General features: G+C 29.8%; 1 protein-coding gene across 1 annotated transcript; it reads right to left on the bottom strand.

The window, feature by feature from the left end:
* Positions 1-1,612: 1,612 nt before the first annotated feature.
* Positions 1,613-78,978, bottom strand: LOC119689377 (insulin gene enhancer protein isl-1). The gene is made up of 8 exons (XM_038104199.1): positions 78,616-78,978; positions 14,114-14,303; positions 10,300-10,430; positions 9,975-10,163; positions 2,988-3,108; positions 2,755-2,917; positions 2,474-2,689; positions 1,613-2,408 (listed from the first exon to the last, which is right to left on the bottom strand). Exons 1-8 carry the CDS (start codon positions 78,746-78,748, stop codon positions 2,214-2,216), a joined length of 1,338 nt encoding a protein of 445 aa, XP_037960127.1. The 5' UTR covers positions 78,749-78,978; the 3' UTR covers positions 1,613-2,213.
* Positions 78,979-144,179: the final 65,201 nt, after the last annotated feature.

The following is a 144,179-nucleotide window of genomic DNA, read 5'->3' on the forward strand; positions in this document are numbered from 1 at the left end:
CGCATAAAGTGTGTTGAAGTACCCAAGAATGGGTTTATACACTACTACCTAGTAATGTAGCACTTTCGAAGTATATCATATTCGAATTATTTCTTTCTGATGGTCAGTTACCATCATTTGAAGCTCTGTTATTAGGACGGACATAGTGGAACAAAATTTCATAAGCAGACTGATTTCTGGACTGATACTGGTGGTTGTTATACATAGAAATATATAGTTGCTCGAGCAACTTCTGGTACTTCTATTCTCCTTGCTTATGCAGTTTTTAGATTTAGATTTAAAACATTGAGCTTAATGAGAAAAGCGGTTTAAATTTACAAACTTTTATTAATTTTTTATATATATATATTTATATATATCTATATATATTTTGTTAAATTTGTTGATTTTTTAGTTTTAAAACATTCTGTATGAATACTAAAATTTGTTATTAATATTTATTTATAATTAATATTATTTACTGATCGCTTTGTATGCGTTTCACATCTGTTTTAACTATACGGGCATATATATGTATATGTATGTAGTTATGTTTATCTGTCGATGCCTGTAGTTTTGCTGTGTTGTTATGTTTTACAAGATTGCACTTTCAAAACAATATTTAGGTTCTTATGTTCATTAATGATCAATCAATCCTACTTATAAATGTATGATATCTATATTCCTCTATATAAATTAAGTCACTTATATTTTAAATTTTATAAAAGGAAAACTTGAAAAATTTTAAATTAACAATAATTTTGAGACTTTCTTAAATACTTGAAATACTTTTTTAATTTCCATTTTACATTTGTGTTTAAAAAAATTTGTTAGTTTTCATTCTCATCTCTACTTTCTTATTAACATTAAATAATACACTGCAGCGATTTATGTATTTATTTAAAAAATTACGAATTTAAGTCAATGCAATATATATATTATTTATAAATATTACTTCTTTAAGTATTTCTTTAACTGAGGACTTAAATGAATTTCAGTGAACAGTGCCATTTGTCTTATATTTTAATTTTACAAATTTTTTATATATTATATTATATATATATTTTTTTTAATTATTATATTATTATAATTATTATTATTATTATTATTATTATGAGGGGAGATATAGCACTGCCATCTTAAGAACTATTGTGCCATCTTCATGGAAATTTTTTACATATACACATTATTTATTTATGGATTTTAAGCCAGTCTCTATCAAAGATCGTTTGCTTCGCAGTTTGAAATTGAAACTATCGCAGCAGCAAAGTTAAATTATAAAGAAAAATAGTTTAAAAATTAGAAATTCCCTATTATTTTAGTACTTAAACTCATTTGGTTTCATTTAAAACTTTACAGCTAATTTCATTTATAAATTTATATACAATATTATTTTCATACACATAACTAATAAAATTATTTAAGAACTTTTTAAGTGACTGAGCATTAGCTTTTCATTTAATATATTATTATTAGTAAACTCCTTTCGCTAGAAAATACTTTTAAGTAAGAGATTTGAAAATAATTAATTCAAAATTAATATATCATATATCATATACATATATGAAATCGCATTAAATGAAACAAAAAAAAAAAAAATAAAATTATAAGTATATATATATATATATATATACGAAATATGACATTGCCTGCACCCTTTACATGTGTGAGTCTCAAAAGAATTGCAGTCAATGATCTACCTATGTTACTGACTGTCATTCTCTTCGAGTTTAGAATTAGACAGGCTACCCACATTGTATGTCTCTTACATGAGCTTCTCTGTAAAGATGTTGCCATGTTTTTTGAGCAATTATTCTTTGCACCTGCCATTTTGATGCGGGTCTCTACGTTTATGTAGTTGTTGTTGTTGTTGTTGTTGCTTTTTTAGTCAAGACAATATATGTGATTAAAGGTCACTTCTCTAGCATTTTCCACAACAGTTCTGTTCTGTAATCGTTTGGAATGATACACAAATGCTGTTACTTTTATTTGTGGTGGGATTCAGCACGGCATCAATGTTGTTGTTGCTGTTGTTGCTGTTGTCGCTTGATTACTTGATTAAACGACCAATACTGATAAATAACTAATATTAATGAAATCGAAAGATACCGTATGCATGCATATATGGAACTGGCTATGCAATTGATGAATATTGTAAGGATATTGTTATAGCAGCTAACATAATTGATGTGGAGCAACAAAAGAGGCAATTAGATTCGATTGTAATTGAGTTCCTATGGACTGCCTTGCATACTGTCATCGCTTTCTAGGTATGTAACATATGAATCTGTGCTATCCGGATGATGATGTGAGGTTATACCGGAATCCATACTGCCGGTATGTGGTCCAGGCGGCGGTTGGTGTGGTCCTTGCTGTAGTTGTTGATGTGATGGCAACGGTGGCATGCCATTTAAGTCATAACCATGCATCTGACATAAATTAAATTGTTTAAATAAAATTTATTAAAAAAATTATTACAAATTTTTATGCTCACTTGGTTCACAAGTTGCTGAAAAGCTGGCGTATGTGTGTTGATCGCTCCATTGCTATCTAAATCTGCATGCAATGCAAAGTCAGATAATGCCTTCCATGGTGGCTGATATGTTTGAACATCTATGCCTTGCAAATTAAGCGGGGAATCATGTCTGACTGGAGAACTAGCTATCATGGGGATACCTTGCATAGCACCATAACCCATCTTTCGTCCTTCCTGAAAAGCGTATTATTTTCATAGAAATCAAATATTTAAAATTTACAATGCTGCATTTATTCTACCTTTTCTTGTTGCATTTGTAGTTTCATTTGTATTGTTTTCTTCTTATCTTTACAACGTTTATTTTGAAACCAAACTCGTATAACTCGCGGTGACAGACCAGTCATTTCAACAAGTTGCTCTTTCATTAGAGCGTCAGGTCGCGGATTAGCATTATAGCAGGTTCTGTACATGCAAACATATTTTATTATTATAGCATATTAAATATAGTAAAGTTATTATGTAGTAGTCAAACCTTAAAGTATGCAGTTGTTTCTCATTTAAAACCGTTCGCACCCTTGTCGGCTTACCATCTGAAGGACCTGATGGTCTTTTCTCTCTAATACTTTTATGTGAACCGGATTCACTGCCAGAGTCTGAAAGATAAGTAAAGGCTGACTTACTATTTTTTCTTTTAAGCAAAATAAATTATTAAAATTCATTTCATAACATTAAAATCTAATTATTTTTTTTATCACCTATTATATTACATATTGTCTTGCCTTTTAAAGTGTGTTCACCTTTTATCTGATAGCAATATAGTTTAAAATATAGTTAAAGCAAAAACTAGTCACAGGTGAGTAATTTTATTGATTGATCATTGCTTTATGTTAGGTGGTTAGAATTGAATGGCGGCCCTGTGTCCAAGAAAGCCCACTTGAGTTCAAATAATAGCTCGTTGTGGTACCACAGAAATAACGTTGGAACGTACATAAACTAAAAGGTCAGTATATGACCAATGCCGATAGGCAACGACTTCCCCATTAGGTTCAACGACCACTGCTTTAGGTTTTAAAATATATATATATATTTATATTATATATTATATATTATATTTTCTCCACTTTACCGTATGAACACTTACAGAATTTGACAGATTTTATTTTATTTTTTATACAAGAATACACTTAGCTATACCCAGTAAAAACCGCAAATGTTAACAAAAAATAGTCCTCAATTAGGTTTTTAGATATACCCATGAGCAAACAAACATTTTTTTAATCCGGATTGTTATCGTCGATCAGTGTGTTAAAAAACTGTTCAGTTTTCTAGTCAGTATCTGAGTCCCAAGTCTAAATGAAGTAATAAAAACATTCTTCCGCGTACAGAAGAAAATATTATTAAGTAAATTAAGGCGAAGTTTTAAATACATTCTAAATACATATTACGAATATCAGAATGTAAAGAACTCGGAGAATTTCTAAAAGTAAAACTAGATAGATATTAGTATACCATACATGAATATTTATAACATACAGACTTATCTGTTTGTTGGACATTATAAGCAAATTTTAAAAGACGTTATTTCTGAAAAACTATTGTATTGCCTTTCAGTAGTTACTGTCATAACAACACTATTGGACATTCTATAGTTAGGCGGAATTAGGTGGAAAAACAAATGTAATAAGTACTGGGGATTCATATGGGTAGCCATAAAGAGTCTATTTTGCTTGGTATGTTAGTTCAATAACATGCTAGAAGTTAGAATGCCGGTACCACTTAGTTAATAGCACAGAAAAATGTTTCTAGACTATGACCAGTATAAGTAAAGCATATTGGCTTCACACAAATAGATAAAGATTTATGGATCACTAAAGTAAATTACAAAACTAAACAAAGTACTGATAAATTAGAGTTCAACCAAAAACCTATTCATCTACAGATCTTATATATTTTAAGGTAACAAAAACCTTCGCCATTCATCTCATTTTTAATGGCAATAATTGTGTACCATATTTCGTTTAAATCTTCTTCCGAAAATAACATACAAATTTTATCAGACTGCGTGTACCTTGTTACATATATGATTTTAATCTTAGCTCTCGATATTTATGTATCATCAATTGAAAAAACATTCATAATTAATGCGTGTTTCACAAGCCAATTACAAGTTGTTATCTAATTGCGGTACTTTCATCCGGAGCGAACCTTTCTACAACAATCGAAGTCTGTGTCGGCGTTTAAACGATGAAGAACGCGGCTCGTTGCATATTTTCTTTGAACATTTCCATTCTACTTTGATTGACTACCGCGAACGTAATTTTTGCTTGTAGCACACATCTTAGATAGTTAAATTGCAGTTCCATTGATATTAATCTTATCGATTGTTCAAACTGAAAGAGTGGAGAACCATACATCCATACATCCATACACTCCATACATCATTACAAAGTAGCGATGATTTCTGATAGAAAGTTTGAGGTGTTAAATAATTGTAAACTTTTTGTTTTTTGATTTAAGAAATGTTTTAGAAATTTTGCAATTATTTATTATTATTGGTAAGAAAATGGTGTCTTCTTCTTCGAATTTATTGGACATCCATATGATTATTTTAGCATGGGGTATGTTTCACAAAATCTCTTGGATTATAGGCATTTCGGTGTCATTCCTTTTACTTCATCTAATATCCTAAGTCCATTATAGTTTTTTAAACTTATTCCACAAATGTTCTAGGTGTTTAGGTGTTCTTCTTATAGATTTCACTTGATCGAAACACATAAAGTGATCTGAACCACTTGTAGCTGGTTTTCGAATATAATTATTCTGTACAATCTAGTTTTCCTGAAACACTTCATTTTTTGTCTATAATTTTAATTGGTGTTTTCTGATTCGCTACTACAATTCCTCTTGTCTATGTCTTGTTCACAAAAATGTATATTTTAACACATTTTATTATCTTATATATACAGATATATCTTAATTAAAGTCTATCCTAAGAGATGTTAATATGTTTGATCTGTTGCTTCGTTGTTTTGACATTTTATGATGTGTCCTCCCAAATTGATATTAAGGGTCAGATAATAACATGTTTTAATAAGACCCCTTAGTAAGAGATGTTAACAAGTTTAATCTATTGCTCAGTTTTATTTTTATGCAATAACTCAATATTTTATCACAGTCATTAGTCTATATATTGAAGTTTTTCTTCATGTGTCTAATAGTAGAACTGTATAAGCTGCGTATATAAAAGTTTGTTAGATTGTAGGTTCCAATTATTAATTTCTTTTCTTTTAGATTACACGAATAGTAAATAACTAAATTGGAATTGTTCCAACATCTATTCATCTATCCTAATTATTTTTTAGATTATCTTTAAACTGACCTTTGTTAGACCCTGACAGACTGTTACTCTGACTTAGACCCTGAAAAAATGAGTCTCTAACATAATCTCTATCAAAATAGCTCTTTTGGCTAACATATATCCTCTAGGAAATGACTCTCTAACATCTTTAGTATTCGTTGAGTATGCACTAAACTATGAATAATTGGCTGCATTATATATCATTTAAGTCCGATTACAGTGCTGTAAAAAGGAGATATACGCTTTACATTTCAGATATAATGATAATAATATTTTGAACAATATATGTAACGAAATCGGTTGATGAGAAATAATACTTTACAATATTTTTATTGTGAATAATTAACAAAGTCAGAATGTTGACGCTTTGAAAAGAAATATCATTCAAGTTATGACCGAATTATTACCAACTATGTACTAACTAGACATAGAGAATTATCTGAAAAGGATACTTTACGATTAGGATTTTAAACCTAATGTCAATTATATGGGTTAAAACAATATATTAATATAAGAATTTGATTGAAACCTCAATCAGAAGTGTGCTCTACTTATGTTTACATTTAGAACTATAAAATTGGTAACTAGTACTTTAATTTAGATTATTGGCAGTGGTAGCGAATTTTTTGCTGCGAACTCGCAACATACTACACATTTCGCGCCGGTTTCTGTGAGCCCTAACTTAGCATCTACACTGGAAAGTGTTCAGCAATCATTTTATGTTCGAATTTGAATACTTATTATTAATTTCGAATTTTGTCTGTGAATACGTATGAAAAAGTGAGACTGTATGCAAAAATTTCACCAAAATCTGCCCAGTGTATATCTATAAAAAATATTATTGACATATATTTATAAAAAATTTTGATATATGTTAAAGCCGTAGGGAAGTTTTTTTTTAAATTTGTTAGAGATTTTTGATTATTCCATTAATAAGAGTATATTTTTTTTTACAATCTAGACTTGTACATTTTGATGTGTGACAATCAAGCAAGTTTTTCAGTTTGATGGATTGAACCCTATGTTAATCGAATTTTTGTATTATCAAACAATTATTTAAGAAGCTGTTGATCGTCAATCCGCATTTGGACACATTAAAGTAAGAATGGAATTTATACAAATTGAACTTTAGAACCGGTAGAATTCATACTGGTGTAACAGTCACCTGTAGTAGAAGTTGCAGACTTTCTCACGAACCACTTAGACTTAGACTCTCTGTTGAAGAACAGAACATTTACAAAACTTTTTATTTATTTCTTGAAAGCAATATCAAATAAATGAGCTAAACAAAATGGCAATAGAATCAACAAGAGACGAGTAACGAGAGAAGAGTAGCGAGTAACGAGTAACGAGTAACGAGAACCAAGAAACCAGAAACGAAATAAATAAACATAATTTGAGTTAAAAAATCAAACGGAATATGATGAGGACATTTGATTGTTGATCGATTAAGCGCATGAAAAATAACAATAACAAAATCAATAGCAGCAAGAAAAATAAAAATGATGCGCACTAAGCAGTACCGAGTGCCGAGTACCACAGTGCCAGTACCACAGTGCCAGTGTTGCCGAGAGATTTCTTGAGAAATTGTCAACATTGTTGTCAGATTGTTTGCTTGCCAGTTTGCGCCGGCTTGCTTGTTCGCTTTTGTTCTATGCTTGAATGCTTGAAAGGCAGATGAGTTGTTTTGTTTGTTGTCGTTGCGACCGTAGTTGGAAGGTTGTTACGGCGGCACTTTTGAATAGGCAATGATAATACATGGAGTGCTTTTGCAAATACAAAAAATTCCTTTAATGCACTTATCCTTTTGTTTATATACATACGTATACGTTCATATGTTACGTTCATACGCAGACATGTTAACATGTACGTATTTCGTATTTCATTTCTGAGTCTATGGAGTTCTACAAGAGTATTACATATATATAAACAAATTAATTCGAAAAATAATATAAGAAAAATTGGATTTTTTTCTACATATTTTGATTTCAATTGTTTATTGTTGCCATTTAATAATGATTAAGCAAACATGCAAACACGCGCACATAAGCTCATTCAAATGCGTATACCATCAACTCCATTGATTGCGGACAGGCGTGCCGGAATATAGGTTTCCTAGATTGTCAGTGATGGCTGACACCTTCAACGTGATCGTTCGATCGATAACAGAACAAGTAGATTATGTTGCTGATATGGTTTGACATTTGTTGTTTTGCACTACATGTGCACAATCTGCCAAAAAAAAAAACTGTTAATTTCCTTTTTTTTTGGTTCTGTTCTCAAAACTATTACCTTCAGGTCTATTTTCGCTAGAGCATTGTTGTGCTATTTGAATTTAGGTTTCTGTTTTTTTTTCTGTTTCTCTTATCAATTACAAGTTGTTTCTGATCGTTTTTCTTGTTTGATTTCTAGTGTTAGTATCAGGGCAATATTTTTCTAAGAATTGCATATTTTTAAGATCATAAATTGTACCCGAAATGATGTCTTATATGAATATGCAATGAATGCAGACATTTTTAGGTGTTCACGAAATGTGAGTAAATATTGTACAATCAGCGCGTTTCCGATTTCAATTATTATATAGCTTACTATATAGCTACTTCACGACAATAGTGTAGCTAGGATAACGACAAGGGAGAATGTACTGAAAAATATTTTTTGTCAAAATTATTTCGATAAAACAATTAACTAAATAAATTATTATAACTTTTAAAGGATTATGTCCCGAAATGGGGAGATGAGAGATATACAACAATTCTTAGCAACTTTTCTCACTGGAGATGAGGGATGTATCCCTCATCTTTTCATCTTCATATTATTTATAATGGGTCACACTTAGATATAACTTACTTTTCGGCAGTAGTGCAGTTAGGATTATAAAAAAGGGAATATACAGAAAATATTTTTTGTCGAAGTTTTTTACAGTTCACTAAATATATTACAATAAAGGTTAAAGAAATGTCTGAAAAGAGTGGATATATGTTAAGAAGTGGAAAAAAACGTTTTCTTGTCAAAGTTATCCTACAGTTCACTTAATAAATGAATATAACATTTAAAGGATTTTGTCAAGAAAGGGTTAATTAGCTATGAAACACAAGCCATAGCACTTCACTCTTTAAGGTTATACACTTTTTACATTGTTTATGCCAACAAAAATTACATATGCCATCTAGCGCTAATTAATAGACACAATTTTTACATTGATTATACAAACAACGAGTAACAACAAGTACCATATATGCGTCGGATAGTCAGGTTCGCCCTTTATATAAAAAAATCTCTTTTGTTTCAAATAGAATTAATATTGTGTGGAGCCTCATTGCTCTCTAGAAAATAATATGAATAAGTATTATCTAATATTATTATTAAAAGTGAAATAAAATAAATATACACAAATAAATAGAAGTAAACGAAAGTTCTTTATATTTGTATATATTTATTTTATTTCACTTTCAATAATAATATTAGATAATACTTATTCATATTAGTTTTTAGAGAGCAATGAGGCTCCATACAATATTAATTCTATTTGAAACAAAAGACATTAAAAGAGATAGAAAGTGAACGAAAGTTTTTTAAGGTTTAACCAAATTTGCAGTATATGTGGTTACTCAAATATGTTAATGGGCACTGTGGTATTATATCAAGACTTTATTGTTGGTACCTTCTTACAAGTGGATCATGTACAAGTTACCGCGATACAAAGAAAGTGGATACTATCAGTCATTTCTTATGTCTGTACCCGGGATTACAAATGACACAGTCTAGGTGAGTGTTTCATATGCCCTATCTAGAACACCCAATGGTTTAACAAGAATCAAGACAAGTAGGAGGAAAATGACGTTATCGGGCGTTTTTGGGTGCTACTGTTTACCGGGTCTAAATATAGTATGTTTTAAATCTTAGTAACGTTTATTTGATTCATTTCACATGTAGAAATTATTTTAGTTCAACTTTAACATTGTTTAATGTTTATAGTAACGTTAGTATGTAATACACACATTGTGTTTTGCTTTAAATATTGTATTATACAACTATACAACTTTATATATTTGAGTTATGTATACATATTCTAATATGAAAACAAACTGCTAATTACTTTGTTAAGTAAATTTCATTTAATATTTTTTTTTTTTTTTGTGTGTTGATATTTGAACTCACCTGACATTGAACCCAATTCGCTTGAATGATTATTATTACTAACGTTTGTGTTGTTATTGTTATTACTTGTAATGTTGTTGTTGCTTTCTATTGATGACGATGTTAGACTATTTTGCGAGGATTTTTCTAGTACGTCGTGATCGTCTTTGCAGTATAGGGCACCTCCATCTCTCAACGCAAATTCATCACCTTAACGAAATACAATAAAACGAAACATTAATAATTAACTGAGGCATTGTAATTTTATTCAATTGTGTAGCTATCTTTAGATGTAAATTTGTTATTAGCAAAAATTTATGGACTTTAGATTTTGATTTTCACTTACCTGGTAACAGTTGCCTCGCACACGCCGAACACCGAAAACATTCAATATGAAAAATTTTTGTTTTCGCACGCATCACAAAGTCATTTTTACTGAAGGAGCTTCCGCATTTATCACATTTTGTACCGAATAATCTGTAAAAGATTTCACACCCATTACACATTATTGCTGATCAATAAACAATTCTTTTAAATATAATAAGTAATATTAAAACATATTTATCAGACCTTGGTCACAAGGCAATAGATTTTGAATTTATTTAAGTTTATAATAAAACCACAATCTTCGTTATTCATCCAAAAAATACCCAAATTTGTTAGTAATACACTACATGGATACATTAATAGCTATATCTATATTGATACTACAAGTAGACCTATTGATCAGTTTTAAGTTATAAAATTTTATTCTTACATACAGTAATAAAACTCACATTCCAGAAAATCCATAACTGTATTTAAATTTTAGATCTTATAGTTCAGGGCTGTCTAAACCAGATCTGATCGCGGGCCAACACAAATCACTATATAAATTGGAGGGCCGTAGAAACAAATATATATAAATGCTATCGAATCTTCAAACTGCTTGCATACAGTAACAAAAATCACATTCCAGAAAATCCATAACTATATTTAAATTTTAGATCATATAGTTTAGGGCTCTTCAAACCAAATGCGATCGCGGGCCAATACAAATCACTATATAAATTGGAGGGCCGTAGAAACAAATATATACAAATGCTATCGAATCTTCGAGCTGTTTGCCTACAGTAATAAAAATCACATTCCGGCAAATCCTAAACTATATTTAAATTTTAGATCATATAGTTCAGGACTGTTCAGATCAAATGTGATACGGTTATAATGTTAAATTTAGTTTTATTAATTTATCAATATATATTTATTTAAAAATAAAATAATGTGGTTTTACATGTGGTATATTAAAAATATGTCGCGGGTCTCACAAACATTAGCCGCGGACTGTGTTTTTGACAGCCCTGATATAGATTATTGACGTCACATATGACACTTAATATTGGAATTAAAACTATTTACATTTCGGAGTAAGAAGTCAAACAAAAAACACTAAAAAATTTATGTTTATAGTATATTATATCTACTTTTTTGATCTACTTTCAATCGAGAAATCTAAATTACCCAATATTAAGTTAAGCAGAAAAAACTTTGTACCACACTTCGGATTGCTTCAACATCAAAGAGATAATAAGAATTTCTATACGCGATAATATTAAAAACACTGTATTATAAAAATTATTATAGTATAGTATTAGTATAATATACAGAGTATTACTTTATTATATAGTATTATAAAAGCATACTAAAATAAAATATTCTTGCTGCACTTAGTTATTCTAGATAGCCGTGTGCGTACCCATTGATTAATATGGCCGTAAACGTATTAACGTTCGTGGGGTATTACTACTGCCCCGAAAAACATATACTAATAAAATATAGAAAGTAATTGTCTTGAGGCGCCGACACAATACTTTAGTGGGCCCCTTCTTTTAAGATCCTGATCAACTTCAAGACCACCGATTAAAATGCATTTTAAGCTTCGCCGAAGGCGATTTTAAATGCTAAGTTTTTCCAATGTACTATAACACAATAGGCCAATAGTTAAGTAGATACCCTTTAGATCACCGGTATAACCTAATCTAAGCTAATCATTTTATGTCTTGGGGATCATTTTATGTCTTTCTGTGAGTGGCATTATTTAGTCACTTTTTCTCTCTGGCTTCAAAACTGTCAATAACAAATACAAATCACAAGAAAGAATAGATGACTTTGTCTGTTATCTATTTACACATATTACTCTTATTATTATCTACTCTCTTATTTACTCTTATTTATCTAACTCAGAAAGTGAATGCAGTGTTTACTTTATGTGTTATTGGTTATGATTTTATGAAGGCATAGAAAAAAGATATAATCCGGATCGTTGATTTTCGGGACTAGAATTTGAGAAAGAAGTTTCTTGAAAATCATTGTGAAATAAGTATAGTAGGAGAGATTTTAGACTACTAAAGTCCATTAATTAAGTCGAAAAGATGGTGATTTCAAATCAAAATTTTTATTTATTAAATAAAAATCGAATAGTTCAGTTATAAATTATGTAATTTGAAATCAATAAAATTTTAGTTTTATTTTAAATGTTCGAATGTAAGTTTAAAAATAAATCTTTTTTTAAGTCATTGATAAACAGATCCCAAATTTCGCACTTTATATTTTAACACTTGTTCATGAAAATACGGCACAAGCACGTGGTATTCATAGCAAGTCCGCACAGTGGACAATCGTGGATAAAATATCTCCAAAAATTTAATTTTTATAAGGGCGAAACTGAAAATTTAAGAATTCTATTATTTAAGCGGGACGCATTTTACTGCATTCAATTATTTCACTGTGCACACAATTTTAATACATGGAGCAGAATTTGTATAATTGGTTCCCTTATAGGACTGTTTATATTCTTTTACTTTTAGATTTTAAGAGTTATAGCCATATCGATTTGATTTACTGTATGATTTACTATAATCAGAAAGCTTACGTTAGGTTAGGTTGCAGTATCGACATTGTGTCCAAAACTCACTTAGGTTCAAATAATAACCCGTTAAAGTACCACAGGTTTAGTGCCCACTAAAGGTTAGCGTGCGAGCAACGTAGAAAGGCACGATACCACTATTAGGGAAGGATGAACCAACCCAATAGTAGAGCTTGCTTTGAAATATTTTTTACAATGTAGTCTTAAGCTTGCCTAAAATTTATAAAAACTATATTTGGGTCAAATTTTATTTCGTGATTTTTTACGAAGTGTTGCTTTAGTATAAACACCGGAACCATTATAAATTTACTAGTACTGCTGGCATGCTTTTTGCTTTGTTTTCTTGATCAAATCTCCTGGTATAATTTTCCTGATATATATCTACACCACGATATCTAAGATCTTGAGCAGTTAACCAGCTGTTAAGTTGCTTATATCTAAGGATTTTATTTAGGATAGGTGTATCTTTGTGCTGGTTTCCATTACTATCATTTTGTTATATATTCCTATTTATATCTTCCTCAAAATGTTTTTTTTTTTTGACATTATACACCTCTTCTCTTAGCAGTGTCTTCTCAATCTTTTGCAAAATTTTATGATTTTCTGTTTGGGATTTTTTCATCATTAATTTTGGAATTGAATTTCATTTCAAATGAGTAGAAACTCTTGAATCATTCCTTATCGATTGATTGTTGATAAAAGTATCTGATCTTGTTAAGTTATTAATTTTGATCTATTATTCGACCATTTCATTCCACTGTGCACTACATCCAACATATGCAAACTGTATATTGCTTGTGCGAGTTTATTATTATAAATATTAATTAAAATATATTTTTTTATGAGAAATCATACATAAGAGGCTTAATTTGGATGAAGAATGAGATGAGCTAATAAGAACGCAATTTTAAAAATAAACACCAAATGAATTATTCAAATCTTTGCGCCGTTGGTTAGCGCAGTTCGACTAATTTGTCGCACAAATAAAATGCAACTCAAACGAAACTGAAATACATGAAGCATTTCGATTCATCTCTGTATATATATTATATGGGAAAGATATTTCGCGTGGAAAGGCGGCAAAAACATGCCAGTAGTCATACAGTGGCAAATGGGTAATTAATGCCGTGACCAAACAGCTGGGAAAATTTGCATCAGATTTTAAAGTCCTCCATAGTCCTAATTGTGGCTCAACGAAGTTGGATTGAAGTAGCGATGTTTTTGTTTTAATAGTCGTTTCTCAGTTAGCACTTACCTAACATAGTCTCGCTTACAATAGGTTTTGCCGTCACGAACGAAACACGTACAGCTCTCGTCCAAGAACTGCCTACATTCCTGACACTTCAGACACGCTGCATGCCACTCTAAGTCAGGTGCGACGCGCAGGATATATTGATCATGAATTTGCCCACCACAACCCACACAAAGTGATAAGCGCTGTTTTTCTGAAAAAAAAACGAAAAAAGAAATTATAATCTATTATTATATACAGTTTATGTTTTCTATAATATGTTATATAAATATGTAATATTAATTTCTAAAATATATTTTATTGGATTTAAGTGCAAACTAATAATAATACGTTTTTTTTTCTTTGTTTTATTTATTTTCCTTCGTTGCGATCTGTCACTTGAGAATAGACAATAAACAATATTTAAGCGTAAGTGACTAAATACATAATATTTTTGTGGGCTTGAATGGACTGTGTTCAGTAGCGCATCTGTCTATTGAAGTCCGTCACAGATTAAAGTTCCAGTGATGTTTGTTTGCGGAGACGTATTTACTTTCTTCCTTCTGCTATAATTCTACTAATAAAATGGTTAGGATGATATTACATACGTTTTTTCTGATTTCTGGCTTGGCTTTTTATAGCATCCCTAACTGCGGGGATATTGACGTCGCGATGTATACATTCTTTTGTCATATATCTAGGAACATATATCTTAGAACATTATTCTAAGGGTTTTTGATTGAACACGTTCGATAATCTATTATTATATACATAATAAGTGAATTAACAACTAAATATATATTTAGAGAGTATATATCTTATATAAAGGATATATCAATTAAATATAAGGTGATTTGTTTCAATATATAGTACTGGGTTATTAGAATGTAGTATGGTATCGTTACTTTGTGAAGTCACGGGTCTTAACGGAACAGAATTTTATATATTATTATATTATAATAGAGCAAATATGATAAAAAGAAAATTTACTTCCATGGCATAAACTATAATATCCTTTTTTATATATATATATACATACAAACATTTTCCTGTGGATGTGCAAAAGCAAACCAAGTTGTCTTATGCTATATGCGAAGCAATGCCAGTTCAGATGGAATGAAGAAATAATACTATATATCTCAGTAAGCAATATTTCTGCACAGATTTATTTAACAAAATCATTATTTATAATGAAGCAAAATCTTTAAATCAGTTATGTTCTCTTAGCACTATAGCACTCATTAATTATATTTTTGAAGTTAAAGCGCCAAGAAGAAGCAGTACTGCTTTTAAATTAAAATATATTTTATATATTAGTTTAATAAGTTAATTTTAATTATAAATTTTCCTTAGGATCCACACCAAATCTAATTGTGGAAAAGTGCTTTGCTTTGTAAAGAAGAAGCATTACTGCTTAAAAATTATAATATATTCTGTATATTTGATTGAGAAGATAGCTCTAATTATAAATTTTTCTTGAGATCTCTTTATCGGAAAGTTGAATCGTATATGTGGAACATGTTCTCATCATTGTGTTATATAGAAATTTTATTTTATAAGCTAAATTATAATTTATGCTCTAGAATCCGACTAAAATTGTAATTATTTACATAACAAAAATAATAATTATACGATTTAAATTGAAATTGTGCTAGTAACGTACTAGACAAGTTACGCTAGAAAGAAGTCTACATCATTTTCTCAAGCTAATCCTCTACCTAGTGTTATAGAGTTTTATAATAAATAATTACAGTTGCCTATTTTCAGAGTACACAAAAATTCAGACTCATTAAGTCTAATTCTCCATTTAATCAGTGATCCTTACATCTCTTCAAATCAAAAAACAACAGTTTATATATATTATATTATGTTTAGGAAATCAATATATTGCAGAAATGGCTATTCCTTCAGCATTATCGCAGAGAAATATTTAACTGTAGAACTCTTTACAGTATTCGTCTACAGTATTCTACAGTATACTCAGTACAAAAACTCTACAGTATTCGTCCACCTCATATTTTTGTACAAATAATCCTTCCTCATTGCTTATTCAACCACTGTAGAATGTTTTGTATTCTATATTGGATGTATTGTATGATAAAATAAGAATCCTTTTTTTTTCAAACTTTTATATTTTATAGCTGAGTTTTAGTTAATATTTTTATATTCGTTCTTGTCTCTCTGGACGATCTAAATCTACAAGTTTTCGACTTTTTTATTATTTGTTAGTAATATAGTAACAACAGAAATCTGATTTGCAACTAAATTATGACAAATTATAGAGATGAATTAAATGCTGAAGAGACATCGTTGAACTTAAATATTATAGTCCAGCATCAGATTTTTGATTAAGAAAAAAGAGAAAAATAAGAGAAGATTAAGAGAAATTAAGAGAAAAATAGCGAACCCCTGGTAAGTATAGCGATTTAAATATAAAATTATATTTAATTAATAAAATATGCAAACATTATAGTTCTTTCTGAGTTCTTGAGTACGAATAACGCAAAAGTCAATGCCCATATACTAGTAATCAAAAAATTGTCTTCTTCGATCCTACTTCTCCTACTAATTCTTCGTATATAATCGATTACCATTATGTCCATTTATAACAGTTCAACATTTTTATGGTGAAAGTATTTGGATTGCAATATGGCACTATTTAATTCTATTACACTTAGATGACATTCAGACTGGTCTAAGTCACTTCATATGGTGAAGAGTCTATACCATTAATTGATTTTCTAAATCATTTTATTTGAAATTATCAGAGTAAGACATTTGAATAAAATTTTATAACAAATTTCTTTAGAAAAGGGAATCGCTAGGAATTTTTGTAAACCAATGTTTTCTCATTTTTTGTTTTTTAGTTAATGATTTTTAATGTTTTAATAGATATATAATAGATTTGTTTATATAAAAATATTTAATTGACACCAAATCAATTATATAGGTATCTAGTGTAAGATCTCTAAGGCCCTATGCTTCTCACTAGGAGAGAAGAACAGCAGTAAGTAAGTAAATGTAGGAATGTGAGAAATATTTTCTTGGCAGATGTTTAATAATTGACTATATCCTTTATTTACAAGATCAGCCAGTTTTTATACATTTCCAAGTTTAGTGTTAAGGTCGGAAGATTTTTTGTTAAATGTGGAAATAATAATAGCTGTAAATTAATTTTTAATGTCGTTTTAGAATGGCAAATCTAGATTTGCTCTCGATCTGTCATTTTTTGTTCAAACTTTGTGGCTTAGTCAAACATATTTAGGGTAGTCCCTAAATATTGTTGTCAAATAATATAAAGTAGCTGGTAATTTTAAGATAATTTTGTTAATCTGGAAAAATAACAAAAGTATTATAAATTAATCTCAAGTGTTCTACGCTTTGGCTGAGATTAACCAATCAAAAATGAAAACTATGTTAAAAGTAAATCTCGGGTAGAATAGTTACTCTACATTTGGGAATCGAAAACAACTTTAGTGTTCGAGTATTACATTACTCTAGCAGTTTGAGTATTCTTAAATTTAAACCTTCGAAATGAACACCTTAAATGTTCAAGCTGCTCGAAGATTTTCCAAGCGATCGAACCAGAAATTTGATTTATGTTTTATTTTTTTTATTATTTTTTGTTTTATTTGTTTTGTATACGTATGTATATAATGGCAAATATTCGAGCACCATCGAGTGTTCGAACATTTTTGGAGCGGCTCAATGCGCTCGAGCCAAATATTCGAGCAGAAATATGCTCGAGCAGCAAAATGCTTGAAGCTTTGAATGCCGAAATAGTGTTCGAATCAATTCTGCAAATAGATATTTTTAAATTTTTATCGGCTAATACTAATTAGAGTTGTCAAAAGAATTCGTCAAAGCATCATTAGATAAAATTTGATACATTTAAGTTAATTGAAGATTCTGTGGAAAATTAAATAACAAAAAAAAATTATATTATTCGTTTTGATGTTGTATGTAAAATTTTTCAGACACACCTCGTACGCAAAATAATTATTTTTGGATTTAAAATGTTTAACTTTTGTTTACTGTTTGTTGGAGTTTTAAAAATTTCCTTTAATGAACGAAAAAACCGAAGAACTTGCACAGCACGTGGAAAATGCTTCAAGCAGAAGAGGGAAGTGCCGCAATTTATCCACTCCCCTATACGTGCATATGTAATGATTTTTTTTATTTCTTGCTTACGTTCTCCATAAATTGGATGAAATATTATGACAATACAAAGGAAAGAAAAGCAAAAATAAAATAACAAAACTAGAAGAAAAAGTACCATATCTGAGGAAGAGAAAAAAATTTAAGGAAATGAAAAAATATGGTATTCAACCAAAATGGCGGTTATATGTATTTGGAATGTACACCAGAATATATTCTGGTGTGTTTACTACAGCGACAGTGCAGGAGCATAGTACAAGACTATATACATTTACGATAGATGGATAGATGGGAGAAACTGTAGCGCATGTATTAAATTCATGGCAGTCTATTAAATTCGTACTACTTCACGCTTAAGTATATATAAAAGCTCAAAAAACTTTAACTAGCACACATTTTTATTTTCTTAATTTTTATTTTTTTAGTAAGATATATATATTATATTCGAACTTAATACTAGATATGGGTAAACAATTTATATGTGAGATATATTTTTAAAAATAAGATGCCAAGAACCTTGCAGATAGAATTCGCTTTAGTTAAACAATTTTATATACGATTATAGGTTTTCTTAACTAATTTTCAAATTTAAAATATAGTAAGAAAGATCAAATGAAGGTTTTTAATATCTCACAAAGGCGAATCACTAATGATATTTTTGTTATATATATGAAAGTATTATATCAGTACCCATAAAATGATTATGGACTGTAGTCGAAGTATTGGTGGAAATTATATTTAATAATTTTTGTTGAAGATTTGACGTCAGTTATGACGATAGAAACAATTTTTTTAATACAAACATTTCTAATATAATTCTTGAAAATAATTTAAAAAGTTGTGTATTATTTGAATTATTTTCGAGTTCGAAAAAAATTTCATTGTAGAAAATGAAGATTTTCTGCTCGAAAAAGAAAATTTTTGATTATATGTAAACTAATGTAATGAACCAATTAGTCCGTTTTAAAATAAAAATAATTTAAATATTTTAGTCATTAAGAAAATGAAGTATAAGAGTATAACTTATATATATATTTATAACTTATAATTTATTAATAATTGTTTAAAAAATGTTTGAAAATAATGTCAGTTAGTTCCCTTTTTTCGTTAGCAGTTCTTAATCTCAGTAGTGAACATGATGTATTAGGTCTTCATCTCAGCGGTGAACGTAATCTAATTCGTTTTCTATTTAGTTTTGGAGCATAATTCTGTTTATGCACAGATTTAGATCTTCTATCTGCATTTCGCGACAATTATCTATAATAAATTTAGGTAGTACTAGTAAAGATGCACAATTTAAAATTCACTCTTTCTCTCTTTCTATTTTTTATGTTTAAGTTCTGTACTGCTACTTTTATGGTGAAATGGAGTAATATATTTCAGTTTTTATAATTTTGTGTTTTTGTTTTTTTTTTAAATTGCTTTATATTTACCACTACCTTGTTGAGTTCTTTTATATCGTTTGTTTTTATGTTCCTTATGTACTCTTATCTTTCTTTGCGATTCTCTTTCTTTTTTATGTTAATATACATATGAATTATTTATAAAGGCGGAGCAGACAAGATTTTTACGCTACTCTAGCGGCGGTGTTGTTGTTGGTTGAACTTGGATATATGTGGTGTATTCGGTTGCTGTTCTTCTTATGTTTGTTGCTTTTGACATTTCTACTGATGCGATTCCAAGGCTGTTTTCTGTTTTCTGGTGCTGATGTTGTTATTGTTACTGTTGTAGTTGTAGTAGTTGTTGTTGTTGTATTCCATGCGGTTGGACCTCCATGTTGTTTTGTGCGTATCAGTATAAATTTTGTTCGCATTTTGTATTGGCTGTTGTATCGTTTTTTTCTTGGGGTAATATCCATGGAATGTACATCATAAGCAATGGGTAGTAGTAGCACAATTATTTTTTATTTCATTTGTCTTTCAATTTTTTGTTTTTTTCTGTTTTTGATTTTTGATGAAATTTTTCATAGATGTTGCTGTGAAGATTTTTTTCAAAAATTTTCGATATCTTTATTTAATTTTTCTTTTTACTTAACGAACAATGTCGAACTAAACTAGTTTCATGTGTGTTATTACATTAAACAAAAAACAAGATGTGAGTTACTTTTTTCACTATTTATATTTGTAATATATTTTGTTTTTTTTGTGATTTCTTTTTTTTTTTGGTGAAAATTAATTTCTGTAAATTATTCTTATAGAAAGTTCTCTCATAACTATTTTTCTTTAACAAAAACTGACTTTATTTCTTTTAAAACTACATTACAATTACTCTTCTTTAGGAGGATACTCTACCCATTAGGTTTTTAAAGTGCATCAAGTTTTGTAAAAGAGTTTCCATTTGTTTTGAGATTCTGTGCTGTACGTATTAAAAAAAAATCGTAGTTAAGAGAAAGTAAGTTATTGGTAACATAACTGGAATGAGTCTACCCGGTAGTTACAATTATTTGCTCATAGTCGTCTGTCCGCTTGTCTGTTCATTCGTCTGCACATTTTTGCAGAATTGTCTTGTATGTATGGCTTTTATATAGGTAAACACGTTTTTTGCCGCAGTTATACAGAAATGCAAAAAATAATGAACCTGCGCAGTTATGCCTCTTTATAGCACTGCCAATGTAAGTTACGTTACGACCCGTTACGTTGTATTCGTTACGTTTTTTCTTCTTTCACTGCAACAGCAAAACAGCAAAACAGTAACAACAAAAAGCTACTTCGTAGTTATAAACTGTCACTGAAGGCTTAATGCTGTTGCTTCTTCTCTCCCTGTTGGTATTGTAGCATTTGTGGCCATAATATAAATATAAATTATACATTGCAATTGCTATTCTGCCATGTTTTTTTAATTTTTGGCTGTTTTTTTTTCTTTTAACAGTGTTGTTTCTTTTCAGCAATGTTTTTTTTAACTTCGTTTTTTTTTTTGTTATTTCTATGGTACATTACACACAACATAGGCAACAGGACGAGTGAAAGCAGTTTAAACTGTACGGTACGGAGTAAAAGTTCTTCATTGTTTTTTTCTTTTGCATGATTTTTTGATACTAACGCTTTGACAAAATATTTAGGGTGGAATTGTTTGACTGTCAAACACTTGTTTAAAAAACTTTGGGAGTGCACATAATTTATCAATAATTTTATTTTAAATAATTTTTTATATTTATTTTTATTATTAAATACTACAAATATTTAATATTTTACTAGAAAATATTTAAAATATAATCCAAAATATTTTAACTAAAAAATAAAAAACAGTGTTATCCTCCAATAGTACAAAATGGAACCCTAACATTTTAACATGTTCTTATCTATATATCAATAAATATTTCCTTAAGATATCTTCAGAATATAACCCAAAATAATTCATCTCAGCCTTTTCTTTTAATAAAAAACACGAAATAAGAAATGTTCAGACTATAACCTAAAATATATTATCTGAGCATATCCGTTTATTAAAATACGTTAAATAGCATTTTCTTCCAATAGTATACTTAATGTATTAACACTTACATTTAAACATATTCTTTTCTAAACATCCATGGAGTACGGTTTCTACAAATTAACTATATATGACGTTTGGTATTTGTGGGTTTTTGTTACTAAAATTTCATAACATGCAATTTAGTATTTTTTGTTTTTTTGTTTTGGACACCGAACCTTTTTTGTTTTAATCCTAATTCATAAGTTATTTGCTAAATAGCAAAAATAAAAAAATGTTACCTTTTATCCACAACATTAAAGCTTCTTACATCACGAACAGTGTTTTTTTTGTATATTGTATTTTTAGGTTAGACACGATACTCAATTCTTACGTTCCAATCATATTATTCACCAAAAGCATAGTACAGAAGCGCTCTTACATTGATTGGTCTGCAATCAGTGCCTTGGAGTTGAGGTAATAAATTAAATTCCACATTGTTCCTTTTTACCACAAATTCCGTTTCATCATGTTTTGTAGTTTCATTTTCTGATAAAATGAAAATCTTTTAAGCATGCAAACATTCTGTTTTCTTTTTATATACAAAAAATGTGTGTACATTTTTCCACCATTTTTTTTGTTGAGTTTTTTTTTGTGTTTTTTTTGTGTTTTTTTTGTGTTTTTTTTGTTGTAAACTTGTATGAATAGAGACTACACGTCAAGTCATATCTGAAAGTTTAAATATTTTTATCTAAATACACGCGTCTAGTCGTGTTAATGTTTATGCTACGTGTTTAACTCTAGTTATGTTTCTTACCTACTTTGTTACTCGTTCACATTAAAGATAGATTTTTGCTACATATACATATCTTTACTCACTTGATATTGACACATAGATGATATGTAGTTCAGGTTTTTCCTGAATTATTGAATGCAGCCACAGAAGTACTGGCAACAATTTTTTCAATTAATATTTTTATTAAATAATATTTTATATTTTTAAGTTACGGAGTTAAGTTAAGGACAACAATATTGTCCTTAATATCTGGAATACTGAATAGTATCGCACTTTTAATAACAGTGCCGATAAACTCCTATAATGCAAATTGAAAATTTAATGACTGTTGACAGTCTTAATGAACGTATGCTCTGACTTCATTTAAAAGTAGTTGTATTATTAACAAATTAAGTTGTATTAAGTTCATGTCAAAGTTTAAAGGCCACAATATTTTCTGGCTTATAAGCAATCTTTTATTGGTTAAATTTGTCAAAAACTAAGTTCAAAGAGTTAAGTTATTTTCGTTTTTCTATAGAGCATAATGAAGATGTAACAGCGAATACTTAATAATAAAAATTATAATAATTAAAAAAATTCTAAGTAAATATATATACAAAAATAACTAAATACTCCTAATATAGCAAAACTAGTCAAAATTATATTTACATTTACTACAAAAAAAATCGATTTGCTTTTATGGTTCATAAAGTTTAAAATGTACACACTTTTTGGACCATTAAATTCGATTTTTTTGTACTTAAATATAAAAAAACTCTACTTGAATAAGATGTAAAAGATGTAAGATGTAAAAATAGTTATATTAGTATACTTGGATCAGAAATATCCAAATTATATGGATGCCCAAATCAGTATAAAATTTTTGGACAAAAATAATTCAATTTTTTAGGTCTGAAAATCTCCAATCTATAATCAATTTTCAAAAGAGCTATAAATAGTTGTTATATTTTTTCAACATAAAAAATGTCCTTAGTTGCCACGGTTTACAAAATAAAAAAAAAAATACACATTTTTGGGATAAAAAATTTTCGACTGCTTGGACTTCAAGTATCAAATAAACTACAATAAATAATTTATAAATTGTAAATAATTTACAAAAATAATTATGTCAGTATACCTAAATCAGAAACAAGTAAATCATGTGAGTGCCCAAATCAGTATAAAATTTTTGGACAAAAAATTGTTAGATTTCTTGGATTTCGATATTTTTTTTTCTTGTGGGTGGAATGCATCGAAGGCCACAGTATGTGACTTAAACCCACTAAAACCACCTCTTAGGAATGAATGGAGAAAATTTCCACAGAGTTGTGGAAACTTTATTCCCGTAACAAAGGGAGAGAGATTAGGGCTGGAGGCTTAATACCTAGCAGGCTTAATACCTATCTAAACCAAAAAACATGAACATGAGCAGGGTAGATTGAGTGATACCGAATGGCATCTAGGAAAGGTATATACACAAAGTAATTTGAAATCAATGTTACACAAAAAATCTAGTAGTAACAGAAGTGAGAATCCATTAAGCAACAGTCGCCAAAGGTTTCTATTTTTCGTTTAAAAGCATTTAGTAGCGAAGTCTGTAATCTACATACAAAACCTTTCAATTAAAATTTGCAAAATGGAATGCACTGCAGTTATATTTCTCCAATAAAAAAAAGTTTTTTTATTGCCATGATTCACAAAAACACAAGATTTTTGGACAAAAAGTTTTATGGGCCTGAAATTTAAAATAAACTGCACAATAATAATACACAAAGATAATTATAATACTACAATTGAGATAATTTTTTCGGACAGCAATTTTTTTAATTTTTTGGTTTTGGAAGATCCAAACAATTTTTAATACAACTTTTAAAAAAGAGAATTTTTCAATAAGCTTTTGTGAAATAAAATGGTATTCTTTTGTTTTTCCTTTGTTATCATGGTTTGCAAAATTTCAAAAGTTCTAGATTTTTGGACAATCAATATCGATTTTTTGGACTTGAAATATAAAACAAAGTCTTCGTAAATAATAAGCCAAAAAATTTAGTTTTGATCAGTTGAAAACTAAATTATATCTTATATAATATCTTTAACATAAAATAAAATTTGTTTTGTAGCTTTTGGACTTAGTTGGCAAGTTGTCTTACCTTGGAGCTTTGACTAACGCTCCCATCTGACATATGTGAGAGAAAGCTCTGTTATGAATGGAGCTTTTAAAAAAATTATTTGAAATATATTTATTTTGGACAACTGCATGCATGAATCAGTTAACTCTGGCGAAAATAAGAGACATAGTTTCAGGTTACTTATTCTATGTGAAGACTTTTTTACAAAGTTATTGAAATTAGTTAGGTAAAAAGACATTCTATTATAAACAATAAACTAAAGCGTAAGAAACAGATTACAAAATGTTTTATGACTATGACATATAATATAATATATTAAGTTGATAATTAAAGCATCGCATGTACATAAAAGCCACACTTAACTTAGCTGAATATAAATTCTTTGATATGAAACATATTTTGGTGCATTCCATATATGGGTTAAAAGGTTATGAAATCCAGAAAGGAATTTTATATAAATTGCAATGCGTTGATTCATATAAAAATCCATTTTCTTATAAACGATGTTTTCATTTTTTTACTTTTATTTGTAATGTTATTGCATGCAATATAAGTTTTGGATAATTGCTTATCAAGTCGGAAATCTCTCAAAGCCACACCAAACGCAGACAATGAACAAAATTCCAAATCTAAAAAACAGTAGTTTAATAAAATTTTTAAAAAATTTTAATAATGATAAAATGAAAAGCACACATTTGACTATATAGCGTATCTTTAACCGCAGATGAAGCAGAGGTTTGCACAGTTCGTTACTTTGAGTTAACGAAATAAACCTAAATCTGTGGTAAAAAGGATCGCATGTCTGAGGTTTTCCATACTTCATTCCAACTAACTCAAATTGGGAATTGTGTTTGCATGTTGCAACAACCAGAAACCTTTGCATATCATAAATACAGCAACGAAAAGATATGGAATGTATGGAAAGCATGCCGAACCTCGAAAAATCATTGAAGCTGCAAATATACATCATCTTAAGCAACTACTGTGCATTGATGCTGCAGCTTAAATAAAAATATTTAAAATAATTTAGAATAATTTGATTATTGCAGGTTTTTATTTTTAATTTTGAAAAAAAAAAATATTAATATAAAATATATTTTTAAATTTAAGTTGCCACATTAGGTAATCAAAAATAAAATGCAATGGTGTTGAGTCAAATAATGGCAACAATTTTACTTAGCCCGTTTATACGACACTCTAAACCGTGTTTGTTTAAACCAATTCAACTAAATATGTAGGTTTAAATGCTTTCTTAAGTCGAGCACTAAAACTACAAATTAAGAACTGTTGAACCGAATTGAGTATTCGTCTAAACTCTCAAGGCAGTAGAAGACCAGAGTACCCGCGCAATACTTCTAAGAGACAAACTAAAACCGAATTAAGAAACGCTGGAAGGAGATAGAGTTCCATGGAAACACTTTGTAACTGAGCTATGTTCCACCTAGGAATAAAATGATTAAATATATAAACTGTACTTATGTAACATAGACAACCATATTCATGGCTGACTAGATTTTTTCAAGATTTTAACATTTAACTGCAAATATATATTACTTTTGTATTATTTATATATTGATTATTGCAACTACTAAATAAATAAGTGACAGTATATGGGCCATGTTACACAGACAGTCATACGCCCAATGGTTACTTCAATTTTACGGTATTTTTGATCAGAACCAGAAGGCATGTTATGCAGAGAGTCATATGGTCATATGCCAGAAGGTATTTTATGCAGAGAGTACTATTTTAGTACTATTTTAATACTTTTTATTTGTGCAAAAATTTCAAAAGTAATAATTTTTGTGCTGATAACTAGTGCTCAAAATCACATTACTGATTATAAATGCTTAAAAATTGGTTGCAGTTTTTTCTTAATAAACGAATATATATGCACTAAACAATATCACTTCAATTTTTGCTGAGCTGTGATGTAATACTTATGAAAAACTCATAAATCACTTGAATTATATTTGTGAAAAATATAAGTATTAATGAGTATCATATGAGAAGTGTATAAGTAAGTATAAGTACTTTCAGATTTATGTATAAGTCAGATGGAGTCAAGTCAACGAAAAAGAGAGTCAAAGTGAATTTAATTAAAATACACCCACTCAAGTATGACTAAACTATGTTGAGTATTTCTTGCAATTGTTTGGTGGATATACTCACATATATGCATATTAACTATTGAAAGGCACATTTGGCTTAACCATAATATAGCCCTATGCAAAAACCCATCAAGTCAATATAGACGCATTGTTAAAAACCCTAAAGCTTCGAACAGTTCGAATAATATTTGTAGAACCAGTAGAGATTATTGCAGTTTCGGTCAAGTTAACATTTATGATTTTTATGTATCAAGGTTGGATTCATATCAATACAAATCAGTGTAGATGTAGAGCTGAAATGTCTGAAGTTTCGAATAGTTCGAATAATATTTGAACTGCTAGTAGAGATTACCGCAGTCTCGGTCAAGTTGAAATATATGACTTCTCTATTTTAAACTTGGATTTATATCAATGCAACCTTAGAAAGGTTTAGTTTTAAGCATGAAATACAATGATTATGAGTATTCTGGAACAATCATTTGTACATTATTTGGTGATTTTGCTAATTTTTTTTTCATTCATACATAGCAACAATTCCATAATGTTTGGTTGAAGAATCAATCCCAACAAAAGATATAATAAAAGTTTTTATTTCGTTTCATTTGTGAATAACAATCGCAAACGCACAAGTTTAGCAATAAAAACGAAATAAACAGTTGATGCCATAACATCTTCGAAGAAAAGGCAACTAACAGTAGAATATGGAATTTCACACGGTTATAAAATCGCCAGATAATTGTTTGCACGTATATAAAAATTAAGCTTCAGTAACACATGCGATGCGATAGACTTATTTCGCTAGGTAGTCTTAGGCTTATAAAGTTATTGTGTTTTTTGTCTATTTATTCCCAAATGAAAAGGTCAATATACAAGCGCGCCTATTGTTCGCCATAAATTGTTCCATAAACTTATTTCAACTAACACTAGGAAAGGCTTACCGTACGTTCCATTGAGAAGTAGTTACTTTGTATGCGGATCTCCTTGTGAATGCTTTGGCTTTCTAGGGATTACTCACTGAACCGTCAAAGTCATAAAAAAAACAACACGTAAAGCTGTGGCGCATTCTAAACATTTCATATTCCACGAAAATAGCAGCATTTTCCAGGAATAAGCGATTTCTGATTTGATTCTGTTACCTGCCAAACCAAAACTCAAATAAAACCGGGTAAAGTATGAGTAAGAAATAATGTGCGATATATAGGTAACGTTTGAAAAACATCAAAAAACAATGACGTTCTTATGTTGGCATTTAAACCTGCAACGAAGACACATGAACACGTGCCTGAAAAATTCACATTTTGACAGGGTCATCAATATTATAGATAGTAGTTAGAGTGGATGACACTTTGTGAGGAGTGGATGGGGTCGTCTGTTAGTATGATTCCGTTTTTGTTGCTCTTTCACTGATTTCAGGCATTTACCAATTCCTTTTTTTGATAATGGAAGCGGTGAATAAATATTTTTTAAAAGCGAGAATGACAATTAATTTATATAAAACTGATTGTGGGCGATTATTTTTACCTTCGCGAATGCTACATACGAGTACCATCATATAGTCAACTGTTTTTATTTTATTATTTTTACATGTTCAGTTATTTATCTATCTTATTGAGTAACATATTTCATATTGGTATAAATATGAAATAAAATCAATTGAAATATTATGGTTTATTTAAGAATTGAAATATGATCAGCTTAAATTAAATGAAACATGTAACTATTAGTTATATGTAATTGTAATTACAGCCAGTTATAAACTTGTCATCAAGAAATTATAGCCAATAATTAATATGATAATTATGTTTTTGTCAAGATTGAAACATAGCAAAGCGACAACTGATCTAATAAATTTAGCAGGCATTTTCACAAGTACCCTACATTACTTCTATATAAAAAGCAGAAATCAAGTTTTGAAAGATATTAACAACAAGATAATAGGCTTCGCGCTTAAGCATCTACCGATGAACTATATATTAATATATACAAATATAGTCCATTGGTTTATTTAAATATTAATATTAATAAAATAACTTCTTGTGCACTTAACTTTATTAAGGGATTAGAGGGCTATAGAGACTTAAGCCCCTACTCTCGAAATAAACTGATAGACTGTATTTATATATATTTGAATATATTTATATATATTTAAATATATTTATACATATTTATATATATTTATATATATTTATATATATTTATAAATATTTATATATAGTCTATCGGTAGGTGCTAGGGCTCACAGCATCTATGTTGCTAATATTAAAACTAAAATTAACATTTATAAAAATTTTTTTGAATATAAGTTTTTTGTTAAATAATTGATATTATATTGAAAGATCCAGAAATCATCATACGCCTGCCAAAGTAAATTTCAAGCTACGGGTCTGAGTAGCGATATTGATTATAAAAGCGTTAATATTGACTTCTTTAACTAACTAATATTAACTTCTTAATATTCATTTAAGTGATTAATAATAAAGAAGCTAATGTGCTCAAATTACCTTTAATCAAAGTGTATGATTTACCAGCAAAAAAGTATTTTTTCATGTTTTGTTTTTTTTTTTTTGTTAAATATATAGGTCTACTAAATATAGCCAACCCTGTATAACAGAGTTTCGAGAGAATATGACAGATTGGACTATTTGATAAAACAGTTCCTATTTGATCTTTATACTAATATTGCGTTTAGGATCACTCTATATTGATATTAAATATATCCGTCCAAAATATGCTTAAAGCATATATTCTATAGAGTGGTACTTTATACCATTTAATCAACTTAAATTTACTTAAAATACTTAAAATTTTGGTTTCAACATAAATGCCCTCTTCGTTATTCCTATGCCAATTAATGCACTGAATTTAACAACCTTTAAGTAGCTTACCTATGAAATATATTGAATAGGTTTCTATAGGTAATAATATTATTAACTCTCCGATAAGATATACAATTGTCGATGGCAGCAAAATCTGTCTAAATGTTATTAAGACAAAGGAGTCTAAAAGATTTGAATAGTTCTAGTTTTCTAGAAAATAAAGTATTACTCATACCAATATTAGTTAAGTTAACAAAATACATATATAAATATTATTAATTAATTAATTTAAATAAAAGAAAACAAAATGAATATTAGAAGAGCAATGGTTGGCATTTTTTATCTTATATATTTAAATTAATTTATTTATTCATGTATTTGAATTTATTAGTAAATGAAATGCTCATATGATTTCAACAGATGTCTGAAATTTTGCAACATATTTTCATTAAAAATTTACAATGGAAGACTTCAATTTTTTTTTGCGAGTAAAACCTAACTCTGAAGATTTTAAGAGCATTGTTGTTGCTTCACATGTTTTCTTTTATAAGTTGCGAGTATTTTTTTTTTTACTACTCTGAACGAAAAGAATACGGCTATTATAAATTCTCATACGATTAAAGTAAATTTAATTACCATTGATGGAACGTTTTTAATACGCTGTTTTTATAAGGAATGAGGAGTTTGAATTGCTTGCTTTTTACTTACTTTACTACTATTACTGCTGTCCTTCTTTCCTAAGTGGAGCATAGGATCTCATGCTTGCCCTTAACAGTGCATAAATATACGTGTCTGTGAAAATGCTTAACGTATGTACTTTTCTAATTTACTGATTTTAGTATAAACATTTTCCATTTACTTAAAAATATGCTTTTGTCAATATAGTGTAATAATAAGACAGAATTCTAATAGGTTTGGTTAAATGAAAATAATGTCAAATATTTTCAACGCATAATGCCACATACTAAAAACGATGCCCAAAGTAAATCAATAGACCCAATATATGTTACCATACCCGCGTATACATCATACGAGTTTTGTTGTATCTTTGCTTAAAATTTTAAATGTGCATTTTGGTGTTTTATAATGACATTTTGTCTTCGGTTTTAATGTTTGGCGGCAGTAAACAGTCGACGAATGAGCAGTTAAAAATCGGATGGACCAAAATCAGCCGCAAACGGAAATTTAAATTTTGTAAGCGCATAGCAGAGAGCGAACCAACATAAGAATTTGTCGTCGGACCTTAGATGACAAGTGTGATAATGTTTTCATGATACTCGGCTGTGGCACTGGCTCTTGATGATAGGAATAGAATTTGGTGTGAGAGTATGATCATTGTGATGGGTAATGATCATTATGATGATGGCGGCAGAAGGTAAAGTGATGACCGTGATGGGTTATTAGAGTGCTGACGGTTCTAGTGATCTTTGCAGGTCCGATGCCTTTCAACTGTGTTCAGTAGAGACTTGTTGAAGTGAAAACGTTTACACAACACTGTGCGGAACACTGTGAGAATTGTTGATAATTCAAAACACCGACGCAACTCAGGCTTATAAGTGATGCAGCCGAGGATAGCACCAGACATTGGAAGGATGTGTGTGTTGGCTCTTAATGATTCTTTTTCAATCCGCAATAATTTAGAGTTACTTGCTGGTTAAGGTGTGGAAACACTCTTAAAATTTTGCTGTTGCTTTTCGATTTGATATAAAGTGAAATATGTAGGCAAAACTGTTAAATTTTTATTCTTGTTTATATTTGTATTTTTGTTGTATCTGTTCGTTTGATTATAAGCTGAAACTCTCGTTAATGTTTATCTGGCAGAGTGGTTAAGGCAAATAATCAGGGCGCCGATCAATATTTTTGTCTTATTTTCTTTCAAGCTTTTTTCCACACTCGTATAAGATGTTTTTATTGTTTGTTTGGAATTAAGGCTGTCGTTGACATTAATGGTTTTTTAATATAGTAAAATCGAGGCGCTCAAATAAAATCGAAATTTATGTACTAAGTTAACCACTTAACTTTATTCATTAATTTACGCATTTTGGTTAATACACATTATTTTACAGTAATGCTCTTATATTTAATTGCTCAAAACTGTTAAATTGGTTCTGTTCAAGTAACAAAAGTCTTAATCAGTTTTTAAAGTTGATCATATCCACTAATTGTCAATTGCTAATATATATTAAATTTTTACATGAAGGTAACAAGGCATATAACGCATAGCCAGCATAAACTTATATACTAAGTAATAGTAATTGTAAGTAATAGTCATGGTAAGTTACTAATCAGATCAAGAAGAAACGAGCTAGATTAGAAAGATATTTGGTAATGTTCTATTAATCAATTTATCGTAGACTTTTTTATCTTAGTATTTATTATTAAGACACAGCATGTAGCACTGCGACCATCGAATATATTGGCCCCTTATTAAGAGTATAGAAATTTTGTAATATTAAAATAATATATTAATAATCGACATGATATAAATGGAATGACATTTATAAAGAAGCACCAAATAAAGTAAAACTTAAAAGTATATTAAGGACCTATGACCCACTGAGGAAAATAGACTATAGTAGTAGTAAAATATTAATAATCGTATGATCGTATGATCGGGGCTCATAGCCAAAAATTAACTTCTTCAATAAGGTGATTTTTGATAATTTTAATAAAATTAAAAAAAGATTTGATTTTATTAAATAGTCAAGATGCATTTATATTGAATATACAAATATGTAAATATGGACCTTCCCGGTCCATTTATTTATTATATATGGTATATATATTATTAATGGTATGATCGCACATAGGTCTAAAGCCAGAAATTTGCATCGAAGTTGGCATGATTTTAGATGATTTAAAATACTTTAAAAAATGTATTTATTTTATTAAACAATCAAGATGCATTTATAATAATTATACATATGTATATATATCGTCTATGGATTTATTTTGATTTAGCTCAAAGGGAATCTATTTCGTTATTTGTGTTATCTTAATTTATAAGACATTAATTTATGAACACGATTTTAATACTATGCTCAAGGTATTAAGGTATTCGAACATTATTCAATTTTTAAAACTGATACCCCTCACAGATAATACACTACAAAAAGGAATTTAAAAAAAATTTTTTTTGAAGCATAAATATTGAATATACAAATATATAATAAATATTATCTTTCGATATATTGTGATTCAGATTGAAGAATCAAATTGGGATTGAAGACCTACCCCTCTTCCCTGGCTTAAGTGCCTAGTCGTACACATTAGTTTTGAAATACAAAATAGAATTGCCTTTACGGAGCCCTTAGTCTATTTTATTATTTTGGTTATTACTGCTTATTTCTCTAATTATTATTAAAATGATTAAAACTAAAAATTATCAACATTTATTTAAAAATAAATTTCGATCTTTTATCGAACGAAATTACTGATTATGATTGTTGCACTATAGTCTACGCGAACGAGATTACAATCAAAAAACAGTTGACAAATTTTTCGTTTATCGTAAATTTAATTATTATTTAAAATCTATTTAGTAGCGACTATCTACTTATTATGTCTATATATTTATTGTATACATTATTTAAAGAAATAGTTTGATTATAGTTAATCGACAGGGACTGTTAGTTGTGATTGTTGCAATATAGTCAACGCAAACGAGTTCATAAATAAAAAACAGTTGACCAATTTTTCGTTCGTCGTTAACAAAGAAATTATTTAATATCTAATAAAAACTATCTTCTTGCTAAAAATTGTATAAATATAATATATTTATGTTAGATAAATGCGAAGAATCTATTTAATTTGAGTAAAATTAAAGTGGATTAAGTTGGGTATATTATTTGATGTTATTGTAATTATATGTGTAGTTTGTATGCCAATAAATAGTGGACATATATAAAGTCCAGTCCAGATTGAAGGCATATAAATTTATATGAATTCATCCCAAAAATACATAAATAAAAAAAAAAAAAACTAACAAAACAAGATGTAAATTCCATTCATTATGCGGACGTCTTTCTGTTACATATTTTTTTTTGGTAAACTTAAAAATACGACTAAAAAGACTCAATGTGTCAAATTAATGTCAAATGCACAATTCACCTGTCATTCTTGAAATTAAATGTTAAACGTTTTTATTGTGCATACAAACTTAAATGTACAAATCTATCTATTCAAATTTGTGTTTGAAGATCAAGAGATTAAAAGATACTTTACTTGTGATAAATAAAATCATAGAGTTAAATGGAACAACAGAAAGTGAAACTTAAGACATGATATTTCCACTTCAAAATCTTATTGCAATGAAATTTACTCAAACTCAAATTCAGAAACAATCAGATTTCCAAATGATGTGACAGTAATCGACATTTGAATAGCATTCGACATTTAATTTATTGAATATATACGCTTACTTTGACTCACAAAACATTCAATTCTGAAAGTCATAAGCAATTGCTTTACGCTCACCACATCAAGCCCGATATCAAGACCGACGATTGTTTTAAGTGATTTAAAATTACTTTCTATACATAATTAGGGTATCCACAAGGCTTGCTAAAACCCCTGCTCCAGCTAAAATTAATACACTTCATAAAGTGGTAAATATTATTGTTATTGTTTTGCATTGAAAAGATACAAAGATGTCTTTTGTGAGTGGGAATGACACTTGCCGTCGAATAGCTCGACGAATTGAAGGTGCGCACAATGGAGTTTCTACCGCATAGTGGTTATAGTCCATTATCACAGTAGTAAATTCTTGTGATTAATGTAAACATTATGAAATAATTTCTAGGTAAGAATGTCTTTTATTTATTATTATTTGTTTCTAGTCCACACAAGTACCATTTTCAATAGTTTTCTGAATTACTTTTACTTCTTTCAATTACGATCTAGTGATAACCGCAGATGCTGCAAATTCGTTACAAAATAGTTGGATTCTAAATATCTTCATAATTTATAATTAAATTCATATTTATAACTTAATAATATCAACTAATAAAAGACTGTGTGAAATACCCAGGAAATAATAAGAGATAATTCATTAGATACAACTGTTCAACTGCTCAAAGAAATTTCAGTGCTAACCTTAACCCTTCTACAGCGGATTTATAAAAATGCATTAAAAAGACAACATTTAATTGATAAGTGAAAGAGACGCAGCTAAAAACTTCAAAAGATTCGACAAAATGAAAAAATAAAACCAAAAATAAAGTAATATCTTAATGTGTACATGGCGCCATTGGAGCTTATCACAAGACTCTTCTTACTTTGCCTAGGCAAGGGTTGGGAAAATACAGACTATGTAAAAAGGAGCATCTCCAATTGAGAGTGAAAATTAAATGATAGCTATTAAACGAGCGGCAGACTTAAAGAATTTAAATACTTATCTCAATCGTAATACTGTACGTATACAATACAATTTTCCGAAGCAAATTTTGGAATAGTTTAACCAATCAGACTAAGAAGAGTAGAAGAAGGCAATACTAATATAGGTGGACATTAAAAAATTATTTAAGATTATGCTATGTAGCCTCATATTCAATAAAATTGAAATAAGTTTATTTATATTGTAATATGATGGACAGAATAATTGTTTAGTTCCAATTGAAAGAAACTAACAAATTGTTTTCATGATATCACAAAAAAATGTATATTAGTTTTAAGAGATATAAAAAAATTTTGAATAGTTTGTAGTTTTCATATTAAATGGATGAAAAATTCCACACATAACTATTACAACACAAGTTAATATTATTCAATTTTGAGCTAGATGAGCTTGAAAAGTAATATTACTACAAACAAGCTAGCTGCTCAACTAAATCGTATGGCTTCTGACCCAAGTTGTCTCACATTCACTGCTATTAAGGTCAGGGACTGATAATCTGCAATCTAAGAGTTTGAATCTGATGTTTTAAACAAACAAATTATAACTTAAAAAAGATAACACCGCTTTCAAAAAGAAGAACCACAGATAATTTTGGATTAGAAGTTCGTGTTCTCCGTGTAGTTGTACTGCAGGTGCTCTGTTTTATATAATTGTCCGTAAATAATTGTCTATTTTTCTGACTTAGTCAAACTCAGTTAGTCAATTTATCTTCATAGACTCACTCGATAATTAGAATAAAATTCTCACCAATCAAAACTAGAGTTGTTTTCTGTTGGACTATCACATAAAGCCATAAAGCCATTTAAATAATATATAATATTCTTAATGTTATAATATAATTCATAATTCTTGATCAAAATAGCTAACATAATAATCGATTGTCCGCAATATTCACCTAATTTAGTTTCGTTGGGCTTCTAGCAATTCTCCAAAATGAAATTGATGATAAAATGCAATCGTTTCGAGACCATTCCGATCATCCCAAACGATTTTTGCTACTAAGTTGACTCGAAAGGAAACTATTTTGTAAAAAGAAGAATAGTAAAAAATTAAAATAATGATATAATAAAAATTTTTGTTGAGACTAGCCTCATCAAGATCTGGGCCGGACTATATACATTTTCCAAGTCTGCATGAAGCTTTCATGTACTGAAGATTGAAAATGTCTTTAATTGAATTAAAATAAATGAAATGTTTAAATTGAATGGAAAAAATAAAAAGAATTTCAATTAAAAAAATTGTTTGGCGACCCAACCCAGTTTGTTGCCTACGCGCAAGTGAGTTTTCATAAAGGAATTGCAATCCGCCAATCACACACCTGTTTATTTAACATTTTTATCATAATCACTTTGGCACATAAATTAGCAACATTTAATTATGCAGAAACAACGTGCGGCAACTAAGTTGGAAGTCTTAACTCAAAAATAAAAATTGTTCCAATATCTTAACGAGTGATTTTGTGCAAATTTCAGTATTAAAGGCCTTACTTTTCGCAACGAACAGTCGAGATCTGTAGTTTTTCCAGTTACCGGTGACAAGCAAGTTGCGCTTTTATCACAATGACGATATTGTAAAGTTGATGTTAATATTGGACTGCTTTTAACTCTTACACGTATAAATAATTGCTTTATAACTGTCCTAAAAATATATAGTTTATAAGGACAAATATAGTTTCTTATTAGTGATGTATAAAACCAGTAAGGGAGAAGAGGTATAAAAATACTCTTCACTATATATAGTACAAAAAAAAAGGACACTTATATTAAAGCTTTGCACTAAGTATTGATTATTGTATTTTATTCAGTTTTGTAATTGTGCATTTCGAAATTAATTATATAATTAAAATGTATGTATATTTCTACTCTGATGGATAAAAAAAAAATAGCTACGCTTTGACATTTCAAAGTAAAACGAAAGTTATTGAAAAGTAAATCAAAAATTTTAAATATGTACATTAATCATTCACGATCAGGCTTAGGTATTTGAACTCCCATGCTTTAACACATTCGGTGAAATTTCCAAAATTGGTCAGATACTTGCTTTTATCAACCCGTCATACTGTTTCTAATATGCCCACCCTTCTACCCATTCTACCCATAATAATATGAGGAATTTGAGTCCAAAACGGCTTTCTTACTTAATTGAAGAAGATTTGATACTCTTTATACTTCAGCTACCTATCTACAATAATCATTTCTCGGGAATAAGATAAGATTGTTGTTATTGCATTTATTTAAGAGACAAATAAATCGAATATACAAAAATAAAACTGAAATTTAGGTTTTAAAAAATAAAAATAGATCCAGACAAATTTTTAAAAAAACAAATTTTGTTTTCAAAAGCAATCTATAGCAATCTATAGTTTACAGTCATCTTTAGACTATAATCTATAGTCATCTTCAGACTTTAGCCTACAGTTATCTTCAGATTATAGCCTACAGTCATCTTCAGACTATAACCTGTAGTCATGTTCAGACTATAATCTATAGTTACCTTCAGACTATAATCTATGGTCATCTTCGAACTATAGCCTATAGTCATCTTCAGATTTTAATTTGTAGTCATCTTCAGACTATTGTATATAGTCATCTTCAGACTATATAGGTTATAGTCATCTTTAGACTATAACGTACAGTCATCTTAAGACTATAGCCAATAGTCATCTTCAGATTTTGATCTATAGTCATCTTCAGACTGTAGTCGAAATATTGGTAATAAGAAAATATATTTTTTTAAAATAATTTTTTAATTTATATTAATCAAAATATTTTTATTTAAAATTTGTGTGTCTTAAGACAAGATATATATATATATCCGAATTAAAGCAATGTAATTTAAAATCAATGAAATTCTATTGTTAACCATAAAGCTGATTCCGATTCTATTTATTATTAATTTTAGGTTTCCTTTGCAAACATCTATTGGTTTAATTGTTTTCATATACTTTTAAGAATCTAGGGTTAGGAATTGTGACCTACCAAATTTTAACCGTAGACCCATGCATTTACATACAAAACCAGTATACACTTAATTTGCATTATTCAAATTTGGGATTTGTTTAATTTTTATTATTAAATTTTATGGTATAAAAGTACAGTGTTCACTTAAAATCGTGAACTAATTAATCTTAACATATTTGTTAATATATAAAAATTTAGTTAACTTTTTAGATTACTGAATTTAGAGAAAGAACTGTTTTTATATTTCAAATATATATATATATATATATATATATATATATTTATATTTTATATTCTTAAAATAATATTAAATTTGATTTTAACGTTAATATGACTGTAGTGACTATTTTACTGAATTGAAACTATTGTATTTAATAGATAGGTTTCGAAAAGCAGTGAACTACAACAACAAAAATTTTTTTAAGATTAGCACTTGCAGTCCAAACAAATATATGGAAATATATGGACTATAAACTAATTTAAGAAAACAATTTGAATATTTCCTAAGACCTTTGATGGGTACTTGGCAATATTCGAAACAGCGTTGTATGGTCAGCCAAATTTTAATGAATTAACTAAAATTTTCGTATTATTTTTTCATTTCTACTCGAACCCTTCTGTCTCTGAAATAGTTAATTAATTGAATTTTTGGAATTATTTTTTATATTTAATTATTCCATTCATTATGCGGACGTCTTTCTGTTACATATTTTATTATTATTATTTATTATTATTATTATTTATTATTATTATTATTTATTATTTTATTATTATTTTTTATATTTAATTATTCGTTTAAATATTCGTATGTTTTTAATAATTTATTTTTCTTTAAAATAATATTTTGATTGTTAATCGATTTATGATCTAGTACCTGTGGAACTATGAAACCGTTATTCTATAGTTTTTCTATATAATTTTTTATATATATTATATTTATATTTTTAAGTACTATTATTTTTTGTAGCGCTAAAGATTTGCTCTAACACAAACGACACAGCGACACACAAATCTGAGATATTTTATGAGACAACAAATTTATTTGTATTTTTTTAATAAATACTTGACCTTTGAAATGAACTTTAAGTGTAATTCTCTTGAGTAATTGTGTAAGGCTTTATTTGCGGTATGCTGCAAATTTTTAGTAAACAATTCCTTTGAAGTTGAAGTGCGAATATTTTTATTTATTTATATTGTTTGTGCTTGCAACGCGTCGTGTTGTACATACATTTGTGCGTTATGTTGCACAGATGTGTGTTTGCAACAATTCGCGTTTTGTCGCACCTAATTTTGCTGTTAAATCCTTGTCCCGATATTAGTTTGTTTGGCTTGACAAGGTTTACTGAGCAGAATAGGTGTTGTTGCATCTTGGTTTGCATGTTTTTATTTAACTTTGTCCTCCAGCAAACCAACTACACTGCAAAAAAATTTCACTAGTTTCAGTTACTTTAATAGACTTTCAAAGAATAATAGCATCGTTAGATTTTAGTCGATTCACTATTTAATTATTTAAATTTAAATTATTTAAATTTAGACTATTAAGCTGTGTATATACTTAGAGCATGAGTTCAATCCATTGGTACTTGGAGTCTTAAAAAATTATTTACAAATAAATAAATGCAAATAATTCCAAGACTAATGATGATGGGTATTTGGCAATACTCGATATAGCTACATGGTCAGCGAAAAATTCAATTAATTAATATAATGTATGTTGATCCTTTTTTCGAGTCAGCGCAACTAGGCCACCCATCTTATTGACTAATTTATGTATTCCCTATAAGCTTCATGATTATTCAGTGGTTGATTAAGATCTGCGTACCTCCCCGTGCGGAGAGTGATTAATAAAATATAAAAAAAAAATTTTTGTTGTTGTAGTTCACCACTTTTCGAAAAACTTCTTTATGAAATACACTAGAGTTTCTATTAAATATAATATTCACTTTCATCTTAAAAATGACATTTAATCACAACTTATATTCACAAAATATATATGATCTCGCCCGTACAAATAGTTGAGTAACATTAGCATAATACCGAGAATATTACTTTCCTAAATTGGGTTCTATATATAAGAAATAATAATATAAAAGCCTGCAACAAATAATGCCTCTACAAAAAGAATGGTATTGAAATTTAGTAACTAAAAATAAAATATAATTAATTAATTCAATTAATTTTCAGCTAGTTCATGACTTCGTTCTAATATAAACACAGCAAGTGAATTTGTTAATGAACTTTCACAGAAAATTAACAAAACTCCAAAAAAATTTGCGAACATAAAAGTCAAGTACGACTTTGGGTCAGTTGATTAAGGAACACTGACTCTGAGCTTCAAATTTGACAGGGCACGAGTTCGATTTCTACAATTATTTCCAAGACAGCTGATGGTGGGTATTTGTATCATGATCAGTCGAAAATTCAATAAATTAAAATTATATAAAAAAAATTTTTGCTGTTGTATTTCAACACTTTTCGAAAAATCTATTAATTAATATTTAAATTAATTTACTTTTTAATATTTTTAAAATTTTAGTTATTTCATTTAAACTTTTGCTTATTTTTCTGTAATTTAATTTTACATGATAAAAAAATTATGAAATTTGAACAAATTTATAAACTATATTTCAAAAAAAAAACTATACTATGTGTATTCGCAGAGTATCATTTACATTTACTAATTCGGATCTATGTCTTAATTACTCAATTTTCTATATGGATATATATAATTGCAATATTCAATATTAAATTTATTTTATTTTCAATACTATTATATATCATTTATGATTTTTATTTAGTTTGTTGAATTTCTGCTAAATAGCTACACTGTTAAACTGTCAAATTTGTGCTAAATATTTTACATGAGATGTCAGAATTTGACACTAGCAACTTAAAATGCCACAGCGCAAGTTTAAGACCGTAATCAATCATTATTTTTTTTTAACACAACACAAATCAATCAGTATAAATACATACTTCATTCTCTATTTGTATATATCAACAAAATATATGCCAACTGTGAACGGATGGATTGCTCGTTGAAGATATCTTTAAGATATGCAGGTACACCTGAAGCTCAATCGATCTATATATATAGTTAGTGGGTTGGTTGCATTGACAGGCTATTGGATAATAATCATGCACCTTCAGTTAGCGATTTTTCACCATTTTGCTATCACATTCCTCGCAAGAATCCCTAAGATAGAAGAATACAGACTAAATCCATCCGGTCGAGTTAAGATATTTTAGTAGCTCTTTTGTGTTTACTGATGAATAGACTGATAAACTGTCAAAGAAATACCTTCCTAAATAGCTATTTCTTCTGAACGTCAAAGCTGGGTATTCACAGGTTTCCAAAATTTATATAGTTGCATAGTGCATGTATTCTATAGTGGTATAGTAGTTCTCAAAAACATTTTTCTAATGCAATGCTTACATAAATCAGAAGAGGTACATATTTAATTATTTATTAGAAAATGTGAACAAAATTCACCCATACAAATTACTGATTCTCCACAAAAATATTATTTCTTTCTTACACAACATTTAAATTAATTAATTTAATTCTCTATTTAATCATATAAACAAAATATATTTTATTTCTAAAAGGATCGATTGTTCACCGTAGACATGTGTAAGATATAGAGGCACACTTGAAGATTATAAAGATGTATTCAAAGATAGGAGTAACAAATCTTTATAGACATTTTATATACATGTCTTGAAGACTGCGTGAGTCCAAATTTTGAATAACTTCCAATGAAACAAATCATTGATTCTATTTCTTAAATAAAAAAATACGTTAGTTAAATAAATCATATTCAAGTACAAAATACATCTCTGTTATAAACGGATCGATTACGTGTTGACGACATCTTCAAGATATGAAGACACACCTGAAGATCAATCAATCCAGAATATAAGGTGATCTTCAAATATATTTTCAAACATATGAGTAGCATATCTTTAAAGATATTTTGCGTACATATCTTGAAGACTGAATGAAACCTATGTCTTGAGTAACATAGGCGTAACGCATAGCGCAGTTACTATTTGTTTTTTTATTTTCAGTTCCTCTACACTATATATGTGTGTGCAGTTTGTGTTGTTGTTTGTATATTTGTCTAATGATGCGAACGCAGTCTGTAGACAGTCTTAAAGACAATGTCTTCAAAGACAATTTGAGCAACTGTCTATTTACGCAAATAAAACAACAACAACGCACAGTAAAGACATTTCCAAAACGTTTTGTTCGCCGCATAATAGAAATACACTTAAACGTTATGAACCTTTTACTGTTCGTGTAAAGATCACTAAAAAGAGCACTAAAAAAATGCTGTGTGGGATGTCGGAAACAGTACACTATTTTTGTGTTTCGACATGTCGCTTTTATTTCAAGTGTACCGCAAACCCAAACATAAAATATTAGTTGATATGTTTTGGATATGAGCTGTACTTTATGATGATAGTGTATTGTTTATTTTCGTTCGATGGTACTAACATTGTTTACGGAGGATTTGCATGTTATTTACTGTTTCAACTTGTTTAGGAATAATGAAAATAAATATTACTATTCAATAGAATTTTTTCCACTTGTAATGGACATTTATCTATTGCCTTAATTGTGATATTGCAGTGACCAAAAAGTTATATGGAATTTTTCTTATATGAGAAAAAGATTTTCAATAAAAACTAACTATATGGTATGTTAAAGTTTAATATGAGGAAATTCTTAATAATATTTTTTTTGCCGTATTAGTAGAAACTATGGCAAAAAATTGTTGAGACTTTGAGAAGTGTCTGCATAAACATGATTCTTTGCGTAGATCAAAACATTTTTTTTTGGTTTTAAAAAATTTTTTTTGAACCGATATTTTCACTATATTCTATAGTCATCATCAGTGTACTATAGAATTTAACTATAGAATATTGTCAAAATATCAGTTCAAATAAAATCTTTTAAATAACAATATATTATTTTAAGAAGTGTGTTATTTAACTACGAACCTATTAGCCCTTTAAAAAATAAAATTATTATTAAAAATATTCAGTTATTAAAATAATTAATTATTAAATCAAAAAAAAAATCACATGATCTTCTAGCTATGCAATACAAAACACCAACACGTTAAATTAGACGTCTAACAAATTTTCTCGAGGAACAAATGTCAAAATAGAACTATATTTAAATCTTTAATTTTATACTAAAAAAATATTGGTAATTACGTTGCTCTACTGTTTAATATTAACTGTTTGTATAAATAACCTTCGTTATTTTCAAAAAAATATGGGCCAACATATCTTCAATTTCATACAATAACTTTTTGTGAATATATATCTACGTACTTGATTTTCAAAATTTCAGCACGTTCAGCGGTTGTTCAACGATTCATATTGTAAAATGGTGAATTTTGAACATTACATATGTTGTCATGGATGACAATTTTGTTTGACATATGTTACTAAAACATAGCTGCGAAATCTAGAGCAGGAAGGTGATAACGCTTTATTTGATTTCAATGGTATGACAAGCTTAACCTATAAGACTCGTTCACTATTGAAGACATATTTATACAAATGTACCATTCTACTATGTTATTTGCACTTAATTGCAAATACGGCTATTGACTTCTCTGCGCAAGACCACAATTCATGCTTCTTCTCTGTTGAAGTGTGAAATTGTCTCAACTTTTGTTGACAGTTTGTATAACTCTTAGATAATATTGAATATATATAGAGTACATAACATAAGACACTACAAGTACAAGTGAGCTAGTAAGCGGTTTAATATTATAACTTAATAAAATTATGAAATCTAGCAAAAACTTAGAAATTACACCCATGTATTATTAAAGCAAGTGCTAGGTAGAAATTGTTAAGGTAGATATTTTTTATCGCGTCTTATGACGAATGAAAAATTAAAAGGGTTCGAACAATAATGAAAAAACAACAACTATAAAAATTTAAATAATTTATTTAATTTTGGTTGGCTATATAACATAATGCTATTTTGTCAAGTACTCATCATCAGTGATCTTAGGAAATATTCGTATTTTCATTCAATTAGTTTATCGTCCATATATAATTTGTTGGACTGCAAGTGTCAGGCTTAGAACTTGTGTCTGTCAAATTAATCGTGTTTTTCCACAAATAGCCAAGGTTGCACAAACATTCAATGCTGAAGTTCCTAGTTTTTCGTCACTATATTAGTGACAATAACCAAAGAACTTGATATGGTTTTTAAATTAGAACGAGCTTATAAACTACAATTTTATTTGGAAGCACAAGTTCAACGAATTGAAAGTTATTTTTGTAGTTGCCTATTTTTATTTGCCAAATTTCGATAAATTAATCAAGTTTTTGTAGTTGTTGTTTCTTCATTACTATTCGAACCCATCTAGAAATGATTAAGTTTTGTTTTGGGTTTGTGTTCTACTTGGCTTCATCAAAAACTTTTTGAGTATGACTAGTTATACTTCTATATCAATGATATATAATGCATATGATTGGTAAATATATGGATGGATCACTAAGGATTTCTCGCTTTTTTGTACATGGAATTAACTAATTTACATAAGTTATTATCACTTGAGTTTGCCATTATAGAAATTGTGTGGAGATTTATTTTTTGAAGGCTTACCATCACAGCCAGTTACCATCACAGTTATTGTTGCTGTCATTGGCATCATTGGCATTTAATCACTTTGGATTTTATTTTACTTATCATCAGCATAACTCTTATATATTGGGAATTTATTTTATCTGGTTACGCGCACGCATGAGGATTTTTGGCAAAAACACGCAAGTGTTTTATACTTGAAACAGCCACCGTCATCAACAAAGGAAACCTCTCGGTCATGTTTATGCAAATTTCCACTGCGATTCGTTTTGTTAATTAATTTATATTATTTTATTCGTATATTGTTTTTCTTTATTTTCGTATAAACGTATGGTGGAGTGGTAATATGGTAGAATGGTAGAATGGTAGAATGGTATATACGGGTATAACTAGAGTAACGTTTCGTACCACCGTCATCACTTTGTGGTTTACGCCATCATAACCGCCCGTTCAATGATAGTAATACGAGTATCTGGCACATTGAGGCTGCCTTTCGATGTTGCATTAGTCAATAGAGGCTCTGACTCTTCTGGCTCTGACACTGGCTCCGGCTCCGGCTCTGACTCTGGCTCTGACTGTGGCTCTGTTTTGAATTTGTTTAGGTAACTGCAGTTGTTGGCGTTACGTATATTATTGTTGCTGGTATTGTGGACAGTCATGTGCGAGTTATGTTGCGAAGATTACAGCTCTAGTCTCCGAACATTATTCTCGTATGCAGTGCATAGAGTTGTCTGCGTTGGTCGTTAATGCGGCGCAAATAATGAACGACAAATTTATATTTAATGAGCGGCATAAAATTTGAATTTCAAGAGGAAATACCGCACAGCGGCACATTATAAAGCCATGGGCATAGTATACCCTTTAGAGTGATGATGACTGCTTACGCTGCTACGGTGTTGGTTGATATCACCGCTGTGACCAATTCGATGCATTGATAATGACTGACCAGACCAATACGTATTCGAGTGTGCTACGCTGAAATTGTGGCACATAAATTGTTTGTTTTATGGATAATTAAGTATGTTCGGCGTTTGGTTGTTACAATATTTAATTTTTTATATATCCCAAACTTATCACAAACTTAAAAATTATATAATTCTTTTATTTATAAAAAAGAAATAATTATATAAAAGAGAAAGAAATAACTGAAGGAGATCTAAATAGTCATATCAATCGTTCTTTAATCACAACATGGGTGTTCCAGATTAAACGGGTTTAGTTTTTGAAGGACCTAAGACCGCAACTCTTAAGGTATTAAAATAACATTTACGACTAGTAATAAAAATTAGCAGCACCTTTTATTTCAATTCCATGAGCTCTTAATGAATGACTTTAATATATTATTTACCTATAGCTAAAAAAGTGGAATTGTGAGCATTTTTATGAACCAAATTTAGAGAGAATCAAGCTGCAAAAGTATTTTCGTTTAATTATGCCAAATAAAAATTTATGTATTTTGGTAAAATTATTTAATAATTTACCACCTATATTTTGCATATATATACATATGTATTTATTTTTACCTCTAGCATTTTTACGCCATAAGCAGTTGTTTACTAATGGGTCTACAGAGAATTTTTTTGTTAACGTACTATATCTTTTTATCATGGTGGATACTTATCTAAGTAGTGGCAATGAAAAGTTTTGCTGAAATATATAGAGAATCTCTGTTGAGACTGATATAAGAGATTGGGACTATTTATGAAAAATTATTTATATTTATTTATTTATAATGATAGTTTAAAACTGAAAACTAACATGTACTATAGATATAACGCCGGCTGCTGAGGCTTTCAGCTATGTGTTATGACTAATTAATTTTTGGAAAGTTATTTTTTTGAAGTACGACATATATTAACCAAAAAAAAAAATCATCAAATCAAATTTGCATTTTTAGGATGTTTTGCAAGAGTGGGAAAGTAGGTGTACTACATTAATACGATTTCATGCGATGTTATTTTTGATGCTGTGTGAATGGGGTAATGCATCAGTATTACAAATTTTAAGCGAAGTATAGTGGCACTAATGTAAATGAATTATAATTACAAACATTGGTCAATCCGAATACTGAAAGTTTGTGCTGCATCGCTGCTTCTGATATTAAGAAGAATATTATGCGGTCTTCACACGATACAAGTTAATGTACATTAACTGCACAACTGTCTTAAGTCGTTGAAGTTTTGCATGTATTTATTGTTTTAAAATTGTTTGTGCGTAAGTAGGCTGGAGAAAAAGTCTTTCGTTTTCACTTAAAATATTTTATTTTATAATTTATGCTCACTAACATAAGGGCTGCACCTTCAAACTGTACTTTTTCGTCCTGATCTTCAACATCAGTTTATTCATATGATATTGCGTATATGGTTTTTTTTATCAGAACGTTTCTCTCAAGCTGACTTCTTAACCTTAACATCTGAAGTTTTGCCGTGTGAAGAGTGAATAAAATGTTTTCGAATAACAATCGCAATATTGCTGCAATGTTGTGTGAAGGACATTACAACAACATCGAGAATAATGATATCAATTATTTGTCGGGAGAATGAAACGACAGTTTGTACATGACTTACATGTACTTTGATTTCTGGCAAGAGTGTTGAGTTCTTCAAAAAAAAAAAAAATATATATAGAGAAAATGAAACTAAGGCGATTCACTAATACAGAGTAATTGTGTGGAAAATGTAAAGGCAACACAAAAGACCTTATACTCAAAAATAGAATTTGTTTTACTTAAATGAATTTTCTGGAAAAAATAAAGTTATTTTTTTTAAATTTAAAAATACAAGTAAAAATAAAAGTAAAAATAAAAGTAAAAATAAAAGTAAAAATAAAAATTGCAGAAATCGCAAAAACAAAAACGTTTTTGATGATAGGGACTTCCAATTTATCCATGGGTGGCTAACTTAATTCTAGAAAAAATTTGAAATCTAACTTTATAGTTGATTATCTATCAAGTGAAAAAAAACACTTCTCAAACTTCACGAATTTGACTCGTTAAACCATTTAACCATATAAATGGAAGTTGTTCGGTCTGAACGTTGAAGGGTCAGATGCTTTGGAAAGAAGAATAATTTAAAAAGAATTGACGTTCCTCGTTTTCGTATGTGTAAGTGCAAACAAAAAATATGAATAATTATAAAAAACTTGGATCAAGCACTATTTGAAGAGACAAGTATCAATCACGCTAATATATCTGTTGATTTATCTGACGCTGAAGAAAAGGTTTTATCATCGAAGACCAGTTCTGGAAGTTAAGTATACGGATGGTGTTCATACTTTGCGTTGAAAAATATCTGCAAAAAACTTTACTCGAAAAAGTTGTTGGTCTCAGCAAAAAGACCACGCACATAAGAGCCTTTTTAACCACAAAACAAAAAAATACATCTATAGAATTAACCTACAATTGTAAAATCGTATTAAACCCGGTGCTTACTGATGATAAAAAACGTTCGGTCCTGGTATTCTGTTGCTTGAGCGGTAAAAAACGTATGTAACTAATATAATATAATAATCAGTTCTAAATTATAGAAACCTTATTCAATAAATTGAATGAACAGAAAGTTGAACCACAGCCAGATAATCAGACCGGCACTTCTCTACGGGTAGGTCGCGTACAGCAAAGCTGCCAACTCTATTATCCAGAAGTTACAAGTTGCTCAAAGTCAGGCGATGGTACATTCGCACGAATGACATGCTAAGAGACCTCAGAATAGACCCGATCAAAAAATAAATAAGGGGCAGAGTCTTGAAGCTATACGCGAAAACAGACAGGTTGCCATACATAGCACTATTTAATCTCAGAGCAGTCACTAGCCGTACGGTTCGGTATGCAGATCTTAATTCAGTCATGGAATTATCAGCAAAACTTGTGAGAAATACATAAATTAGTTAAAGAGAAGGATGGAACTGTGTAGAAACCCCCCTGCTAAGTAAGAGTAAAAGTGTGCAGTTGTATTAACTCGCAAAAAACTTCAACATAAGACAATAGATCTTTTAAGTTGGGGTATATATATAGCCTATTTGTCAATAATAATAATAATGGTAAATTTTTTATTATTTTTAGAGATAAAAATTAAGGAAAAAAAAGTCAGTTTTCTGAAGATGACTGATAAACTCGATTATGTTGAAGCTGTTTTGAGCTAGTGCACTTAAGCAGTTATACTCTTTTTTAAATCGAAGTTTCTTCAAAAGCCCTCTCTACACCTTGACTAGATTATTGTTTATCACTTCATCAGATTAAGCAATAATTGACCTCAGATCTGCATACTTCCCCGAGAAGCCTGTAACCATGTTGAGATTTGATAACGCGGTGTTGGTAAGTCTGTTAGTTTTCGCAAATAATTTCAGTGCTCTATCCTTTATGTATTTTTTGATGGGATCAATCTTGTTGTCCCTGAGGAAGTCATTCGTCCTAATGTACCATGAAACTTTGAACAGTCTCCTAGAACTCGAACTATCCATCAAATAAAAATTATTGTGAAATAATTTGTTGTTTTTTTTTTTTAATTTCTAACAATAATCAATAATTGACCAATTAACCTGTGAACATACTCTATTATGAATTAATTTTGTAAACAAATACGAATTCTATTTAGACATATAAATTGAATTGAATATTATATATAAATTCCGATATCTTTGTACAATAAATTTTATCTTTTTTTTTTTTTTTTGATATGAGATATAAAAAAGCAATAAGTGTGCCTGCCCAATTAGTAAGCAAGTCCAGTCAAAAGAAAAAATTTTAATCTGTTAAGAGAGTGCAAGTGCACCTCAGACGTTGTAGTTGCGTCTGAAAAGCGCATAAAGTAACTACACACACAGGCGTATTGTCGGATAGTATGTCTATTGAGACAGTAAATTACAAAAACGCCTTTGTGCTAAATCCTTAAGATATTGTTGGTTTTATATGGACTTTAGACTGCAACAACAACGTTGCCCTAGAAATGAAGTTTTTTGTGCCGTTGCAGCGCAATAACAGCCGGATGCCGGCTGTCTATCGACAAGGAAACAAAAAGAAAGTCGTTTATGCGCAAGGATATTAGAAATTTGTATATACTTGTCAATAAATAAAATAGGGAAAACACACAACATAAGCCCGACAGGCGAGACACTGGCCGCCTTGAAGAAGAAAATTCCGGAATTAGGCAGATTAGACGCATGGTATTTGCTAAGCGCCACTTAGGTATCTGCATAACGTTCTCGTTGACAAAATGCCTGAGCAAATATGACGACACAAATGAGATAAACTTATGAATGAAGTATCCTGCTGTGCCCAGAAACCATACATAAGGTTGCTAGGCACAAAGAGATTAGTTACAGCTTAGTGTGAGTTTTTTTTTATTGTTTTTTTTATTGGTTTTTTTTTTAAATTTTATTTGTACAATTTTAACAATTACTTTAGGCTGAGATGTTCATTACAATTTTTCTTGACGTATATATTTTGTTGAGTATACGAGTAGTATAGTTTGAAGTAAATAGTAAATTCTGTATTTGGGAACTACTGTTACTATTTAAAGGGGTATAAAGGACGCGTCTCTAGTTTATACCTTTGTGATTGGGAAATTGGGAAAATTGGTAGTGCCATAAATTTTTTGATATATTAATTAAACTGCGACAGCGCCTGTGAAGTATTTATAAACTAAAAAATATTAAATGCATCCATAGTTCGCATAAACACACTACGAATATGAAATATCTTTCAAGACTTGAAGTACAATTGCTGAGGGTGCTAGCAGCAGTTGTCAGATGTCTCGTATTTATTTATGCGTTTAAATCAGTGATGTCACACAAAGTAAAGTGCTTAACGTATGAGTTGCTTAAGTGGATATTTAAAGTGCGGGAAGTATTTGTGTGACCCTTCGAGCCAGATACGAATTCAAGTATCAATGAATTTTCCGACTTTCGAATAAGAACGACTATATTTTACTCGCAAAGACAATTTTTTTTTTTTGTTTTTAAATTGAGACTAGACGCAAGGCGCGCCACTATGTTTGTTATAAGTTATACGTATTACTTTAGCACCACTTAAGTATTTTAAAGCGGATTTGCTCATAGGCAAAGTAGTTGCCAGCGAGTGCAATTCGTCTTTTATGTAAGTAATAGCTACTTTGATAGCAGATAGCAGAAATATGAATAATAATTAAAAAATACTTTAAGCTTGAGTACATTCACGAACGTGTAATTTCTGCTTTATTATAATTTCGAGCACTTATAAGCCAAAGTGAATCACTTTAACTCTTTAAACATTCTGATATAATTGTTATTAGTGTGCATATGTGATGTGATGTTGATTTTACTTTTTATATGACGACGATTCAAACACATAAATTCATCTCAGACGAGAAATTCGAAATTCTGACCTGTACAGACAGTATCACCGGTTTTTCTAAATAGCTTATTTTACCTTATTTAAAGATTCTTGACATTAAACTCATGACGCCTTTATACTAACCAGTTTTAATGTATTTATTTATTTAAGAGTGTTGGTAATAATTTCGGTATTTACTTTTGAACTGACCATTTCTATTTGTTTTTTTTTTTGTAATTTACATTTAGTTTAAATTTATTTTTACTTTTATTCTATTTTAAAAAATTCATAAAAATTTAAATTCAAACAATTCATCCAAATATACTACTTTCATTTATTTTTAGAATTATAGTTTTGACTTTGTCAAAGCTTAAATATAAAGCTACGCACATATTTACTGAGATCAATTATTTTAGTTTAAATATTTGTATAAAAATAAATCCGGTTGATAAAATATTGAACTGCAATGTTTAGTTTACAAATTTTTTTCTTGAAATGTCAACAAATTAATAATTTTTACCACTCACGAAAATACCTAGAAAAATAAGGATCAATATACCATTCTTCGACAATTAGTTTGGTGGATACCATAGGCACACAGCTGAAGCACCAAGATTTTAGTCGTCTCTTACGACAGGCATGCTCTATTTTGGGAATATTCTAACCCCTTACGCGCAGGCAAAATTCCATAGATAGGAAGGTACGTAGGCTATGCCGGCATTCCCAAGAGATCCATTTAGGTCTATCGCTCCATTATGTTATCGTATATTGAAAAACTCAGAGGTTTAGAACCACTTAAAACCATTGGCAATGCTTATAATGCTATTCTAGCGGAGGTCTTGCAGTTGTATAAGTTACACAGACAATAAAAGCAATAATTATTATTATTTAAACTATTGTCATGAAATCGTCCAACAGCGGGCAATGCGGCCAGAAGAATCCTATTGTACTAATTTCACTATCGATTACACAAAGCCCTCTAAAGCTTTGTGAGCAAAGTCCAGAACAAAATCTAGAGAAGAGCTCTTAATATGTTCTGGTGATAGAAATTCGAAATGAAATAAGTTTCTTCAGTGCTTGATTAAAGCTGGTCAGTTACAAAGAATATGAATAGGAGTTTCCTACTCTTAGAGGCATAATCAGCACTGCAAATTATCAAAAATCGAAGTTTATGAAAGTGATATTTCAAACCATAATGGCTCATAGTGAGACCCGCTATCAACCTTAAATCATTTTTTAAGAAATAAAGAATGTTTTTAAAGGAGTAGGGTTTGATCATTGCTTTGCTTTGTCTAAGTCGTGGGGAGTCTTCCGACGAGGTGTAATAGGACACAAACTTTTTTGAAAATTACGAGAATATAATATTAATCGTTCCACATAATTATTAATTTGTCTTTGGCGTGATACGGGTATTAAAGAAGTGAATGTGAAAGATATTTAGTTTTAACAGGCAAATACTACAAGTAATAAGCCTAACAACATATCCTAATAGTTCTGTTATGTTTTCAACAGGGCAGTACTATTAAAAATAAACCACATAACATGTCCTTTTTTAGCCTTGTCGCGGAGAACATTTTTTTGAATGTACATATAATCTTACATGTAGAAAATAATAACTTGGTGAGATATATATATTATTCCTATAGAATGAATAACATTTTTTTAATGCCACTTAAGTCTCAAGCGTTTAAATAAATTTCGATTTCTACTCATAGCTATAGCCAGGACGTGATATGTGTAGCGGCCCGAGAAGAGACATTGACTGCATGGACACATGTCTATACCTTTGTTATCTATCGATCATATTTTCAGAGCATTTGCATTACTGTATTTTCCTTCCTTTCATTATGAACTATTACTTTAATCATAATTTTACGGTGGGCATTATCCCATATGGTCCCCCTCGGTTACTGCCTTGCATGTCAAAGTGGCATCGTTGTTGTTAACAGTGTGGTTGTAATATATTTTTTATTACCAAATTTAAAAAGAATTTTACTATTATATGTTTTATTATAACTTTTATTTGGAGGCTAGTAATAAAAATTATGTCGTAAACTAGAGATTTATTTCTAACCAAAATAATCTTACATAAAAAGATGCTGAGGCTGGTGTTGATGTTCTATTAGTTAGTTACTTAGTCATAATTAAGTATAAATGCATTCTTTCACATAATAATTTCTCTGGTTAATACATCACGTTGTCCACATTAGGGTTCCGCGGTAAGAGTACCATAAGTTGTAAAATGCTTCATAATAGAGTTTTTCTCTTGAAAGGGCAAGTAATAATTACATATCAGTTAATTTCTTAGAACTAAACTCAACACTCTTTGAGACTGAATTTTAATAAGATGCTTAAATTTATTTTTTATATTTATAAATACAAGAATAAAATTAATAATTTTTGTTCATCATTACCACAATTATCCAAGTTTTTTCAAAAAGAAATTTTTTCCTAATCGAACATAAAAAAAAACATTCAAAATGTTTCTATTTTGCAAATCTTGAGTAGTTATGGCAAGACTCTATAGTTTTTATATATGGAAAATAAAGTCAATAGTTATTAATAAATAGTGACTTACTGAAAACTGAAACCACGTTTGAAGTATTTGAACTTCCTAAATTTTTTTTTTGTGAAAGATTGATCACTTCTTTGGATCAACTGCAATATTCCATTCAATCGAAATTATAGAATACTAACTTAGTCCATAATGATTAATCACATTTCCTGAATGTGTTTAGTTGGTTGCATTCTTAGGCCATTAGATAACTTTCATGTATCTTAATCAGAGATTTTTCTTCACGGTTTTGCTACCACATTTCATGCAAGAACCCCTAACATAGAAGAGTACAGACAAAATCCGTCACGTCAAGTTAAGATAATTTAATAGGTGTTTCGTTTTTACCGATGAACAGTCTGATAAACTGTCAAAGAAGTCTCTTCCCAAAAATCTATTTTTTCGGGATGCCTGGTATTTTTCCTTTTTATAATAGAAAAAGCGAAATTGTGTTTTAATGACAAAGAAAAAATTTTATCATTATACTTTGAGTATTTTAAAACCTCTGTATAAATAATTAATCTACCGTACTCTAATTATATTCGGTCAGGGAAGCGACTTCAAGCCCATCCCTGACCTAAGTGCATGAATTCACAGTAACAGTTTATTAAAAAATGATTTAAAGTCCTACCTAAATCTATCGATCTTTTTGATATTAGCTTGTCTTTACTCCACTGTAGACATCAAATAGCATGCCAACACCTTTTTGCAGATCTAAGGAGAGCTTGAAATTCCATTCCTAGAACGGAGCACCATGCATGCTTTAAAGATTTTATAGAGCATCATTTTAGATCAGTCTTTTTTAGGAGTTGTGCTATCAAAGTGGTCAGTTCATATAAAACAATTCAAACATTGATATATATATATACTCCAATTCATTTTTGAAAATATTTTTTTACCAAGCTTAAGAACTTAATTTGATTATTAGTGACACAATGCATATGCAACGGACCGTACATAAAACTTTGGTAACTATAAGTAAGTTTTTTATAAAGAGTATTTAAAAGACTATAAAAGCCTAAGTCTTTCTAAGAGACTATTCTTTAACCTAAGATAGAGCAACATATAGAATAATGTGTACATGTATTGTATTGATATGTATATATAATTCTAACAATTTTACTTGCTTAAGTAGTTCAATAAATCATCTATTTTCTATTAGTACATTCCTGTAGTTAGCAACAAAATAACTTTATAAATTTCAAATCACATTCCTTCAAGGAGCCTACATTCCCCACCATTTCGTTACGAGTATCTAATGAACGTCGAAGTTCTGGATATGTCACTTGTGCTTCTCAAACATGCAAAATACAATTTATTTGAACTGCATTCTTCAATTCGTTTCTGGTATATGTAAAGTGAATTAATTATGTATGTTTTTCAAATGTTGAAAAAAGGCAGCAGATACTTGTAATAGTTTTAGGTGTTCCTAGCATAAAATTTAATTGTTGTGACAAAACCCATTCTTGAGACAATCGTGAATATTTGCAAATTGTTTATTGTCAGGTAGATTGCATACAGTCATCACACTTTTGTTGTTGCTGTTGTGTATTGGTTTTGTAAATTGTTGAAAAGGTGACTGAATTTGTATTTACAGGATGTAAGCCTGATTTATTTAAAATGTGCATGTCAATTTCAAAGCTCCACAGCTCCACAAGATAACGAAGAAATTACAAAACTTCACTAAATGATATGACATAATTTATATCATTGACTTTGTGGCATATGATTATTGATATGTCTGAAGCATGACATGACGATAGACAATTTCTTAGGTATTAAATCAAAATGAACTATTGCGAACATATAATAAATAAAATTATAAATTTATCTACATAGTGGACACTCACACATCAGTTAACACTTGGCACTTAGGACATTTAGAATTAGGAATGAACTATTAAAGGACACATGCTTCTTTAGAGGAAGAACTCATATACCTTTAGAAAAAGAAGACATACTTTTATAGAAAAAGAATGCACATTCTTATAGAAAAATAATGCATATTCCTTTAGAGGAAGAGCATATATTCCTATAAAGGAAGAACTCATATTATTTTAAAGGAAGAAATAAAACGCCTTTAAAGAAAACACTTTGGTTGATGATTTTAATACATATTCCTTTAGACGAAGAACGCATACATATTCCTTTAGAGGAAGAACTTATTTCTCTAGAGCTTTCTTCTTTTTATAGAAGAATAACAGATATTCTTCTAAAGGAAGAGTACATATTCTTTTAGAGAATGAACTCATATTTTTTGAGAGGATGAACTCATATTTTTTTAAAGAAAGCATATACATTCATTTAAAGGAAGAACACACATTCTTTCAATGAAAGAACACATATTCCTTTAGTGAAAGAACACACTTTCCTTTAAAGGAGAAACACATATTTCTTTTGAGAAAGAACTCATATTTTTTAAGAGAAAGAATATTAGTTTCTTCAGAGAAAGAACATATACATACTCCTTTAGAGTGAGAACACACTTCTCTAAAAAAATCATTTTCTAATTGAAGACAAAGACATATTTCTCTAAAGGAAGAGCACATCTTCCTTCAAAGGAAGTGCTTATATTCTTTTAAAGAAAGCATATACATTCATTTAAAGGAAGAACATGCATTCTTTTAATGAAAGAACACGTATTTCTTTAGTGGAAGAACATACTTTCCTTTAAAGGAGAAACACATATTTCTTTTAAGAAAGAACTCATATTTTTTAAGTGAAAGAATATTAGTTTCTTTAGAGGAAGCACATATACATACTCCTTTAGAGTGAGAACACATTTCTCTAAAAGAATCTTTTTCTAATTGAAGAAAAACACATATTCCTCTAAAGGAAGAGCACATCTTTCTTCAAAGAAAGATCTAATATTCTTTTAAAAGAAGTACACACATTCTTTTGAACGAAGAACACATATTCTTTGAGAGGAAGAACATATAGTCTTTTTACGCATAGACGCTAATTCCTTTAGAGAATGCATATATATTCCTTAAGTTAAGACCACATATTCCTTTAATGAGAGGAGAGGGTATTGAAATGAATTGAATTTAAAAGTAGTTAAGCAAAAATCGAAAGAGTTTTATTTTCGTTGAATAGAGCTAAGTAAGTTACTAATAGACACAAATAGTGTATCTTATACTATAATACCTTGTAAGTTTTTGTAGAAATTTTGGCAAAAGCTTTATCGAAAAAAAAGGTTCTTTCGCATGTCGGAGATGATAAAAGTTGGAAGACGATGAATATATGAAACCAATGAAACGTTTACGTTTAAGTTCTCGTTTACGTTGTGTGAGTACGATTATTTGGGTTTGTGTATGTAATTAAATTTTTGTGTCAGGGCATTATTTACGCCATTGTGTCATTAGCAAGGCAGTCTGCAGAGACGCTAAACTGATGTTGACGGTTGGCAAATATGAATGCACGGTTGCATGTGAGCTTCTTTTGTTATGAATACAACATTTTAAAGTTTGGCACCTGAGTGCAACACTACCAGCGACGTAAAGCACGTAAAGCACAACTGCGTACTCTTCCCGTTAGCGTGTGTTCGGAAGTGTTATATCGCAGCGGGTGATTTCAGTCCGTAGAATGTAACATTTCAATATACATATGTACGTTTGTATATTTTTTAATTTAGCTGTGGTGCCTTCTTTACATGCATGTACATATGAATCCGTTTGCTGGCTCATTTATTCATTTAGTCATTCGTTCATTCATTTGGGCTGCTCATTTGGGTTCGGTTGGCAAAATATACATATATAGACATACATACATACATACATGCATACATGCATACATACATACATACATACATACATACCGCGTATATGATTGTCTGTGCGTACATGCTCCAAATCCCAGTGAGGATTCGTTTAATGAGTGCTTTGGAACTCTGCGACACCATTTCTATGCCTGCTTGTTTTTTGACTGCAACATGCGACTGGCAACCACGCGATTAACGGGCGTGGCATGGCGTTAAATCATAAGCTTAACTAAATATGAATTGGCTTTGTGTTTTATACTTGGCGTTGTTACTGTTATTGCTCCTTTATAATTTTACATACTTGTTTGTATTTCAGTTTCGTACTCGTACTCGTACGCTGACGCTGACGCCTGACGCCTGATGGCTGATGGCTGACGGCTGACTGTTGCAGCTTTTTTACGCTTAACATGCCCACAAGCACACCTACGTTGAAGGCATGAACAGCAAGCAGCTTTGATAACATTTTGTTTTAACAGTTGATTTGTAAGCGAGGCATAAGCGAACTCACAAGCGAACGAATACCGCATAAGCGAACTCACAAGCGAACGCATAAGCGAACTCTCGAATACAAACAAACATTCGCTTACACTTACACAATTTAGTTTCATATTTGTTTGTTTTTCTTTTTATTTTATTGAATTTTTTTTTTTTTTGTTTTTTTTTGAAATTTAATATTTTTTGCGGCATTCGTTTATGATTTGGCTTGGCTTCACAAATGCAGTTTTACGGTAGTCAAATTGCTGACAAGTGCTGACATTTTATATTGTCACAAGATTTAGTTTATTTCTCTCTTTCTCATCGAAAACAAACAACCTTTGGCAGAAGAGATTAAACAGGTTTAAATTGCATTAAAATTTAAATAAATTTTTATATCATATTTTTCTCTGCTAAAAAAGCCTTTGTGAAATGACGATGAAAAAAGCTTTTTTTTTCTTTTGAGTTTAAAATCACAAATTTACTTTAGTTACTTTAATGTTAATTTAAACGCAATCGAAAAAAATAGAGGTCTAAAAGTCGTAAATATACACACGAACAGTTGTGACATTTGATTAATTGATGAAGTTTTTCGAACTATACGAGAGCAATTAAAAATAATATATTATAAATAAACACTAAATTATTTATAATATATATATACTATTTATCTAAAAATTCCACTTTATACACATATATTTAAATCATAGCACATATTCAATACATATGTAATTCATATATTAATTATTCAAAATAGATATATAATAGCTTCTATATTGCTTTTTTGGAAAAACTGTATTTCTTTATAATTTTTTAATAACCACATAATCTAAAACATGTCCTAATACCTTCATTTAATAAAAAGATCTTAGTCCTATATATATTAAACAAATTTTTCTATATAGTAAACATTCCAGCACAAAAGATCAATCATGGCTTCAGTGCTCCGCTCCGTTGGGAGCTGATACCCTGTTTATTCCTAGGAAACATTCACGTATTAGTGAACACTCACATTTTAGTGAACACTTAGCAAATCAAACGTTCAGAAATCAGAGCCTGATTTTATTATACATTGAATGCTGTGATTATTCAGGTACATACAGTAATTTGAACTCAGATCCTGTAACAATGAAAAATCGAACAAACTTTATATTTAAACTTCTGCATTTAAATATGAAACTTAATCCAACATTGAGATTGTAAATTTATTTATCGATAGAGCTTGGAGAGTTCTGTTATCACTAAGGAAACTTTGTTTTTTAATCACTAATAATGGATCAAAAAGGCATAAATAAATACTCTTTTTAGCACTAAGTAAAAAGTTTTAAACTAGCGCGGAAATCATAAGAGCATATTCGTTTTCACCAAATATGTTATAACAATATACGTAACTGTATAACCAAAGTATCGAAATCCAGGCTCCAGATAGCAATAATGTTGTCGGTGTCACACCAGCTATTCTCTAAATCTTCTGTATTTTTTTTATGTTTGCATTAATTAAAAAACTTAATATTGACTACATAGATACAACTCTTTATTTTTTTTCCCACTCAATATGACAACCAAAGATTTGAAACCACAATTAATCGTTGAAGAAGAGCAAACTGCATAATTTCATCTACAGCTGACCGAGAATAAAAAAGACACTAAAGATACAAATAAAAGTACTATAAACCATTGATCAGGCTGAATGGAGTAGGTTACTCTATGCGGTCAAGAAGGATTCATATCTATAATGCTCAACTAAATAAGTAAATTAAAAGAATTTTGAACTGTTGGAAATTACAAAGACACAATTTTTATTGTTAATTGAATTTTTGATTAACTATACAAATTACCAAATAGCCACCAACAGTGACCTTTGGAAATATTTCTTTATATGTATATAATTATTTTTAAATAAATTTTTAGACTGGAAGTTACATGATTAAAATTGGATTTAATCATACCACAGCGGTAAAGGGTTAGAATATTTACCAGGTAAGGTATGCTTATTGTAAGAGGTGACTAAAATCCTATAGACACCATCTGATACTATTTGAAGTATAATTGTAGTGAATAAGTATCATTTGCAGTATGTGAATAGAGGTGTGAATTTGATAGCACGGGATTCAGAGGTCACAGCATCAACTGACTTGACCAATTAATATTGGCCACCGCGATACTTCCAGACTGTAGTTAAAAACCAAAGTTATGACTGTATTTATTACTTTTATTCTATGTGGACTAGTAAATTTTTACCGTGTGCTGTTCCCCAAACAACAGCAGTGTTGTCAAATGGGTCTCGCTCTCCTTTCCTCTCAAAGAGGAAACTTTAATCAAACGTTTAGTTTCGATTGGTACTAATAGAATACGTATAACTTTAACTTGCAGTGTTTAAACCTATATTTCGATACTCCCATGCTATAGTTAAAACCCAAAGTAATGATCGTAAAATGACTATATTGATTATTTTTATTAGATGTGGACTTTGATTTTACAATCGGATGATGTGCTCCAAATAACAGCAGTGTTGTTAAATGAATTTTACTCCTTCCCAAAGAAGAAATTTTAATCAAATATGTAGATTTAATTAGTACCGACGGAATCTCAATGTGGGTGTTTATCGTTGTATTATACTAATACTTCGCGTGGCGTTAAGCCTTAGTGGCAGGTAATCACGTTAAAAACCTATATACTCTATACGCTATCATAATTGAAGCCAATTGTCAGCTTTTATAATCTAACTGACCTAAAACCGTAAACAATTTGTGTTGCTCTTTCTTAAAGTTTTGTTAAATTATTGTTTAATGTTCACCAACAAATTATTTTTAAAAACTAAATAAGTGATATTTTGTTTATTTTTTTGGGATTGCATTTTAAATTTTTTTTTCATGCTTTGGATCGAGAGAATATCTCAAAGTGAATCATCTGCTTTATGGTCCAGCGCAAAACTTTTTAAATACCCTATGTAAATATTGATTTTAAAGTGTATTTCTTTTTCAATATGAGTGCTTCACTTCAATATACAGTAGACTCTCGTTGTTTAATGAAAATTATAATGTCAAGGCCTTTCATCATTTTGTATGGATGTTATATGCAAGATTTATTGTTTAGAAATAACACTTTTGACTTGTTTCCTTTTTTAGAAGTATTTGATCCTTTATTATTTAAAACTTTGATTATATCGAGTATTTGTTAAATCGAGTGTCTACTGTATATATATGTATATATATAGGTATACTTGAATATGTGTCACAAGGTTTTATATAAAATGATAAAACTCAAAATTCAACTAATCCTCTATTGATAAATTAAAAGTTGAAAATTCATTCGCATTTTAAGCAAAAATTCATACACATATACCATACATACATATGAGTATATATATCTATATGAGGATATATCATACATTAGCGCTTTTAAATTTATAAAGCAACAGGGAGATTTCGAACCGTGAAAAAAGTTTAAGTTTACGAGCTACATTTTATGCATCCGGTTCAGAAAATAAAAACAAAACTAACTACTTTTTTGTAAGCGGAGCAGATAAGATTTGCCTTCATTTGGGTTTTCTTTCTTTATCTTTTGTAGTAATAATAACTCGACTATTGATACTGTTCAGTTTATCACTCTGCTTTTCGCCTTTGTTTTTGAGCTCTGATAAAAATATTCAAGCTCAAATCATAAATTCCTGAATTTAAGGTTTTTTTATCTGATTTTGCAGTTTTTGTACATTTTTATTTATATTGCATTGCGTTTTATGTACCTGTGGCTACGTTCCCTCAATGAGCTCAATGGGTTATCTAGCTGCAACAAAAACTGAATCGGCTACTCCGCAAACAGACAGAATGCTCCGATATTTCCACATTTAAGCAGCAAAGGCAGCGATGTCGATGTCAGAATAGAAAATCATTTAAGAGCGAGCGTCATGTCATCTAGGATAGAAACAAGTGAATAAACCCAAAATTGTGCGCATTCTTCTTAAGATACAAACGGTCTTCGTAACTGAAACAGGTACGTACATAGTCTCAGATGAGTGTGAAACATTTTTCTCAATTTTTTTTTTTTAATTTTTTTATTTTAGTTTATTTTGGTTTTTATGTATTAATCATGCCATTCTAAAATATTCAAAAAAAAACAAAAAAACAAAAAAAAAATATTAAAGATTTCTCATTCAAATGCTTGTGTCGTTGCTCAATTTAATACCGCAGTAGTTGAGAAATTTCCCATGATCAAGTGTTGCCTTTTTGGTTGACATATGACCAATGGGTTGAGAGACACATTGCTACCTCTCCAAGACTTAACCCGAGTTTTAGACAATAAACCAAACTGAATTTATATACGTACCATAATTTTAAAATTTTTTTATTTCTTATTTTTGTTTTCGTTTTCGTTTTTGTTTCTTTCTGGCAAATTCTATCATTTCTGTTTTTAAATTAGTTCTGAATTTCGATTGATTTTCAAGAATTTCTTAAATACTCTCTAAGCGTTCCCAAACTGCTAATTAATAAACGCTGGCGTTGAACTTTAACTTTAACATCGGCCGGATCGAGTTATAATATACATTTTGTCTGTGTTGTGCTCATCTGTTCATCTGCTCATCTGCTCATCTGTTAAACTGTTTGTTTTTCGTATTTCAGAGATTTTTTTTTAATTTTATTAGGTAATTTATATTTGTTGTCATTTTAATTTAATTAGCAGTTGAGGCATTTATGTGCTTAAATAAATTTGCAAGCATTTAATTATTGCCTAAAATAAAATAAGTTATGTTCTAGCTTTAAACCTTTTTTTTTTAGTATAAATTCACTTAACTACAAAATAAGTTTTGATTTCATTTTATTAAATGAATTATTTTACTAAAATCTTTAAAAATTTTAATAATTGCAAAACACATCGTCATAAGCAACCCTCTAAATCTAACCCACAACAATCAGATTTCATATTTAGTGTACATTTAGTGTCCGATATATATAAACTAACCCATACTTTCTCGCTTTAAACCTTTGTTTTTAGTTTTGATTTTATTTTATTAAATAAATTATTTTACTGAAATCTTAACTAATTTTAATAATTGTACAAAACATCGTCACAATACATTGCCGTCTAAATCTAACCCACAACAGTCAGATTTCACATTTAGTGTACACTAATCCGAAGTATGTAGACTAACTCAAATTTTCTAGTCTGCCACTAGAACGTATCACTTAATTGATTGTATTTCAATACCTGGATACCGTAACAAATGAACAATCTAACATTTTTTTTTTTTTGACTACAACTTCCGGTCAAGTTGTTCGAGACCTGAGATCTTCATTATAGATTTTGCTTAATCTGTATTTGAATGAATTTGATTTATTTTTCCATACCCTTTGAAGATTTATACGTTTTGCTGGGGTTATGCTAGACAGATTTTTAGATTTTATGTTTGATATAAGTGTATTCTACCTATATATTCTTCAATTTACTTTAACTAAGTAGCTAAAACATATGAGCATAAATAAATAAATGAACTATTTAAAATATAATAGTAGTTCAATTCAGAGAAAGTTTACGTGAAAGCCATAGATGATATGTGTAAATTTTATTGACAATATAGACTGTATATACACTGAGATATGACAGAACCGCACTACATATGAAACGATATATGCAGAGAAGCACCTAACAGAGTTTGGAAAACGGACACTAAGAAGAAGATAGACTGATATTGATAGACTGATATAGACTGATAGATATTTTAGAAAATTGCAACTGACTGAAAATGATTTTATTAATATATTAAATTGTATAAATAATAATAACTATAGAAACTGGATACTCAAGAAAAAAAAATTATTAGAAAACTTGACTTAAAACAAACCCGACGGACGATTCTTAGGATTGTTGTGGTCGCAAAACTTAAACAAAGTTTTGGTAAATTTTTTGTTTAATAACTATCAATAGTAGTAGTAATCTTATTACTTTATTATTTAAACGGAAATTTTAGAGAAATTTATAAATAAGTACTACTACATAAATATGAAGGTTACAGCTATGTCAATTTTACCATCTGAAAGAGGCTTATTATTTGTGATATTAGCATATAACATAATATGGTATAATAATATGTAATATATAAATATAAAAATTATGTCAATACAATAAAAATTATAATAATAATAATTCCTGTTTAATATATTTTTATACAATCAAATGCTTTTTTTTTTTTTTTGAATATGTAATTTTTCTTTAAAGTCGGCCGAGACTTTACCGGATTACTACATTCTAAACTAACTATTAGCATCAAAAGTTTATTTGAAAGTTTATAAATTTAAATTATTATTAATACCTTTAAAATTTTATTTTACAATTAAGAGGTTGCTCGTAATTGTGAACATTCAAAAATTACAAACTGATTTCATCATTCATTGAAAGCTCTAATATTAGACCCTTTATTAGTTCTTTATCAAGAAGAATTTTTTTTTTTTTAATTATTTATACATACATTATTAATAAACTAAATAAAATTTATACAATATGGTTCTTATACGATTGTTGTATGAAAAAACTTAAAAATATGGTACAAAAGGATAAGGTTTTTCTGTCAAAGCACATAAGCAATCCTTTAGTTCTACGTAAGGACTTTATTGTGATAAAAATTGGTCCACACTTAAACAAGGATTGTTTAACACAATTTTATTAACCATAAAATTTTTAAATTAATTTACACTTTTTTTAATTCTTATAAAAAAAATGAACATCCAAAAATTAAAACAAATGTTCAAAACTAAAACAAATGTCCAAAACTAAAACAAATGTCCAAAAATTTAAACAAATGTCCAAACACTACAACGTTTGTCCAAAAATTAGAACTAAAATTATACATAAAGAGCCAAAGAATTCATTTAATTAAAAGTAGAATGTTTAGATTTAATAATTTCTTCGTATTTCCATACTTCAAAATATGCAGATTTTTTGCCATAGAACATAAAATAGTTTATAGCAAAATCATTACGATAATGAACTTTTTTAAAAACATAATTTCTCCAAGAGTTTCTAAAATTTCTATAATTTCTAAAATCACTCCGGTACGCAAATTTATTAAGAATAAATTAAAATTATATTTAGTTGACTTAAAGTTGATATATTTTTCAGATTAATTTCAGATTATTTTTCTGGATTAAGCATTTTTAATATAAATAGGGTTTTTTTAACTGGGGGTTCTCATTAAGATTTTCTTTTGATACTCTACCCTATCCCATTTTTATAAGTATTTTAAGGATATTTTAATTAAAGCATCTAAGAGTCATTTTAGTTAATTTGTAGTAAAGAACACTGTTATGTATTTTGTAGTTCCTAAAGTGAATGTAGATATAACACACTTGTGTTTGAAATTTTAATCAAATTTTGTTTAATTATATTCTTGATTTTGTCATTATAAATTGTGAAATTTAAGATCATTAAAATTTAACATCAGCCTACGGAACATCTCACCTTATTCAATTCTTTTGAGGTTTTGACGGCATATATACTTGGATATTTCTTAAGAGCATAGTCAGTTTCAACACTATTTTCATAAACATGATTCTTTGCAAAACTTCGCCAAAAGGGTATTTGTATGATTTGACTAATTTAAATATTTGACATCGTCCACTAGTTAGCATCACCAAAACGTGATATTATTTGTCCGGGAAATTTCTTAGAGCAATATAGAACTTGCGATATGTGACATCGTCCACTTATCTTTCACATCAAATATCTTCAAAGTCACGTGAAATAGTATCAGTCAAAGTGGCATCTTAAATTAAACGTATGATACCTTGGATAATAGATCTTTTTAATCCGAAAGAGTGCTGCGAAATCTGATCCATGATATTTATAATGACATGTTTGTTGTAATAAGTTTAATTTTTATTAGTAAAAAAATGTGATATCACACAAAAAGTATTATTACCCGAAACTATATAATGTATAGTGCAGGTACATGAAATGGATAACTCCTCTCTTTATAAATGGATTATATATATTAATATGTAATATAATAAGTATAATTTATGTATATATATTTTTTTTTTGATCCATTTATTTATATCCATTTACAATCTAATCGGTATGAATGACAATAAGTTATATATATTAATATGAATCGTAATAATAGTTATTACGATGTGAAAAAGAAAGGCGCGTATGGAATATGCCCAGTGCATATCTATATATACTTTCTGTATATTAGCATATAAAGATAGTATCACCTAAAGTATTACTTTAAATTTAATTCTCAAAATTATGAGACTTTAACAAGTTTTTATCTAAATAATACTCTACAATCAGTGTAGTATAATAACAGTATATAATACCATGTACTGCACAGATAAACTTTTATGGGTATATATATTTATATATATGATATACATATCTATAAGAGTGTCATAACAATATTTTGAAATATTTTTTTTTTTTTGAAGTGAACTCATATGATAAAGGAACGCTTTTCTATTTCACTTCGAAAACCTCAGTATAAATTTATCAATTTTTCCAAATAATATTATCATCAGTCATTTTTAATTGTGCATATCGAGTTTGTAAAATAAATTGGATGATATGGAATCGCTTTGCTTTACGCCAGTAATCGATAAATAATGGATTAGCGCATATCTATGTACGTACAAATATGAGTTAAGCGCACGAGTTTAGGGTTAAGTTAATTTTGGATTGAATTATTTATGTGATATGTGTATGTATGTAAGTAGTTGCTATGAAAATTTATATTTAGAAATCACTATTTTTATGCTGACATTTAAGTTAGACATTTTAGTAAACATTTTTTAAAGTTAGTCAGTCTATTTAAATAGAACATGGAGTAGTGAGTGGTTGACTCCAAAGCGTCAACGTTAAACACAATTTGTTTGATTATTTTTTATTTTTATCTTTTTATGTTAAACAAAAACATTAAACAGTAAAAACATTAAACATTGATAATTAAAAATTAAAAATTTAAAAAAAAAATTAAAGTTAACTAAATATAAAAATACGAAATTATTATATAAATTTGAGTTGCTATTTAATTAATTTAGCGACTACTTGAGAAGTTAACAGCGATAAGAGATGGCACGCTTGTGTATCAACTTAAACGGCAGTGAGAAGCGTTTTGCAAAGCATCAAGCATCAAGCATCCAGCTTAAACCATCAAACATCAAAGCGCAATAACTAAAAAAAAACGAACTTACATGAAAAACTCATTAAAATGTTAACTGACTGGCAACTGTTGGCCAATCTGGCGAAGTAGTTACTTCATTCAGCGCTCGCCAGCTGAAGATACTATTGAACTTTCCTCAAGCACAGACAATCTTGAAGTCAAATAAGCTTTGTACACTTCAGATTCAATTCAAGTTTCGAGTTTGTTAATTTTTTGTGAATTCAACAGAAACTCAACTTATAAATTTCGCTGCTATATGGTTATTTATAGTAGTACTCGTAAAATACGCAGAAAGATTGAATTGAAAGCTAAATTCGTTAAGAGTACTGCGAGAGATGGATGCACTTTGGCACTGAGGAAAAGCATAATATTTAGTCATTTGAGTTTTTGTTCGATTTGCTGTTTAAGTACTATATAGTATGTAGCTCAAGAACGCTCCAGATTACAAAACTTTTATGCCATTCAGTATTTTTGCACAAAATTGATCTAAATCTAATGTCTTGTTGGTCGTTCTTTCACTGCTTTAGCAGAGATAACGAAAGCGAACTTATCGGACATCGAATCTCCTTAACTTTATCAGGAAAACCAAATGGTTTAATAAGGATAATATACGAAGATAACAAAGGTTAGCAACTTGCCTCTCCCGGCAAAATGTTTGAGGGCACCATAATGGGGAATACATGCCTACGAGTGGAAAGAAAAGAATTGAAAAGAAGGGATTTTGCACTGTGATCTAAAAGATCTTTTGTTCCCCTTAGTCAGATTAAAGTGTTTCTCCAAATCCGATTTCTTTAATGAATGACAGTATAGAGCCTATCATTCCTAGTATTGTATCTTTATGATCCATGAAATACCATCCTAGATGTTTCTTTCGCTTGTACAACAGTGCCGGGCATTCTCGAAGAGCACATGGTATGTAGTTTATCTCTCTTCTCTACAGTAACTGCAATGTGAGTTGGATTGATTTTCTAACTTCGATAAGTGATTATACAATCCACACGTTTTAAACTATTCTAATCTTAATCTATATCCAGTTTAGAATAATATTGATCGCATAATAATAGTACTAATAGGTCTTGGCAAATAAAAGTACCTTGTAGAATAGAAAGTAGATTAGTAGGAACTTATAGTAATGAAGTAATATAAGCACTATATATGCAGTTATACAGAAAATATATATACTTATATTTAACTAATCGGTTATGACAAATCGGTAAATTTTTTTTTTTTTTTGCTTGGAACTTTGTGAATATTTTTATATCGTCTAGAATATTTTTTACGGCCAATTAAATAGACATTAGATAATGTTTTACAGAACCACTGATTATGGATATTTAGTGGTATCTGAAATATATACGACGGTCAGCCGTATCTAAAAACTTTTATACTATAGCTCCGTTTTCTATTTGAAGCTAGATTTCTTGCCATAAATATAAAAAATAATAAAACTATTATAAATGTAATATTATTATTATAATAAAAAATTCATATTATTATTTTTATGTAAATAAAAAAAATAATGAAAAGTACACAAAGTAAAGTATATTAAATACATAAATAGTTAAAGATATACAAAGCAATTACAATAATTTTCTTTTTGCCTTTTTTTTTTTTATTGTAAATATGTTTATAATATAGGTGAAGTTAGAAAACATGTGTCATGTACAGCCTCTCCTTCCTCCTAAGAGTGTGACCGAACTAAATCATCATAACAAAAAGAAATCATAAGGGAATGAACTCCCCGAGGTATGTTGGGCCGATAGCGAAGGTGTTATGTGCAGATTCAGGCAGTTATGCAGGAATAACAGATGAGTTTTATAGAATACTAGATATTTGTGTAGCATTTTATTGATTATCTGAATTGAGTAGTGGTTTTTTTTTTATTTTTCTCGTTTTTATTTATTTGTTTTAAGTAAGGTAATTTGTTCTTTGCCTCCTTCTATACCGCCTTCTGAATAGGCTATGAAGATGAGTTGAAAGTTTTTTGCGAAGCGGAAGTTTTGTGAAAAATGTTAAAAAGTATTGTAAAATAAATTAAAAATTTATAAACTTTTGTGAAAACAACATAGAAAATTGATGAATAATGGAAGTAGTGGATAAGTTTGAATCTATTGAAGTTTTTTATCTGCAAACGCTGGCTTTAATAATTCCATCATTAAGTACGCTTTTATCAAATACATAGCTACATAAAGGTTTAAAGAAGAACTAAGATATAAGCTTAGTTAATTTATAGGTACATTAAAAGCATTTTAAATTTATTTAAAATCTTTTAATCTTATTAAATTTACAGTAGTTCAAATAACGAATCGCTTAGAATGTACAAAAGGTATAGAGAACCGTGAACCAATAAATCTATCTTTAAGGTATTATAGATTGCTCCTTTTAGGGTGAGTTAAAATAACCATAAAGTTAGCTGAAAAAAAGTGAGAAACAATATAGCCTGACAAAGGTGGAACTCTTATTACATTAATTCTATCTTTAACAATCTTGGTAGCTAATCTTCCTCTGTTTAATTTAAGTTTATTTATATATTTTATGCATTAATTCTAGAAACATCAAGGCAAATGCAATTGTTATTTACGGATAAACAACAAAAATTGATAAAATTCAAAAATCAAGCGCTAGATTCCAGATTCGTGTGTCAGCACGCGAGTCTACAGTTCAAATTTGGGCTAGAGCTGAATTCGTTACATTTGCTGTCCAAGAAATTATAAATGGACAATTAAATCTATAACTCTTACAAAAGACGGTATCTAAAGCAGCTTTATGATGTCCAAGAATTTGCTTAGATAAAAATAAAATTTTTATTCTTTTATAAATTTTCGCATTTTTATCTCAGTTTTTTTTTCTAAATCGAATTGTAGTCGTAGAAAATACAAATTCTAGAGAAAATAAAATAATAAAAATCTTGATAGAATATTTAGTTAGAAAAGAATAATATTTGTAAATACATTAATATTTAAATTGGAACAATTTAGTTTGAATATATATTATCATTGATGGATTGGTCATTAATTGCTGAAGAAATGCGATTTCAATTTCTGACCAAAATATATTATATAGTACATATATGGAGTGTTCCAAAGTAAACATAAGTATTTGATTCAGAAATATTATATATATTACATATGATGATATATTATACAGTACATATATAATAAAGTGGAATGTTCCAAAGTAAGCATAAGTATTGGATTCAAAAATATTATATATATTACATATTATATAGTATATATATAATAAAATGGAGTGCTCCAAAGTAAACCGAAGTATTTATGCATAGAACTAACAGAAAAGATATTAACTTTCCCTCTATATAATAACTGATAAAAGTTATTAAAGATATAAGAATTTTAAGGTCATCTATTTTTATATGTTAGATTTTAAACTTTTTATTTATAATAGAATAGAAAAACCTTAAACCTTTTATATACAAATAGAATATAGAAAAATTTTAAATAGTTGAGAAAGGGATTTAATCCATCGTTGCTGCTCTTATCTAATGCGGAATTATTCAAATTCTTTTGATGACAATTTTTTTAAATAAAGACTAAAATTATTTAAAGAATAAATTTTTTAATTTTTTTCTATATTTTTTAGAAAAGGAATACACAGAAATTAATATATGAAATAATAAACCATTAACATATAAATTAATTAATATAATAATTAAAATAATTTATAAATCTGGGAATGCAAAATTACGTATAATTTTCTCTCTTGACTATTAATTTTAAAAATTTTTTGTATAAATTTTTTTTATATATAAAATAAGTCAATAATTTATAACAAAGCTTATGATTCTTTATTGCATCGGTTAAAGTCGAGCAGTATAAGTAGAGAAGTAAAGTGAAAAATCTCTATTTTTTTGATTTTGCGACGGAAATTTGAATCAAAATGTGAATCTGAGGATTTACAAAGATATTTTGAATTTAAAATATAATTTCTTGTTTAAGTCAAATATTGGAAACGGAGGATGAGAGGATATTTCAAATATTTTCAGAAAGAAAAAACATTTTTGAAATTGGCGACGGAGTTTCAATCCACGAAATGATATTGAAAGTGTAGAGAGCTGTTTTCAACTTAAAAGATATATCCCTATTTTGTCAAATAATAATAGAATGATTTGCAATGAATGATTTGGTTGTATAAATGGACCAGAAAGAAAATTAAATCGGTTTCTGTTCCAAAATATTTTTATAGAAGAAAATAAATAATCTCAAGAAAATAGCGGAATCTATCTACATAAATAACAATCAATTGTTAGCAGTTGTTAACGAGCATGTGTTGTAAACCGATGCGAAAGAACGGATTGACACTTATGGATCGAATCAACACTTGAACTAACGTAACAATTGAGTATTTTCCTACAAAAACTATATGTGTTAGATTTGTTAGAATATATTTAAAAAAGTAGTTATCAATAATTAATTTTTTAGACTCATGCCAAAACTACTGAAACCTTCTAAAAATGTAAACACTTGGAATAAAAATCCCTGCTTGAGTCCTGTTTAAATTGCATTATAGAAAATATACTAATATTGTTCTAATTTCTTTAAATTTTTTAAACAATATCTTTACAATACATCAGCACAATATAAAATATTACAGGTAATCTAATTTACTCTAAAAAAACTATTTTTTTAAATAAATAGAAGAGTTTTTAACAGCGGAAAATTTTAACTTACTAAATCTTAGTTTTTGATTGATTGGATTTTCGGGTGATTAAAATATTGCGGAATACCTAACAATGCTGATCTTAAAATATATTATCTGTATTTAATCAGACGTAAACAATAACCAAGGGTTGCAGTTTTGCCCTGTCAAATTGTGTCCTGTCAAGTCATTATCTAACTGATACAAAGCTGTACTTAACTACTGTCATTTCAACATGGAATTTTATAAATTTGCAGTTTTAAGTATTCACTAACAAATTCATTACCTGTGTTTTATAAAGTAGAACGAAAGCATAAACGACAGTCATATATAATTGAGTTAACTGCTATAGTTTTCCTAATATTTCGCGGTAGTTTCATAAGTAAAACTATATTTATTTCCAGTAATATATTTTTGATTGGATTTTCAAACATATCCTTTTGTTTTTATAAGGATATATGTTAATAAAGCGAACCAGCCAAATTAACAGACATAGGCTATGTAAAAGATTTTTAATCCGATAAAAGATGTTGAAGCTTTGTATATACCATACATATATGTATATATAGATATATATAATATAATATAAGCAAATGTAGCTTAAAAATGCTTTGAATATTAAAACATGTTTTTATATTCTGACTGTTATCCTCTAAAAACCATAAAAAAAATATTTATATTTTAGATATGTAGTATTTAAAGTTAAAAAAATATTCATATTCTAAATATATAGTATTTGAAATATGATGTACAACATCTGCCCAATACACAGTACAAATTATGGAATTATTATAGAATTATTGTAAAAAAATTTAGTGGAACTTTTGTTGAAGTAATGCATATCATAGATAGATAAGTTACTGATAGTAGTGTGCAGGGGTAGTAGCAAAGGACTTTCAACGTACACGTCTGACAACTTACTATTTTTATTGTTCTCTGTATAATATAATATAATAAATTATTTTTATTTAGAAATAAAAATGAAAAGAGATAAACTCTAACGGGAATTATAATTCGATTACCGTATATTACGGTTAACTCGGATTGCACCAGAACTTTTTTACTTTTCATTATTTCGCGGTCTTATCGGCCCGATATTTCAAGCATTAAAGCACTAATCTTTTTAAAGTTTATGCGGAATGTCTCATATTATTTATCTGTAAAATGTACTTAGTTATTTTTGATTTATTTTCTACCCTATATTTTTTCAAGTTTCCGCTTTAATCACCATAGAGCAATCATAGTCCCGAAAGTCGAAACTAATTTGAAGATGACTTTGCATCTCCTAAAAACTGTACGCAGGTGTTAAGCTGTGAGTTAAAATTGATTTACATTTTTAAATAGAGATCTGCTACTGGGTCTGACCAAAAATCTATTATTTCCAATAACAATATTGTGTAAATTCAAAAACAACAATAATTTATAATAGTTAACTTAATTTATATAGCTGTAATTTATGCTTTTAAACTAAAAGCTGCACTTTTTTACAAATGGAAAAAAAAATTAAAAAAATTCGGAATTTGAATAACGCAATTTAGATATACCTCGATTTAGTATATTAACATATTATTATATTTTACAAAAAAATAAAAAAAAAATAAAAAAACTCGGAATTTAAATAACACAATTTAGATATATCTTGATTTAGTATATTAACATACAAGTCCACAGTTTTAATTTAAAGAGTTTTTTGTCTCCTGATAAGTCAAGAAACTTCATATAGATATCCAATAATTATACTTAATTTATTCAAAAGAGTTTTTGTATATAACGAAAGACCACTCATGTTGGACATTTGGCAATATTCGAACTAGTTATATAGTCGGTTGGAGAAGTCAGAGAAGGAGAAGAATCAGCAAATCATGGAGTAGGACAGAAATTAAAAATCTACTAGCTATTATTCCCTTTTCTACACGAAATAGATTCTTTGTCATATGTTAGGATATAAAACTTTATAATTCGAAATGATAATTGTATATCTGGAGAGATGAAACAATATTTTTAATTTATAACTGAAAGTGAGTTTTTAAATACACAAATTAAGTTATTAAACGACCTTCAATGTTTTAAACTGCATAATTTTTTTTTTAGTTTTTAATTTAATCCACATCTTCTGTTTGAATAATTGTTTAAATAAAATCGTATATGTACTTAACACTGATTGTAGGTTCTAAAATTTTTGCCTCACTCTACTACATGTACGTCGGTCGCTACTCTGTCACTGGCACTTTTCAAATATTGTCAACTGTCATTAATTAGATTGCTCAACTCATTAAAATGTCATTCAACCAAAAAAATGATTATATTTTTTTTTTTTATGGAGATACATGTATGGCCAGGCCATCAGATTGTATATGAAACAAAAGCTCATTGATATGTGTTTTATAAATCCAAAAACCAAAAAAAAATAGTCAAGATTTTTTGCGATATTTGAATTTTTAAAAATATTACACTAATTAAAAAATAATATATATATATGTATATGTATATATAATATTGTATGAAGTTTCTAAGTGAGTATTAGATTTTATTATAGAAATCACCTTACTATGCAGTTCAGATGTCGCACACAGTAAGTATCTCGAACAGAGTCTTGATAAAATTTATATAGTACAGTGAAATCTCTCTATTAAACGGAGACTGATAATATCAGTAATTCAGTCCGTCTGAGAAAATTCCTTGTTCAAAAGAACAGAAGAATTAAAGAATAACTAGGAACTATGAACAATTAGAGAAATGTCCGGTTAACAGCTTTTACTATACCAACTTAAACAAAATTGTTTTTTTGCAGTGCCGACTATAATCCATATTTCAGTTTACTAAGGTTCACAACCTTAGCTCTTTTTTTTTTGTAGCTAGATACAATCAACTGGAACATCAGACATGGTGAACTAGAAATGAATGTCAATGTGTGAGATACTTGGTTTGTCCAAAATAAACGCTGCACTGATTACTTTTTAATATTGCAAATAATTTAGTTTTTTATGAAAATTTATTCTAGATTTGATTTGATAATTTTGTATGAATTGTGGAATGAAAACGATTTTTTAATTGTTTGTTAATTGCTTGATGTGTGATAATATATTATAAATTATATTTATATTATTTATTTTACATATTTATTAAGTGCATTTTATTCCCTATTATTATATAGGGAAACCCTCTTTCATATCTGTTTTCGTTTTTTGGTGACAACAGCAATTTTACTCTAATTATGTTGAATTTAATATTATCAAATGTCAGCAACAAGATCTTTCTTCCTTTTCGCTGCATCACAAATGGTGAAAATCATATTTAATTTAATTATTTAACTACGTTTATTAACCAAAGTTGAATTTAATATCATCAAATATTAATAGCAAGATCTTTACTGTGTTATTTCACCACACCTTTCTCACCATAAATGATATTTCAAGTGATTATAAAATTAAAAACAAAAAAAAAAACAAGGAAAATTTATGAAATTAAACAATTGTTATTTATTTTTTATTTTTTAGTTTGGAAATAAAATATAGTTGTGTTTTCTGCAATTAGTTGAAAACTTTTCTATAATAGAACTTAGACATCTTTGATATATGTCAAATTCAAAATAAACAGATTGTGACAACGGAAAGTTGCATGTAATTTGATATATTGTAAAAATTATTTAACATACATACATTATTTAACATACATATTTAACATACAATTTTTTTTTATTTATTTAACAATAAGTTATCTTGAATAAGTTATCACAAACGTTAATGAATTGGCGCAAAACTCACCATAAGTTGAATATTTACTACTAAATACACCTCCTTATCAGTTGGTTACAACACAAGGTAATAGTAGACAGCGTAACAAATCTTGTTACTGATCAGGTATACCGAATTAAGTTAGTTATAGAGGCCCTATGCCCCACAAGAAGAAGAGCACTACAGTAAGTAAGTAATAACGTTATTAGTGCAGTATCTTAACGCTAACTCAGGTGGATTAATAGTAGTATATAAAACAGGACAATAATAATTTGCAAAACAAAAACAAAATAATAAAAGTCAACAATTATAATGTTATAAATATTTTATATTATCGGCCGTAACTCAACCTTGTGAAAATCTTATTCCGATCCATTTTTTTCTTCTGGTTAAATGTAGAAAAAACACAATCAAATTTTTATCTTTTCGATGGATCATAGACCGGTTTATAATCATAAAGAACTCGAGATCTTTCAAACCAATTTTATAAAAATCGGTTTATGAAAACGTGATATGTTTGCCAGCTCGAAAAATGGACTAACGAGAAAAGTAGGCTTAATATTTGGAGTTGTTTGAGTTCGACAAAAAAGTTTTCCATGGAAATGGATATATTTCCGAAAATCTTTCAAGATATATTTTTTTGAAATGTTTAAGGTTTAAAAATATATAAACAAAAACTATTTTTTTTAAAGACGAAATATCAGAACTTAGAAAAGTCAGCTCAGTTAAAAGTAATTTTTTTAGATGTCACTATTTTTCATGAGTTTCTATTTCTGATCATATTTGTCAAAGCCAGCATTCAAAACTTGAGAGATGAAGAAGAGTTTAAAAGTAGAAAATAAATTATATCTCGGATTTTTGAAAGGAAAATGTACCTATGTTTGAAAATATCTGCACTCGAAAGGGTGCTTTTTACCTATTGTACTTCTCATATATTAATATTTTAATATTTAGGTTCCTCCGCAATTCTAAAATTGACAAAAAAAAAAAAAATAAGTAGACTTGAGTATTTAAGTAACACAGCCGTAATTTGTGTTCCTATAACCTGATAAGCGATGCCAGGTCCGACCTTGGACATGTCAAGATTATTATATATATAAACAAGCATGGCACTCAAATTTGAAAAAAAAGAGATAAGTAGTTCCGGTGTACTTATTAGCTGGAGTATAAGTAAGTATTACTTATTCTTATTTATTGATTTATTGCTCCATACTACACAATCTGGGGCTGAGTTTATATAGCTCAATAAGCGGTCAAACACCTTCCGACACTAAACATACCAAGTTAACTGCAGTTCTTAACTTAACACAAGACTCAAAGTCACCAATGTAAGTAACTATTGACATTATTAAAAGTTTTATCAACCTAAAAAAAACATCATATGATGTGTGATGTATTTGACCGATATAGATTTAGATAACTGAAACTTTGAATTGATTTTCTTATGACGTGGCTGATATCATTAGATGTACGAAGTTCAGAGTAATAAAAATAGAAAATCCTGGCATATTACTGATGCATTATATTTAATTACTGTGTTATCAAATCAATATGAACCACACATTAAACCGCCTTATAAGTTCATCTCAATAATAGAGTTATATGTCAACAATAGAACTATATTGGAAAAAACAAACACTTTAATGAGAATGAAGAATAGATGTGGCCTCAGAATTAACGACTTCAAATTGAAAACATTTCATTAGTATTAAATAACTAACAACAAGAGAAGATTTGTAGCTACTAATGAGACAGAACTTATCGTTACTGGACATATCTATCATATTTAGCTAGAAATGTTTAATGGTTGTAGAAGATATATAATTTTTAGAATTAATTTATCACAAAATCACTAAATCAGAAACGTTGGAACAGAGCAGACTATGTTAGATTTGCTGGTAGATTGCAGAGCTCTTTATATCAACAACTTTTGACTTAAATATATAACTTAAGTGTCATTATAGAAATTCTGACAGAGCACGGTAGATTAAATTATTAGCTTTAAGAACTAAAAGTTGACTTCAGAATTTTTAAAAATTCTGAAAATTTAAAAATGAACTTTCATATTTTCTAAAGAGGGGAATGAGATTATAAACACATGCTAAGAACTTGCCCGGAAATAATGTGTAATAGAAAAGAACATCTAGGTGGGAAACCGTTATAAGTTTAAAAAGAAAGACTCGATAAAGTAGGCTTGATAATACAATTTATATAGAAAAGTGTATTCAGATAAGAAATCTCAATCCATTATAATGGCACAATAGAACTTTAGGTTGGAGTGCGGAATTACCCAACTTAATAGGAAGTTATTTTTTATCGAAGGAAATGAAACAGTGATGTAAAATTTGTTTCAAATGATTTCTACAAACCTCAGAATATTTGTATAAGATTGAAAATTCAAAATACTGTAAGTACGAGTCTTCGTTCTAGTACAACTGGAGAGCAAAACTTTCTTTATGATATATAAAAAGAAATTATAACATATAAACTATAATGAATATATTATATGAAACTATATGAAGAATATATTATTATATGAACATGTATACATTATATAGTATAGTTTTATAATACAAACTAATCATTTGATAAATAAAACCTCAAGTTTAATGAATTCAATATGCCAATATGCCAAGCTCTTTCTAATTTAAGAAGGTTATAGCATAGATTTAAGATTTGATTTTAAAACGCAAATATTAATGGATTGAATATGGCTATAATACAAGCTCTTTCTAGACGATTTCAACCTAACCGTAGGAAAAAACTTCGAATTTTATAAATTTAAGAAGATTATAGCATAGATTTAAGATTTGATTAATAAAACGCAAAGATTAATGAATTGAATATGCCTTTAATACAAGCTCTTCCTAGAAGATTTCAATCTGAGCTTAGGGAAAATATTTAAATTATTTAAATTTATAAAGATTGTTGACTAATTCAAATAAACATTGTACACTTAAGCTGCGATATGACATAAAAATGAGATTCATTTGAATTGTAAGTGTATACTTTAGTGTGCAATATCAAACACTTAAGGTTCACTTAAGTTATGTATGCATAGTTAAATGCATAACCCTTACGCCGTTTTCGATGAATAAATCTGGGTTAACTTTTTCAATTAGAACTCATTTTTAGCGCAATTTCCATTTTTAATTGGTAAATCTCGAGAGAAATATGTAACACTTATAACATTCTAGATATTTTGTCAGAGTAACCAAATTACTCCCAATATAACAACTATTTTATATAATTTGATAGCTAAAGTATGAGTTCATGTGATTTCAGTTACGATATAACTTTCGATTGGGCAATAAAATTTGTTAGATCGGGAGTTAAAGTTACTTTGAATACAGATTTACCAATCAAAAACGCCATTAGTCTCTAATATTTAGTGTTCAAACTGGATATCTAGATATCTATATATCTGCCGCCGGTTTTTATCAAAGTTTATGCTATGGTTATTGTTAATTTCTATATTAAACTTATGTTATTATCCTGGAGATGGTGTAATATACTCACTTATCACGTCATGTCCATGACAATCTAGGTCCAGGTGATGATTCATCACCAGCGACGGCTGTAATCCACTTTGACTGTGATTGTGCAGGGGTAGCTGGTGAGCCAAATGGCCACCAATCTCTGCCATTACCATATATTTGGCTTAAACAAGGCGTTTTGCTGATAATGAAACAGTATCAATGGCGAGTTAACTTCTTCACTTAGTAACTTTCCGTAGCTCACCCGGGAATTGCGAGCGCGTTAGTCTGTTAGGGACAATATCTAACAATTTTATTGGTTTACTTTCGTGAAGTGAAGTGAATAATACGAGTTTGATTTGTTTTTTCTTTAGGTTTTAGGCTTACTTTATGAACTTAACTAGCTTTTTTTTTTTTTTGTTTATTAAATTAAAGTGTTATTAGAAGTTTTTTTTTTTGATGGTTTTATGATGATTTTATATATTTATTTATTTTTCTTTTTCAACCCACTTTATAGGTTTTCGTTATGTTTGAGCAAATGCAGTATAGTATAACTTTTCCATAAATTGTGTTGAAAATTTAAATTTTTTAAGGCACTTTCAAATTCTTACAACAAAATCTTAAACATGAAATAAAATTAAAACAAATTTTTTCTTTTTTTCTTTTTTGTTAATTCATTTGACTTGTTTTTTAAAATATTTACATTTATATTTGCAAGTGTATACGCGGTTTACCCCTCTCTCGTATCGCAGAGCTGTCGAAAGCTGCTTCGACATAAGGATTTGACACAATGAAAGTTCAATGCAACGGGAAGTTAATTTCAAAGATGATAATAATAAGATAAATTTTTAAATACTGCGGCAGGCCAGCAGCTAAGCATACGACGAGCACAGGTGCGGTGCGTTTGTAAGTAAGTATCTCTTTCAATTCGTTGCTAACATTTGATTGAATGCGCTTACAATATTAAAATTGTTCGCGTTACACGCTTCCGCAAAAATACACAAATTTCTTTGCGAGCGATTTCCGATACAGAAAAATACACAAACTGGCGCACCATTTATTTTTGAACTGAACAACACTTTATTCCGTACGCCACAACCATGAAACATCTGCGACAAAGTCTCACGAACGACTAGAACAGTAACGACATTCGGTGGTACAAAATAGAGAGAAACATGAATTTGTTTCACCGTTGCGAGTTTTTCACACCGCACACCATACACCACACACCACACATCGCTTGTATTGCTGCTTAAACTGCTGCTGTGTTTTTGAGCAACCAGTGTGTGTGCCGGCCTCCCTCCTTTTTTTGTTTTTTTTCTGGTTTTTTTTGTTTTTCGAAAATCATGCTATATTGCTCACATCGTACATGTTACGTACGTGCGTTAGAACAGTCCAGCTATTTATGAGTACTGCAAAGCTGCTGACTACTCAAGTAAACGAAGTCGAATAAGAATTGGTTTCAAATGTTTATTCATTTGGTGGGGTATTGTACAATTTTTAGGTTGAGCAGCACTATTGTTGGTACTGCTGCTGCTGCTGCTGCTGCTACTTGTGCATTGCATTCTATCACAATTCGAAAAACAGGTGTTGGTTATTGGTGTTGTGTTGTGTTGTTGCTTTTGCTTTTGCTGTTGTTGTTACTGTTGGTGTTACTGTTGGTGTTGCTGTTGTGCTCTTTTCAGAATTTCTTGCTTTGTGAATATTTGAATTTGTTTTTGTTGTTATTTTTGTTGTTGTTTTTATGCACTGACGTGCACTTGCAATGGCGTCGAATCGGGCCAATCGCCTGAAAATACTTAGCATGCGCATATCTTTTCAGAGCAAATGAGAGACCAACCTCCCAATCAAGAGTGTTGTCTGGCACTTAAAAAAGAAAAAAAAAACTATAACCAGATGTTTGTAATGCGGATCAATGCAATTTTGATACCATTTAATATTTTCTCAGTACATAACGTTTCTACACTCTTCTGAGTTAGCAGTAAAAATCTGTGGTTTTCCAAAGGGTTCTATTTCATTTTCTATAGCAAAATATGTAAATTTTAGATATTTCCTTAAAGGTTCCTTTTTGAAACATAATTTTGTTCTACAATATTCCAATGTTTGAACGAAAAAAAAAAACCAAACAAAAAAAAATAATTTAAACGAGCAAAAAGCAAACTAGCACAACTGGGGAATTATAAATCGAAAAGAAAATGGAGAACAACAACTGTTGACTGAGAGTTTTTATTGATAGGTGTTTAAATGTATGTGTGTCTAAACGTCCTTTCTTTTGAATTTATATTCTTGGTAAATAAATAGTTTCCTGCTATAGCTTGCCAACTTGCCAACACAAAAAAAAAAATATAAAGTGTGCGTGTTTGTAGCTTCACAGTGTTGTATAGTCAGTTAAATATTTTTTTTTTTTCTGTATACTCTATGCATGTGTGTGTGCATTAGCTGTTGTAAAATTATTAGTGTGTGTAAACGTTTTGACAAGGAAATTCGCACCATTTGCCAAGTTTGCCGTATTTCGAACATTGTTTTTCAAAATGGTTGCACTTGGACAACATTATGCCTAACTTATTTTTCTATGTTTTGATTTTGGTTTCCTTAACCTTTCTAAATGTAGTATAAACCAAGCTGAACCAAGTATATATATATATATATGTCGGTATGTTGGTTTGTACTTATCGTACTTGCGTTTGGATCGAATAGCGGAAATTTCTGGGTTTGGTATTTTGGCTGAATGATTACTTGGTAGGGCTTTTCCCAATTTTTGTTTTTTGTTTTTTTTTGTTTTGTAAATTTTTAGTTTCATTCAGTCCTGTGTGTTCGTTGTCGGCATGGATACATCACTACATCACATTAATTTCTGATCTTTTGGCTTCATTCCATCTCTTTGTACAAAAATCTAGTTTTGGTTTACTTTGATTTGTGGTAAGTTAAATTGTTAAGTAATCGAATTTTCAAAATTCAAGATTTTTGATATTTAAATGAATCATTTTTAATATATTTTTATGTTTAAGCGATTTTAAAGGCTTCATGCAGTTTCTAAATTTTTGATATATAAACGAAACATTTTTAATATATTTTTTTATATTTAAGACCGTGTGCGAGTTCGAGTAAATTGATGGTAAATTGAGGGAAATAAGAAATTATGTCGGTATGGCAGGAAATGTTGGTATTTACCAGAATTACGAGTAGGCTAAATTAGATAAGAATTGGGTAAATTAGGTGTTACCATTGTAAAAATTTTATAAGATGTTTAGGACGTATGCGAGTTAGGCTAAGTTGCGTTCTAAATGAGGGAAATACTAAGATGAGCCGATAATGTAGTAATGTGTCGATACGAGTTGATAAATGGCTAAATGTGTGCAGTGCAAAAAATTCCAAAAAATCTCCCATTTGGTTTAGCATCAACTTAGCCTAACTCGCACACGACCTTAATAAATAAATTTGAAAATTTTTTGAAAAATGCAATAAATAAATAAATATTTACATAAGTGCAGTGCAAAAAATCTCTATTTACTTTATCTCAATTTACTCGAACTCGCACATAGCGTAAGTAATTTTTAATTATTTTTAGAGACGAAAACAACTTTTGAATTGTAGCTTTATGGAAATGCGGAATTTGTGGCTAATTGACATTTGACTATGTTTTATGATTCTTACTTCTTAGGTAATTCATTAGCTTTTGAGACCTGAATTTATCCTCAACAATAATTTAGTTAACGTTATCGCTAATGCTATTGAACATTTCAATGGAGTTTCCTGATGTTTAGCGATGCACTAATTTTTTTTTTTTGTTTTTGACCACATTTAAGTACATTTTTATAGATTTTTTTTTGCTTTGACACTGACTTTATACTCAAGGTCGGTAATATACTATTAACTGTGTTCAAAGTTTCATTTGTCTGCCTACTAAACGCTTTTATTACACACTTCTTCTCATACGCGCGCCCACACTGAGGACAAATCAGCTGTTCAAATTGTTCAAAATTTAATTAGGTCCGTCCGTTCATTAATTGGGTTAATTGAAGCGGCAGTAAAAGTGTTTTCTTAATTAGGACATATCACTCAAATTAGTTACAGGCTATTGTTATTGTTTTATTATTACTCCACGTTCATTGGTCAGTTCTAATAGCACAAGAATACTCAAACACACACACAACCACATGAGCATACACACGAGCGTAAACGACACACAAGTACACGTTCCACACGTATGTATTTATGTAAGCAAGCATCCTTTGCATGTATTTTTAGAAGTTTTGAGCAATTCTATTGAAAAGATTGGTAATCGTTTGATGTATTGTTATTGGGATTGTTTTGGTAGACAGTTTAAAATCTAATTAATATTGATCCCCAAGATGAGGTTTTGCCAGAGTTAACAAAATAATGTGATGACCTCTTTTGACTGAAACCATTATAACCATTATCTATAATTGCCATTGTTAGAGATTAAAAATTGTGTTAGTATTTTATTTATTTGAAGTCATTTGAGTTAAAATGAATTACGATTTTAATTTTAATTTTAAATTTTGAAATTGTGAATTCTATACAAATTACTATTATAGTAATAGTAATTATTATACGAGTGCAAAGTGTAGATTCTGTGAAGAGAATGAGGAATCGGTCACACATATGCTGTTAGAATGCCCTGTGCTAATGCACATACGTTATAGACTCCTGGAAATGTGTATACTTACAGAAGAGGCAATAAGACTCTGTAAAGTAGGTTTAATACTACTTTTTATTGACGCAACAGGGCTTAGAGACCTACTCTAAACTCAGAAGAGGGCACAATAGACCCGACGGTCGCAGTGCCACATCCCCAAATGATAACAATAATAATGCTATTTCGCTTCTATAGTAAAATGCTCCATTACTATTTTAGTATAGTAATGACACTAGAACAATAGCGGACACAAGAAAAAAGAAAAAAATAGATAGACAAGTGCTTACAACAATCGGATTTAAAGGTTTGCGTCAAATTTGGTCCAAAAAAATCCCTAAAACAAATTGCACATTATAAAATAATATTTTTTTTGAAGCATAAAGACTTTTTGACAGTCAGAGACGTATACACAGAATCTTTAAAAAGGAAATCCATACAAGACAGTAACTTTTTTGTAACACACAAAAGTTTTTCGACAGTCAGGTACGTATACAGAGATCTAAAATTCAAAACTAAACTCATATTAATATGAAAAATCTTAATTAAAAAAAATTGCATTATATTTTATATGAAATGGTTCGAAATATTTTAGAGGAGTTTTAACTCCAAAATGCGATCTAGGCAATCTTCTCCTTAACCTTAGAATATACAATTTCACTCACAATAGATTATAATAAAGTTTAACTTCCGGGATATCTACAAATAACCAACTAATCAATTATCTGTCAAACACAGTTAAAAAGGAATTGCTGTTTTAAGTTTTCGTAATAGGTAAATAAAAAAAAGCCGATTACTTATTGCCCAACCTAACAACTAAAGCTAATCAAACAAGAGTGTGAACTTTAAAGCAAATTTCATGCTTTCACACTTCTATACTTTTTTCATACTTCTATTTCATACTTCAAGGAATCAATAAATAATTCTACAAAATTCCAGACTTAGTAATGGATATTACCCGTTTTTTGTGGAACGTATTGAAGTACGCCTGTGTAGTTTGGACAAGAATTAGTGAATGAAAAATATATTAACTTTAACATTTCTAACTTAAACAATAACAACAAATAATAGAGTACAAATTAGAAATATATTTTAAAGTTGGGATTAAATAATTACGATTTTAAGCGAACTTTTATTAGTGACTTAAAACAAGCTTTGAGTATTATTTAAGCTTAAAACTTTTGTCCAACTCGACTTTTGCTAATAATATATAAGTCTTTGTCATACGAGTATACTGTCTATGGTAAATCAACTACCAATCTTACTATGCCATAGGTATCCACCTTGAGACGTGAGCTACTCTGAATTTATCTTAATTAATCTAATAAAATCTTGTGAACAACAAAGTATATATACTTATATAGTATATAAATAAAGTTTGCTTAAAAGATTTATATTTGAATTTCTCCAAACACACATACAAATAATATAGGTATATTCAACAAAAAGAATCATTAAGAACAGGTAATTTAAAAACAAAACAAATGCTATTCATTCGATTTTATATATTAATATTTCCACCAACCAGGAGCTTTCACTACTTCCACAGAACTGTTTCAATTTATACAGTTTTCACATATTAAACTAGAAATAGTGCGTGAATAGTGCTTCAGAGTGACACAATTATTAAAATATTGAAAAGAAAATTTCCAGTTATTACTGAAAACGATGTCATATGTATAATAATATAACCTACAGTAATATAATGAATAACTGATTTCATATAACTTCTATTTTAAACAATTAGCCAATATATAATTTTTAACAAATTTTTAACCTATCTTGAACAGATTTCTATACTCTATTAATAGTTGAGAATCAATATTTATGGTCATTACTCTCACAATTAATATTTACGCTATATCAGTCTACTTCAGGATGTTTGCATGAAAGCTAGCCAGAAAGGCTGGAACTTAGTTAGTATTTCATATTGACCTACTACCCGTGAAGCATGGTTTCGGGCTATTCGACTTTACGAGCTTATCAGAAACATTAAAACACTACTATTCTCATAATTTTCCCTCAACTACTACGCATAGGACCTCTTCAGTATGACAAAGGCATAGATAATGGTAGATTTCGGTTGTATCACACAAGCCTGACTAACATTGTTGAAATCTTACTAATATTTACTAAATCCAGATAATCCGTATCTGATTTATTTACTGATTTATTTCAAAGTAAGTGTGTTGCCATTTGCAATCTTTATTTGTGGCTAAGCTTCATATCACGATTAAGTGTTTACATTGTGAAAGAAAAAATAAGAGAATTATATAAAAAATGTGAAATATTCTGATTTTTCTCCTATATCTATTTAAAAACAAGTTTTGGTAAAGGTTCTTAAGTTAAGAGTTCTTTAATAATGCTGTTCACTTATGAGTTATGGTGTGGGAGTGGGGTAATCTGATGCTTCAGGAAACTGCCTGAAATTGAATTTTTGTTTTAGAGGAGATATAACAATTGTTGAAAGACTTATGTGAGGTATACTAGAAATATGGTTGGAAGTTATTGCTTTGAACTATATCAGATACAAGCAAAGAACCTTGAAAATCAGAATTTATTCCACCGGTAAGAAGAACTCCACCGGTAAGAATCTTACTCCATTAGATCAACTTATAATTTCTTTCGAATTTTTGTTTTACTGTTTTACTCAAAGGTGGAATTATGTAGTTAACACCAATCAGTATTTTCATTTTCTCATCTTGAGTGTATTTAAAAGTTCGAATAGATATTATTTGATTTTAACTGAGCATTCGATATATTTATTATACGGTTAATTGGTTTATATTATGGAGATTTAGGCTTATTGCCCATACTTACTCACTTGGGTCATTAGCCGACCCAATCAGTGGTTTGCTATAACCAGTTAATAGTGCCGAGTGCCCCTATATCGTTGAAAATTTGGTCCAAATAACCGCATTTTCGATCAGTGTGTATTAAATCAAACACTTTCTAGCCAAAATATTTCATTTCATTCGCATGATATTACCAACCCAGCAAAGCTGCCTAAGTTTTTATTTTTTTTTATGACATAGTTAATGTCAATGTTGCAGTTCCTCGTTTCAAATAAATCGATACTTATCGCAAACATGTATGTGAGGTTAGATTGAGAAGGCGAATGTTAAAGGTTATCAGCGTTTCCACTCGGAAACATATATTGCCCATAGTGATGACCTCAAAGATTTTGTCAGTAGAGACAAGTTGCCAGTAGTGACCTTTACAACCTTCGTGTACTATCCTTGTTAAACCATTTGGAAAGGAAATCCGATAAGGTATCTCTGTCAGAAATAACGAATAATGATCTCGCAAACATGTCAGAGATCATTAAACTTCTAAAGAAATTTTCTTTCGAATGCTACTCTGTTTTCTCATCACTGTCGGTTATAGTCCAACCTTTTACACCAAACATCAATCACGTTGTAGAACGTGATTTTTGTTTGTCGATAATGGGCTAAGTAGGCTTTATTTCTCAATTGCCTACTAAGCTCGAAGTAACATCTGTTGGCAAAACTGATTCTTTGTAGAATCTCAAGGCTGACGTCATTTTTGGTCTTTACAGTGATACCCTAATAGATAGATATGGTTCTGTTGTACATTAATAGCAAAAAAAAATTACTCTTTTGCTTTAACATATGCAAAAATATTAGTACATACTAAAGTCATGTTAGTATGATCTGAAGTGAGGTTCATTAGATCATATTGTGTAATACACAGCAACTAGAGACACCGTTGCGTCCACTTGCACAAATTCTTCACCGTTCAAGCGGCAGCATGACGTCATCATGCGTTTTTCAAAACTTTAGAAGGTATGCATTGATGCGAAGTATACCTTTTAGACCATTCATATTAACGCAATTCTTTTAAGAAGCATTTTTAAGTATGGAGAGTTCAAGCAAATTTATGCTCTTTTTGAATATCAACCATTTCAATGTTATTATAATTAAATACAAATACTGTTAATAATACTATATGTTCTTATTGTTATCTTTTTCCATAAATTCCCATAATTATATTTATCTTTAATTTTTTTTTTAATTATAGTTTTTATTAAATTCGCTTGAAGCATAAGTTGTTTATTTAGTGCATATTTAGTGGATCTAATCGGTATATACTAATTTCGATTGAAATGCAAATTAAATAAACTGTCGCCAGTTTGAATAAATTCCAGAATTATACCACTAAAAATGCGACGAATATATCAAAGCAAACGAAAATCGATGAAGCAGTTACTGGCTTTGAATGACAGATTAGAGCGCGCGAAAATGCCGTGTACCAGTGCATGTCAAAACAATAGAAAACAACAACAATTGCGATAATAAAAACACACTCCAGACAATGACAGCCCAGACATATACATATACATATATATAGTATATATATATATACATATAGATATAATGAAAGTCTAATCGAGGTGTAGGACGTTGGAGCAGCCGACAGAAAAGTTCCGCTGCAGTTTTAGGTTTAGCGGCCACTGTCGAGCTCTACGGCGCTGCAAAACAATCGAAGCCGGAATTAAATTTGATTTTAAATGAAATAGCAAAATAAAAATTAATCTAAACGTTACCGGTGGTTGGTAATGTTGTCGGTTCTGCGGCAATACTGGCGGCCATAGACGTTTACTGCGTTCATTGCCTCTGCCGTAGTTTTAATTTTCCTAATGGATATCGATCCTTACCCAAAAAGGATAATAGACTTTTTTATTGTGATTTGACTCTATAAAACTTGACTTGTGTGCGAATTTGTGCGTGGTTGTGTGTTGTCCTACCATCATCAACAACATTAACGTCATCATTGTCATCATCGTCCTCGTCCTCGTCCGCGTTGCATTGGTGTGCGACTGACACACAAATAAATTCACGTCATGCCATGTCAGACATTGCGTCGTGCAGGAAAAATTTGTCGATAGCAGTTTTGAATTAGATTGTGCCTTTCAATACGCTGATATGAGAATATCATGAAGGACGAAATTTGCAAGAATTCCTCACATTCACATACAAACATATCCAATAATACATACATGCATGTACATGTACCTATGTACAGGTATCTATGCTTACATCTGTTCTGAAAATATGTTCACAAACTTTAGGAGCACGTATTTGCAGCTAAACTCTCAGTATCACATCTAGTATACACACTATATAATTTGGTATATAAACCAACAAGAAATCGGCCGTATTAGTTACGTAAGTCACCGACAACACCGAGTAAAATGTTCAGACAGGTGTGTGCTGCAACTGGCAATACTGTGCGCGCAGGTATGTGTTGGCGTGCGAGGGGATTCACATGCACTGAGTGGCGTTAAACCGCAGGACATGAATTCAGGTTGTGTCGTACATTTTGCATTTGCAGAATTTTAATTCGACATTGGTTTTTTTGCTTCATGTCATTTTGTAGAGCCTGGAGTTGCTCCAAACTTTTTACCAAATTCTTACCTCTTTAAGGTTGGGGAACATGAATAAAGAGATTTTTTATAAGCATTTGCTTTAAAACATAAAGTAAATGCTCATTTGAAAATTATTTTAATTTATTTTTTTATTACAATAATTATTCTATATATTTAAGAAAACAGATCAGATTCTTAACGTGATATATTTGAGATGTTAAATTAACAGATGAATTAATAAAAAGTAATCTTCAATAGCTTAAAGTGCTTCTTTAGGCTGACTTTCTGCAGGAATAATAAATTAATTATTTAATGTTAATTTTTTCTTGTCGAAACTAATGTGTCTTATAACGAAAAGAAACTATTTAAAAATTGGAAGGATTTAAATAGAAATGAAAAGGCAACAACAAAAATTTTAGTTAATTTATTGAAATTTGACTGGCAGTACAACACTGTTTTGAGTATTGTCAAGCACTCATCATCAGTGTATCTTAGAAAATGTTATAATTTTTTAATTTGTTTATAGTCCATATATAGTTTGTTTGGATTGCTAATGCCAGATTAGAACTCGTGCCTATCAAATGTCTGTCAATGTTTATCAGTTTATGTTTCTTTTTCTTCCCTACAAATCTCTAAATTCCTTTCAATGAGTTCTCAGATTTATAATATGATACAGTTTCTTGTTAGATATCCTGCAATGATAAATAAGTTATTTTTGGTTACATTGTTCAAAGTTTGATTGTGATAGTTCTAGTAGATTGCCCCTTATAGATTTCTTTTCTTTTTTCTGAATGAATTAGAAGAAATCGCATTTTTCTTAGCCACAGACTGATTTCGACCGGAACAATAAAAGAGCACCCAGTTAGCCAGTTAAAGTGTCCAAAACCTGAAAATAGAAGGAATATACGGAGAGATAGTACAGAGAAGACAAGAGAAACAAAAAAGGAGTTAAATTATCTTGAATTTTTTAGTTTTCTAAATGACGTTATATGACACAGTGACATATATATCTACATATGTCATTCACGAATCAACTATAAAAAATATGTTTTACATAATTTCTCACTCGTTTTCCAGGTTCTGTCACATTTGGCTTTGTCCGAAATATAGTTAAATTTCATGAGAGAAAAAACTGTAAATAGTTTCAGTGAATTTATTCAGTTGCTTACATCCAGATATAATGACAGGCACTTATATGGAAACTTTACAATAAAAGTTTGTTTTGAAAATTACGCGAAATTCTGGAATTAATCTAAAGGAATACCAAATCAGCGGTCTGGAACGGTGTGAAATGTGGATCTTCTTAAATCTTATATGGCTTAGTCACAGATGGTGAACTAACTGTGTGACGTTTAAACACAAAACTTTTAATTAGTGCTAATGATATTGCCGTAACGAGTGACGACGTTGGGGTCTATATATATGCAGGGTATAATATAAAAATAAACAAGTATTGTGATCCATAGAATTAAGAAATTAACATAAATAAATATAAAATTGTGATATGTAGACAAGGAACAGATAATCGAGTAAAGATCATAAGGTTTCTATGGCATCCAAAGCATATGTCCGACTCTGTTTATATCAATTTAATTAATACTGTTGAAATTATTGTTAACTACAATAAATTCTTTTGAAAAAAAAAAATTTACATACTCGGAATGTTATATTAATGAAAGCTGGATCTATTCTAAAGAAATAAAATGTCAAATAGGACTTACGTGAACTGCTTTTCTCACATACAATAAAATATTGAATAGTCATATCCACAATATTAAAACCGAAATTCGGTTTATAAAATGGTATCTTGTGGTCTATACTATTCCATGACAGAGAAACCTGGACTTTAAACACAGCTGATATCAATAAACTCGAATCATTCCAATTATGATCTTTTTGAAGAAATTTAGAAATGCAATGAAAAGACCATGTTACAAACACTGAAGTGTTACGACGAATGAACCGCTATCGAGAACCATTGACAGTTGTTAAGAAAAAGAAAGCAATCTATTTAGGACATATCATATACAATCTTCAACAATAAGCTGTTATTATATTTAATAACATTGCGAAATGTGTGCTCAAAGAATTTTTTATCGAATTCATAGCGATTAATTACTAACAATGGACCAGGGTACAAATTTTTGTCAAACTTATAGAAATTATAAGGGAAACAGATAATAAGCTCAAATTCTTGAGTGGTTTTTATAGAATTGCCAATGGGCATAGTCAAATAGAAGAATAGGAAGAAGACTCAAGGGGAACACAACACCGACAATCTAATTAGAAGTTGCATTATGAGGCAAAATCGAAAAACGCATATCAGGTCCGGTTAAACACGATATATTTTGCATACAAGAAATTTTTTTTTTTTAAAGTGCACTCAGTCATAAAAATCAGCTAGTTATACATATATACAAAACAACTATGCTTTTAGTATTATATATTAATGTAACCTCCATACATGAGTTTTTACTACTTCTACAGAACTGTTTTTACTTATATATATTTTTCGAACATGAAACTAGAAATAGTGAGTGAAAAGTGCTTCGAAGTAGCATAATTATTACAATATTGAAAAGGAAATTTCCAGTTATTACTGAAAACTATGTATATTACATATAACTTAATATAATGAATAACTGATTATATATAACTTCTGTTTTAAACTATTAGCTAATATATAAATTCTTACAAATTTTAACCCATTTTGAACAGATTTCTATAATCCATTAACAGTTGAGAATCATTATTTGTGGTTATTACTAACATAGAAATAAACTACAAATAAACATAAATCTAATCATCAATCTAATCAAGTTTATAACTTTCACAAGGTTACATATAGTAGATTAAATATTTATCAAAAACTTTATTTAAAAAGTCTGAGGTCCAGAAAACATTTACTGGTGACATTTGAATGATCTCGTTGTACTGTTTGCATCAACCTAAAATCAAATAACTCTAAAAAATTGCATTAGTTTAAAGTTGTTAATCTTAAACTTTACATATGATTCTTTGACTGATATTTTATTTGACATACATATGTTACTAAAACAGTGCTATAAAATCAGAACCACAAAATGGACAACCCTTCTATTACAGGTTAGGAGAAGATGTAACCACTTAGAAGTCTATTTACTAACAGGATAAAACATGAATACAAATTGATTACACTTGAAGGGGAACAATTTAAAATACAGCTAGTCTGCGATAGATACTATACGATAATAACCAAACTAATTCAAGAGAAAAATCACCAACTCTTCACCGGAGTCAGATTCTTCATTTTATAGTCATATAATTGGGAATCAGGAAATTGGGAAAAATTGGGAAAAATCTTCAAAAACACCATAATTCGAATGATTCGTGTTTATTGATATCAGCTGTGTTTAAAGTCCAGGTTTCCATGCCATGGAATAGTATAGACTACAAGATACCATTTTATAAACCGTATTTCGGTTTTAATATTGTGGTCACCACTATTCAATATCTTATTGCATGTGATAAAATCAATATACGTAAGTTTTATTTGATATTTAATTTCTTTAGAACAGTTTCAACCTTCATTGATATGACTTTCCAATTTTTTTCCTTTAATAGATTTTAGTGTTGTTAATATTTAAATTTATGTTTTTTTTGATTAAAATTTTTTCTAATTAAATTCATTAGTTTTATTTATATTAATATGGTAACAAAATTATTTTATACAAATGGGACCTTGAGTCTTTCATGGTCCACCTAGATTCATGCGTTTGGTTTGATGTCGCATATCGTAACTTTAAAGATCTTATCGAAATATAAGATAAATAAGAATTATAACAGAATGTAGTCTTGTCTCAATCCTCTCATATAAACATTTCTTTTCTAATTGATTGAAAAACTGAAAGAATCATAATATTTGAACTATTTAAGATACATGAAATAGTTTTGGTTCAAGTTAAGAGTATAACATATAGCTCTGTAAAATGTTCCTCTAGTTTGCGTGCATACAATTTTTCTCTTATGAATTTATAATTCTTGTTTGCTTTAAATCTAATTAACTTCAGTATATACGTAAAATTTTATACTTTTATTGATGTTTTATTTATAATTCTTATTTATTTTAAACGAGTTCTACAATATATAATCTAGCATTATCCATACTAGTGTACTTAATTTTAATAGATTTTATTGCAGCAGAAAGCGTTTATTGGAACATGCTTATGATTTTATTGCATGCTGAGCTTTAAGATGGTTTACAAATGTTTTAGAATTTTTATTCAAAATCTTGCCATTTTGCAAGATAAAATTATTGGCAATTAATTTTCGGTTTTAGTATAAATTAATTTTTTTAAATAAAAACGTTCATGCATAGGAACTCTATTATTTTTTATTTTTATTTTGATGCAGTTCTGCGGTAGTATGGATTTTTTTGAATTTGTGAAGTTTTCAACCAAGTTAGTGCTTCAGCTGTGATCCTTAATTCTATACTATATAAAGTGTTCTTAAAATAGGACGGTCGAAAAATAAAAGTCAAGAAATCATCGATTAACAACTGTAGATCTCCTTAATACTATTATCATTATATTTAGATCAGTTTTTGAACTCTTTTGAAAAATATATTGGGCATGAAAGGAGTTATATATATATAGACAGAAAGAACTCTCAATAAAGATACAATGGCAACCCTACCACCTAAGAAGAGAGTATTGAAATAGTCATTAGAGTTTGTGAGCGTTTGTTGAGGCCGGTTGTGGGATTTATATATTCTACCCTTTTTCTAAATATATATATGTATAAATATATGTATTATTTATACATTATATATTTATATATATTACATAATTAATAAAAAATAAGTCATTTTCAGTCATATTGAGAACTAAATACTAGGTGGATTGAAAAAGCATATTTTCCATTTTCATACACAATAAGACCCCGTTTAACGCTTGGGATACGTTCCATCAAAGTAGAGCGTAATGCGAAACAGCACTAAACGAGGCTATGTTAACATGTAAATATTGTGGTTAGGGGAAGATTGATAGAAAATTACTTAGGTATTAAATTTAATAATTATGTTTTTTTTAATAATAATATAACCAAATATTTATTTCTTACAAAAACAAAAACAATGTTATTCAGTCTATTCTGTGTTTGTAATCTTCTGCCTATTTGTCAAGAAGGCATCTAATGTAGTTTGTGATTTTTCTTTTGCACTCTGTTAGAAGTTGTTTATAAGTGGATAAAGCATCTATAATACCCCGTCTTGCTTTAGAACTCATGCCAAAATTTGGATCAATTTCAGCAAATTTTTCAATAATTTCAGTTATAGTGGTCAAATTCCTTTTCACAAACAATATCGAAAGTTCTTTTTGCTCTTCTTCGAAACCACTACTATCATATTTTTGTTTTCTTCTTGCTCAATTAATTCCTTGAGCTCATCATTAGAAAAACTATCTGCTGTTTCTTGAACTATTTCTTTGACGTCTTCCACTTTTACCTCATCTTAACCGGTTCGTTTCGCTAATTTCACTATTTCCATCACTATTTCATCCATATCGACAGAGGGTTCAATGTCTTTACTTAAATCTGGTCAAATGTTCTTCCATACTCTTTTCAAAGATCTTTCTGTTATCTCATTCCAAGAAAGGTTTATGTTTTCTACAACATTCATGATATTGTAGTTTCTCCAAAATTCTCTTATTGATTGCTTCTCTTCTCCGTCTGTTAAACTGTTCGGGTTGAAATAAAAGAGCGCTAAACCGAAACAGCGTTAAACGAAACAGCGTTTTTTTACTGTCTTCGGGGTCTTACTGTATATTTATGTACTATATTTGTTTCAATATAGTTCCCTTTTAGTTCGATACATCGAATCCAACGATCTTTCAACATTTGTATACCTATTAAATAATACGATTAATCACACACAAGTCTTCCAAAATATATTTCAGTTTTCCATTCCACTTCATTATTTGATGCAAATTTATTTCCCTGGAGTTATCTACGTATTCTTAGAATGAGAGTAATGTAACGTGTATTCTTATTTATTATTATATGTATTCAATAAGATATATATACATATATACTTGTGTACTCATTTATATTTTTAAATATTAGTCTGTAATCTTCTTATAAGGATTGCTTTCTTACTCTGGGCAATGACTGAGACCAAGAAAAGAGAAGCTCATTGATATCCACGGCTGGTCTAGCGCCGTCTCAAATTTTTGTAAATATATTGATATACCTTAACCTCTAATAATACATATGGAGCAATTAATTTAATAGTAAAAATAAGTTTTTGTTTTGTTTTCTGGATTATATAAATAATTCCGTATTTTTATTTGTCGACATATTATGAGAAATGCTGACATGTTAAATATATTGAAGGAGCAACTCACGAATAAGTCATAAATAATTAAAATTATTATTTTTATTATGTTAAGACTACTTCCATCAAAAATAGAAAAAAAAAACATATGTATATTTTGGTAGCATTGCGGCCCAATGGTGGTGACTTAAATCCCCAAAATCGTCCATGCGCATGGCCTTGTTTTGGAATATGCCAGTTTGTATTTTGAAAAGTTGAAAGCAAACATTTCAAGCAATTACGGGCGTAAATGAACTTAAATGTTACATTTATAGAACTTTTCAATTTTAACAGGATCCATTATTTTCAAATAATGCTGAGCAACTGCTGTTGTGAAAAGTGCAAAGCTCTTCCTGGCTCTTCTTGGGTCTGTTGAACGATTTTGAAATGCAAATGATGCCGTAATTACAAAATACCGCAGCAGAGAAACAACAATTTTACATTCTAATGATTCACGGTAAATGCCTGGCTACTTGACTTTCTTCTCTTCTTTGAGAAAGGACTGCGACAGTCCTTTCGCATGCGTCCGTCCGTCCGTCTGTCCGTTTGTAACCATCAAAGCATACAAAATTTACTTGATCATAATTTTTGTGGTCCCTTTTAAGTTTGCATATCAATTGAAAAATTATGACTTCTACTACACATACATACATACATACATACATACATACATACGTACTTACATATAGAACAGTGTCGTAAGTAGCAAGCAACTGCACACTGTTAACTTGTATATCTCTGTTTGACTGTCTACTTGTCCGTTTCTGCTGTATGTTTATGGTTCTGCAAGTGTAAATTGACACTATGTTCCTACATACATACATAAATACATGTATACATACATACATAAATGTGGTTATGTATATATATTTATATGATTTCATATCAATGGTAAAGAGGAAGAAATAAGAGGGTAAGTGTAGGTAGTGTACATTTTGCGTATATACAAAAAACCTTATTATAGCGGCACACAACACAGTATATCGTGTAAAGCTACACCTACGCACTTACATATACACAACCATATAAAAATATTTACATATGAAAACATTATGTAAATTGCTACAGAAGGTGCGCATAAAAATAAGAAATAAAAGTTCAGAAAATGGTAGCAACAACGAGTCGAGTCAGTAACCGTAAAAGCTAACAACAAACACAACAGCCCAAAAACAAATTCAAGAGGTTCTAAAAACGAAAGGATGTTTTGCTCTTTGCATTTTCCGTTACATTTTCAATGGTTTATTCCTTCGTTTGTTTAGTCTTTTATTTGCTTATTTGTTTGGATGTAAGCAAGTGCAAATATTAGTGTGTGTGTGTGTGTGTATAATATTGTATGTGGCTGTATTGGTTCACTTGTTCATACATTGCGCACCGTCATAGTTGCGGTTGCTATGTTAAACATGGCGGCGACGGGTGTTTGTCAGTTGGGCGGTGATTTGATTTTTTATAGAACAAATTTTAATCGAAACCCTTTTCCTCGCCTTCATTATCTCCATCCTTTCTTTCATTCATTTAGCCTTGATTTGCAAGTGCCATTTCGTATCGTTTGCGAAGCTTTTTCGTTTGCTTATATGGCTGCGAAATGTTTGCATGTGTGCGTTTGTGTGTACCTGTTCGTTATTATGTTCGGTTGTTTGATTCAGTAATGTACATTTTATGCACGCAACGCAAGGAAGAGTTCCTATCCTTTAGGGTAAAATTTATTCAGTTTTGTTTAAGTTTGTATGCGCGTGTGTACAAAGTTAAGTAACTCTTTCGTTTTGGTAACGCACAGAGCAGGAGGAACGCAAAGGAGAACGTAGAGGAAAACCTGCGAAAAACAAAAAAATTTCTGAATAATAATAAAGACAAATCATTGCCTGGGGTGAATAAAACTTTCATTCAAACATTCAAACATTTCGAGGATAAGGTCTTATGTGCGTTAATTTTTTGTCTGCTTAGTGATCTATGTGTGTCGGATCTATGTGATGTATGTGTGTTAGCAGTAATGAGACAGCTTTTAATTGGTTTTTCTGTGGAATTTTCGAAAATTATAACTTTTTGCCAAAGTTGAAATTGACGAAACGAAAGTTTACACTGCAAATATTCAATTAAAATTTTTGTTGTATTGTTGTTATTTGTGTTTTCTGCATTTATTTTATTGTTATTTGTTTATATGTTTTGGTTATTCTAATTTGTTATGTTTTTTTTTATTCTATTTTTTTATTTTTGGTTTTAAAAATCTGTTAATTTAAGAACTTAAATTATAAATGAATTTATTTACCACAAAATTTAGAATTTTTTTCTAAAATCTAGTAAATATTCTTTTCCATAAATTATTTATTATAGCAATATCAGCAACCTTTATTTCCAGTTTAAAAATATAATAAAAATATGACCATTCATACATATATATATATATATGTATTTATAGCTTTTTCTTCTAACATTATTCCAAAATAAAATTTATTGCGCATATGTACATTTTATATAAAAGCAAAGAGTATTTTTTAAAGAGGTCACTTAAAGAGTTTGTGTTTTAAACACATTTTAATTAAAAAAAAATAAATTTTTTTAATTCGGCAGATAATTTTATGTCATTATTGATAAAAAATGAATTTTTTCTACCTGGAGGTTAAGTGATTAATAAATAAAATAGCGCGCCCTGTGCTGATCTCTAATTTCAAGCTACCCTACAGAAATTAATTTAACACTTCTAGGCACTGCTGTTTTTGTGGCCACGTAACAGATCCGCTGCTGAAGATTATGTGGTCATTACATTATTATTTAATTAAATCGATGGTTGCCAGAATTGCGTCAAGGAAGCTAGTAGGAACAATTTTTTAATAAAGTAAAAAACTTTTAAAAACAGTTTAGTAAATAATAAAAATAATTATTATTATTAACATTTAGAGAATTGCAATACGAATTTTAGAGAGGTTTCATAAAGTAGTGCACTACAACAACAAAAATTTTTTTTACATTATTTTAATTAATTGAATTTTTGGCTAACCATACAGCTGTTTCAAGTATTGCGTGCAAATACACAGGGTTGTACTCGTGTCCTGCCAAATTTAAAGCTCGGAGTCAGCGTTTGTTAGCTAACTGACCCAAAACCGTATTTGACTTGTTTGCACTTTTTTTTGGAATTTTTTGTGAATTTTAGTAAATTCTTTTTTCAGCTTAAAAAATTATAAAAAATAAATTTTACGCATATAAATATATAACATTTGTTTGTCAAATTTTTTTATAGCTTGATAAATTTATTATAATAAGAGAGACTAGAAGTTTTATTAATTATTTATTATTTTATAGCATATCCATATATATATGTTGTTTATTTGGAAATCAACGTAAACACTAAAGATGACGTCAGCGTAGAGATTCAACAAAGAATCAATCTTGCCAAAATATGTTACTTCGCGCTAATTTAGTTATTAAGAATTAAAGTTTACTTAGATCTCTCTCAACAAATTAAAATTATGCTCAATCTGTCTATAAAAGTTTCCTATTATGTCTACTTAGACCTCTCTCAATAAACAAAGTCATTCTCTACCTGTCTACAAAAATCTCTTATTATGCCAGTCATGAGAAGGTGTTTCGAACTTTCATTAGAGAAATACTTCGGAAGATAGGAAGATGTATAGCTCGATTTGTTGTACCGCGACGTCGCTGGCTTGCTCATGTCGTGCGAAAGGACGAAAATGTTTTTGTTAGGAAGGTGTTTGATTTTATATCAACAGGTGAAATACGTGGTAGAGGACATCCGTCTTTTCGGTAGAAGGAAACACTAAGTGACCAACGATATGGTGATATTCGAAACTACCAACTGGTAATAGTCAGACACTGATTGGATTGGCTGGCAAAGACTATCCAAAGGCTAAGCACAAACCACGTTTATAATGGCCAACTAAGTAAGTATATGCAATAGCCACAAATCCCAAAAAACACAACTAATTCAGATTATAACAAATATATAGTGCGAATATTTTGAAATTCAAATAAAAACTGTTCGAAATATTATATTACCTCAAAATCAGTCAAGAGCTAGTCAAAATACTGTTAGGTGTTCTTCGTTCTTTAAGTAACGAAAATTACAAAGAAATTATGAGTTGATCGAATAGCGTTCATAAATCTTATGCCCTTGACTAAAGGTGACCTTTCTAATTAATAAATGTAACACTATTTTGTCAGTATATTCTAGTTCTAGATAATATGGATATGCTCCTTTAATAAATTACACTATTTATATATGTACAGCAATAAGTTATTTATCTGTTTTGCGGGAATTTGACGAATTAAGTCATCTATTAATCACTAAAAGGAAAAACATTCTCATTGTGAAAGGTGCGACTTTCGCGTTTATTGGCATTTGTGGCATCCTCGTGTATTTGCGGACAATTTGATATTTCTGGATCGTTCTTCCACGCATCGTCGTCACACATAATAAGTTAGATATATTCAATTATATGTCTTTAATTCTGAAAAAAAATTGTAAGAAGATATGAAATCTAGTCAATAATTATATGCAAACGATTATACGAATACCCAATTAGGTATATTATATTGGGAATCAAGACGAATGTAAAACTTTGATCGATACATACATAAGTTTTCACAAAATATCGATGTTATATTGTAATGGTGTCTTTTTTTGCTTTTTCGAATTTTCAAAATAAAAATAGAGCATAGTAGACTTTGAAGCCAATAAAATAGTCTCGACATTTTTGAAGATTGTGTTAAGATCCTCAAAACTCTTAAGTCAAAATCAATTTGAAGTAGACTTGTATTTAAAGCAAAACAGCGGTTCTTTGTTCGATAGTTTTCTGGTACGTCCTTATTGATTTTTTTTAGATGAAAATAATTACATTACTCCACGCTGTTACTTTCTGATGGACTCCAATTTTGCTGGTTGGCGCACTACTGTGTATTTTTTTCGCAATTCAGAAGGTCCATTAAATAATGACCGGCTAAAACAGATATAGTATTACTGATTTCGGTTCTACTTAGAATAATTAGTTTCTTTGGTATGAATTGGTTCATGGATGAACAGATTCGTTTAGTCTTGGTGGAAGGCGTCTCATTTTCTCACTTTTTTTGTGCTTTTTTGAAAAAAGAGGAGTGTATCATTGGTTATTATGTATTAATTAGTATGTAACTATCATTGGCTTTACCTTTTTCTTATACTTTCCTTATACAAAATATATTTGAAGTGCACTTGATTTTATAATATCCTTCTTTGTCGTCAGCAAATTAAGCCGTGGTTTGAATAGGCAAATGCAAAAAAAAGTCGAAATTAAGAAAGATGAGAGGTGTAATATTTTAGACTGACAACGCTAAGTCAAACACATCTTTCATGACTCGGCAAAAATAAGCTAATCCTGACATTGCATCGTCGGATGGTCATTTATTTCGATTTCTTAACACTCTTTTGCTGCTGCTTTTGCTGATCTTAAAGGAGCGTTGTGAAGAGCACCTGCATCAGTTTTTTAAAGATAAAAGTCCTGTATTCTACAACAAAGGAACATGAGCTCTGGCCGCAAAGTAACAAAAGGTGGTTGAAAAAATTAGTAATATTTAGAGTAATTAAAATGTTTTTTATGTAAAAAAAAATATCCCAATTTTGATTTAGAAACGTTTAAAAATTTTTTTGTTGGATTATATACACAAATAAATAAGAATTTTATCTATTTATGATATCAAACTACTTTGAACCACACATGCCGCATACTTTAGAAGGCGAACCTTTTTTCAATACGGGAATTCGAGCAGTATTGTCATGTAATAATAACTATCTAAACCAATATTTCCAAATGTGATAAAAACACAATATAAAATTAGCATTACTTTAGGTGGCAACTCTCAAAATGCTGTGAAATACTTGCCGTCTAATGAAAAACCTCATAAAAGAAGTGTTCAGGTGCGTAAAATATTTATATTTAAGAGCAAAACAAAAGCCAGCTAAGGAGCACAGAAGTATCTTAGATACTACTATTAGGAAGTGTACTTTCTAAGTACACTTTAAGGATTTTGTAGAAGTGCTGAAAATGGATTTTAGGAGTATTTTAAGGTTTGTTTACGAATTTAGAGGAAATAAAAAATTTTGTTGTAAAATTAAAATAGAAATAGTAGCAGTAATGGTAGTATTATTAGCGATAGAAGTATTTGGAGTAACAGTAGTAGTAGTAACAGTATTACTAATAATAGTAGTAACATTTAACAGCAATACTAGTAATAGTAGTAGCATTTTACAAAAGTACTAATTGATATTGTCTTATTCATTTGACAAAATATAATGTTATTATTTTCTACATATTGATTTATAAGAAGGCTATTATTTAACTCGGTAGGTTACCGAGTTAAATAATGGTATTTATATCTAATATAAATCAATTAAAACAAGTTTTTTTACTAATATTTTTTTTTAAACTATCATTAACAACCACAAGCTGAAGAATTTTGAATTCTTTTCCGGGTCAATTGCAATATCCTAGTGAAACAAGATTATAGTCTATCTCGTCTTAGTCTATCCTAGCTGTTGTGATTGATAAAATATTCAAGAGTTTCGAAACCTCGATAGATGAATTTTTCAGATCTAATAATGTTCATTGTTTCCACTAAAGACCAAACTTTTTTATCAACATATTAGTGTGCATATTCTATAAACAAATCAGAAAGCTGTTACAAACGAAATAAAAATCCAAAAAAGGATAAACACATTTCACGAAAATCTCTGATTTGGAACTGATAATGTGGCAGACACCGGACTAAAATTGGAGAAGTACGATAGAAAAACAAATGACAGAACCGCACTACACATGGAACTATACGAGTATATGCAGAAAAACACCTAACAGAGTGTGGTTTAAGAAAATCGTTATGGCCCCATGCCTCGGACACTAAGAACACTAAGAAAAAGAAATATGGTTCTATTTGGAAAAAACTTAGCTATTCAAGCTCCTCACGTGGCTAAGTATATATTTTTAATAATAAATATTTTTTCCATTATATTTTGTAACAATTTGCTGATTTATTAACAAATGAATAATATTATGTCTTAATATTGAACATAGTTCTGTTTTATCTTAATATACTTTTCAAAAGTACTTAAATCTAATTTCTTTAATTATAGCGTGAATTGCCTTGAAATATAGAACGTCCAAATTACTTCAATTGAATGCAGTAGGCAATTCTCATTTACTTGACTTTTGTATAAAATCGACTTTAAATATCTGTTGTTTTAGATACTAAAGTACTCCTTTCTTTTTGGTCTTGCTATAGCTCAGTTTAGATTATATCACTAACTGTACTTGCTAGACTTTTCTCTTAAAGAGAAAAGTAAGTGTAATCTCAATTAGGTACCCGGACATGGATACGGGAGAATTCACTTCCAGAAGCAACAAAAATATTTAACAATACATAAAAAATCCTGTGCAGATAAATATTCTTGTAAGATTATGATACACCATTCAGCACAACGGTATCAATGGTGACAGGTCACTGCGTAATTTTGAGACATGCATACCATCAGACTTCTGTAGTAGCTGAGATCTGCAGAAGATTGGAGAATCATTTAGCACAACGGTATGAGTGCTGACAGTTTACTGTGTATTAACGAGATATGCAATGAGACTTGATCGAACTTATAATGATTTTTGTCGCAACTGTGGTTCTCCAGGGAACAGTGTCTTATATTATTATATTATGTATTATATATTATATTATGGATTATATATTACTATATTATGCATTAGTGCCCAGCTTTAGCTAGCATAAGACTTATTTTCTTTTGGTATCCCTTTTCTAGCCAACTTGATAAAGCAATGGTCTCTTGAAATTTGAGACAGCGCCAAGTTTATTGAGTTACTAGATCGGTTAACTTAAATAGGGTAATCGTCACTATTTCAACATTTTTTATACGCATATCGAAGTCAGTTTAGTTTTTAGTTTTTTGTTATCTTATATACAATGGTATTCTCTAGTTTTTAATATTAAATATATAATATGTAGTAAAATTTTCGACTTCTACGAATGTTGTCAACCCATGTAATTGATTTGCGAATGAATACCCACATTTGGCCGAAACAAACTTCCTATTTTATGTTTATAGGCACCTATAAAGATCAGGAAAGTTTGAGCTCCTAGAACACTTCTTTTGACGATTATTTTTTACAAATTCTTTTCGGTTTCAAAGTTGGGTTGAATACTATCAGTGTTATTGTTGTGTGTTGCATTAATAAAATAAGCGACTGTTTTTTTTGTACTTTGCTTACAAAAGATTTTGTCTTGTATTATAAAAATTAAATTTTGATCTAAAACTGTAAAATTTATAATTTATAAAAATTTCTAAACAGAGCTGTTGGTTTTGAAGTAATAATTGTACTGTAATTTTTTTTTTTTTTTTTGATTCAGGTTGATTCAGGTTGACTCAGGTTGAGGTATGGAAATGTCATACAGACACCAAGTGCTACAACAAATTGTTTTTTTGTTATATGGTAATTACAATTTTGTTCTATTCTTGACATTGTATTTGCTTTCCAATTTATACATTTTTTTACATAAATTGTTTGCTTTAAAAATTTGCATAAATTTGAATGACAAACTCATCAGCCGCTTCTATATGTATCTGAAGGTGTAAAATGACAATTAAGCAACAATAAAAAGTGTTCAACGGCTTTTATAACTGCTTGTTTAAGTGTTTAGTGCGGGCAAATGCTTTCATAAAAACAAGCAACTAGCGACCGGGCTAACAATATACACAATACACAATAGGATTGAGCAGATCAAAGTGATGTGAACTGCACCGAAGTGGAGTAACATGACGTTAAATGAAGTGGAATGAAGTGGAGCGAGGCAATGTAAAACGTCAACAAATGTTAACAACACAATAATGTCACATTGGATGCAGTTTAATAATTATTTTTTACCCGAAACTCTCATGAGTAAATAAGTGTGCATTAAACAAATAAGTGACCATATATGTGGGCTTAAGCACAAGCCATGCCCGCTGCATAGAGTCAATAATATTAAATCAAAATCAATCAGAAATAACACACAATTAGTGTGACATATGGATTTTTTGAAAGACTGTAAGCCACCTGTCTCTCTCTATGAATCTAATCTATACATATATATGTATAACTATATATTCATACATTATTTGCTGGTATAATTTTAATAATAAGTAATACCTATCATATATTCGAATAATAATTTCGTTGAAGTCTAAAAACAGTGTCGATCCTGACCTGTTGAATAAAACCAATTATTATTATATTTTTTATACAGATATGCTTCTATCGTGAATGTAGGGATTTAATAAGCATTTTTTTATAGATATGTCCATACTATCATATGACATTACCAAAAAAAAAATTAAAATCAATATAACATTTCTTTGACAGATTTATAATACAGATGTTTGCTTTAAAGCTCTAAGTAATCATTTTTACTGTAGTTAAAATATAAAGGATTATCTACTGCATAGTCTCGATTTTGTAGTAGATATTTTCAGTAACATATGGAACAGAACTATCATCCAAAACAATAAATGATTAGTTTAAGATTTGCCATTTTACAACATGGATTGTTTAACAACCACAGAACACACTAAAATTGTTAAATCTTACTGAAAATTATTAAAACTACAGTTGATTTACTTTGTATCAAATTTTCTGCAATGATGACATTTTTTTGCACTTGGTGGAGACTTAAGCAAACGATATTTTCACATCTGTGTTAGTATAAATCTACAAGAAACCGTTGTAAGACCTCTGAATCCACAAAGAGTTATTGTATGCTACAACATTTAGTGTGAAGACGTGATATATTTCAATTTTTTTAAAAATGAAGAAAATGTGACACATGCCGTCATCATGATCTCTACAATCACAGTTTTTAATAATATAAAATTAAAGTTATGGATATGGGAAAAGCGGGACTTGAACAGTCATAAACGCGACTTTTACACTTGGTGCAAAAGAAATTTCATAGATATGATATTTCACGTGTTGATGATGTGAATTGTATATGAAAATCATATAATTTGTCACTATTGCATATTTTTTTGACCTAATATGAGACAACAAGTCACGAAAATTTCTTCAAAAGAAGTTTATACTATAAGGGGTCCGTGAAGAAAATTTAAATGACATTGTATATCACACTTAGTGACAAAGTTTTAAAAATATACTTAAATAAAGATTTGATGAAAATCTTAATAGGAAGTTTGTTTTATATATCTTTACCGCGTGAAATAAACGAAGCTTTAGATGCTCCAGTAAGGTTTGAGAAAGTCTATGCAGTGCTCCTGAATTTAAAAAACAATAAAGCAGCGGGTGAAAACAGAACTCTAGCTTAGTTGTTAAGACATGCCACGTCTCAATTTATAGAGCGTTTGGATCATATAATTGTATATTTAAAAATACAGTCCCAGCTATGTTCCAAAAAGTAATAACATTTTCCCTATTTAAAAAAAGTGACCCAATAATGATTTTCAAGAAATATGATAGACAGTTAAAAAAGGTCGAAAAATACTTGAGAGTTTATACCATTATAAATACGACTTAATAAATATGAGTTAATAAATACGACGCAATAAATACTTAAGAGTAAATATGAAATATAATGCAAGCTACCACACCTACTGAACTGAGAAGTTGAAAGAAGCTAAATTGGCTATTAATTGTGTCTGAAAGAGAGTCTTGGGAAATATGTAATCTGCGCTGAAGTTTTTGAAGCGACAGTTAAATGAATTTTTCTACAAAAAAATAAAAAAATTTTGTCTGTCAAAGAATACTCCAAACAATTTAGTGCATATAGTTAGAAGAGCTCATATTATTATTAAAAAAAGAGAATGTGCACTGCGAACTTAAAGATCTATTGTGTCCCTTGGTCGGATTAGAGTGTTTCTTCAAGTCCGATTTCTTTAATGTAAGACAGTATAGAGCCTATCTTTCCTAGTCTTGAATCCTTATGGTCCATGAAATACTCTTCTAGGTCTTCCTTCCGCTTGTACATCAGTGTCGGGCACGCTCCAAACACATGGTATGCAGTTCTCTACAGTATCTGTAGTCTGCGTTGGATTGAATTCTTGACTTCGACAGGTGATTATTCAATCTACAGTGACCGGTCAATAATTCCGTAATAATTCTTAGTTTATTTTTTGATTGTGCTATAATTTTTGAAGCGTTTTAGGTTGTAAGCCCTTAGAAGCATTTTAGATTGTCATAGTCTTGGTAGCCTTTCCCAATAGAGTTCTCTTTCTTTTTCCTCTGCGCTGTTCATAAGAATAGATAGAGTTTCTTAGACCACAGAAATTCTTGAAATTCTAGAAATTCTAATTAATAAGAACTCTTAAAGGCCTCTAAATAGTATTTAGTAGTTAGTAGTATTTAGTAGTTAAAAGTATTTAGTAGTTAGTAGTATTTAGTACTTAGTAGTATTTAGTAGCTAGTAGTATTTAGTAGTTAATAGTATTTAGTAGTATTTTAGTAGTTAGTAGTTTTTTTTTTAGTGCAAATAGCAACTCAACGGCGTTGAAAAGTCACAGTTCCAATTAGAATACAATAACCACAATTTAATCACTTCACTTCACTTATAGATCGCTACTGCCTAATAATATTTACACGCCAAAATAATAAACCACTGCCTAAACAGATAACAGCATTGGAAATACACAGGAGTTGAAAAATAAAATCGCACAGTAAAAATAAAACATTCTAACAGCAGAATAAGTGAGAGCAAACGCAAAAAAAAAAAACTGTCACGCTTTCACTAAAAAACGTACTCAAATGCGGAGCTTCCATGTAAAACGCTGTCTTTGCTTTGACGCAAATAATTGACATAATAAAGTTGTGCAAACAAAGAAAAGGTGCGAAAAAAAACGCCATCAACGCCGATACTCGTTTACGCAGCCAAACAATAACAAAAACAGAAACAAAAGAAAGAGGAAGAAGAAGAAGAAGAAGCGGATTGGAAATTAATTACCAACACAAAAGACAAATAATTGCACGCATTGACAGAATGTATGTATGTACGTAATTCCATCATCTAATCGCTCGCTTTCATTGCGAGTGTGACTAAAGTAGTCCGTAACGGACTAGTTCTTAATTACTTTCCGACTAGTCTTTAATAAATCTGTTATGCACAATTGTTGCGTGTTTTTCGACAGGGTAGCGCCTTTTCTAACAGAGAAAGGCAAGAGTATGGTAAATGGCGTACATCAAAGCGCGTTTGCTCCATTTCAGTTTCTTTTTCTTTTACTTTTTAGAGCAAAAGAATTCAAAAGTTTTTACCGTCTACAAATTATTTTGCCGCATACGTACATATGTAGTTTCGCAGCTTAAATGAGTCAGCATTACTTTTGATATGAGTTCTTCTCTGACTTCATTTAAAGTGGTCGTCCCAAAATTACCTTTATTTGACAGGCATCGCGCCTACTTTGATGTAAATTTGAAGTGCACCAGTTGGCGGTGTGGTGTACAGAGAAGAGAAGCGCTCAATATGTCTGTAATATATTTTAATAGTAGAGGCATTTTTACGGTTTGTACGTCAGTCAATTTGTTTAGCTAATCCCGGATAATTTCCGATATCAGTTGCAGGCATCTTGTCTCGCATTTTAACGAAATACAATAAAAACTTACAATTAAATTTTTTTAGTGTTGCATCGTCAAACTGATGACTCAACTAAAAACCTTAAGGTAAATGACTTTTTGAATTCTCCAAACACGGATTGAAATTAAATATTGCAATGAAATACGAAGTGAAGTGTGTTTATTGTATATGTCAGATACCAGATACTTTTTCGGTTAAAATTTTGAGTATTTAAAAGAAATAAGCAGACGCCATATTTACACAATGCTTCTAAATTAAGATTGAGAATAATTTTCATTAATTATAATTTTGCTCATTAGTTTGAATCCGACTCTGTAAAAAGGAAAAGGAATTGCGTTTAAATGAAGTTCTTTACTATAGTCATTCACCGTAGAATCCAAAAAAATGAAGATATCTTAAAAATGTTAGAGACAAGTTTTTTGAAAGTAACACCTACTTATATACCTTTAAACTCACTATTCTTTTAAAATTTACTAGAAATATAAAGAAAATAAAGAATAAAGGATAAAGAATAAAGGAATTGAGTCTGTATAAAGTTCTTTACTAAATCCATTCACCACAGAAACAAAAAAATGCAGATGGAGATATTATAATTACCATTATCTTACAGAAAAGCATTTTGTAAATAAAACCTAGTTCTATATCTTTAACGTTATTATTCCTTTAAAATTTATTAGAAATCTAAAGATAATAAAGAATAAAGGATAAATAATAAATAATAAAGGAATTGAGTTTGTATGAAGTTCTTTACTATATCCATTTACCGTAGAAACCGATAAAGTGTAGATGGAGATATTATGATTATCATTATCTTAAAACAGTTAGAGACAAGTTTTTCGAAAGTAACACCTACTTATATACCTTTAAACTCACTATTCTTTCAAAATTTATTAGAAATCAAAAGATAATAAAGAATAAAAGATAATAAATGCAGGAATTGAGTTTGTATGCAGATCTTTACTATATCCATTCACCGTAGAAACAAAAAAAGTGTAGATGGAGACATTATGATTATCATTATCTTAAAAAAGTTAGAGAAAAGTTTTTTGAAGGTAACACCTATTTACATACCTTGATGCTAACTATTCTTTTAAAATATGCTAGAAATCTAAACAGAGAAGTTCAATAGGAGTACGTAATATAAATGAATAAAGTGCCTTAGTGCACTATTATTTAACATACCATAATATATTCCATAATATATACCAATATATAATTTAGCATTACATTTAATGTTACTAAATATGAAGCCTATCTGTTCTCTCTTCGTCCTTGATTAGTAAAATAAGATTGCATCCGCTCTATGTGGTTGCAACCTTTCATATTCATTCCTAAGAGATGGTTTTAGTGCGTTCAAGTTTCAAACTGTGGCTTTCGATGCTTTTCACCTACTCCAACAAAACAAAAAAAAAAACAAAAAAAGTACTATATTAAATAATGAGTTTGATTAAAAAAACGAAAAGAAGAAAAACTAACGACGAAAATTAATGCTCTGTTATTAACTCATCTGTCTCATCATTCTCATCATTGACTAATAATCAACTTATTATATAATATTGAAGACGTAAAGCTAATTAATATGACCGACTTATCTTACTACTTGCTACTTATCTTTTACTTACTAGTAAAACAAAGAACTTTAAAAATGTATATAAAAAAATATAAAATCGATATACAACAATTAAATAAATTAAAGAAATAAGAGACCGTTTCTTTACCGGATTAGCAGAGATCACAATGATAGATTTATTAAGTCTTCTTAGCTTTATCTGAAAGATTGAATGATTTAAAAAGAATACACGAATTCCAATATATGTAATATATTGGAAATACTAATCAGTATTTCTCGATTCCCCCCGATAACTCTAAGGTGATCACAATGAGAAATAGCGATCTTCTTAAGAATGTTATCAATATCTTCTTCACTAGAAGAATAACAATGAGCATATATTTTACAAATAATGATTAGTGTATCTTGATTCCTCCTGATAACTCTATGGTAAGATGATTCCAATGAACAATAGTAGTACTCGAATAAAAGTGTTTGTATTCGTATCATTATCTTCTTAACTTTATGTAAAATAATAAACGATTTAAGGAGTGTATATTATGAGCATATAATAGACACAATGATTAATGTATCTTGATCCATCTAAATAAGCAACAGTAGTTTTTATGTGAAAGTGTTAATGTTCATATCAACATCTGAACTTTATATGTATTATCAGATGATTTTAGAAGAATAACAATGTGTATATATTAAAATCTCGATTCCGGCTGATAACTATGAGGTGATTCTTATGATCACTAACAGTCTTCGTGTGAAAGTGTTAAAGTTCGTATGATCTTCTTAACTATATCTACGAGATCATATGATTTGAAAATGATAAAACAATGACTTCCATAAATTGAAAACTATGATTAGTGTATCTCGATTCCGGCTGATAACTCTGGGTTGATTCTTATGACCAATAACAGTTTCCGTGTGAAAGTGCTAATTTTCGCATCATCTACATAAACTACATTTAAGAGAGCATATAATTCCATATATTGAAAACAATGATAAGTGTATCTCGATTCCGGCTGATAATTTTGGGTTGATTCTTATGACCAATAACAGTTTCCGTGTGAAAGTGTTAATTTTCGCATCATCTACATCAACTACATTTGAGAGAGCATATGATTCCATATATTGAAAACTATGATTAGTGTATCTCGATTCCGGCTGATAACTCTGAGTTGATTCTTATGATCAATAACACTTTGCGTGTGTAAGTGCTGATTTTCGCATAATCTTCTCAACTACATTTAAGAGAGCATAGGATTAAAAAATGATAACACAATGATTTCCATATATTAGAAACTATCTTTAGCGTATCTCACTTCCCGTTGATAACTCTAAGGTGATCTCACTGAGTAATGATCTTCACATGAAAATATTGATGTTCGTATTAACACACGTCCATTTAATCTAATCTAATTTAAGCAAACAATTAGATATATCAGTAATCGTAAAATATTGTGATCGTTGGGGACTGTGTATTTATTTATAGAATCAATTTTCTTCAAACGCGAAACATTCCATAAATAAACCAATCTTGTTATCAACATTTTAACACAATCAATTAAAATTTTAAATTGAGAATTCCTTTTAAGATTGCATTGAGAATGAAATGAAATGAATTTGGAAATTCAATTAGAACGCCCTGTAGTAAATTAAGAGCAAAGCATTTCCATTGATTGTGAAAATTTTAGAAGGAAAAACATAGGATAATTATGAAGATGACAGGCAATGACGTGTTAAAACACAAGTCAACAAGAAATGTACATATTTCAGTCCACGAATCGTAAAAATCCACTGTAATTTCAGAATAAAACCAACAAAAAGAGCAAAACCCAACACATTATGAATTTAAAGTGCGCAAATTGCTTGCACAGTACAGCACAGCACAGCACAGCATAGCACAGTAGAGCAGAGGACACCAGAGCAGTGGATAGCAGAGCTGAGCAGAGTGGAGCAGAGCAGAGTAGAGCACACCAAAGCACAGCATAGACAGGCACTTATGCATATGCAGGAGTGAAACCATCTTAATGGCTATATATAACAGTGTATGAACGCGCAATTACACAACATTTAGATATAAAAAATTTTCCCGTTTGTCTCTAAGTCGTTATAACCCAGCACGACAGAGTGCAGTGTGTGGAGTACAATGAGTGGAGCTACCAAATTTGCCACTATTGCTGCAGCCACTGCCGGTACCACTGTCAACTTTGCCGCCACTATCGGTACCACAATTACCGTAGCTTGAGCCATTTATCAAACGAACTTCTACGTACACTAATACACCTCCACCTCCACCGCCACCTCCACCTTCGCCTCCACTAGAACCAGAGCCAGAACCATTACCGTAACCGTCAGCTGGAACGGCATTAGCAGCCTCAACATTAAAAATGCTGTAGTAAATTTAGATGCAACTGGTTGCTCCGATGTGTCGCGCTAATGGATGCATGCCCTGCTGTCCTCCTCTAGCCGCATGCCGCACGCCGCACGCTGTACGCCGCATTTTGCTGCATGTAATTTCTATTTATTTGCTTTTTTCGATTTTTATAGAATTTATGTTGAATTTCTTTCAAACTGAAAATTGCATTTGGTGCTTTTATTTGAATTCATGCTTTCAGACTTCAATGAATACATAATACATAATGTGTAAAGTTATTGAAGAACGCTTGCACAAACAAATAAAAAGTAATAATAAACATTAGGGCTCGAAAATTTTCTTAAATTAGAAAGATTTTAATTTTTTACGAACAAAATGTTTTTAAATACTTCAAGACACATTCCGAATTCTAGGCATCCGAAGTCGAGCATTTCTGAAGTGATTTGTGATGAGCTGCAAGATGAATTATGTGAAAATGTGTAAAAAGTGTGTAAAATGTTAAAAGGTTTACAACTCAAATGGATGTGTCCGTGCATATGGTATATGGTAGATGGTAGATGGTAGATGGTATGCGGCACATGACGCCAGAAGCTGCTGCGCAGTAGGATGTCAAGATCACATTCCATTTGACGGCTAATTGTATTTATTAGTTTCACAAAATCGTACAATCTAAATTGAGCGCTGCTAACTAATGTAAAATGAATTGAATAATTTGTTCAGTTGCCTGCTGATGTACATCAGTTGTCAGATTTCCATAAATCTATAAAGTAAAACCAAAAATCTTAATAAATTTTTTTAAAAAATTCCAAAAATATTTGTTTATTTTTTTTGGCACCTCTAAATAAAGTTCATATTTCATGAACTCGTATAATGTTCAATCGTCATGCCTTAAAAAAAAAAAAAAAACTATTTCTCATGACTAATCTTAAACTGAACGCAACTCTCAGGATCTATTGAACTCATTTAATAATTACAGAGTGATCTATTTTGTTGTTCCAAAAGAAAATATAAAAATAACACCCTTGTGATTGAGACTAACGTCAGGATCAACAGATTTTTTGAAAGATCATTGATGTTGGACATTTGGCAATATATATGAAGATAAAACTTTTATGATTGAGACTTCGTTAAGATCAACAGATCTTTGATATTGGACAATTGGCAATATATATAAAGGTAAACACTTTTGTGATTGAGACCAACGTCAGGACCAACAAATTTTTCCAAAGGTCATTGATATTGAACATTTGGCGATATATATAAAGGTAAACACTTTTGTGATTGAAACTTCGTTAAGATCAATAGATTTTTCCAAAGATCATTGATATTGGACATTTGGCAATATATATAAAAGTAAAACTTTTGTGATTGAGACTTCGTTAAGATCAACAGGTTCTTCCAAAGATCTTTGATATTGAACATTTGGCAATATATATAAAGGTAAACACTTTTGTGATTGAGACCAACGTCAGGACCAACAAATTTTTCCAAAGATCATTGATATTGAACATTTGGCAATATATATAAAGGAAAAACTTTTGTGATTGAGACTTCGTTAAGATCAACAGATTTTTCCAAAGATCATTGATATTGGACATTTGGCAATATATATAAAGGTAAACACTTTCCTGATTAAAACTTCGTTAACATCAACAGATTATTCCAGAGATGATTAATATTGCATATTTGGCGACTATTACCACCTTTTCTTTCTTTCCGCCCTATGCTTTTATTTAGAACGTTATCTTCACCCAACGTATTGTAGATAAATACATTATAAATACACCAAGGAAAAAATAATAATAATACTACCCTTTCCTGACATTTTGTCGGACTGTTTTTCGGTAAGGATTTTGACTTATCTGTTATATAACCTCAATTTAACTGGATGGATTTTATTTGGATGGTATGAAAACAAACACTTTAATATGAATACTATTATTACTCATTAGAATTGTCTTAGAGTTATCAGAAAGGATCAAGATACACTAATTATTAGTATTTAAATCACCTGTTATTTTAGATAAAGTTAAGAAAATGTTAATACGAACATCAACACTTTCACATGAAAACTAATATTGCTGTTTAAGATTCCCTTAGATACTACTATTGTTCATTGGAATCATCTTAGAGTTATCAGTAGGGATCAATATACAATAAGCATTGTTTCGAATATATGCTTATATCTTCTTAAATCATTTAGTATCTTAAATAAAGTTAAGAATTTTTATTCGAAGGCCTAGTAAATTTCAATAAATTAACTAAACTTTTTGTTGTTGTCTTTTCATTTCTAATCGAACACTTGCAACTTTTAAATAGTTTCTTTTTGTCATACGACGCGTCAATTTCGACAAAAATAAAATTGACATTTAAAAAAAAGGTAAAAATTTTTATTTTTTTAGTATTTAATTTTTTCCCTTAAAAATTTGTCCAATATTACTTATCACAACAGTTTACCAAACAATATATCGGTAAGTATACGCCCTGATCTGTTTTTTAACTAAAATTCAATAGAATCGATTTAATTTTCATATTATTTTTATCTCTTAAGGGTGTTTGCCAATTATTACTTTCTATTCAAAATAGATTTCTTGTCATAGAAAGTCTTAAGGGCCATGTTATATAGACAGTCATCTCACAACGACCAACACAGCATGTTATATAGAGAGTAATATCACAATTATCATTTTCATACCTTTATTACCATTTTGAAACATTTTAATTGTGCCAAAATTGAAAATGTTAATATTTTAGACATATTTTTATATTCATACAAAACTACAAATATTGACACAAATTTTGACATTTATTACAAAGCGAGACTGTTTTAATCATTGTGTCGAGGCACACAGAAAGCCCCATGACCAAATGGTTATTGAAATTTTGCTCTTTCTGTCAGTTTCAATTTTTTAGTTGACATTGAAAACAACAATAATTTCTTGTTTGACATGACCAAGACTGTCTGTATAACATGACCCTAATCAATTAATTGTTTGCATTTCACCATTAGATATGATATATAACATCATTCAAGTGTTCTCCATGCAGATCTTAAAGTACTGTTTCTTTTAGAAGTATTTTCCCCATGCATAACTGTTAAGAACTCATCTAAAACCTGTAAAAATTTGATTTAAAAATGGTCGACATATGAACCTTTATGTAATTTAAAAAAACAGTCACTTTTCGAAAAAGTATGATCACTCTATTAGAATAGGATGTATATCCATATCTCTAATTTCATGAGAAAAACCTTGGCAAGTATATGAATGTAGCCTATCAGTTTCGATGACTTATGGTACACTTTCAATATTTTCTAAAAAGTACTAGCATATAACACCTTCGGACCAATTGACACACCACACAGAAATGTTTTTGTAAATGGTATTTTGGACTTAGAGTGCCCCAGCTGCGATAATTTTGTATGTTGATATATCCATGACTTTTGTCAGTTTTTCATTGTTTACAAAAAGGCACGACCATATAAAACCTCCAAAGACAAGTTTTTGTAGTTGCGATGGCCCTTCGAAAGTTACTTTTGGACTTACATTACTCCAGTTATGACAATATCATGCAAAAAATTAAAAAATATTATATTATATCTTAAAATTCACTGCAAAGTGTATCAATTATAAAATCACAATTTCTGTTGAACATATATCACTTAAACACTCCTGCTAAATTGGAAGTACAAAATGGATGATCCTTCAATATCATTACAAAAATAAAATTGTTTTAAATTCTTTATAAATCGAAGTATAAGGGCTCTTGATATTTTTTTAAAGTATCAAGTATTTTAAATATTTGATTGTACTTTATTTTATCGGAAATCCATTAAAGTTGGATTTCCTTTCGATATAACAAGTCACTCCGAGCGGACTCGCAACAAACAATGCCCCGACCAATTTCAATGACTGCTTCAATGAGGACCATCTTGTGCTTTTTGCTAATATTTTTCTATGGTAGGTTGGAGTACTTGTACGGGATTGTCGACAGTAACGTCCCATTACACCTTCAATGTTAGTATTGTTCAGAAAATGTGGTTTTGGTAAAAGCCTAATTGCAGCATTCATTGGCCGAGTGCATAAATATTATAATGCATTTTGCCTTTAGAAAATAAAAAGTATATTATTATATTGTATGGATATTCTTTACTATCAATGAAAACATTAAAAATATATGTATATATAGTAAAAAATTTCAATTTTAAACTGAAATTTGAAACTACGGTCATACAAATTGTATATTAGAAGCGCAAAAAATAATTAAATAAAATGTGATATGTCAGCGTTGAACAATTAAATTATTCATCACATAGACAGCATTACTTATATATGTATATATATAAATATATATAAGTATTGTGTTTTTAAAAAAATGTATTCAAAAATCAAAAACATTCATTACTGCTCCTACACACTGGAACGGAGAGAACTTTGTATAAAACAAGCCATCACGAAGAATTCATTTTATTTAATGTGTAATGTAGAAAGTATAAAATCCTTCCCTTTTCCTTACCCAAAATAAATGGCACTGCGCTATATATAAGCAAGACTGTTAAATATTTAGGCCTCATACTAGATTCTAAATTCAGCTGGAAGGTTAACCTGGCTGCAAGAAGCCCAAAATCAAAATGTGCTACATACTGCTTTAGAGGAGCTATAAATTGCAGATGGGGTCTTCAACCTTGAATCATGCTCTAGCTCCATACAGTTATCACCAAACCAATCCTTCTTTATAGGATTGCCTGAATCAAGATTTGTCAGTCCCTGTCACAATTTATTACATTTGTTCTAACCCCGAACTCCATCAGGGGTTCAACTTTTTTATACCTTGTAAAAAAGACTGGATTATAAACAAAGTTGTTTCGTTTAACACAGTAGACAGCATTATAAACTTTGGCATAGGGTCAAGGTGATTTTAAAATCTCTGAGTTTTTCCTTATACGATAACACAATGAGCCTATAGGCCTAAGTGTATCCTTTTGGATCGTTGATACAATTCAACATAACCTATCATAGTAGACATCTAGACCGACGGCTCAAAAATTGATGAATTACTTGACTATGGTAAATTTTCCAAAACACTGTGCCTAGCCACTGTCTTTCAGGCAAAAGTAATAGCAATCCACTATGCAGTAAAATGGGTTCTAAATAACCAAATCATTAATGCAAAAATTGCAATATTTTTGGGCATTTAAGACGCTATTAAATCCCTGCTAGGCACTACAGCCACATCTCTAGCAATTCGAAAATGGCGAACATCTTTTCACGATCTAGCTAGGCATGTTAGTGTCCAAATCACATGGGTTCCTGGACATAGGGAAACTTCACAATTCTCATAGATTTGATTTTTGATATTAATAAAGGAAAGCTTTGCGGGACATAGAGTTACAGGAAATTGGCATAAATCAAATAATACAAAAAAAAACATTATTTCTGTTCTGCGGGTCGATGATCTCTCTTATAAAAAAAATTGTAATGATGACGATATGTCGCTACGAAGGGGTAATAAAGTGGTAAAAAATTTTAGAAAGATGAAGGATCCAGTAGAAGCTGAATACGCATTTGTATTTATCTAGAGTGTGGTAATTTGAAGGTGGTATAGAAATATATTACATTACTTCAGCCATCTATAAATTAAATCAAAAAACATAAAATATATATTATAATATAGATTATTTAATTCATTTTCCATCATCCATAATGATTTGCTTTAAAAATGCTCCAGTTTCGTTGCGCTTCAGCAGCGTTTCAGTCAAATTTTCTTTTATTAATACATGTGGTAACTAAACATCTATATTTAACTTCTCCGCTTATTCCTGACATCTAGCGTTTTGGTCTGATTCCACCAGGTGCAAAATTTCATCGACTAGTGACTGATGACTGATCGACCAAAGCAAGGTGCATCTTAAATGCGAGCACATGGGGCTACACCATATTTACTTAGGTGACAAAATAGTCCTGCAATGTGGTGTTAAAGATATGGATATGGAAAATATTTAGTTTCAAAAGGACAGTGCCACAATCCAGAAGGCATCCAACATGTTCTCTGCAAATTATTTGGCAAGGAATTTCTCAGATGTGTAGTTTCACGATTTAGTAAAGGATTATGTTTGCGTAGATAATCCTCAAAATGTTGACGCTTCGAAAACGTTTTCTTTCTTCTTTTTACAGGTGGAAAACATCGAAAGCCACAGTGATAGCTTTCACAGAATGAAGAAGATTTTTATAGCAATGTCGAAACTTTATTCCAGCAATGAAAGAGATGTGAGCGAGCTGCTTAACACCCAGTAGATTAGGTTTATATAAGACATACCAATCATAGTTGAATACCGATAATGACCTCAAAGCGTATAATAATATGTTCCTTGGAGAGTATTTGCACACCTTACGACAATATATTGTTCCAAATAATAGATTAGTATGAAAATTTAGTCAAAATAATAATCATAGCGCATGGTACCATAATATATCAAATGGTAGACATTTTGTACGCCTTTTAGCAATACCTTTTTCACGAAAAACAGACAATAAAAATTTAATAGAATCTTACACCATACACTTTCGGAGCTATAAAATGGATATTCCTGTGGATAAGGGAATGAAGCATTCCAAAACCGATATAAAGAAAATTCGTCGCTAATTTTGAGTATTACTTTTAAAGAACGACTTACTAAAAAAATTCTACATTAACGTTACGTTACGTTACGTTACGTTACGGTTAAACTTTCTGTTGAAATGTCCTTATAACAAATTTCTTAATTTAAAGTGCTTAGAGCAAAGACAACTTGTTCGAGATAAAATAATCTGTTTAGATTAGTTTAATTTTTAAAAACAAACCCTTATCAGATTAAGGGTACTCCTGTTTATTTCATTATCGGAACGTAATTGCACGAGACCTTAATTGTAAATAAAACTGAAATGAAGCGATAAACACAACTATACCCGATTTGCAATAATTCGTTGAATGATAACGAAAACAATTAAATGTGCATCGACAGCACGTGCCAATTTCGAAAATGATTAAGAGCTCAATTATTATTCATATCCTGAATAAATTTCATTTTCCTCAGAGGCGATTTCATTATTTGTCAGCCACAAAAATTATCAAATAGATTACGACGAATACAAGCGCCAGGGAACTGCCATCTCGAATTGAGACCGCCATCACTAACGTTTGAGAAACACCCACAAATCCACCCACGAGCTTAATTCTTCTCCGCAGTGAAAGGACATGAGCGGATATGCGATTATTCATTTCCGAAACCAACAACAGTGCGTCTGAAGTACGACACAGTAATAGTCAAGTTTCCATAGTCAAGAAACTGGCAACATCCAAAGCCAGAGATACGCTTCCATATGGAAAAAATGCAAGAATTTCTTTTATTTGTTGCTTTTGTTTGATATGTGCATTTTGTTGCACTTGTTCCGTGCAGTGAAACTTCTTCTGTGCGAGTGTGGGACACGTGTTAACACAATTGTTGTTTATACCAACAATTTGTGCGAACGGACGCTCACCGTTTTCAGAATCCTCAAAGCCACTAAGCCATTTATTAGTTATGGAAACATTACGATTTCTCAAATGCAAGGAAAGTGACAATTAAACTTATACTTTTTACTCTACCCCTGGGTGTCGGTGGCACATGGCTTACAACCCAATAATGAGAAGCGAACGATTTTCGTCTACCATATTTCCGTTTTTCGTTTTTCGCTTCTTTATGCTATTTACTGATTGCTTTTGCTTCGTATAAGTTGCTTCTGCATTACTCATCACTGTCCTCTGTCCTGAACGATGAATCGGGAAGGATGTGACCGCGAAATGTCAGCCAACAAACTAACATACGCCGAAGTTGTGTAGCGCACAACTCAAAATTGTTGCAATTGTTCTACGTCACGTGACCAAAGGTACACATTGGCTGTGGCCACGTGACTATCTCTGACCCCCTTAATGTTGAGCGCTTTTCCTTATTGACTTCATTCTTCTGCCTTTAGGGTTGACTTTCGCTTTTTTTAAATGTTTCAAATTTCTGTTTTCATTACTACCACTTGGATATTATGTTACACGTGTCAGACATATATTTCTTTTAAGTGTTATGAAGTTTATACTTTGACTCAGAGCGTCCGCCGTCCTAACGTTCAAAACCGCCGATTCAACACCTTCACCTTCGTTACTCTATTCTGGGAAATGGTTTTTTACGCTTTCGTCCGGTTAATTTTTTACTTCACATATTATTGTCGCTGAATTGGATTTTCCTATATTGACTTCATGGACGTCTTTTTCAACTGAAAAGACAATTGTTTTGCTGTGGGCGTGCTCACTTGTGTCAATTCGTGGCTAATATTTCCTTAGTTTTCCTTGTCAAATGTGCAATGGGCCTGTTTTTTTCTTCTTTGATCACGCTTTAATATTTACAATAAATAAAGGGTGTTACGTCAATTGTGCGGACCACATGTGGCGGACTTGTTTCTAAAGACTGATTGTGTGAAAAATGAACATGAAATTATATTAATTAAATTGATTTCATTAAAAAGTTAATTTTGTATTTGAGTTTCTTGCCATACTTTTCAATTATGTGAAAAAACCATCTAGACTTTTTTATTGTTACAATATTTAACTTCAAATCAAATTATTATTATTATGATATGTTCTTCATTATAAAATTAAATTTAGAACTTAGTCTATTCACAGATAGTTGTTATAAAATTTTTCCATTCGTCTCTGTTTCTGGCAGCAAAACGTAGCTGATTAAAGGATTTGTTCGTTTCGGTTATCACTGCTCTTCACCAAGTGGTTCTAAGACGACCTCATCTCCTTACTCCTTGCATTACTCAATACTCTTTCATATATATTTTTTATATAAGTTGTTATTTAACATCAGTTTAAGACTGAGGTGACTATTATATTTAATAGAAAGAAACTAGCATATTTGGTAAAGAGGATTTGAATTTAAAAGACTTTTTGTTTTTGTATTTCGCTACTATTCGAAACCTCTGTACTATACCTTTTTAAGTTCGTTGAAAAAATATGATATATGCAGAATCGTTTACAACATCAAAAGGAAGAGGTAGAAGATGGGCAACATAAAGAGAATACTAGATGAATTGATAAATATCCTATAACCCTCCAATATTTTATTATTACAAACGATAGTGCAAGGTAGCCGTAAATAGGATCGATCTCCAAATTGATTGCATTATTGTTCATTTCTATCAAATGCAGGAATTTAATTACTGAACGATATTCAATTTTTAAAATTTTATAAAAAATCACCAAGGGACACTATTTCAATTATTTGCAAAAAGTTAATCAAAAATCTGATAAAGACGAAATCTTTACATATGTCGTTTAAAACTTTCCAGATATACAAAATATAATTGATTTTGTTCTGACATTTTCACCGGTTGTGAAGTCAAGTAATTATCAATTCACCTAGTATTTTATTTTAACTATTAAAAAACTGGTATCAATAAATCAGTTTGCCTCAAAAAATTAGCAGTTCAAATACTAATAGAATCAACACTATTGAGAGGAAAGTAGTCAAACGAATAATGGATTCGTATTATTTTGCTAATTTTGGGAAGTGCGCAGCACTCATGTACAAGCGGAAGAAACATCTAGAAGGATGTATCATGAATCATAAGGATTCAAGACAAGAAAAGATAAGCTCTATACTGTCTTTCATTAAAGTCGAACTTGGAGAAACAATCTAATTCGACTAAGGGCCACAATAGATCTTTAAGGTCGCAGTACACTATCCCTTTTTACAATAATAATAAGTAATAATGTGCTCCTCCTTGTCATTGTCACAAATATCTTTACAAATTTATAATGCTATTTATTAAATATAGAGAGAATGATACAAATATATTATATATATACAGGGTTAGGCGATTGAAGTGTTATCTATTCAAGCAACCATATCTTTCTTGTGTAAAATTATTTTTTATTCATTCAAATTACAAAACTTTGTGGAAATAATTAAAATTTTAGAATTCTTTCACTTTTGCTCGATGTGGTCACCATTTGGCTTGACCATTATCTTCAAACGCTTAAAAAATCTTTAGCGCATTTATACTGGCATATTTTTTAGTCTTCACCTTGCTTTCCAAAATGGCCTAGATGGCATAGTCCATCGGATTTTCATCTGGTGAATTCAAAAGCCATTGTGTGGACAAAATAAAGTTATTGCAAGTGGGAAACCAATATCTAACAGCTCTAGGAATACCATTAACTTATTGTAAAAATAATTTTGTGATAACAAATTGCCGAACCACTAAGCTCGTATGATCTGACTTAGGTGGATTACTTTTTGCGAGGTTCTTGATACTATTTGAACTCATTAACTTAAGCGGAAACGCCAGAATCGATGCTAACCTTAAAAGCTAATAACGATCGCACTAATTATAAAATATGACAAATTATCAAAAAATTTTGTGTTAGAAAATTGGATGTCCAGGGTGCAATTCCTTATAGTCGTATACTTCAAATTATTTTTATTTATTTTGTTAAATACTTATTTAATTCGACAAAGCTTAACTCGTGTTTTACACAGGCAACTTAATTATGACCTAGGCAACAACAGTTACTTCGCAGATCGCTTTAGCGCTGAAGCAATTGGATATATTTTCAAAACTCGAGGAGAACTGTTAAAGCTCAACAGCGCTCCCTATATGAACTCGTCAGACCCGAGATGCACGCTGTGCAATACTGGAGAAAAGGAAGATGTAATACATTTTCTTAGTAAATGTCCAATTTTAATGGAGCTACGGGTAAATTATTTTGGAAAACAAACGTTAGATATTAACGAATTAATGAGGCTGCTAAATGGTGAAAACTGGCATATGTTATCGATCTATGTGAAAACGGCGTCTCGTTATAGAGAAAATATTATATTAGAGGCATTTTAACTCTCATAAGCTGAAGTTCGTAAAAAAAAAAAACACAAATCCAAACCCGATTGACGGCAAATGCCATAATCGTATAAGGATAAAATTAGATATTATGTAAATGAAGTTAGGTTTTTCTTATTAGTTTTCTTATAATTATTTATAATATTTATGTTTTATATATTATAAATTATTGAAAATGTTAATTTTGTAAATGTAAATATGACCTAAATTTAATAAAAGAATACTACTACTACTACTACTACTTATTTAATTTTTTGTTATACATGGAAGGAACATTTAAGCAATATATGGTAGAATGATTAAAATGTAGTATTGATTCAATATATGGTAGAATGGTTAGAATGTAGTATTGATTTATATGCTTCTGTAGAGAAGTATTTACCGTTCTTGATACTATTTTTTCGCAAAACGCAAAGTGTATATGTCCTATAAGTTTGAAGGCCGAAGTGACTTTCATGTTAATTCACGGCAAACTTTTTTCAGTCTCTATGTACCAATAATAAAACTTTTCATGTTTTTTATCTTGGTTAGAAGTAGCGTCACAAACTACCAAGTGTATTTGAATGCTCTTTTTGTAACTCCTTAGTAAGTTTCACTGAAATAGCTACCATATGGCACAGTCGACAAGAAGACATCAAAAGACAGCCAGAAATGCATTGTCGGTGGTGCTTTTCTCTTGTGCTGTACCCATAATTTTCCTTTTTGATTTTAAGTTCAAGAGGAGTGCGTGTGCGTTTAAATTTCAATATGATGTATGTATTGTACATTTCTACCTTCCCAGCGGTAAATTCAGCGCTGAAGTATTCACTTATAATGCACTTACTTTAACACGTACATGTCCTTGACTATAAGTCCTCAAACGCTCTCTAAGCTTACCGAATTGAAGCACTTGCTTGTGTTTTATGATTATACTTTAAGTACTGATAAAACTGTTATAAATAATTAAAATAGGTTCTATACTACTTTTATTGACACAACAGCGCTTAAAGACCTGCTCTAAATCCAGAAGGGGGCACAATAGACCCGACGGTCGCAGTGCCACATCACCTAATAATAAGAATAATAATTATAAATAATACTATTTTTATCTTTCTTCAAATGATCCGTATTTTTTTTATCAATATAAATAAACTTACTGATTTATTACATTAAAGCTCTTATACTTTAAATTATACTTTAAAGTATAATTTAAATTATTAAAGTATTCTTCAGCATATACTAGTCCGTATACTAGTCCGTTGGGCCTGTATAAATAAAAGGTTTTAGCTCACCAACTTCAATAAGTGCTCTATGGTACTACGTATCTACTTAGTATTAAAATTTAAGCGGATTTGCTTGACATTTTACTGTGAATTTGCATTTTATATAACACAACTTGTATAATATATAATTTATAATGTATAATATATAATATATAATATATAATATTATAATAATATATAATATATATATATAATATATAATAATATATAATATAATAATATATAATATATAATATATAATATATAATATATAATATATAATATATAATATACCCAGAATACAATACCCAGAAATCGCAATAAATAGAACATCGCGAAAGTCATCAGATTGAAAGATTAAAACATTTACTATATGCCTGCGAAACTGAAATACTGAAGAGCACAAGTACAGTTTATTGAAATTTGACTAAGACATGCCTATGGAACGCCTTTGTGGTTTTTGTATCAAACACTCCGAAGACGTTTACAAAATTATGGATACTTCAGCATTGCAAAACTAGGTATATTAAAAATGTCTCTAAAGCACATTTTTTAAGCATATTTATTATTATAATTGACTGAAAAAAGATTTTTCGAACACGACCCAAAATTAAACATTAGAGTGCGGCGAATAATACATCAGAAAAAGCATAAGAGAGACAATTACGGTTTCAATAGAATAAAAATACGAAATAGAACGAAGCTATCAATTATCATCGATTCAAAGAGAATTGCTTAAAGCAAATTCATTCTTAAATTCCTAGCTTAAGCCCCAAGTGCAAAACGAAAAATTAACGAGTTCAATCGAATAATCGAGTAAGTCAATTGGATAATGTATGATCCCACAAAATCAACATGATATGAAAACTCTTGATAAAAGAGGGTATGATTCTTATTAATCATCCTTAGTACGTACTTGATTTGACCACGTATGACTTCTTGGTATACCTCGAAATGAAACTAATGATAAATGTTGTCATTTTGATGTCACTTAACAGATAATAGAATCTTTTCTCCGCTATATTGATTTGGTAGTAATCGGATTTGGCATTTACTTTGTTAGAAGTAAATATACTAATAAACAAATCAAAAATACACTATTTCGACGTCCTGAACCTAATACAGTTATGTGTAAACTACTATATATTTAATATTAATGATAAAAGTTAGATTGTCGATGCCATCCCAGAGATGAATTGAATGTTTTCCGTGCTATTTCGATGTTATCCCGGGCAATGAATTAAATGTTCTCGACGTTATATTGACTTGGTTGAAAACTATACTAAACCATTTGAAACCATAATAAAAACTTAAAATGCTATACAATGTTTTCAGAGTCTGTCTTACCGGATTTGGGACAAATTGTGTTGGAGGAGCATACACTACTAATTAGTATTATGTATATTCTTAGACAAAATAAAAATGCACTATTTGGACGTTTTGAACTTAGTACACTTGTGTACAAGCTAAATGTAATATTATGCAAATAAAACAAAAATATCTGAAATACTAAAATCAAGTAGAAAGAAAATGACTGAGCTAATATCCGTTTAATTACTTTTTGAGAGCTGATATAAACGCACCGCTGGGTCATTAATATGGATGTTTGCTTGAGTGTGAGTGCGGGTACTTATCAGCACAGTTTTGTGTTTTTGTTTTTTGTAAGTATGTAAATGTAAGGGCAACGTGGCGCGGCAGTCTGTAGTTTCACTTTGTGGGCCAATAATTTATTTATATGTGATAACATTCAGTAATGTTGTTACCACAGACAATTTATGAACCCTTGATATATGCATTAACGCACACAAATTCTCCCTTCTGGTTCTATTTTGTATCAGCCGAAATACAATTTTGCCGATCTGATACTTTCAGATGACTATTCTGCGCAAAAATGTATATAAATTATAATTATTTAAAAATAATTTTACTTCAATTTCAAAAGATTTGCATATAAATTTATGCAATTGAATATACAATATATATAATATATATGGAAAAACAGAATTCGCGCTATCGAAGAGCATAAATTTTTGTTTAATGATTAACTTTAAACAATCCAGCAGAAAGGTATTTGGGTTATTTAAAAATTGGTTAATATTGATTTACAAAGCAATGCTCAGAATTGAATACGAGTTTATATGGACTATCTGAGAATGACGCATCGTTCCAATTCCTAACGAGCTTCATCGATAAGGAAAAGGCGAATGTCAAGTTCAAACAAAAAGTAGATAAGCGCTTGTCACAAAAGCTACTCAAACTCTCAACTATTAAAATAAGTAGTTTCGATGCAACGCAGCGTACACGATGTTATCCTTTAACCATTAAAGACGATTAGAGACATCCCATGAAAAATTATGTCACCACTTAATAAATCATAAAATTAAAAGAATGCAGAGTAGTGAAGAAGTGAAGAAGAGCCAACAAAATAACCATTACTTGGTGCGTCAACATGTTACGCTGAACAGGCACAGCGATTTTACTGAAGACAGTAAAATCGATGTGCCTAAGCCATCTTAAGTTGCCTTCTTATGAATTCATTTTTGTCGTGCAAACTGATAAAACTACTAAACCGACAGAGCACACACTTAATACGTATACATGATATGGCTACCTACGTCACCATCAGTATGAATGTCGAAAACAGCAATCAAAATCGTAAATACGTGCCTTGCATTTGGTTCAGTCGACTAAAGTACATCATCAGGCGCATCAATATGCTTGCCACACTTGTACCAGACAATACCAAATACCAGAAGCTGAAATCATTGTGTGTTTATTGGCCAACCCAGAACATAATGAGCATACAATGAGGAGCGACAACACTCGCGAGTGTCACGACTCAATATTTGCTGACGCCGTTTAAAGATCCTTTAATGTATTTTGATCACCCACAGAGCGGCCACTCAACCGCGGTAATCCAATAAAAATTGTGCCATTTCAAATACGCAACTGTGAGTAAAACCGACATAGGCAATCAGTCAGTGTTGTGTATATACGTATGTATGTATCTATGGATGTATGGATATATATATTACCCATTGCCTTTAGTCATTCGGTAATGTTGTCTGCCTTGATATACGTATTCCTTATTGCGTCACTCCAAACAAATTTACAACTACCTGATTTTATCAAATATTCAAATATCGAACTACTGAATTGCAAGGTAACAAAACAATGCAACAATGATACATCCATCCTTTGTGGCAGTGCCATTAGGAATGTTGCCTGTATTTATTGTAGGTACGAAAAAAAATCAAATTGTAACCGTCTCGCTTCTACGGGTTATGACTTTATATTTGTTTATGGAATATTGTATTTATATTTTTATATTTATGAAGCGGAAGAAAATGTCTATTCGAGAAACAACCTTAATAACGATATCTACATTTAAATGGATGTTATACACTTTAGCACACGGATATTACTGAGAGGGTTTTTATTAGTTTTGTTTTTGTAATTCTTATAAATACATTATTTAATATTTTTATAAGCTGTAATTTTTTCTTTCAGAGTAGCAAAAAAATACTCGCAACTTACGAATGAAAACAAGTGCAGCAACAACAATGCTCTTAAAATCTTCAGAGTTATGTTATACTCACAGTGTTCACTAGAAATATGTTGCAAAATTCCAGTCATCCGTTAAAGTCATATGAGCATCACACTTAATAATAAATTCAAATACTTAAATAAATAAAATAATTTAAATATATAAGATTAAAATGGTTACTATTGCCCTTCTAATATTCAATTTGTTTTCTTTAATTTTAATTAATTAATTTTTAGTGTTTACAAACAACATTAAAAAAACATATACCAAAATAGCATTTAACGTATTTAAAAGTGATGCCAATTTGTTTCAACTAGACTTAATGTTGTTTTTTTGTAACTCTAAAAGAAAAAATTACTGCTATTGATGAGGTTGGAAGCAGTATAAACCCTTCAGGCATATCCCTGGTCAACACAAAAATAATAAATTGCCTTAGGTGCCTATATCACGACTATAGGTGCCTATTCCTCAGAAAAAGCCACTAAGGATCTATTAAGCATTCTTTACATTCTATTTTCAGACCAAACCTTAGTAGAACTTGAGCCCAGACCCAGCATACCATAATGCTAGTATACATTTATTGTTTAGTTGTGGATCACCTATTCTCTTAATTTTGTGAGGTAATCGAAATTTTAATGTTTATTGAAGCATCACACTTTTTCAAAATTCATGTAAATCTAGCCCTAATAATGGAGAATTTAAGGCAAATAAACATATTTTTTTAAACATATATGTACAATGACTAATGCATATTAACTATCAACACAAATACAACTAATTGACTTAGAGATATACGACTAGGTGCCTATTCCTGAAACAGAGCTTCAAAGCATTTTTAAAGGTTCTTTAAAATTTATTTTTAGACCAAACCTTTGTGCGATTGACTCCATATTCAATGTACCGTAGTGCTAGTATACATTTATTGTTTAGATGTGGGTACCCTATTCTATCAATTTTTTAAAGTAATCGAAATTTTAATATTTATTGAAACAATAAAGTTTTTTAAAACCCAATTAGATCTAATGAAGAACTTAGAGCAAATAAACATACTTTTTAAAACATATATGTATGTGCATTGGATTAAATACCCATGTCAAAATCTATAATTATAGCTATAACTTTATGGAATCTGCAAGAGCGCTTTCAACAGATACGTTTGTTATAAATTATTTACTATTTAATTACATTAATTTTTAACTTATCGTTTGAAACTTTTTTTTTTTAAACTAATCTTCTATACACATCTTCACACTACATCTTCCTACAATCTTTAAATTCAAACTACATTTTGGTATTTGTATTAATATGGGTGCTCTCTGAAATAGTTAATCAATTTTATTTCTCTTTAGGTTTTATCTCACAGACTTCCGTCCCCATTCTTCCATCGTTTTGGAGCCATCCGTGTACCACATATGATAATCTCTAACGAATGGAGGTATCTGCCATTCCCAATCATTTCTGTCTGGTAGTGGTATATGGAACTTTTGGTGAAAGTTAAATTCAGGTGAGCAAATGTCAGATATGATCCTTCCTTTTTTGCATTTCCTTACCTAGATGGGAGTTATCGAGTGATCTTGTTGATCGATCTTATTGTTACAGCTCAGCTGTAAAGGTCATTGCTTCCTTTTTGATAAGTAGGTGAGGTATGTGGAGCTCCTGAAGAGCTGCTGTCGGAAGGATAGATATATAATAATATGTAGCAGATAAAATGTAGGGATGCTGATATTTTATAAGTTTGTTTTAGATAATATGTTAATATTTCTACTTACAAATTTTACTGCGATGTGAACTCTGTACAAGAGTTTAGATTGTGAACAAAATGTGATCTTCTTTTGTATCTTTAAAAAATGCGAACTTTTTTTTATAACTCCACACTCCAAACTATTTCTATCCAACTGCACTAAAGAGTGATTTGTATCTTTATTGATTAAAATAAATTTCTGTGTAAAGTTTATTTCATTCAGATAATTCAAGTATATAATAATAAATTTAAAACATAAAACATAAATAAATATCATATATGCATAAGAGTGCATACATATTAAGAAGGTCTTTGTATTGTAGATAAAATATCTTATCTGCGGTTATTTGTTTTTCGTCAAAATTTATAAAGAAATTTTTATAGAATAAATAAATTATTTGAGGAACTAAATGTGAAATGTGAAACATTTTTCATTTTTGAGTTTACTTCTCCATTGATAGATTGGATTTCTGCTGCCGTTTTTGCAGTTGCCATTTACAGGGCTGGTGCATTTCAAAGCCATCTGCATTTACATTTTTCGAGAATAAATCAAATGTGTAGCACATTGGAAGTGGCAATTCATCCCTTTCACTGTGCAACAAAAATAAAAATTAAAAGTACAGAAAATAATAATTTTATGAATCTCAAAATCCACTTGAAATCCATTATATATTTGTGAAACCAATAAAGTGCCAATGTAGAACAAGAAATGCATCGAGAACTCTTTCACTTCGGCATTTTTAAAATGCTTTTAACTGTTTGAAGTAAGGCACAACTATTTTGGTGTTTCGAGTGTACTTAATTTGAAGTCTATTCAAAAACAGCACTCAACACTTTGCACTCAGCACTTACTCATTACTTTTAGTCTACACTAAGAAGAACACGCGTCCTGCATTACAATAATTTATCGCATGCCTCATTTTTGGAATCAAAAGTGTGGAAACTTCAACATCGTAAAATATGTTTTCCACTCTATTTTTTTTTATTAGTCTCCTGAACTAGCAATGAAAGGATTCCTGTTATGAAACAAACAGCTGAGAACCTATTACTGTTTTTATTTAAATCCCCGAAGATCCACTTGAAATGTACTACAATTCAGTTCAGATGACTGCAAAAAAAAAAAACAGAAAAAAATATATACACAGATTCACATTACAACTTATTTTCTTTAGGTCTGAAAATATATTGAACCAAATAATTGACCACATGTTTGCCCTACATCTAAATCGTTTGACAATGATGAAACGACATCATCGTACATTTCAGAAGCGGTAGACTTTGGTTAATCTATATTTGGACATCAACTGGCGCCTAAGGCTGTATTCTCTTTTCAATGATCCTTGAAATTCGAAATATATTATTTATTTTTTGCTTCATTGCTTTTTTGGATTAATATTTTAAAAATCATTTTAAATAAAAAGATCGAGTGGAATTGAATACGATATAATATTATATAGTAAGTGACCAAATATAGATATTAAAGATTTTGTCATCTTTGAAATTTTAGTGATCACAATTTTGAGTTAAAATTTCATCTCAACAACTTTTAGGAAGAAGTGGGGAAAAATGCACATACAGTCAGAAATATTTTAAAAATTTAATATCAGCACAATTTCAAAAATGTCGTATACTTTAATAATATGAACAGGTAGATAGATTGATTTTAATGGAAACTTTCCACGTCTTTGCAAGATTTCACAGGGTAATGGTATCTCTAAAGTAAAATAGATCCATTGATTAAAAGAGATTCCACAGTGTAATGGTGTCTGTAAAGTAAGATAAATCCATTTATTAAAAAGATTTCATAGGGTAATGATGTCTCTAAAGTAAGATAGATTCATTTATTAAGAGAGATTTCAAATTCATTGATTAAAAGGTATTCCACGGAGTGATGGTGTCACTAAAATAAAATAAATCTATTGTGAAATTATGGAAGCAGCAGTTGTTGAAATCACATTTCCGGATTGTTACCCATTATTCTTGCTTATTAAGTATTATAAGTACAAGTTCTTTTAATGTGAATCTAACCGACACAACCCAACCGTTAATCAAGTGCAATTCTATATATGTAGCTCCACTTGTCTCGATTTTATATGTCGAAACCATCCCTAACTATTCCATATACGTATTCTTATGTTTCAAAGTAGACACATTATTACTCAGGGCAATAAAAAGGTACTAATAAAGAGTTCCGGATTCAAGGACTCACCCAAATCTATCATAAAAACTTTACATTTCTTTTCAAACTCCCAAAACGCCAGTTATCAAAAAATATAAAATTTGATAATGGAAAAATCAATATTATGATATAGTATATCTTCTATGGATCTAAACTTAATAAAACAATACTGTCCACTTTCCATTATGAAGTATTTATTCGAGTGCACTTTAAGGAAGGCTATAACTTCTTATGCACATGGTAGCTAAGCCTATGAGTAGATTGTGTTAGATTAGATGATAGTTTACTTAGTATTTAAAATTACGATATTAATACGTACAAATTAAAATCGGAAAAGAAATTTGTTGTATCAGTCTATACACACTAAACCCATACTTTAGATCAAATATGTCATAATTCCATGGGTCTTCTTTTCATTATGAAATATTACTTCAAGCATAATTTAAGGGATTCACCGCCTTATATATACCTCTTAGCTAAGTTTATGATTGGATCGACTTTGATTGGAAGAGTTAGTAAATAACATTACAAAATAAATAAAAAGAAATTAAAGTAAGTATCAATATAATGCCCCTTCAGTAATTGTACTACCTTGAAAGCCACATTTCTCGATTAGTGGAATCGGGCCATCTCTTCTTATTGTTTAACCTAGTAAGTTCACCCTTTCAAAACCACTGAGTTGCTAAGTAAATTTTATATTTTTATTTTAAAAAGTTTTTTGTTATTTATTTTCTTTATTGGCAAAAACCCAAATCTTTCTATAAAGTGAATCGCCAAACACTGATTGTTCTTCATTCTTCACTTAAGTAGTTTTTGTTCGTAAAGGAGATATGCGTAATAAATGACAGTCATAAAATAGGTAGTAACAGGCATTCAAGAAATATTTTAAATATCAAATATCGAGATATAATTAAATTTTTGGCAGCAAAGTTTTTTATGCACAATTCAACAATAAGAAAATTAATCTTTAAATTTGACACCAGAAGAAATTTTTAATGCCAACGACAACGTCCAGTTTTTAGCCTATTGCCAAACTAAACTTTAGTACACTGGAGCTGTAGCTCCGGCTCGTAAACTTAGTAGAAAAGGTTAATTATTCTTACTAAACTATTCTTACTATTCTTACTATTATTCTTGCTGTTAGTACAAAAAAAAGCGTCTTATTATAGGGAAACTATCTAAATTTAGAGCTTCTTAAAACACTTATATCAGTTTTGTTCTGGAAATTGTTTGATAATAGTTCCATAAATTATTTGTTCTAAAGACAAATGTGACAAGCAGTACATTAACAAACTTTAAATAAAAATGTTCACCAAAGACTATAATATTTTTACGCTTCAAGCATTATAAACTGAAGACGTTATTACTATTAGACAACGTATCATATCATATACAAACCCACTATGGACTGGTAGGCTTTTCCTTCCGAATTGTTGTCAGTCAGTTAAGATGTTTTGCTTTGACCAAATTATATTTAAAAAAAAAAAGCTCACTCTTAAATCTTATTAGTTTAAAAGAATTTTGAAAGTGAGATTACAAGAACTCCATAATTACACCAGGAATCAAGTGGGAACTATACATAAAGATGATTCAAAACAAATATTCTGATAACTTTTCTTTAATATTAAGAAACTAAGCCTACCTTCTTCAATTTATAGTCACATAAGCTGAATTGATCAAAGACTTATTTATTGAACATGGATACATGAACTCTGCTGATTAATGGTTATTTAGTGGAATAGTGTCCGCATGATTCCCAAGTACTTTATGATGATTTATATAGCGTCAGAACTGCTGCAATATATTAGAATTGTTTTTTGGTCTATATTTTATCTCCGCATTGTGACAACATAAAATCAATTCCCATTTTATTGGTAACTAAAGTCATCTAAAGTACAAGTCTACAAAGCCGTCCCAAATTACGCATCAATCAACTATGGCCTAGCGACTATGTGTTACACATCCCTTGGGCTGCACAGTGTGCTCTACGATTATCAGTTGCAAATCTACTAGAGTTCTAAGTATTGAGCATTTTACAGGTCAGCACCTTAGATATAATAAAATCTGTATTATATATATATATATAGTATATATATATATATATATATATATATATATATATGCGCCACTTATGGTACTTTAGTACCAAAATTGGTACTTTTTTTTATTTTTTTTTTCGTTTGGTACTCATTTTCAAAAACTGGTACATTTTTGACGACCCAATTTTATTGTGGATATTTCCAATTAATTTTTTTTATAAATGCAACTTTGCACTATTTTATATTTTGTTCATTTATAACACTATAAAAAACACAGAACGAGAAAACAAAAAGGTCTAAAAAAATTTTGGACCTTTTTTTACAGAAATGGTACCTTTTTAAACCAATTTTGGTACAGAAAAAAATTTTCAAGTGGCAACCGTGTATATATATATGCTTCTTGACTTTTATTTTTTGACCGAACCATATCATAACAAGAACATTGTACATAGTGTAGAATTAAAAATTACAGCTGAAGAACTAGCTAACTTGACTAAAAACTTCACAATTTCAAAAAAAATCCATAGTGCCGCATAACTGCATCAAAATAAAAACAAAAAATAATGGAGTTCCTTTGCATGAACGTTTTTATTTTAAAAAATTAATTAATACTTAAACAGAAAATTAATTGCCAATACTTTTATCTTGCAAAATGGCAAGATTTTGAATAAAAATACTAAAACATTTGTAAACCATCTTAAAGCTCAGTATTCAATACAATCATGAGCATGTTCCAATAAACTTTTTCTGCTGCAATAAAATCTATTAAAACTAAATACACTAGTTTGGGTAATACTAGATTATATATTGTGGAACTCGTTTAAAATAAATAAGAATTATAAATAAAATATCAATAAAATAATAAAATTTTACGTATATACTGAAGTTAATTAGATTTAAAGCAAATAAGAATTATAAATTAATTCAGTTTACAAACTAATGTACGTACGGAAATAGATTGTTAAATTGCTAGCACGCAAACTAGAGGAACATTTTATAAAGCCATATGTCATGCTCTGAACTTGAACCAAAACAGAAACAGTTCAAATATCAAGTTTCTTCCTATTTTTCAGTCAATTAGAAAAGAAATATTTATCTGAGAGGTTTGAAGCATGTCTACATTCTGTCATACTTCTTATATATCTCATACTTCGACAAGAAATACAGAGAAATTGATTATCGAAGAAATTGTAATACAACCAGTCTCTGAAAGACTCTAGACGGTAATTATCAAACTTTCACAAGAAAAAAAATTACCGAGATCTATAGTTGTAAAATAAAATTCGGTTATCGTGATTATTCCTTTCATAGTCATAAAATAGGAATATGCATACAATATATCTAAACTTTGCTGACAGTAGCTTGTAATCGGTGGTAGAGTTAGTCGTCGACTTATACAGATGGCATGTAAATTGGAAATGAGTTAATATGAATTATATGATGTATAATAATATATATTGTGTATATATTTGCGCTTGTCTAATAGTTAATGTTTTGTAAACAAAAAATTAATTGAAAGAGTTTTTCAATATCTTATATTGCTGAGCAAATAAGTTCCATTATATATAGTTTGTTTATAAAATTTCTGCCGTAGAAACGTTAAGAATATTGTAGAATGTCTTCGGTGATCAGGTTATACATATTATAAAAAATTGTCAGAAAAATTGGCAGAAAAAAGAAACTTGAAGACTAAAACTACTTTGGAAAATCATTCATATTAACTGATGAATAACACGTCAAAGAAATCAAAGACTTGGTGCTCAAAAATCATCGATTAACAATTTGAGACCTCATTAATATTATCATTTTATGTTGATCCATTTAGACTATTTTTAAAAATATGTTGTGCATGAAAAGTGTTACATATATATATTTTAAAGCTAATCTAGGATTAGTTTCTACTTATCTATCTTTATTTAGCTATTTTGTTTTAGGAGCCATTCTAAATGTCTACGAAAGTTTACATCTTCATATTAGTTATATATTTAATGCAAGAAGTCTATAATTCTAAGTAAATATATAACCGAAGTACTTAATAGTAATGAAACTTTTGTTCATATACATATGTAACTTAACTTATTATATTAGTGGCATATTATAGATTACTTTTGATATTTATAATTGTAATAATCGTAAGGGAACATTAATAAGTCACTCAATAAAGAGTATTTAGTGTTGACATACTTAAACTTCGGAAAGTGATTCCTTGATCTAAGAAACGAAAAAAACTTTGGATGGGGGAGTTTATTTTAAATACATAATAATATAAAGAGGGTTTAAAGAAAATATTCTCAAAAAAAGATCTGCAGTCAGAAAATTTGTAAAATCTGGAAAACAAAATCACAATTTATAGGATAATAAATATCTTTAAATGGATATTAAATATATCTTCGTACCTAAATAATGGAACGGCTTTAAAAATTTAATTTTATTTTGAATAATTGTGGATGATTTTTCTGAAAAATTTTATTTTTGCAAAAATTTTTGTAAAACTTTTTTTTTTATTTTTCGTGTATCAAGACATTATCTTTTGCATATTTTTTGTTAAGAAGTTTTTCTTTTATCAAGCACTTTTTTTCCGCCTTTCTCCTTTACGGGGTTTCAAACAAAAAAGCACATATACGCCAGTGCGTGTGAGTAACAATGAATAAATCTCTGCATTTTTGATGAAAAAATAAGTAGTTAGCTCGCTTCAAAGTAAGATTACAGGAAAGCAGTGAATAATAGAAGACGTCTTTGTAAGGAAAAAATGTTAAGGCAAGACAATAAGGTATTTATAAAAGAAATGTGATTAAAAAAAATTTGACTGGAATTTTAAGAATATTTTTCATAAAAATACATCACAAAAAAAATTAATTTTGAACTACCATAGCGACAGCGACAGACTTCTAGACAAAGTACACATATGGATATAGTCCGATTTTAGGAACAGTTCCAAACTGTCTGTATAGAAGGACGTCAGATTATCTGAATCTGAAATTATCTCAATCTATACGGATGGCTCGAAAATAAAATGGAGGGCAGGTGCGTCATCTGTACGTATAAATATTATTAGGTAGAAAATGATGAAAAGAGAATATTTTTATTAGGTACATTCTCTTAAGCTACCTGTTGAGGCACCGATTTTTTAGGCTAAAATTTTAGCGATTAGGGATGGAAATTTAAAGTCACACCAAGGATTGATGTAGTGTTGCCATTTTCTTTGACACCCTGATGTCAATTAAAGTCTTAGAATCCTTCATCACAAAATCGAAGATAGTAAAGGAATGTAAAAAGGCAAACTACAAACTAAACCAGTTGGCTGACATTACTGTTATCTGAAACCTTGTTATAAAAACATTGAAGGGAAAGCCGACAGTTTAGCCCGCTCTGGTGCTTTTCGAATACGTCCCTATAGGTACCGGTTTATGTTACCCTGAAAACCGTAGAGAAGTACTTAGCTTTACTTTTTTCAGCTAGCAAATAACAACGGGAAGGCACTTATGTCCTGTGCAACTGGGAATTTATCAAAAGCAATCGTTAAAATATTACAAGGTTTACTGCAGTTCTTTCTGATCATTGTACATCATTGTGTATAGGAACCCACACAGAGATTGTTCATTGTGGAAACTTGCAGAAAAAAGAAAACATTAAACATTTTTTTTGTAAAAGTTTAGCTTTGGCATCTAGAAGAAATAGGTTTCTAGGTAGATATTTCTGTGACAAGTCATTAAACTGTTCATTAGTAAAGACACATAAATTAGTTACCATAGATCCTATACTTCCCGTAGACTTCTTAAATAATCTAAATTCAACAGGATGGATTCAGTCTGTATTCTTCTGTCTTAAGGTTTCTTAAGTGGAGTGTGACAGCAAAACGACTAATTAAGGTATTTACTTACTTAACATATTTGGCCGTAACAATTCGTTACCGGGTTCCGACTTAATGCAGCATGTCTCTCCGGGCACCTCTGCTGCGTGTGCGCCTTCTACAGTCTTGTATATAGAGGTACATGGAAAGTTGTCTGATGACCTGCTACTACAACCAACAAACGATTATTTTTCAACCCAGAAAAGCAAAATAAATGAGTTGTTATTGAGTTATAAAGCTTATTTTGAGTCTATATTTTTTTTTCGATGGAGTTTTCTTTAACAACCTATAGCTTGGTAAATACTTTAGAAAGTAATTAGTGGTTTCGTGGATCAAGCAATTATCTAGTAAAATGTAATTGAATAAATTTCTGAATTGCAAATCATTTTAAAGTGTTTGGTGTGACTTTTAATATCTTGAACTTAGTTTTAGTTTAATACTACTTCTTCAATAAGAGTTTTGAAGCACTTAAACCATGCGTCCCATATTCATAGATCCTTAATAGAGTTGGCTTGTGTTAATTATAAATAAATAGCAGTTGAAATTACTTTATCATCACAATCATTTAGAGTCCTTTGAATTCGCCTTCAATTTCAATAACATTCCCAAAAATGCTATTAGAACAGTTGCAGGCTACTAAAGTTTGTTGTTTCGGTGACTGTTGTGGCATATCTGTCTGTCGTATGTGCCGTTGTAAGTGATTTTTTTGTGACATGTGTTTTAAAGTGATATCAATTACAACAACAACAAAAGCCATTGCGTTTGTATTATAAAAAGCAACAGCAATTCTCCACTGTCAACTTAATGGATGGATTGTATTCTACAACCCTCGACACTTAATACGCTCTGGCCCAGGCAAAATGCACGGCAAATGCGGAACACATGAGTTGCATTATTTAATTTTGATGTAAACAAGGAGAACGCACAAAGTATTACGCGTAAAATTCAATTTGAGTACAAAGCAAATTACAGCAGTGCAACATCCACCCTGTATTTTGTGTTTTTAGGCAAAGCTTACCATATAAAAACTGAGGGGTTCTCGAGCAAAGGACAGTATGGAGTAAGTAAAATAAAGTACATTGTAAACTCTATGAGCCTTATTAGATGATTACAGGATGCATTATCGTGATTATCGACTATGATGCAGGATAAAAATCTGGCAATGATTATGATGGGACGATCTCTGCAATTGGGGTACATGCCATAAAATTCGTTTTGGGTATTTTGCGCCTGTTTCATAAATTTCAACTCCATTACTTCAAAGCGAACCCGTACAATTAAATAAAACTACAGAAAAATACAGAGACGTTGGTTGCATTGAACAACAGGGGTTGCCACTATACTTTCTATGAAGGGAATTTATATAGCTTTTGGATTATCAATGCCATATTCCTCTTTGAGAAAATGCGCGCTACTGCCGTTATCATCACCACCGCACCACGATGCTATTACCGTAGCGAAGAAGGTTACGAGAACTTGAAAGGGGTGTGTCACAGCTCTGACAAATATAATATGCGAGAGTACTTCTAACGTATAGCAAAAATTTACTGCTAATAGTTTGATTAATAGTCTTTTGAGGCAAGTGAACAACTACAATATTATAAACATTGGGCACCCGTATTAAAGGTTAAATAATATACATTTTCGGAAAATTTCAAATCTGTGGGGGAGTGCTTATTACAACATTGGTTGAGATTTTTTGGTTAGAAGCTGAAACCTATAATCAACGGTTTTGATCTGATTTGTTGTGTTATTTGATTTTATTATTATTTTTATTAATATTTTTTTTTTTTTTGTGGATTTATTACTTTAGATTTATGTACATATTTTGCAAGTAAGCAGTCAGTGTAGTTCAGAAGGGGGTCGGTTTAGATAATTGAATCTGTTTTAAGTGTTCGAAGTGGTCAACCGATGGTGTAGCATTTATGGCCTCGAAAATGTATAGCGAAATAGCAATGAATATTCATAAGCTAAGCTGTGCTCTTAAAATCAGAGTTGTTGTGCGCAACATTCCTGTTGCGTCAAGTGCATTAGTGTCAACTTTTATGTAGCGGAGATTGATCTGCCTAACCATGATTACAAAGTTTCATTGCAACAGACCTTCAATCAGCATTAACGTATAAACAGATAGCAATTTATAGATTATAAAAATATAAAATATTGATAATAACTTAAAATATAGATTAAGAGATTATTATGAGTATGTCGCATGGTACATATGTTAATATTTTTATAATTTTTGTTTTCAGCGAATTTTTCAATACCAGTGATTTAAGTATTATTCAAGTTATTTGAAGCTTAGAGTAATCTTTTAGCTTCAAAGATATTGGATCATTCCAATATGTTGGAACACCATATGGTATGCAACCATTTACTCTTATAATACGGTACATACTTACTTCGTTAAATGGCCGTAACAACCTGTTATTGGATTTCGGCCTGATGCAGTATTCCTCTTCTGGGCGTCTTAGCAGCGAAAGCCCTTTCTGTAGTCTCGCTCATCAGGTGCAGTTACTAGTTCCTCAACTTCACAACTTAGTTGAAATATAGTGCATCCTTACGCTTTCTTACTTCAAATTCTTACACGATATCGTTAAATCAGCGAATCCGTTAAATATTCATTAATTGATTAATTTCGGTACTACCCAGAACTATTTTTCTCGTAGTAGTCGTCGGTTATTTCGGGTTAATCAATATCGTAATGAAGTTCATAGAGTTCGTGGTTTGTTAGGATGCGTTAGGTGTTGCCAAACCGTAAAGGACCTACGATCATACGAAGAACTTTTGTTGTGAAAACTTACAGTGCTACTTCATTATTCTGTGTTAACGTCTATGCTTCTGCACTATACAAAAGCACTTATAAGATAAACGACCTATAGAACATAAGTTTTGTCTGTCTAAAGAGAGTAGCATCTATAGACAATAGTTATTTGTCGTCTAATCGATAGACTATCATCACTATTATTTTCATATTTCCCCACATATAGTAAAATCTTTAGTACCCTCTTTATTCCTATTCCTTTCCTTAAAATACGTTTCTTCTATACAAAGCATGCGTAGAATATTGACTTACTATGCAAATCATTCATCAGAACTAGCGACCAAATACTGTATTTCTGTACTGTATTTTTTTTACTGTCAGTAAAAAAAATTATCTCTTAAGACATACAAATTGCATAAAAAAAAACAAATTATTTAAATGATACAAATTATTCTTGTGTTTTATTTTCTTCATTATCAAGTATGCAAATTAAAATTTTTAAATAGTTTTTATACACACATGTTGTATAATTCATTCTCTTTACTGGTTCCGAACTTGTTCATATCCAAATAATTTACTGAAAGGAAAAACTTCTGATGCCACTTGAATAATTTTGGTTTAAAAATTTTTTAGTGTTGCTGCAGCTTTCAAAATTTTTGCGAATTTAGTTCAGTGCTAATATAGTTAAAGCCCCATACATAGAACCTTTGAGTACTCTTTGAAAAAAGTACTTTTATTTAACAAAACTAAAATATTTGATAGAGTGTTGTTGGTGAAACGTATAGTGCGGTGGAACAAGGTAATAAAAACACTGCCCCATGTGAATACCGGCTTACTTGGTTATATATTTAATTTAGATGACTCTATATCGCGAATAAAATGAGTAATCCTTATTATGTGACTAATTGTGATTTAATGCAGTTTTCTCTCATATTTGAGATATATATTTGCTTTCTTGATATTTCAAAAAGTTGACTGTTATATTAAACAGTCCGATGTGTTCAATTCACTTTAAGCCATTGCTTATTTCGAATCTAATTTGTAATATTTATAAATAAGAATAATCAAAGCAAAATAATGTTGAACGAATATTATGTGTTCCATCGACTATGGAATATGAAAGGTACCGTAAAGGTTCTCCCACTAACTATATACCGAGAATGGATTCGTTCGCAATTGAACTACCAATTCATACAACAAGTATAGAGGCTTGAAGTTATTTATTTCATTAATAATTATTTTATGTTATTCATTATAAGTCTTGTACTTACTATTATGGACTGTCTTTTCATTTTACGATATCCAGGAATAAAATAAAGATCGCAATCGAAACGAACAACAAATTGAATTGTGATGGAGGTGTAAACAAGAAGAGCATTATTAAAACATTGCTTATACGAATTAAATAAACTGTACCAATCAAAATTTTTAAAAAAATTTTTTTGATTGATAATGAAAGTATTAGACTCAGACTGACACCCGTATACTAAAATTTCTATGAGAAGAGGTCATGTTGAGCAATTCGCAAACATAGAAAATGCAGAAAGAAATCACTCATTTCTATATCTTTTGCATAAGATTTTAAGTTTATCTTAATTTTCGCAACGCTTTAAATCAATTGTCATAGATCCCATAAAGTATATATATTATGTTTTATAATATATAACATATAATTTATTTGTCTGTCTGTCCATCTGTCTGTGTCATTTCACTACTCTCTCGGTAGTGAATAATCGTGTATAATAATGAGTTTTCACCATTATGGTTAAAAATATACAAATAAAATTTGGTACAGAATATTCTTATATACATATAAGAGAATATACATAATTTTATTCGCATTGTTTCAGATTTAAAGATAGCTGTCATATGAACCAGCGGTTCAAACAAAAGTTTATGTTAAATACAAAGCGTCTTATTCTCTTATATATATATATATATATATATATATATATATATATAATATATATATATCTTTTAATATCTTGGAATGAGATCCCAACCAGGTGTCTATCAAGTCTGATGGCTGAGATCTTTTTCAGCTCAGATTCATTCCTAATAGGAAAAACGCGATTATTCATCTCTTCTAATTTAAGCCTGGCAGTTGTAGTCCAAACAAATTATATAAGGACTACAAACTAATTAAGAAATTCGAATATTTCCTAAGATCACTGATGACAAGTTCTTGGCTATACTTAAAACAGCGTTGTATGGTCAGCCAAATTTAAATAAATAAAATAAAATTTTTGTCCTTGTCTTTTCTTTGCTATTCAAATACGTCTAAAAAAAGTTTTTGTTTTTTGGTGTATGTATTTCAATGCGATAAGAATGAAATTGATTAGCGCATATTTAGATAGAGCTCGCATATAAACCTCGGCTTGGTGAGGTAACATATTTTTTAAAAGTATGTTCAATGTAGAACTCAGAATTCTATATAAAGAGTATCTAAACTTCGGGTAAGCCAAAGCTAACATCTTTTCTTGTTGTATTCAGTTTTGTTGATTGCATGGAGTGTTTTGTGCCATAACTTAAAAACTTTATTTAAAATACATTTATATGTGAAAATAAGAGATGCTTTCTACTTGGTACTAATTAGTAAACATTTACAATTGTTTATATACTTCGCCTGGTTTAAATTGCTTAAAGAACCCAGTTTCTATGTGACCCATTTTTGCAAAGAAACAATGCATACGGTTTCAATTGCTGCAGGCAATAAATTAACCCTTTCATGAGTTTTCTCAAGTTTATTTCTCTTGAAATATCTAATGACTATTGTCTGCCTACGTGTTAATATTTAGCACTAATTAAAGAAAAAAAGTTTACGAAATTGTAATGAGAAGACTTTTGTAATGCTCGTAAAAGTTCAGATAGATAGAAAGCATAGAAAGCCCTAAGAAATCGTATATGGTTGCCAGGGTGAGAAAAAGGGCCAAATCCTTACTGCCACGTGCATTACCACTAGTCAAATCATTAAATTAAAATATTGGTGATTATTTTCACATTGATTTTAACTGTAATACATTTCATAATGCCTTTTATTCTTGAAGTTGTAATTTAATATGATAATTGAAAAAAATTAATTCACATTTTATTAAAGTAATTATTTAAGAACTCATCATTTTTTAATTATAAGTGAATTAAATAATTAATTTTTTTTATATATATACGATATATATATATATATATGCATATTAATTATATATATATACATACTAATAGAATTCCATATTATCGACTATATAAAGTTCCTGTATAGAGTGCCATGTTATATATATAGATATTCTTGGTCACGTCAAATTGTTCTCTTTTAAAAAATAAAGCATAAGAACAAGAGAATAATTTCGCGTCTACAAATAACTGAAACTGAGACAAATACCTTTATGAATGGTAACATCGATGGGATCATTCCTAAAAGACAAGACGGACGCACTTACTAATTCCAAATATAAAAGTGTGAAGACTTCGACAGTTTCTTACGGTACATGAAAACATATCCGTGAATACTTATACCGGTTCAGGCTGGCAAGTAATCCGTACTGCTAATTTTGTCCAGATAAAATTGAGAGTCCCGACCATATAAATAGAGACTATATAAGATTTGCAGATACTAGACAGAATCTAGAAACACTAGTCAGGGAAACCAGTCCTTCTTTTACGGTAAAGCAGTTGTTGGCAAGCACTGAAGAGTGGAGTCTTTGCAAGTGGATAAACTCTAGAATAGTAAACATTGTTAAAGCGGACAAAAAACTAAGTACGCAATCAGAGTGCAAACATGCTAAGAGCTCTGCTTACCTGACCTCCAGGATTTAAAGCTCAGAATTTGGGGACTTTTTAGTTCGTTGGCATATATGACTCAATGAGTCGTGCATGAATCGAGTATGCAAATGATACGGGCCATTTGTAGCTTTAGAAAATTTTTTGTCCAGGCTGGATACCAAAATCAATAAAAAAACAAAAACCTTATCATGCTACCACTTGACTTAAAAGTATTTTATTTGTATTTACATTTTAATTGTCTAGACTGTAAAGAAACCCTAATTGTAACTCTAATTGATTAAATCAACAGATATCTTCATTCTCAGATAAATACAAAATTATTTTAGCAAATTTACGGCTGATATCACTAAAAAGTTTAAGTTCCCTGTATTAAAATGATACCTTGGTTTACTACAGCTAATAACAATTTCAATATATTTTGAGTAAAATAATGTTAAAATGATACGCTGAAAACATTTTTTGGATTAAAAAATAGTTGTACTAAATTATTATAAATGTGACGGGTTCATCAGTACGCAGCTTTTATTTATAGTCTTCGGAAGAGTGTGTAAGCAAACCCAGCGAAGATCTCAGCTTAATCAGAGCCAGTGCCGCATATGCAAGCTGCAATGCTGCCGACAATGCCAGCTATCTGC

This window comes from Teleopsis dalmanni, chromosome X (assembly GCF_002237135.1).
Source record: "Teleopsis dalmanni isolate 2A chromosome X, ASM223713v2, whole genome shotgun sequence".
In the NCBI taxonomy this organism is placed as follows: domain Eukaryota; kingdom Metazoa; phylum Arthropoda; class Insecta; order Diptera; family Diopsidae; genus Teleopsis; species Teleopsis dalmanni.

Excerpts from the sequence above, each read along its gene's own strand:
- LOC119689377 (XM_038104199.1), bottom strand. The coding sequence starts at position 78,748 with ATGGTAATGGCAGAGATTGGTGGCCATTTGGCTCACCAGCTACCCCTG. Across the intron at positions 2,918-2,987 it reads AAACAACTGCATACTTTAAG|AACCTGCTATAATGCTAATC; the intron begins GTTTGACTACTA and ends TTGCATGTACAG. Across the intron at positions 2,409-2,473 it reads TTCAGCAACTTGTGAACCAA|ATGCATGGTTATGACTTAAA; the intron begins GTGAGCATAAAA and ends AATTTATGTCAG.